Source organism: Mytilus californianus, unplaced genomic scaffold, assembly GCF_021869535.1.
Source record: "Mytilus californianus isolate M0D057914Y unplaced genomic scaffold, xbMytCali1.0.p SCAF_8, whole genome shotgun sequence".
NCBI classification, from domain to species: domain Eukaryota; kingdom Metazoa; phylum Mollusca; class Bivalvia; order Mytilida; family Mytilidae; genus Mytilus; species Mytilus californianus.
In genome coordinates, this window is record NW_026262734.1 from 10,568,283 (window position 1) to 10,712,461 (window position 144,179).

General features: G+C 32.8%; 2 long non-coding RNA genes across 2 annotated transcripts; one reads left to right on the forward strand and one right to left on the reverse strand.

Annotated features, from left to right (window-relative positions):
• Positions 1 to 33,773: 33,773 nt before the first annotated feature.
• On the reverse strand, positions 33,774 to 90,772 carry LOC127711456 (uncharacterized). The gene is made up of 2 exons (XR_007986710.1): positions 90,624 to 90,772; positions 33,774 to 33,982 (listed from the first exon to the last, which is right to left on the reverse strand). It is a non-coding gene; the product is annotated as an uncharacterized LOC127711456 (long non-coding RNA).
• A 42,134-nt stretch (positions 90,773 to 132,906) lies between these two features.
• Positions 132,907 to 142,507, forward strand: LOC127711455 (uncharacterized). Its single transcript, XR_007986709.1, has 2 exons — positions 132,907 to 133,882; positions 140,709 to 142,507. It is a non-coding gene; the product is annotated as an uncharacterized LOC127711455 (long non-coding RNA).
• The last annotated feature ends 1,672 nt before the right edge of the window (positions 142,508 to 144,179 follow it).

The window sequence follows — 144,179 nt, forward strand, 5'->3', positions numbered from 1 at the left end:
TGTATTTAGATTTTTTATTTGTGGGCCCCGCTATCAAATTGGTTTATATTGAGGTCCATACTTGCCCCAACTGTTCAGGGTTCGACCTCTGCGGTCGTATCAAGCTGCGCCCAGTGGAGCATTTTATTGTGTTTTGGTCTGTTTTTTTCAACTATAACCAATAGATCAACTATATTTGTTGTATGGAAGGATTGTAAGGTGTATATGTCTGTCTGGCAAGTATCATCTGACCTTGACCTCATTTTCATGGTTCATTGGTTAATGTTTAGTTTGCATGGTTAAGTTTGTTTCTTAGATACTATAAGTAATAGGTCAACTATATTTAATGCATAAATTGATTGTAAGGTGTACATGTCTGTCTGGCAAGGTTCATCTGACCTTGACCTCATTTTCATGGTTCATTGGTCAATATTAAGTTTTCTTGGTTAAGACTGTTTCTTAGAAACTATAAGCAATAGGTCAACTATGTTTGGTTTATTGAATGATTGTAAGGTGTACATGTATTTCTCGTTTGGTTTATCTGACCTTGACCTCATTTTCTTGGATCATGTTAAGTTTATGTGTTACTTGTAGTAAAGCTTTATATTTAGGACTATCAACATAAAATCAATGGTTAGTAAAGAAGGTGAGACATTTCAGCGTGTGCACTCTTGTTGTACATAAGCACTACCTGCAATAATCATATCAAGGTACAGCAACACAGAAAATGATATTGTCTTACTCCTGATTTTTGAAAGTGAAGTTACATTTTTAAGCCTGTATATGTACATGAATACGGTATTTTAAAAATACAAACAATGAAACATATAATGTTGTTATGTTTACTAATAATATAAAATTGTATAGACAAACAAACTGTACAGTACATACTAAGACTTGTAGTTTCCAGATCAAACACAACTAGAGGGGATGATCTCATGTCACCTTCTATTCTGATATTCAATGGCTCTGGTATTTCTTCTTCTACATCATTATCAAGATTTATTGCTACAATGTATAGTAAAATTTTAATACATGTAAAAAAATTGAGTTTCTGATTCATCAGAAATACATATAGCGGTATATGAAAGAGGAAATAATTATATATGTGTTTTATATTTTATGGCTGTATTTTACAAAAAAAACATAATATTTTCTTTGATATCTTTTTTTTTAAACTTTGCCAAATAAGGAAAGATAACTCAAATAAAGTAACTTTTAAGTTAGATAAATTATCTTTTATGTTAGAATGTGTTATGAATTTCCCTATTCTATTATATAATGCAATTATATGTAGGAACAAAACAAGTCCGGTTACCCAATTTTTTTCTTTTTCTTATCATAAAGCATATCATTAAAATGAATAGTGATCTTATCTCATCTTAAAATTCTATGGTGCAGTTTTATTTTTATTACACAAAATTGGATTTTCCATGCATAATCTATACAAAATTGGACAAATTTGCACAACTTGTAATGGTAAAAAAAATGGTGACCCACTTTTTATATTTTAGGAAAAACATGATATAAACTACATTAAATTGAAAAAATATTAAAAAAATACTATGGACTTTGATTTAGACCCCCCATCTATCTTTATCAGCATTTATCGGTTAAAGATTTAGTTTGATTTTGTATCTGCTTCTAATATGTTTATTTCATACATACCATTACATTACATACATGCTTTACATTTGTGTGAGGAATATATTGTCAGTTAAAAAAATAAATTTTAAATTTGACAATTACAAACTGTTTCGTCCCTGCCAAGGGTACTCATCAGGTGGCTTTATATATACATGTACATATAGTTTGACATGTACATGTATATATGTTGGCTGTCACGACAGTTTTCAAAATACTACAGTAGTCCTATGTTGAAACTGAACTTTTTGCTGTCATCAATTAAATTCAATTGATAGACATTTCAGTGTATTCACTCTCGTCTTATTGCCAATCACATAATAAATTTTTTTTTCATATTAATGCAAACTATATAAAAAAATAGTATTATTACCTATTTCTGTTTCATATGTTTTTCCTTCTCCAAGTTCTTTTGAAACATTCTTGGCTAATCTCTTTTGTTTGAGTTTTATTCTGTTGGTCTTCCACTCCTTTGTTTTTGATTTTACTGATTTCCTGTCTCTCCTAATGTTTAATTTTCCTGCTCTCTTCACTGTTTCGTTACCTGGAGACATACCAGTAGCTTCATTTACCTATCAGAACAAAAAATTTCAAAATACATGTGTGTTTTAGTGTATTTTGGGGATTTCTGCAATTTCTCTGCAAAAAAAAGTAAATTGCCCGCTTTGTCTAATTGTTTCAATAGTAAAGTGCTCAGTGCTTTTTTATTGAATTATTTTCTATTGTCTATTCTTATTATAACCATGATAACAGTTGTATATACAGACACTAAAATTCAGCAATTTTTCAATTTAAAAAGGGGCAATACTCTATAACAGTTAAAGAGACACCACAAAAATTTAAACTTGATCTGTATTTGTTATACATTTGTAATAAGCATTGTAAAGTGTTGCAACCAAAATTCAAACTCGATCCGTCTTTTGTGGCAATTAGCATTGTGTATAAGTTTCATAAAATTAAGTTGAGGCAAACTAAAGATAGAGAACAGAAACCAACTATGGGATGTACGGACAGACGGAAGTATGGAGGTACAGACGGACAAGGGTAAAACTTTTATTGCGGGAGCATATAAATCAACTTGTTGTGGCCTAATAAAAGAATAGTCACAAAAATTTTGGTTAATATTTTTCTCAAAGATTATATTTCTAGATATAAGGGAGCTACCGTTTGATTTTTATGGGGGGGGGGGGGGGGGGGGGGGGGGGTGGGGGGCTAGGATGAAAAATGTCCTGCATTTTTTTTTAGTTGTAATCTCTGTCCTGCCTTTTTATTTTTCGATGTATTCAGTCCTGCCTTTTTTTATTAGTTTATCCTGACTTTTTTTTCATAAATTGTCATCCTGCCTTTTTTTTTTGCAAAGTTACTCATCCTGCCTTTTTTTTTACTCAAAACTCCTGTCCTGCCTTTTTTTTCAAATTTCATCCTAGCCACCCCCCCCCCTAAGAATTATATGGTAGCTGCCTAAGTCACCAATACTCATGCCATATTATTAGTTAACTTATTGGGTTATCATAACCCAATAAGTTAACTAATAGCATCATACCTTAGACATATATTCATAGCCTTCATTCTTTTGTAGCACAGCAGAGCAAACTCTATATCCTAAACTAGTGGAGCCAGAATAATGTAACCGTTTAGGTGCTTTGGATGCCACTGTGTTGTTGAAGCTCTCATTAGCCTGAGAGCTAGATAGTTTTGAAAGTTGACTTGCTTTTGTCAGGAGTTTGTTCTGGAAAATTTTTTCTAAATCAGCTTTTAATTCTTTTGACGTTAAATCCTTTCCATATGGAAGGTTTTTGTGTTTGTAGTCATCTCCTTTTGTTAAGCCACCACACCAACTCTCATTACAAAATGTATGGTTACCAAACATGTGTTCAGTTATTGCTCTAAGTCCATTTTTGATACCATCTTCTGAACCTTGATTCTGATCAATCATTTAAGAAAAATTCTTCTGGATTGAATCAACGATTTTCTGTGTAAACTCTTTGTGCTTTTTGGCATTTTTTAATTCATACAATTTACTATTCACATTTTTCTTAATATGATTTCTGTCACTAGTTTTTTCAATTTCCAAATGTGGCATTTGCTTTTTTATTTTTTCAAACCCTGTGGAGTCATCATCTCCAGCAATTTCCGACACATTTATTTTCTTCACCACAACCAAATCTTTCACCATTTGAGCTACCATATCCCCTTCCATAGCTTTGGCGGAGCCACTCCAATTTTGTTTGCATTCATGAACTCTTGCGAAATCCCCTTTCTTTTTAGCAGATTCACATATTCTACACCTGGAAACCCTCTGTGTGTGATGAAGAATTTTCTTTGTTTTTTTACCAATTAGGGTTGCAACACCTTAAGAAAAATGCAAACATACAATGATACAATTATGATCCTTGAAATATTGACGTTTTTGTCTAGCCTGCAACTTTTGTCGCAGAAAGCTCGACATATGGATAGTGATAGGGCGGAGGTGGCTTAGGCGGCAGTGTTAGCTAACTTCTTAAAAGCTTAGTATTTTAGAAGGAGGAAGATCTGGATGATTCATGCTTAGTATATAAATGCCTTATGTTACGAAGTTTCCGTCTGTCACATGTCCATTGTCCTTGACGTCATTTTCATGGTTCAGAGACTACTTGAAAAAAAAGTTAAGATTTTTTGTTATGTTAATTTCTCTCTTATTATGAATAAAAGGTTAACTATATTTAGTATGTGCGTACCTTGCAAGGTCCTAATACCTGTCACACAGTTTTCACTTGACCTTGACCTCGTTTCATGGACCAGTTTTGGTGGTCAAGTCCATATCTCAGATAATATAAGAAATAGGTCTAGTATATTTGGTGTATGAAAAGATTGTTAGGTGTACATGTCCAAATGGCAGGTTTCATCTGACCTTGACCTCATTTTCATGCTTCAGTGGTTATAGTTAAGTTTTTGTGTTTTGGTCTGTTTTTGTCTCGCCTTGATGGAGTCAAAAAGCGAGACATAGGTATGCTGTTTCTGGCGTCTGCGGAGTCAACAATGTATTAGTTTGTGATTAGGTCTAGTTCATGGTGAACCACTAGTGGCAGGTCAATGATATTTGGTATGCAGTTGTATTAGCATTGTCACATCTCATTGCCACTTGGCCCCACCCCCTTAGTCATGGTCTATAGACTTTGAAAATTTTGCTAAGTTAACATGTATAAGTTTGTGATTAGGTCAGTTCAAGGGGAACCATTAGTGGTAGGCCAATGTTAATTGGTGTTCAGTTGTATAAGCATTAGCACATCTCATTTCCATGGAGAATATTTGGGCCCGTCCCCTCAGTCATGGTCTATTGACTTTGAAACTTTTGCTTAGTTTACATGTATTAGTTTTTGATTAGATCAGTATAAGATGAACTGCTAATGTTAAGTCAATGATATTTGGTATGCAAATTCCATGGAGATTGTTTAGCCATGTACCTTCAGTCATGGTTCATCGACTTTGAATATTTGCATAACTTACATGTTAAAGTATAGCTATTTTAATTTCAACATTTGCATTATCAAAATTACAAAAAGGCGAGACATATCTCTGTGATAACAGTTTATTCTTATACTGTATGCAATACATGTAGGTCTTCTATATTTGATGTATGGAATGATTGTAAGGTGTTCATGTTCAACTGGTAGGTGTCATCTGACCTTGACCTCATTTTTATGGTTCAGTGGTCAAAGTTAAGATATTGAATTTTTGTCTTTTTTTCTAACTGTATGCAATAGGTCAACTGTATTTGGTGTATGGAAATATTTTATGATGCAGATATAGGTCTGGCAGGTTTTATTTGACCTTGACCTCATTTTCATGGTTCATTGCTTAGTGTTAAATTTATTTGTTTTGGTCTGTTTTTCTATACTTTAAGCAATAGGTCAACTATATTTGTTGTATGGAAGGATTGTAAGCTGTACATGTCTGCATGGCATGGTTCATCTGACCTTGACCTCATTTTCGTGGTTTATTGGCCAATGTTTAGTTTTCTTGGTTAAGTGTGTTTCTTAGAAACAATAGGCAATAAGTCAACTCTTTTTAGTATATTGAATAATTGTAAGGTGTACATGTATTTCTCGTTTGGTTTATATGAGCTTGACCTCATTTTCTTGGATCATGTTAAGTTTACGTAGTTGTAGAAAAGCTTTCTATTTAGGTCTTTTAGGACTATCAACATAATATCAATGGTTAGTAAAGAAGGCGACATTTCAGCGTGTGCACTCTTGTTATACTAACAGATGTAAACAATAACTTGTTTAATGTCATACTGATAGCTCTTGTTTTCAATTATGGCAGAATATGCATTATTTTATTAAAATACTTTTTAGGTTACCAGACAGACTATTGTATGATCTCCCAGATCCTTTCTTCTGCCAACATGTGTCAGTGGAAACACTAATCCCATTATCTAACATATTCTCTTCAAGATCAGCATCTCCTTCATAATAAAAAGTCGGAAATTTTTTTTACACAAAAGTGCATTTTATAAGTAGAAGCATAACTTTATTGGCATATATAAATGTACAATTCGTTTTAACTAAATATATACAAATGGATTTGTCGAGCCTGCGATTTCTACCAAACTTGAAATCCTACTTCTGCAAAAAATCTTCTGGCTGGAACAAAATTCAACCTTGATTTGTTACTGGTCAAGAGGTAAAACTACATGTATATATCAAATATCAAAAGGATTTAGGGGGTCACCATGGGCCCAGACATCCATTTTGAGGTCAAAATTTTGTTAATTATATAGAGAATCACTGAAGCATGACTAGAGCAGGCCCCCTCTTATGAACATTTCTGGATCCTCAACTAATACCTGCAGTATCTATTTTTTAATCATGACGAAAGTGCAGAAAACTATTATTTTTTGAATTTTTCTAATTCAAATAACACCTGCAAAAAAAATATCCAACCATATCAAAATTAAAACTTGACATATGTAACTTGTCATGGTACAAAAATGTATAACTATTTACCAAATATTGTATCAAAAAAAGTGTGAAAAGACTAATTTGCTGGACTGACAGATTGACAGACAGAAGGAGTGAGAACATAAATTTAAGTCCCCTTCAGTTTTTCTGGTTAATCATGTTAATAATTATCATATATTAAAACTTTCTGTATTTCAGTATGTACAATGTATTGGAGATTTTTGAAGTGATAGTTTTTGGCCTTTTATAGCATGCTGTTTGGTCACGGTGTGAGCCAAGTCTCTGTGTTGAAAACCATACTGTGACCTATAATGTTTAACTTTTACAAATTATGACTTCGATGGAGAGTTGTCTCATATAGGCACTCATACCACATCTTATATCTACTGATGTTATATAGTTACAAAACATAGTCATTTAGTGTAACAATTTGCTTTAAGTCTTTCAACATTAACTCAATCATTATTATCATGATTATTGAAGCAGACAAGAGTCTTGGAATTGCAATCTTTACCTATATACACATAAAATTCAGAATGGAAATAGGGAATGTGTCAAAGAGACAACAACCCGACCAATGAGCAAACAACAGCCGAAGGCCAATAAAGCGAGAAACTTTTGCACCCGGAGGCGTGCTTCAGCTGGCCCCTCAATAAAAATATATACTAGTTAATATGTATTAGTTAACCAAACCTGCAGCACTGGGTTCACCAATAACTAATGATTCAATTGCCTCTTCCAACAAAAAATTGTTTTCTGATGTTTTTGCATTTTGTTCTATTATGTGTCCAATTTCATTCTCCCTTCTTTTCAAACTTTTATGGTCAATGCAGTGAACGTTTATGGTAGACAGCAAGTTATTCAGTTGTGTTTCTCCGATTCCTGAATGAATCATGCCTACAGATCAAATATTTTTTTTTTACAAAAAGAGGAAGAACATGCAACAGTATGATAAAAAGCCATAATTTAGCTCCTGGAATTTAAGAAAAGTAAAATTACTTGTCATTCAAAACTACATGTATTCTAATTAAAATATAGATTAATTAACAGAATACTAGTAACATAAAGCTATGGTCATTAAGTTCTAATAAGTCATGGTGGTGTCACTGTCATGTCATAAACATGTTGAAATTGATAAATACATGTACATGCATCATTGTACATGTATATGTATTTGTCATTAAAAAATTACTGTTTTACACATAATTTCAGGCAAACTACATTTGAATAACAACCTAAATCTAATTGTGAAAAATGTTTTACACACATAGTAAAATCTGTGAAAATTCATCTTGTACAGAAATGTTCAGTTGCAAAATAACTTTAAAATGGTAAAACATTTGCTCCTTTTTTCTATTTTTATGACACTTAGATCTCAAAATGAAGTTTGAAGCCTAGGCCTGATGCATTAACAATGTACATGATGTAGGACACAATTGACAAATAGACACATATTAGTATTTGTCAGAATAATATATAAATTTTAACACATCAAGATTTTTTATTTTCAAAATCAGATAAATGTACGTACAATGTACAAATACAATATATTTTTTTTATCTGAACTGTCTATTAAGTCACAGGCACTAGACTTTCTGTCAGTAAAAACAAAATAAGGGCAATGGGAAGAAAATAGTGTCCATATATCTGTATGGACACTATTTTCTTCCCATTGCCCATATTTTATTACTGTTAGAAGAATGTCTTAGTGCCTGTGATTAAAAGTGTGTATGCATAAATTTTGTTCATGTACATGTATATTATTTTATATAAATATTTTATTCTTACCAGCTGCAAGTTTCGTGTTGACATTAAATATTCCAACACCAGTTTTTTTACTGTCAGGGGGTCGATGAGTCTTTCCAAGTTTCAACTTGTTGATGGTGCCACACTGCGTACATTGAATGTACATCATTCCAGAAACACCCATTGGTCTCACCCCTAATGCATTTGACAAGTGCATCTTTTCACAACAAGTTTCACAATGTTCTAATTGTTCAACTACATAATCAAGTTCAATTATGAATCTGCAATGACTTAGGCTGACCAAATCATAAGGAAGTGAATATAGGGAAAAATTGTTGGGGTCATTTGCCACCAAAGTCTCAACATGATCATGTGTAGGTGTGATAGGGTCTTATAAGGGCTTTTAATTATAGACTCCAACTGGTTCAAATACTTTATTATATACCAGGAAAATGTAACTCTGCAAAATAATAGCAAATATCATAAGCAATTTTACAAATGTTACATAGCATTATTAAACACAAGCAATATTAAACACTAGTATGGTTAAACACAATCATGATTAACTTGTGTCACAATTACAAATAGCTAATTTAAAAGTACATATCAAAGTTTCGGATTGCATTGCAATCTACACAACCGTGCTTCATTTTAGAAAGCGCCAATACGCTTTACAGTTTCAATGTAGAATTATTAAAATGTGCCGAAAGAGAAATAGAATAAAATACAATTTCGTTGCCAATTTGGCTGTGAAAGCAACTATTACAAAATGAACAATCTATAAAGAATAAGGAATTAATCCTTACCAATATGTGGGATTGAGTTATCAAAATCCACTGCCATAAACACTAATACAATTATTCCAGGACACTATATGGTATGTTCTGAAAATAATATACGATTATAAATACCCATGTTCAAAATGAACATTCAAAATACTGTGACAAAGTCTATTCAATTTCAGGCCAATTAAAAATATATAAATTAAGTGTTATGTCATCTTGACAAGACAATAAATTAAATTCAACGATTTCAAAAGATACACAAGAATAGCTATATTTACAATAGATGAAATCGTTATAATTCTAAGCTTGTAAATTATGAGATGTACTCTTAAACACTGAGTTACAAAAATGTGAGAATTATTCTAACCAAAATATAGTTCAAAATATATGATCGGAAAGAGCACTACTTTACAAAATGTATAAAACTTACTGTCAAAAATGTCCAAAAAGGTCCAGAATAATAGTCAGGTACAAATAACATCTAACTTCAAAGAAAGTTCCAAATAATATAAACCTCACAATGAAAACCGTGAGTGAAATAGCAAGACAGAGCCAATACACCTTATCGCTAATCCCGCTTGACCCGAGAATCAGTCCCGCTCGAACTTTTGACGTCATACAACAATCACTTTTCCATTGTGGCGTCAGATATTTTCTATTATGACGTCAAAATTTTACGGGAACTTGTGTGATGTCCAGTAATGGCGGACAAATAGCGATAAGGTGTATAGAAAATAATGTACAAATTACCCAATGAATACCATCGAAAAGTCCAATGCGGCAGAACTTAAATGTACTCACTGTACTAACCAATAGAACATGAAAACGTCATACCTGCACTGCAGTACTAACTGTATGGGGTTCAATACAGGATAATCATATGCTTCAATGGTCAATTATTCATTACACCATAGCAGGGACTAAATTTGGAAAACGGAAAGCTATAGCGTAATGAGTATGTCTGTAAAATCAGGGTTGGCATATGCATGCTCTTGTATTAACTCTTTTACCTCAGGTTCATAACTTCTAATTTTAATTTGACGTCTTGCATTTTTTAACTTGGCAAATCTGTCAACCTGATGTATTTTTGAAAATTTTCCTTTGTAGTTTCTTAAATCATATATATACGGACCCATTCTCAAAGCGAAATAAAAAGAAGTAATTAAGACATTTCCCTCAGCAGACGATTAAAAATTGTTGATGATTGTCGGGTTTTACGAAGACATTTTTCTTGGCCAATTTTGCATTCACTTACCTTAAATATGTTGATTTGTTGGACGGGGGCTGTTTGCGGATAAGAAAGTAGCTTAAAAGTATACCCAACAGAGGATCACATTTTAATTTAGTAGATTCCCTAGCGGGTATTTGTAAAAAGCAGCTTTCTTTTCGATAAAATTTTCACCACCATTGTTTTCATTGCAACCGGAAGCATCGCCACTCACTTTCAAGACTGATAACTCTGTTCTGAGACTACTATAACAAAATAATAATATCCGATACTGTTATTGGCTGTGTTTGGATATACGCCTAAGGCAGCCTATGGTTACCCATAGGTATCTTTGGGTACCAATGGTTTGATATTTTGATATATAGAATATCAAACCAAAGGTACCCATGGATAACCATAGGCCACCTCTGGCGTATATCCAAACACAGCCATAGTATTCTCAGTGATAGGTGATATTTGTCGTCTGCTACGGTCGAATACGAAACTACGTTAAAATAACGTAGCTAACTACCGGAGACTCAGATAATCCGATAAATCTATAGTGACCAATCTCTGTGTTATAGTAGTCTCAGCTCTGTTAAAATCGAAAATATAAATAACGATAATACTTTTTTAGTGACAAGAATACAATAATTTAACATTTTTAATCAATCAAAAAAATAAAAAAAAATAATATGCCAGCTTTAGCTGGCACTTATGGTAGAAGCATCGAATTGGAATAAAGAACGATAACTCTCTCTACATGATCAATCTAAAAAGTTTCGTCACTCTCGTTAAATCTCGTACGATTTTTTTTTTTTAAATTCGAAGTTGATCAAGTCAAGTTATCTAACTCTTAAAAATATTTTTTTCTTTTTTTTTCCTTATATTTATTAAAAAAATATTGTATTCTTGCTTGGCTCCAAATATAAAGCCAATTCTTCAAATAATGAAAACGAAATTAGCATTGGAATATCCGTCAGTACATTGTCATGACATTAGTTTAACCCTTATATTTTTAATGGCTGCCAAATTCTCGTCTAATCGCGATCTTGAAAAAACGGGACAAAACGGAATAAATTCGATGTTAAATACGACATGAATTTTTATTTGTTTACAAAAACAAGAATTTAGAAATTTAAGTAACTTGTGTAGTTTATTTCAATTCTATTGTACCACGTAAATAACCGAAGTTTGGACATCAACATCTTACGTCATGTTTCATCGTCTACTTCATCTTTCCATTATCAGTGACAAATTTCCTAAATAACCTCAGGTACTTCATTTAAAAGTTATAATATCATAATTTATGATAACATTTGTAGTTTAAAAGTTCCGGCCAGCCATGGGAACACAGAAAAACCCTCTGCAAGCAATAAATTTCGGGATAAACGTAGCCGGAGGTAGTAAAATCCGGCGCTCTGCCTCTGGTTGACCATGACCACTTTTTTTCATCTGCTACAGAATTTCCCATGTCAAGTTATAGTGATAATGAAGTTGGTTATACTGTTGAATGCATAGGCGGATCCAGAGGGGTCCAAGGCCCCCCTTTTCTAGCTTTTGTGGTAAACATTTGGTTGATTATATAGGGAATCTCTGAAGCATGACTGGAGCGGGCCCCCCTTACAAAAAGTTCTGGATCCGTCACTGGAATGTGATCACGGTTATTCCTGTAGCTCACAGACAAATGCAGGTGAAATTCAAAACTTTACAAAAGTTTTAAACAAAAAAATATATTTAAATTCACTATCTTCAATCTTCAATCTGTAGACTGTATCTAAACTTTCAACAATTGAACAAATCTTGTCATTAATTATCTACCTCAAACAGTCCCAGGAGATGGTGACTGTTTGTTTTTTTTCACTCTCTAAGTCTAATCATAAAAGAGCTGTAAAAGGAGACTTGAGTCTGAGTGATACATTTATAGGTACATATATATTGTATGCACCCATATTGTCCAAAATAGGATTGTATGGGAAGATGGAGTTATGATAACCCATTATAATACCATGACTTTTGATAGGTATAGAGCATGTTACTTGGAAGTATGTGGGCTACATCCTTTGAAATTCAAGCTGCCGACACATTATTTGGATGCAATATAAATAATTGCTTCCCGCAGTCGCCTGTATATTTCATGCGTCAGTTAAAACCTGATCAAAACATTTTCCCTCTACTGAATACTTTTATCAGGTGCATATTTCAACCTATTAAAGCAATAAACACTTATGGCTATAATGTCACAGTTCCCAAATTGCACCGAGTACCCAATTTGCACCTATTCAACAAAAATAACTATGGAAACCTTTTTCTTTGAGACTAAACAATTTATATTGTTATGATTTGACATTATACATGTCTTTAATATCGGTTAATATATTCAAATACACACATATCGTTCACAATGAGAATATATCAACAGATGAAGTATTCCTCGGAAAAAGTAAATCTATGCAAACGTCAGTGTTGTCACCATGCAAAGTTATCTAATTATCATCTTTAAAAATGTAAGCAACTTCACAACTACAAGTTAATTTTCATGACCAAAATAAAATAAAGTACAAACAAAAAAGCAATAAAATGCTTCGCTAAGCACAGCCTGATACAACTGCAGATGTAGATTTAGCATATAAAAAACACCAAAAATTTTTTGTCAGTTGAAATCAAACATATTTTAATTTTTTACCCTTCAAATTTTAATATGGACTAATTTGAAAACGGGTATCAGGTGAGGCAGAACATTTCTATTCAGCATCAGTCTCCAACTACTTATCTCCTTAATTTTATATGATAGTCCCACAAAAATGCTGAAAAATTATGTGTACATTTAATTTTTTTTCTAGATTCTCTCATGTCATACATGTGAAAGCGGTACCTTTTTGGTCACTATTTATGTGTTGCGTCTAAATATGAATTGTAACACTTTATAGTGACTGACCAGGTCAAACAAATACTTCTCAAGCATGTCAAGAAACATGCAGAGAAAGAAGACAACTTGGAACAGCACCAGCCATGCCAGACTATGTATGAATAAAAACTCAGATCGGAATAGCATGGACGAGATGTTAGTTATACATGTATGTCCTTGTGAATAGTAATTAAGGAAAGCTATCAATAATTCTGCAGATAACACAATTTTATCAGGTTTATAGTACATTTTCTGTTCAAATTTTCACGCAAACAGTGAATCGTTCAAACAGGCTAAACTAACGACAAACAATGACAAGTGTTTAATTCCTGAAATAACTCGTGCGTTTCTGCGAAAAAAATCATGTGCAATTTTGTGAATTAAAGGGAAAGAGGATCCTTTTGCGGTGCACTCGCGCATGTCAATTGCGAACTGACCCAATATATTTTCTTTATCATGACCAGTTCACTACTGACGACAACATTATCAAGAAGTACACATCAAAGGAAAAATGCACAAATAACCGATAAAATAATTTACACACCCTGTTTCGTGTGTATCTCCTGCCATATCAGTATATATTTGTTGCATTTATATATAAATGAGAAATAATCAATGTAAAAATGGTAAATTTTTGGAGAAAAAACCCAAAAATGTTGTTTTTGACCACTGACTCCTAAACTGTTGGTACCATATGATAACCCCCAAAATCAATTCTAACCTTCCTTTTGTGTATTGAAGTTGAACCTTCTGGTACAATTTCATACATTGTCATAGAGATCCATTTACTTAAACTAAAGTTATTGTCCGGAAACCAAATGTGTCTTCGACATGATTGCATTACTCGAAGGCAAATTTTTGACATATTCCCCATTTCCATTCTGAATTTTATTTTGCCGTCGTATAAAAACTTGAAAAGTAAGCTAATAAAACAAAATGCAAAAATGACATAAAACTGACTCTGAATTAGTACATGAAATTGATGTAGAAACCCACAAACAGAAGATGATCAGGAATGCATTTATACTGCTGAGCAGTGTTCTCCCTTCAAATTTTAAATAGCATCCTAGAAAATAGCAAAATCTTTAGATTATAAACTTAACAATCCTATATATGGTTCCTTTTAATGCTTAGATCAAAATGAAAAACCTGATCAAAACATTTTTCTAAACAGGCTCACTGTAAATTCAAACTCTTCTTTTAACAATCAGAATGATCCTCTTGCTGATCACATATATGTGAGATGGAGGAAACTGGGAATACAATATGAACATCCAGCTAATTTAGAAAGTAAAAATAATTCAACAAACAGAAAGCGTTGTTTGCAATACTAAACATGCTAAATAAAAAAAAAAGATATTGATGAAAAAGATCTTCCAAATCCTCCACCTTTTCATGAAAATCAACAAAAAATTAATTTAATAAAGTTATGGATTGTATTACAGTATTCATAGTTTTGAAATTAAACATATGTCTTATTGTTTTAAATTTTGTAAAATTTGCAAAGAAAGAAAAATGGATTTGAAAATGGCACAAGATAATGAAATTAAACATTGTCATTTAGATAAATCACCAATAAATTTATTTTCAACAGAAAACAATATGGACAATAAGGGTGCAACCATTTAGCTTCAAAAGGGCAGGGGGGTATGGTTTTTTGTTTCAGTTAGATTTTTTTTCACGCAAAAGGCTTCAACGCTATCAATCAAAATTATTTAGTCAAAAATTATCACTAGAAGGTATGGGGATAATCTGGATTCAGAATATTTTTTTGTCCTCTGCTTGATTAGAATTTTTTTTTTTATCAATCATTGTCAATTTGGGAATCAGAATATTTTTGAAGAAAAAAAAACATACTCCATCCTGCCTTTTGAAGTTCAATGATCGTTCCCTTAACATTTTCCATCTGAACTTATTATTTTATTTTAGACAAAAACTATATGTAGGACATTCGTCCTAAACATGAATGAAATATTTGCCACTGGACGTTAAGCAAACCAACAATCAATCAATATGTAGGACATAGTCTTGGTAAGCTGGCATTCAAGGTAGCGCCTTCCTCATATTAGTGAATTTACGACACAAACTTGTAATTTTTTGTGTGCATGGTAATTCATGCGTGAAATTATGCGCAGTCGAAAAGTCCCGATCCCCTTTAAACGCTGATATGCCAGCTTTAGCTGGCACTTATGGTAGAAGCATCGAATTGGAATAAAGAACGATAACTCTCTCTACATGATCAATCTAAAAAGTTTCGTCACTCTCGTTAAATCTCGTACGATTTTTAAAAAAAAAAATTCGAAGTTGATCAAGTCAAGTTATCTATCTCTTAAAAATATTTTTTTTCTTTGTTTTCCTTATATTTATTAAATAAATATTGTATTCTTGCTTGGCTCCAAATTTAAAGTCAATTCTTCAAATAATGAAAACGAAATTAGCATTGGAATATCCGTCAGGACATTGTCAGGACATTAGTTTAACCCTTATATTTTTAATGGCTGCCAGATTCTCGTTTAATCGCGATCTTGAAAAAACGGGACAAAACGGAATAAATTCGATGTTAAATACGACATGAATTTTTATTTGTTTACAAAAGCAAGAATTTAGAAATTTTAGTAACTTGTGTAGTTTATTTAAATTTTATTGTACCACGGAAATAACCGAAGTTTGGTGACAACAACATCTTACGCTATGTTTCATCGTCTGCTTCATCTTTCCATTATCAGTGACAAATTTCCTAAATAACCACAGGTACTTCATTTAAAAGTTACAATATCATAATTTATGATAACATTTGTAGTGTAAAAGTTCCGTCCAGCCATGGGAACACAGAAAAACCCTCTGCAAGCAATAAATTTCGGGAGAAACGTAGCCGGAGGTAGTAAAAATTCCGGTGCTCTGCCTCTGCTCTGGACAAGTCTGGTTGACCATGAATACTATTATTCATCTGCTACAGAATTTCCCATATCAAGTTACAGTGATAATGAAGTTGGTTATACTGTTGAATGTGATCACGGTTATTCCTGTAGCTCACAGATAAATGCAGGTGAAATTCAAAACTTAACAAAAGTTTTAAACAAAAAAAATATAATTTATTCAAATTCACTATCTGTAGACTGTACTTCCTTTGACAAATTCTCAACACATCTTTTCATTAATTATGACACATCTACATTAAACAGTCCCAGGAGATGGAGACTGGTTTTTTTTTCACTCTCATAAAACAGCTGTAAAACTACTAAAAGGAGACTTGAATCTGAGTGATACATTTATAGGTATATATATATTGTATGCACCCATATTGTCCAAAGTAGGATTTTATGGGAAGATGGAGTTACGATAACCCATGATAATACCATGACTTTTGATAGGTATAGAGCATGTTACTTGGAAGTATGTGGGCTACATCCTTTGAAATTCAAGCTGCCGACACATTATTTGGATGCAATATAAATAATTGCCTCCCGCAGTCGCCTGTATATTTCATGCGTCATTTTTAACCTGATCAAAACATTTTCCCTCTACTGAATACTTTTATCAGGTGCACATTTCAACCTATTAAAGCAATAAACACTTATGGCTATAACGTCACAGTTCCCAATTTGCACCTATTCAACAAAAATAACTGCGGAAATCTTACAAGTTTTCTTTGAGACTAAACAATTTGTATTGTTATGATTTGACATTATACATGTCTTTCAACATCGGTTAATATATTTAAATATACACAAATCGTTCACAATGAGAATATATCAACAGATGAAGCATTCCCGGGAAAAAGTAAATCTACGAAAACGTCAGTGTTGTCACCATGCGTTATCTAATTATCATCTTTTAAAAATGTAAGCAACTTCAAAACTACAAGTTAATTTTCATGACCAAAATAAATAAATTACAAACAAAAAAGGCAATAAAATGCTTCGCCAAGCACAGCCTAATACAACCGCAGATGTAGATTTAGCATATAAAAAACACCAAACATTTGATGTCAGTTGAAATCAAACATATTTTAATTTAGGACCCTTCAAACTTTAATATATGGACTAATTTGAAAACAGGTATCAGGTGAGCCAGAACATTCCTATTCAGCAGCAGTCTCCACTACATATCTCCTTAATTTTATATGATAGTCGGAGTCCCACAAAAATGTGGAAAAATTATGTGTACCTTTAATTTTTTTCTAGATTCTCTCATGTCATACATGTGAAAGCGGTACCTTTTTGGTCACTATTTATGTGTTGCGTCTAAATATGAATTGTAACACTTTATAATGACTGACCAGGTCAAACAAATACTTCTCAAGAAACATGCAGAGAAAGAAGATAACTTGGAACAGCATCAGCCAGCCAGACTATGTATGAAAAAAAACTCAGATCGGAATAGCATGGACGATATAGAAGTTATAATGTTCTTGTGAATAGTAAGGAAAGCTATCAATAATTCTGCAGATAACGCAATTTTATCAGGTTTATCGTACATTTTCTGTTCAAATTTTCACACAATCAGTGAATCGTTCAAAAAGGCTAAACTAACTTTTTATTACTGAAAGTTTCAAACAATGACAAGTGTTTCATTCATGAAATAACTCGTGCGTTTCTGCAAAAAAAATCATGTGCAATTTTGTGAATTAAAGGGAAAGAAGATCCTTTTGCGGTGCACTCGCGCATGTCAATTGCGAACTGACCCAATATATTTTCTTTATCATGACCAGTTCACTGATACTGACGTCGACATTATCAAGAAGTACACAAAGGAAAAATGCACAAAGTACCGATAAAATAATTTACACACCCTGTTTCGTGTGTATCTCCTGCCATATCAGTATTTGTTGCATTTATATATAAATGTGAAATAATCAATGTGAAAATGGTAAATGTTTGGAGAAAAACCCCAAAAATGTTGTTTTTGACCACTGACTCCTAAACTGTTGGTACCATATGATAACCCCCAAAATCAATTCTAACCTTCCTTTTGTGTATTGAAGTTGACCCTTCTGGTACAATTTCATACATTGTCATAGAGATCCATTTACTTAAACTAAAGTTATTGTCCGGAAACTAAATGTGTCTTCGGACAACAACAGCGACTTGATTGCATTACTCGAAAGCAAATTTTTGACATATTCCCCATTTCCATTCTGAATTTTATTTTGCCGCCGTATAAAAACTTGAAAAGTATGCTAATAAAACAAAATGCAAAAATGACATAAAACTGACTCTAAATTAGTACATGAAATTGATGTAGAAACCCGCAAACAGAAGATGATCAGGAATACATTTATACTGCTGAGCAGTGTTCTCCTCTCAAATTTTAAATATCATCCTAGAAAATAGCAAAAATCTTTAGATTATCATCTTAACAATCCTATTTATGGTTCCTTAGGCTTAGATGAAAATGAAAAACCTGATCAAAACATTATTCTAAACAGGCTCACTGTAAATTCAACAATTTGAACAATCAGAATGACCCTCTTGCTGATCACATAATGAGATGCAGGAAACTGGGAATGTAATATGAACATCCAGCTAATTTAGAAAGTAAAAAAAATTCAACAAACAGAAAGCTTTGTTTGCAATACAAAATAAAAAAAAAACAGCTACAACTTTTAAATATTGATGAAAAAGATATTTCAAATCCTTCACCTTTTCATGAAAATCAACAAAAAATTAATTTAATAAAGTTATGGATTGTATTATGTATAACAGTATTCATAGTTTTGAAATTAAACAAATGTCTTATTGTTTTAAATTTTGTAAAAGAAAGAAAAATGGATATGAAAATGACACAAGATAATGAATGTAAGCATTGTCATTTAAAATCACCAATAAATTCATTTTTAGCAGAAAACAATAAGGGAGCAACCGTTTAGCTTCAAAGGTAGGGTATGGTTTTTTGTTTGAGTCAGATTTTTTTCATGGAAGGACTTCAACGCTATCAATCAAAATTATTTGGTCAAAATTTCACACTAGAAGGTATGGGGAAAATCTGGATTCAAAATATTTTTTTTGTCCTCTGCTTGAACAGAATATATATATTTTTTTCTCATCAATTTGGGAATCATTTTTTTGAAGAAAAATACCATACCCCTCCTGTCTTCTGAAGTTCAATGATCGTTCCCTTAACATTTTCCATCTGAACTTATTATCTGATTTTAGACAAAACTATATATATGTATAGTAGGACATTCGTCCAGAACATGCATGACATATTTGCCACTGGACGTTAAGCAACCAACAATCAATCAATATATAGGACATAGTCTTGGTATAAAGCTGGCATCTAAGGTAGCGCCTTCCTCATATTAGGATTGACGTTGATACAACGTTGATTTTACGTTGATCAACGCTACAACCAAATTTCAACATATTTTTGACGTTGGTTCAACGTTGTGTGCCTGCTGGGATTTTTATTACTTGACACAAATAAATTGATCATCATATATATGAATATAATTTTATGTTTACTGTTAGCGTTGATTTGGCTTTGTCGAGTCACTGATTCGGCTCTGAAGGAACTTTTCCAAATATGGGGTAGAGGTCTATAATATCCGTATAAAGAATCGTAAGTTCGTAATGAAATAATGACTAAAAATATGTGGTATGATTGCCAATGAGACAACTATACATCAGATTTCAAATGACGAAGATAAAAGGATATGTCTTTGTTTACATACAATATATTGATATATACAATGTTGTCAGTCGTATAAAAATAGATTACAGGTAAGAAAAAATTCCTAAACAAAACTTATATATGGGACATAACTCCTGTTTGAAAATAGGTATTACCTAAAAAAAATAAGTAAATATCCTTTTATGTCCAACAAGAAGAACCATTTGCCCATATATGGAAAGAAGCAAAACGGTGGTCAGAACTCAGAGAAAGCAATGTTTGTTATAAATTGGATAGTTATTCAATAGATTGACATAAACTTTAAGGAGAATTACAAGCATTCGTGTTGCTTTACATTAAGGTAAAAAATCTGATAATTAATTACTATTATTTTTTCATGCTTCATAAACAAATTGAAATATACATTTATTTCTCCCATACAAGGGTGGACACAGTTCAGTGTGGATAGTACCCCCATAGTAATTAATTCTTTTATTATTGTTAGTATGTTTAAAGTGTTTTCTTCAGCGAGTTTACGAATGGTGGTGCCATCAGCAGATGTGTTCTGACGAAAGATTTTCTGTGTCCTTCTCAAAAGGTTCTAAAGTATGCTAAACTGTGTTCAACGATAATAGCCGTCTTGGAATTCAGTCCAGTAGCAAAAAACTCATCTGAAATAAGCACATTGTCATTTATTGTATCAGTGGCGGATCCGGGGGCGGGGTGGGGGGGGGGGGGGGGGGGTGTTGGGGGGGGGGGGGGTCCGGGGGTTGGGAACCCCCCTTTTTTACCATCAATGCTTTTGATTGGAGAAATGGTTGGAACCCCTTTATCCAGGGTTGGAACCCCCCCCCCCCCCCCCCCCCCCCCCCCTTTAAAAATGGCTGGATCCGCCCCTGTGCATAGTTGGTTATAATGAGTCTATAATATTCGAGACTGTTTACTTTTGTAGGATAAACTATTTGCATGGGTTTCCCACATAATTATATCATAAATTATGTTCCACAGTAGTGACAATCCTTGTTTCGATTACAAAAACTCAAAATTCTAACATGATGTCCTGCTTCAGCGTTGTAAGCAACAACGTGATATTTAGCAGAATCACAGATGCGCATATTTATGGCTTACAGTTTACCTCCCACGTAAATCCACATGTTATGAGGGGGTGGACAGATATTGAGGGAGGTGGGAGGTGGGAGGAAGTGGGCCGAGAGGTGGGAGAGAAAAAAAGATTCTAAAAGTGGGAGGTGGGAGATAGGGGCGGGAGGTGGGAGAAGGGTACCCCCCCCCCCCCCCTTGTCCGCCCCTCTGTTATTGTATGATGACTATCGTAACATATGTGCAAACACTATCTCGATTTCACTGTGTTTAAAAAAATGAAATTGAAAACAAAACGACAGAACTGTTATTTCTATTCTAATTCATAACAATATTTTATCTTATCTTATCTTATCATAACAAAAAGAATTAATGCACCAGAGCTCGAAAAAATGTATAAATTTAACCTTCTTGCTGTCGGAGGGACACGTACATTTGTCCACACCGACTGTGCCGGAGCCCGGGACACATATGCCCATATTTTCTAATTGATGCAAGCACCTGTTCATTACTGTTTCTCTTTCAAACAAAACATCGAAGATTATACCGTGTGATAGTTTTCTTCAATTAAAGCAGATTCTAGATTTCTTTTCTTTCGATTTGACACCATAATAATACCAATGCAAATATAAGGTAAAAGTCCGAGTCAGCCGTTTCCCGCCACTTTTTAAAAATTATCTCGAAAAAGGAGCTCCATTACATAACCTATCAATATTTTAGCTTATTTTGTTCCTTAACTAATGCTCTTCTGACTTATAGTATCAATTTTAAATTCTAGATTTTTTTAATTTCACTTAAGTACATCCTTAACGTCATGTCAAAACATGACGTCATACGAATCGAAACTCTCAATTAAGCTAAAGGTTATTCCAAATTCGGATAATATCTGTTTGACCCTTTGAGAAGGAATATATCTATATATATATATATATATATCCCGTGTTGATAGATCGCGCTACGGACATATGGCTATTTTCAAATTACGTATATCTGCTCATAAGCTTCAAATTGAATTTGGCCGTTTTTCAAATATTCCACGAAATGAAAGAATTTGCAAAAAAATGCTCCCCTGGCTGTGTTGAAGATGAAATCCATTTTTTAACTTCATGTGAAAAATTTAACTCTGATAGAGATGCTCTCTTTGACTGTTTGCCAAAAAATTCCAAACTTTTCTATACTGGACAATCAGCAAAAGTTCATTTATTTATTAAGCTGTGGAGACAATCATGTCCTTAATGCTGTTGGAAAATTTATTGAAGTCGATATAAGTTAGATCTATTTATTTTTCATGTAACGGTATTATATACTTTAAACCAAGGGCTTTATTACAGTCTAATTGTATTGTGATTGTGTATTTAAATTCTATATACCTATGTTAATCAATGTTCTTTTCCCTTATACATGTATTCTCTATATGCCCCTTGTGGGCTCTTAATTGGTAATAAAATATGTTCTTGTTCTTGTTATTCTATGGATATGGGTCCGTCAGAAAAGGCATGTAGATGAGTTACGTTTTGTGAAATTCTTCGCACAACGTAAAAGATAATCTATACCCCTCACGTACGTATAACGCTCGGGGAACTTGAAAATCGAATATTTAATGGCCCATGGCATATGAAAATTTCAACAAATCGATGGCTTGCATGAATTATTTCTTAATTAATAGAGAAACTACCTGTGTATGATTTTGTTTTAATATGTGAGATGATATTTAAGAGAGGCTGGTTCTATCAACGGTTCCATCCTGGTGATCTTTTATTTTATTTTGGGTCTGGCAACACGTACAAACTGCAGTTTAGGATCCTCCCTGTATCATATTTAAGTGCAAGATTTCGTTTTAAATATGGGGGATGGTTTTCTGAGGGAACTCTACGTCATAGTGAATGTCAGTATTGATCATTATCACTTAAGCCGTTTCTATGTCAAACTTTGTTCAACGGTGATGGCCATCTTAAATTTAGATTGGCAACAAAAGCTCAAAGTGGTGTTTGGTTTGGATCATTTCCACAAAATTTTTAATCAATATGCCAAAACTTCAAAGAAGATTCTTCCAATTTCAGATGATCCGAACACCTTTTTTGCCCTTGCATCCATTTCCAACTTATGATCCGCAAATTAAACTTTGTAATTAAAGTTTGAGGATTTCTGCAAACAAAAGGAAAAGTTTCAGACGTCAAGTTGTACGAAGCAAAATGAGGCCCTCGTGGCCGTGTCCAAGTAATCACACAATCACAAATATTTTGCCAATATAATCACATAATCATTAATTATTTTTTTAAACAAGATAAAAGGCAAATTATAAAAAATACAGTCCTAGATTATCAAATAATCATGAAATATTTGGTCTGGTAATCAAATAATCACTATAAAAACGGCTAGGTAATCACATAATCAAAAACCCCATGAGGAGGCTCCATAATGACAATAACTCGCATACCATTTTTTAAAAGTTCTGCTAAGTAACTGACTGAAAATATAATAGGTACACTGAGAAAATAGGTGCGGATTCCGGATTTTTGAAAGGATGTGTAATTCCCGAAATTTGTCCAACGGAGTGAGCCCCCACCACCACCACCACACGCACAGCTAGGTATTCGCCATTGGAAAGTCTGCTACTCTTATGTAATGTTTAATTCTTAATTTGAAATGATTTCTGCCTAGACTCCCAAGGCATAGATAAATACTGGTACGACGTAAATAAAAGATAGGACACAAAATACCTACGTTTAAAAAAACAAGGACGTATATATAATTAACTAACAAAACAAACACAAAAAAAAAAAAAACAATGTAGAAAAACAGGTAAAAAAGTCCACAAGTTTTCAACTTCTAATTTTTACTTCTTAATTTCAATATTAAATAAAATTTAATAGCATATATGATCTTCTAGTTTTATTAGCCACAAAAGGACATTTTCTGTCTTTGATCTAACATGTGACTCACATGTCCATATATAGCAATGCACACTTTTCGAAAACCCACCCTAATGATGTCACAGGATCGGAATCGATCGATGAAAATTTTATGCAAAAATGCTGATCAATATTTGTTCATAGTCATCAGAAATATATTTTTTAAATTCATTTCAGGTTCAGTGATCGTTAGTATAAAATAAAAGTTTAGGTAAAAGCAGCATAATATGCCATACATTTCGTCTCGATTTCGATCCTACATGGTTTCACCTGTCCTATCTGTTCTGTTCTGGTATATTCCTCCGTTTTATCGGAGCACTCCACTTATCGAATGAGTATTAGAATTTTAAATACTTAACCGAAAAAGCGGATATTTTTATATTTACAATATGAAAAATATAATTTTAAAATAAAATTAGTTAGTTAAAGTGAATAAAATAAAAAGTTTATAATGTCTTTGATGATATATTAAAAGATATTAATACAAAAAAAAAAAAATATTATTCACACATCACAAAAATTACGGCACTTTGATTCACCAATTTGAATAAATAAAATTTTTTACAACCTAACGATTTCTAGTCAATAGGTGCCCTGCCAAGGCAAATGTTAAAATTATATAGCGTTATCTTTTATGCTGATATTTATAGACTGAACCAGTTAGCTTGGCATCCCATGCAGACTGTTCAGACTATATTTAATATTACTGTTATATTTTCATGTCACTTGATATCACATAAAAGTTGTGTACGCTTCATGTGTAAATGGTAGCATAAATCTTGTGTCTTCCTTTCTATATCTAGCAACTTGTCTATTGGTTGATTACTCATTATGTCTAGTGCTGAGCAGTCTAATATAATTTTGAGTAATAGTTCATTATTAATAACATTTGTTGTACCACCCCTTTCTATTTCTCGTAGCATTTTGAATAATTTATCCATATATCGCTGCCTAACATCAGATAGACTTAAGCAATGTTGTAGGAAATGTTCCAATGTTTCTTCAGATTCATTGCATAGCTTGCAATTTGGTTGAATAGCATTTTTACTATATTTTGCCCTAGCACTTTGGAGCATGTAGGTACCAGTTACTAGCTTACATTTGAATTCTGCCTTTTTTATGTCATATTGGTTATTTCTAACACATTTCCAAATGTTATGTGGATTATTGACCGGATTTTTTTGAAGAGATAAATCAAACCGGAACTAGTTTTATTCTCTTTTTCTTTCAAGATGGCTATGTCAGGAGTTGGACTCGGTGATAGCGTTGTAACCACATATGACACCAAACTGAAAACGAAGCACTTATTAGACGCTTTGGTTCTGAAAATAGATAAGGAAGAAAAGAGGCAAATTGTTACAGAACAGGAATTTGAATGCGGAACCTTACCCTTTGAAGAACTGAAGAAGTTTCTTCCGCCGAAAGAACCAAGATACGTTTTATACGATTACAACTACACCACAGAAAATGGACAAAAACATTGTTTCGTGGTGAGTAAAGTGGGCTACTCTTATCTTGAAAGCAAGTTTCTGCACAAATACATAGCGGGGGGGGGGGGGGTAGGATGAAAAATTTTGTCCTGTTTTTTTTTAGTTGTAATCTCTGTCCTGCCTTTATATTTTTTACTCTATTCGGTCCTGCCTTTTTTTTTACTAGTTTATCCTGAATTTTTTACACAAATTGTCATCCTGCCTTTTTTTTTTACCATGTTGCTCAAAACTCCTGTCCTGCCTTTTTTTCAAATTTCATCCTAGCCCCCCATAAAAATAGAATGGTAGCTCCCTTAACTTCCGGTTTGCAGGTTTGAAGTCCAGCGTGTGTCGTGAAGTGCGAGTCGATATAAATTATGTGGAAAGCATAATTAAAAGGAATCAACATATTCTCATTAAGACTCTTCTGATACACTACTCAAAACGTAGGTTAGAGGCCCATCTTTGATCAATAGACCACGGCCCTACCCTCCCCATATCCCACAGGCACTTGGGACGGTCGACTATCCATTTATAATAGGTGGCTTAAGAATATCACGATCGTCTCCTGATTCACACCCTTTTTCGTACCTTTACTCAATGCAAAAAAATATATCATAACTTATATGAATTGTACATTACTTCTAATATGGGTAGTCTAACTTAAAGTGTTTGTGCCATATCCACATTAATCTTTTGCCCATGGTGTTAGCTTTTTGGCCATTAATATCTAAAATGTAAAAGGTGCTATTATTGCTCAGACTGGTTGCAACATGTCTTGATCTGTCCAAAGTCATTCCAGCCCAGGTCCATCTTGCCAGAAGCAAGACAACGCTGTCAAATCGCCCCAGACCAACTCGCCCCACTTGTAAACAGACAAAAACACTTATAAAATTAATAATAAAAAAAGAAAAATCAAGTTTGATATATATGTACTGATTGAAATTAGATGATGCTTCATTTCTTAAAATAAAATTGTAGATAGGATATTATTATGTAGTTGTTGTATTTATTTGAAAATAACACTAAAATAGGAGATATTGTAATTTTCCTTCAAATTCAGTGGGAATTAACTCTTTAATGAGTGATTTTGATTAGTGGGGTGAGTTGGCAGAGCTTTGGCAGCACTCCAGTTAGATGTATAGTTTCAAATTTTGGCCCCTGTGGATTTTTCAAATATGAACGCTAGTGTAAAATAAAATTCTAGTTAGAACCACATTTTGAAGGGATATATATGTGACATTTTCATGCCCCTTTTTGCAATCTTTTATGCATTAGAAAGCCAGGAATATCAGATGATTAAACATTTTTAGTTCAATTTTAATTTTATTTTCTAACTAGAGTGCTACCTTTATATATCCGGATAAAAAAATACTTTTCATAAGTGGGGCAAGTTGGTAAAAAATGTTTATATTTGGGAGAGTTGGCAGACCTTTATTCATCAGGATTAACCTACTTTTCAATGGTGGGGTGAGTTGGTAGGCCTAAAATAATCAAGATTAGATTGCATTTCATAAATGGAGTTATATGGTAAGCCCAAATATAGCAGGATTTTACTAATTTTCAGAAGTGGTGCAACTTTGCAGGCTTACATGCTGTTTGATGTAAACCCTTTGCATAAGTGGGGCGAGTTGACATGAATCCTCTGCCCCACATTTAAAAATTAATCCGGCCCCAATTTAAAAAAAAATGCCATCAAGGGATAAAACAGATATAAAGCATAATGTTAATTATGAATTTATTAGAGTTCATTTAGGGGTCAGCTAAAGCCCGTTCCCGGGTGTGGGATTTTCTCGATGAATTGAAGACCCATTGGTCATGTTGGTGGCCTTGGGCTGTTTTCTGCTCTTTGGTCGGGTTGTCTCTTTGACACATTCCCCATTTCCGTTCTCAATTATATTTGTGTAAACATAATTATACTAAAAACATTTATACATGTTTTCCTGAAGCTATTTAGGTTCATCAAAAGGAATTGACAACCCCAAAATCTACTCTGTACAAACAAAACGAAGCATCTCAGAAAGTTTTAAAACACTGCTGGACCTAGAGGCTAGATATATAAAAAGTTGTATGTTTTTAGAAAATTAAAAACTTACCTGGATATTGATGTGCACTATTTTCAGTCTGAAAAAGATAGCAACCGGAGTTTCATTTGATATAGTCCACTCAGTTACATAATTTAAATCAATACAATTCACGTCATTTATTATATGAGGGGAGCTTCTTAAACCTCTTTCCCAACTTAGTTTATTTTGGCACTTTCTGCAGTAATGAAAAAAGATGAATAGCAAAATCCTGTTGAGTTTTAAATATTCTGAAACTTAAAAAAATTCATTTTAAAGTTTATTTATGTCCAGCCATGCTCTCAAACTCAAACAGGTGCACAGGTTTGTTTGTATTCAGAGAAGTTTGTAGTGTAAATATGGCAATTTTTGCTAAAAGGTTATAATGAACTTTAACATTCATTAACATTAATCAGTAAATTTTGAATAACTTTGATCTTAACAAGTCTTAACTGTTGTAATAACAAATAGTTTCATACACAACTGTACATGCAGAGTCCCAAGCTGATGCATACAAGCTTTGTTTATGTTTAAAGTTATAAAAACTGTTCTAATTGAGAAATGTTGTTTGATTTGCACATCTATACTGTGTAAGCTCCACTTACCATAAATGAACTCTGTCAAAACCTTCAAATTTGTATGCCCCCGCCATTGCTGAGGGGGCATTAAGGTTTATCCTTGTCTGTCTGTTCGTACGTCTTGTAATTGGTTTCCATTCTTCAACTTTAGTTCCCTTGACCTAATGTTATGAAACTTGTACACAAAGCTTATTACCACAAAACACAGATCAAGTTAGACTTTGAGTGCGGTCACTTTTACCATTCTTAAGTTATGCCCCTTTATAAATGGAAAAATTACTGAATTTATTGTTTCCGTTCTCTAACTTTAGTTTGCCTCAATAAAATGTTATGAAACTTACATGTATACACAATGCTTATTATCATAAAACACAGATCAAGTTTGAATTTGGGTGGCATCACTTTTACAGTTTACAGTTCTCTAGTTATGTCCCTTTATAATGTTGCATGCAAGTGGGGGCATCATCTGTATCCCATGGACACATTCTCCATTTATCTTAATTATTATTCATTATTTTACTATTGGGTTGGAACTACTTGGGACAGATCAACTTGGTGTTTTGAATCTTGTCTCATCCAATTTCCACCTATTGTTTATCTGCAGAATGAAAGAAGAATGAATGGGTTCAATCACTTGACATACATGTACATGCAAGATGTTGCAACACAGCCTATTCACATCTGATATCAATGAGAACTATTCAACATAGAAAGGCCTGTCAACTTTCCCAATTTATGGAGGAAGATCTTGCAACAGTTTTGACCAATTTTATTTAGCCTCACAGTACCCAAGTTGCACCCATTTTGCATTAAAAAAAAACAGTGGAAATCTTATAATTTTTGTCTCGCCCAGTGAGACCTAGAGATTGCTTTTCCGGCGACGATGAATACGGCGTCAACAATTGTTAAGTTTCTGCTTAAGTTAGTTTGATAGGAACTACTTGTGAAAGATCATTGATATATAAAACGAAGTTGCACTACTATCAGTACATATCAGTTTGACTATTTTGAGGCCCTGCCCCCCCCCCCCCCCCCCCTAGGATATGGTCAAATGACTTTGAATTAATTAGCAATTTTCAATGTTAAGTTTTCATCTTAAGTTAATTTAATACAGGGTTGGCAAAGTATTACCAGGGCAGGAAAACCCAGGGTTTTCCATAGCTGGGCAATATTCCCAGAACTTCCAGACAATAACTTGTGTTTAAGTGTATGGATCTCTTTATACCACAAGTTTCCATACCACAAAGGGATGGCTAGGATTGGCTTTTGGGGGTTATGGCTCCAACTGTTTAGGAATTAGAGGCAAAAAAGGGAAAAAAAACAAGGGTTTCCTGGTTAATGAGGGTGGTAAAGGGTTATTTTCGTGCAACGTGTTTTGCCATTTTTATTTCACGTGCAGCCGTGAAAAAGGTATGTATTCACCTTGTTTCGTGAAATCGGTAAAAAGATCAACTTTCAAGAATTTTTTTTATTGTTCGTTCATCGTGAAATGGCAATTATATAAATAAGAATTAGAACGCAATGATACCAATATTTGTTTTTAATTCAACGCTATTTTTAGTGAGTGATCAGATTAACTGTTAGCTTGAAAGTAAATTATAAATGGTGTTCACCGATTTTTTTTTTTACCATGGAACAATGCAATTAAAGTCTATTGTAATATATGTAGAGATATGAAAATACGAAAGAATTATTCTTCTTAACTTTTAAAATAAAAATAAAACTAAACTTTTTATTGCACGAAACTTTAATAAAATACGAAAATCTACACAAAGAAAATAATAACGATATTTTTAATATCTATTAAGTTAATGAAATGAAATGAATTGAATGAAAATTTCCCAACTATATATGTAAATTTCTCATATTTCTCGACTGGCTTCAATTATTACAAACAAAAAGAAAAATGTTTATTTAAAGGTTTTTTTTTCTAAAACAATATATCTTTATTGTTCTTTATTTTTCAAAAAAATCTTGATTTTATTTGTTTGCCAAGCTTACTTGTATGAGGTTAGCACCATCACTAATCACTCCTAATTATTAAAGATCAAACGACCTAATCAACATGATAATTGGCATTCAATATAATCCTCGGTCATGCCTGACATATTTCACAAAAACGGCGCGTGCCGATGAAAACTTCAATAACTCCTTAAATGTTAGAATGATTTTATCAAAACAAAAATTATTAGATGAAGAATTAAATTATCTATCGAATGCATATCTTCACCACTCACTAAAACATATATTTCATGTCCTGAGTGCACTTTGTATGTCCTGAGTGCACTCAGGAGGTCCTGAGCGGTGTTTAGACGTACCGATTTTATTTCGCGTTCTTCCGGCTATGCCTTAGGGCAATAGTTTCACCTCTGGTACAATAAACATGATAAACTTACTATTCCTCTCATACCCAGTCAATAAGTATAAAATATACATTTTATACAGATAACCATTGAGAGTCATTTCTAGAAGATTGAAAATTAGGTTTTTCCTTTTCTACACTCATTTTATGTAGGCAGAATACATGTTTTGCACATTTTAGGATACCTCGTTAATTTCCAAGCTTTGTTTGAATAATCCAAAAGAACTTATAAATTAAAATACTATGTCTTTATTTTATAATCATTTTTAATGTATTGCATTTGTGATTAATCACTAATTATAAATCCTCTTTAAAATTCAGGCCAGTATTTCATATTACCAGTATTTCCCACTGGGCTGGGCAATTCTCATAAAACCCAGGTTTTTGCCAACCCTGATTTGAAAGGATCTACTTGAGAAAGATCAATAATATTTTGTATGAAGTTGCATTACTATTAGTTCATATCAGATTGATGATTATTTGAGGCCCTGCCCCTAGATCAGGGTCAATATTAAGTTTTCTGCTCAAGTTAGATTGATAAGAACTACTTACAATACTAGACTACTAGTCAAAGATATGTTCTATTAAGTTACATTACTGTCTGTACATCTCAGTTCATCAACCATTTCGAGGCCCTGGCCACTAAATCATGGTCCAGCGAATTAATAAATTAAGCAATGTTGCTGTCCATCAGATTGCCTTTTTCTGAATTTTATGCCGACAACCGAGACATATTCTGTGTCAACAGTTTATTTTTTATAGAGACTGAATAATTTGTATTTTTATAACTTGCTACTATACAAGTCTTTCCACATAGCTAAATATATTTGAATATGCACAAAACGGTCACATTATATATCAACTGATGAAGTATCCAGAAAAAAAAGTAAAATTTATGGAAAACGACTCATGACAGTTGATATTAAAAATCTTGCAAAATACAACATAAAATACACAGAAAGAACGTTGGTTTATTTCCAGAATACACCTTTCACAAACAGGTCATCAAGGTTGGTATTGACCATGCCGGCGGTAAATACTGGCAAATACTGGTTGATTGAAATTTTGAGTGGACATTACTATAAAAACCACTCTCTACCGGGTCAATTACATTTAGTAATGAAATAATGAAATGTTAAACTGCAGTCTTCGCACTCAACAACAGGCCCACCAGCCCAGGCCTGTAAAAGTGCTGTCAGACCTGTAAAAATCATCTATACAAGCCAATAGAAACTAACTAAAATGTTCACAAAATTCATCCTCTGGCCTGTAGACTTTAAAGTTTATCATGAAGACTGTTAAAGTCATTTTAAATGTTCTTATTTCTATTTTTATTATAAATTCTTAACAAACAGTGATTTACAATGATTTATTAGTACATAAGATAAAAAATGTTTCGTCCCTGGCAAGGAAACTCATCAGGTGGTTTTTGCACTGAGTATCATGAGTATAGCATTGCAATCATTACATTTTGCACGGGTTTTGTTGTTGTCTTATATTGTACAGAAGTTCCAAATAGGGTCTTCAGGTTTCAGTTTGGTGCTTAAGGTCAAGGTGGTTGTACTGTGTGTATGTAAATCATGTAAATATTGATTATGTAAAGGTAAAATTTATACTACATTATATATTTTTTGGTTTAAAACATAAATTACAGTTCAGCCATAAGAGTAAAGGTCCTTCATACCTTCCATTTCCAGCATAAAGATGACTTTTGTCTGACATTTAATAGACAGGAAATATTTTATTGCTTAAGTGAGTCTTCAAATATCACTTTTATTACTTTCAACCATGTTTTGTCATCATTTATTAGGGGCTGTTGTTTTTATAGTAATTAAATGTTCAGACCTAGCAATGCCAGGCGATAGGTAATAAGACACCTGTAACTTCATTTACCTGTAGTTTTATGTACCTATAAAAATTATGCTTTTTCAATAAAAAATATCTTGATTGAAAAATGTTGTAATAATTAATTTGTCAATTCTTTATATATATCTAAAATATGCAATATCATAACTTATAAGGACTAAACTAGTAGGTATAAGTGTTACAAATGAAAAAAAAACACATCACATTTATTCATTTATATCAGCTGAAACATGCCAAAAGATAAAAGTTTAAATATATCTTACTTTTTATCATTTTTTTACTTCAATAAATAGTAAAAACCACCATGAAAATTTCAATCGACCAGTATTTGCCAGTATTGACCACTTGAGGAGTATAGCCTTGAAAACCAGGGGCGGTATTTACCGCCCAACCTTGCAGGTTATGTATAAATTAAGGACTTTCACTCTGTCAATACGTTATATATGGAACTGTTAGATTATATTGACACTTGGAACTCCTTCCTCTGTCAATATAATCTGAACAGGTCGATATATAAAGTCTTGACTTTGTCAAAAGTCCATAATTGATAAGTATCAACCTTACCAAATTGTATAATATTAACTTGCATGTTCAGTGTAATAGATTATCTTATTCTAAGGATTCAAGCTGAACCTTTTTTATGATTTTGTTCAGTGATTATTATTTTACAGAATCTATACATGTATACAATGTAAATGATGTTTTTAATTTAAACTTATTACTTTGTTTTCAGGAGTCCAGATGAAGCTCCAATGAAAGAAAAGATGATATATGCATCCAGTAAAGACGCTGTAAAAAAGAAATTACAGGCTATAAAAATAGAAGTGCAAGCAAATGACCTGGGTGATTTAGACGAGGCAGATATTGAAGCTAAACTGAAAACAATTTAGGAACTGTATTGACTGCATTGTGTATAAAACTTTCAAACATAGCTCTTTATGAATCATAACTTTACTGCTTAATGAACAAACTTTGTGTCACTAACAAGTGGCAGTGCAGTTATTCAAATTGGTGCACTCATTGACTGTTGCCATGGAAATGCCACTTCCTTTAAAGTACATCAAGAAATATCAGCTTTCGTTTATCCTGCTTCAGTTAGCCGAGTTTGTGTTGTGAAACATTTGTGTCAGTTTGTTGGCAAGGAGTTTGACCCAGAGAACTTTAAATCGTGATGAATAAAATTTATTTCGTTTAAATTGTTTGTGAAACTGTGTTAAAAGGAAAATTAAGACTTGAACATTGAATTAATTAATGTTTGTTATTTAAATATTGTTTTTCCTGTACAGTCATTTTTATATGTATGTTGAAGATAGGATTATCAGTTTAAGACATATCTGGTATGAACAGGAATACGTCCGCACAAGGGAATATTTGTCAAATGATGAGATTGCCATGAACAATAATAGATAAAAACAGACAAAAACAGTGAAGGAAATACACAAGATTTTCTACAAATTTTTGTATAAATGCCAATTTACAAATATCAAAAGTATAATTAAACTATAAAATGCAGAACAAAGAAAAAAATGTCCCTCCCTCTCTTTTGTAAAATGTTTTCTATACATGCTAATCTTTGCTGATACATTTAATGAATTTGAATGTTTGTTTTTTGTTTTTATTTTGCACAAAAGAATCATTTGATATAATGTAACTTGTTTTTCATTATAATTGTTGATGACATTTGTTAGTACTTTGGCAACAGTCAATTTCTGTTTCTGTCAGAAATAAATTGTAGAACAGGTCTTTTTAACTGAAGACAAGTTCCAGTATTCCAATGTGAATTATAAAGAAGAAATAATAAGCCTCCCACCTCATTTATGTAAAAAGACAAAGCAAAATTGAAACGTTGAATATTTCTAAAAAATCTCTATTTGAAATTATCACTACAGGTGTTTTATGTAAAACAAAAGTTGTTCAAACAACAATAAATCAGTTAATATTAAAGCTAGTCATTATGATATGTGTATTTCATGTGAACAATCAAAATATATAATGTCTGTGTTTGTTTGTTAGGACCCACTAAGCCAAAGGTAGTATAGAAATCTCTCTCTCTCTCACATAGAAATGACACAACCCTGTGATGGAGCCTCTATTTTGTAATTTATTTTTGATAGAACGGAAGGAAGCAGGATACTTTAATCTGTTTAACAAATAATGGGACAATTAATAATCAATAAAACTTTTGATACTTCTTATGTAGTATGTTTATCTTGCCTCCTTAAAACAACCTGATCCAGGATTTAGATTTTACTTTACACCATTGTTGTTAAAATGTTGTTTAATGGTATTTATTTCCTCATTGAAGTTTAGGATGAAGAATGGGGATGACCGTATGGACAAACATGTTGACAGCTAGATCTCCTCAACAAGAAGTCAGACTTAACTGGACTCTATTTAATGGCCCATAGGACCATGTGAGCTTTTCTCATCACTTGTCATCCCTCGTCATCATCTGTTAACTTTTACAAAAATCTTTTCCTCTGAAACTACTGGGCCAAATTTAACCAAACTTGGTCACAATCATCATTGGGGTATTTAGTTTAAAAGATGTGTCCGATGACCCCGCCTGGCAACAAAGATGGCCGACATAGCTAAAAATAGAACACAGGGTATATTATGCAAGTCTATTATTTGGAAAACCGTTATAGAGAAAATCTGACAAGGGCAGAATTATTCATCAAAACTATCAGGTGACTTCTTACAGGAGTTGTTGCCCTTAAATGACAAATTTTACCTTTTTTTTTTTTTTTGCCTGTTATCTTGAAAATTTTAAAAGATGGAGAGAAACTTTAAATAGCAAAAATGATCAGCAAAACCAGTTCTACAAATAAGTCTAAACAGTGGAAATGGTCAGTTGACCCCTTATTAGAGTTGTTGCTCTTTGATGATGATTTTTACCAATTTTTAGCTCACCTGGCCCAAAGGGCCAAGTGAGCTTTTCTCATCACTTGGCGTCCGTCGTCCGTAAACTTTTACAAAATTCTTCTCCTCTGAAACTACTGGGCTAAATTTGACCAAACTTGGCCACAATCATCATTAGGGTATCTAGTTTAAAAAATGTGTCCGGTGACCCGGCTAACCAACCAAGATGGCCGCCATGGCTAAAAATAGAACATAGGGGTAAAATGTAGATTTTGGCTTATATCTCTGAAACCAAAGCATTTAGAGCAAATCTGACAGGGGGTAAAATTGTTTAGATGAATCTGACAACCCGTTGTTGAGTTGCTGCCCCTGAATTAGTAATTTTAAGGAAATTTTGCCGTTTTTTGTTATCTTGAATATTAATATAGATAGAGATAAACTGTAAATAGCAATAATGTTCAGCAAAGTAAGATCTACAAATAAGTCAACTTTACCATTATGGTCAGTTGACCCCTTAAGGAGTTATTGCCCTTTATAGTCTTTTACAAAAATCTTCTCCTCTGAAACTACTAAGACAAATTTAACCAAACTTGTCCACAATCATCATTAGGGTATCTAGTTTAAAAATGTGTCTGATGACCCCGCCCGCGAACCAAGATGGCCGACATGGCTAAAAAATAGTACATAGGGAAAAATGCAGTTTTTGGCTCCTATGTCTGAAACCAAATCAATTACAGCAAATCTGACAGGATAAAATTGTCCATAAGGTCAAGATCTATCTGCCCTGAAATTTTCAGACCAATCAGGCAACACGTTGTTGGGTTGCTGCCCCTGAATTGGTAATTTTAAGAAAATTTTGCAGCTTTTGGTTATCTTGAATATTATTATAGATAGAGATAAACTGTAAACAGCAATAATGTTCAGCAAAGTAAGATCTACAAATAAGTCAACATGACCAAAATTGTCAATTGACCCCTTAAGGAGTTATTGCCCTTTATAGTCAATTTTTTACAATTTTCATAAATTTTTGTAAATTTTTACAAAATATTTTCCACTGTAACTACTGGGCCAAGTTCATTATAGATAGAGATAATTGTAAGCAGCAAGAATGTTCAGTAAAGTAAGATCTACAAACACATCACCATCACCAAAACACAATTTTGTCATGAATCCATCTGTGTCCTTTGTTTAATATGCACATAGACCAAGGTGAGCGACACAGGCTCCTTAGAGCCTCTAGTTTGCATTTTTGCCTTGTATCTTAAAAATTATAATAGATAGATACAAACTTAAATAAGCAAAAATATTCAGCAAGACAAGATCTACAATCAAGACAATATGGAGGAAACCGTCAAACAACTCCTTATTGGAGTTGTTGCCATTTAATGACGATTTTTACCCTTTTTTAATTTTGCCTTATATGATAAAAATTATAATATATCAGTACCGATAGACACTTTAAATCACAAAAATGATCAGCAAGGCAAGATCTACTATCAAGTCAATTTTGCCAATATAGTTAGTAGACTTTCACTCTTTAAAGGAGTGATTGTCCTTAAATGAGGTTTTTTTTTACCTTCTTGTGTTTTGAGCAAAAAAGATAGAAACTAAACAGACTATTTTAAAATGATCAGCAATACAAGATCAACAAAATAGAGATTTTTGTCATGAATTCTGTTCTCGTCTACAATGTTGGAGAGTGTCCTTTGTTGAATATGCACATAGACCAAGGTGAGGGATACAGGCTCTTTAGAGCCTCTTAGTTTTTAGCTCACCCTTCCGAAGGAACTGTGAGCTTTTGCCATCACTTGGCGTCCGTCTGGTGTAAACTATTTCAAACATCTCCTCTGAAACTACTGAACCAATTCCAACCAAACTTGAGCTGAATGATGCTTAGGGTATCTAGAATAAAGTTTGTTTTCTATTTACTGTTTCGTCAAATAACATGGCCGCCATGGCTACAAATAGAACATAGTGGTAAAATGAAGTTTTTATACGACCGCAAAAAATATTTTGCGTCGTATAATGCTATCATGTCGTGGTCTGTGTCGTCCAAAGATGCATTTTTATTTTCCGGACAATAACTTAAGTTTAAGTGAATGGATCTCTATGAAATTTTACCATAAGGTTCAATACCACAAAAGGAAGGTTGGGATGGATTTTGGATGTTGTGGCACCAACAGTTGAGGAATTAGGGGCCAAAAATAAGCAATTTTGGAACTTCCAGACAATAACTTGTGTGTTAGTGTATGAATCTCTCTGACATTGTACCACAAGGTTCCATATCACAAATGGAATGCTGGGATTGATTTTGGTGGTAATTTCCTCAAAATTTTAGGAATTAGGGGCAAAAAAAGGGGCAAAAAAAAAAGCATTTTTCTAGTTTCATGACAATAACTTGTGTGTAAGTGTATGGATCTTTCTGAAATTGTACTACAAGGTTCGATATCACAAAGGGAAAGCTGGAATTGAGTTTGGGGGTAATTGCCCAAAACGTTTAGAATAAGGGGCCAAAAATAAGCATTTTTCTAGTTTCCAGACAATAACTTGTGTTCAAGTGTATGGATCTCTCTGAAATTGTACTGCAAGGTACCATACCACAAAGGGAATGCTGGGATTGAGTTAGGGGGTATTTGCCTCAAAATTTTAGGAATTAGGGGCAAAAAAAAGGGGCAAAAAAAAGCATTTTTCTAGTTTCATGACAATAACTGGTGTGTAAGTGTATGGATCGTTCTGAAATTGTACTACATGGTTCGATATCACAAAGGGAAAGCTGGAATTGAGTTTGGGGGTAATTGCCCTAAACGTTTAGAATAAGGGGCCAAAAAACAAGCATTTTTACAGTTTCCAGACAATAACTTGTGTTCAAGTGTATGGATCTCTCTGAAATTGTACTGCAAGGTATCATTCCACAAAGGGAAGGCCGGGATTGAGTTTGGGGGTAATGAATCATTAGGGGGTTCAAAAAATTGGGGGGGGGGGGGAGATTTTTGTTTCCTTTTTTTTTTTTTTATGCCCCCGCCGTAGCGGTGGGGACATTAAGTTTTACCCCTTGTCCGTCTGTACGTCCCAAAATTGGTTTCCGTTCTCTAACTTGAGTTTGCCTCAACCAAATGTTATGCACAATGCTTATTACCACAAAACACAGATCTAGTTTGAATTTTGGTGGGTCACTTTAACTATTCTAGAGTTATGCCCCTTTATAAATGGAAAAATTGCCAAATTTTAGTTTCCTTTCTCTAACTTAAGTTTGCCTCAACCAAATGTTATGAACCTTATACACAATGCTTATTAACACAAAACACAGATCAAGTTTGAATTTTGGTGGAGTCACTTTAACCGTTCTAGAGTTATGTCCCTTTATAAATGGAAAAATTGCTAATTTTTTTGTTTCCATTCTGTAACTTTAGTTTGCCCCAACCAAACAATTATGAAACTATTCATTACCACAAACTAAGATCAAGTACCAATTTTTTGTTTCCGTTTTATACCTTTAGTTTGCCTGAACCAAATGTTATGAAACTTATACACAATGCTTATTACTACATACTACAGATTAAGTACGAAATTTGGTGGTGACACTTTTACCATTCTTGAGTTATGTCCCTTTATAAAAAAAAAATGCTGAATTTTTCGTTTCCGTTCTCTAACTTTACAATGTAGTTTGTCTCAACCAATTGTTATAAAACCTATACACAACCGTTCTAGAGTTATGCGTGTTTACAAATAGAAAAATTTCTGAATTTTTAGTTTCTGTTCTCTACTTAAGTTAGCCTCAACCAAATGTTATGAGACTTACACACAATGCTTATTACCAAAAAACTCAGATCAAGTTCAAATTTGGGTAGCGTCACTTTTACCGTTCTTCAGTTATTTCCCTTTATAACTATATGATATGCAAGCGGGGACATCATCTGTGTCCACATGTGGACACTATCCACATTTATTTCCTTTTTTTCTTTTTTTTTTCTTTAAAATTTTCCATTTTAAGTTGGTTATTTTTTATTTATATGTAAAAGCAAATAATAATGATATGGTTTGATTTCATCAAAAATGAATCTAACCGTGTATTTAGATTCTTAATTTTTGGTCCCGTTTTCAAATTGGTCTACATTAAGGTCCAAAGGGTCCAAAATTAAACCTAGTTTGATTTTAACAAAAATTGAATTCTTGGGGTTCTTTCAAGTTTGATATGCTGAATCTAATTGTGTATGTATTTAGATTTTGGATATTGGACCATAATAGGTAAATTCGAATTTTTTAACTTCTTAGACCACATTCATTCTGTGTCATAAACCTATGCTGTGTCAAATATTTAATCACAATCCAAATTCAGAGCTGTATCAAGCTTGAATGTTGTGTCCATACTTGCCCCAACTGTTCAGGGTTCGACCTCTGCGGTCGTATCAAGCTGCGCCCAGCGGAGCATTTTTTTGGCTTATATCTCAAAAACCAAAGCATTTAGAGCAAATCTGACATAGGGTGAAAATGTTCATTAGGTGAAGTTCTATCAGCTCTGAAATTTTCAGTTGAATCTGATAACCCATTGTTGGGTTGCTGCCACTAAATTGGTAATTTTAAGGAAATTTTGCAGTTTTTGGTTATTATCTTGAATATTATTTATGATAATGATAAACTGTGAACAGCAAAAATATTCTGCAAGGTAAGATCTACAAATAAGTTTATACTGGAACACACCCGCGAAATCGCGGGTATTTAGAGCTTGGTTGAAAGTATGTAAACTGTTGTAGGATGAAATTTTGTAAAAGATTTTATGTCTGGAGAATTTCAGAAAAGGTATCAAGCTGAGTCATAGGCACTTGCAGACAGGACAATTATTTTAAGCCCTCTTCCTTTTTTCCAAAGTCCGTTATTTTTTTGCTCTCTGTTAAATTCCATGATTTTCGCGTTTCTGTATACTATGAACATACATATAATATAAATAAAGTGTGTTTGCTATTAACTATCATTTCCAAGTTTCTTCTCCACGGCGATCACTGCTATATTGTATAGAGATTCTCTATATATTTTAGGATTATAAACATAGTATACATGCAGAATAACGCGAAAATAATTGTCCTGTCCCCTCGTAATTATGAAAATTGTGTTTAAAGAGGGGAGTAAAGGGGGGTATCTGCACGGAAGAACGCGAAATAAAATTGCCATTTCACGATGAGCGAACAATTAAAAATTTCTTGCACATTGATCTTTTTATCGATTTCAAGAACCACAATGAATAATGAACCTTTTTCTCGGCGGCACGTGAAATAAAAACTTTCAAAACACGTTGCACGATAATAACCCTTTACCCCCTCTTTTAAAGTTTAAAATCGGAAGTCTTGGGTATGACTTAAAAGTCGGTCTGATGACGGAAACAATATCCGGACACCTTTTTCTTCGTTTTTCTCCCAAAATAACCCAAACTGAATAATAATAAGAATGGATGACAAATGCGACTATGCATGGTACCTATAGGACACAGAGGCACGATGATTAATTTATTGGGGAAGGAAGAGAAGCGACACACAAAACGAGGTCTTCTCGTTTAATAGTATAGATGATAAAAATTGTCAATCGACCCCTTAAGGAGTTATTGCCCTTTAAGGACAATATTACACAATTTGTTTATCATGTTTTCTAACTTTAAGAAATCTTTTCTGAAACTACTGAACCAATTCCAACCAGACTTAAGCTGAATGATTCTAAGGGTATCTAGAATAAAGTTTGTGTTTTATTTTCTGTTTCGTAAAAAAACATGGCCGCCATGGCTAAAAATAGAACGTACGGGTTAAATGCAATTTTTGGCTTATATCTCAAAAACCAAAGCATTTAGAGCTAATCTAATGAGAGGTAACAATGTTTATTAGGCCAAGCTCTGTCAGCCCTGATATTTACAGATGAATCTAACAACCCATTATTGTATTGCTGCCACTTAATTGGTAATTTTCAGGAAATTTTGTAGATTTTGGTTATTATCTTGAATATTATTAATGATAAAGATAAACTGTAAACAGCAAAAATGTTCAGCAAAGTAAGATCTACAAATAAGTTTTGTATGTCCAAAATTGTCAATTGTCCCCTTAAGGAGTTATTGCCCTTTAAAATAAATTTTTCACAATTTGTTCATTTAGTTTGCTTATTTTAAAAAATCTTCTCCTTTGAAACTGCTGAATCAACTTCAGCCAAACTTGGGCTGAATGAGTTTTAGAGTATCTAGTATAAATTTTGTATTTTATTTTTCTTGTATGTCAAGAAACATAGCCACTATGACTAAAATGAAACTTAGGGGTAACATGCATTTCTTTGATTTTGAAGAAAATATGACAGATACAAAGAACATTTCAATGGAAGTTTTAAGCCATTCATTAATATATATTGAAAAGCAAAAATAATCATTGATGAAAGATTTAAGCAAAAAATTACAGGTGAGCGATTCAGGCTCTTGAGAGCCTCTCGTTTATTTTTGCCTGTTATCTTGAAAACTATGATAGAGAGTAACTTTAAAATTGCAATAATGATCAAGACAAGTTCTACAAACAAGTCTTCATGATCGAAATCGTCCGTCGACTCCTTACTAGAGTTATTGCCCTTTGATGATGATTTTTACCAATTTTTGTGTATTTTACCTATTATCTTGACAACTGTTATAGATGAACAGAAACTTTAACCTATAAATATGTGAACATGATTGAAATTGTCAGTTAGATCTTAATAGAGACATTCCCCTATAAGGATGATTTTTGTCGAGCCTGCGACTTTTGTCCCAGAAAGCTCAACCTAGGGATAGTGATCTGGCGGCGGCGTTGGCTAACTTATTTAAAGCTTTGTATATTAGAAGGTGGAAGACCTGGATGCTTCATACTTTGTATATAGATGCCTTATGTTACGACGTTTCCGTCTGTCACATATCCAATGTCCATGACCTCATTTTCATGGTTCAGTGACTACTTGAAAAAAAAGTTAAGATTTTTTGAAATGTTAATTTCTCTCTTATAATGAGTAATAGGATAACTATATTTGGTATGAGCGTACCTTGCAGGGTCTTCATGCCCGTCAGATAGTTTTCACTTGACCTCAACCTCATTTCATGGATCAGTGAACAAGGTGAAGATTTGGTTGTCAAGTTCAGTTCTCAGATACTAGAAGCAATAGGTCTAGCATATTCGGTGTATGGAAGGTCTGTAAGGTGTACATGTCCAACTGGCAGGTGTCATCTGACCTTGACCTCATTTTCATGGTTCAGTGGTCAATGTTAAAAATTTTAGTTTTGGTCTTTTTTTCTAACAATAGGTCAACTATATTTACGGAAATATTTTATGATGTACATGTCAGTCTGGCCGGTTTTATTTGACCTTGACCTCATTTTCACGGTTCATAGCTCAGTGTTAAGTTTTTGTGTTTTGGTCTGTTTTTCTATTACTATAAGCAATAGGTCAACTATATTTGTTGTATGGAAGGATTGCAAGCTATACATGTCTGCCTATCATGGTTCGTCTGACCTTGACCTCATTTTCATGGTTCATTAGTCAATGTTTAGTTTTCTTGGTTAAGTCTGAATCTTAGAAACTATAAGCAATAGGTCAACTACATTTAGTGTATTGAATGATTATAAGGTGTACATGTATTTCTTGTTTGGTTTATATGACCTTGACCTCATTTTCTTGGATCATGTTGAGTTTATGTGAAAGTTGTAGTAATATACATTAAACATACAGATTAACATTTTCATGGTTGTTAAATTTTGTACAATTTTGCATTATCAGAGGTCTTATAAAGATTTTCAACATTAAAAAACTGACAAAAGAGGTATAGTTTTTAAGATTTTGCCAAAAATTGAGGTAGAAACAAGATTTTACACTTTGACTTGGCACCTTTCATTAAATCAGTTTTTGTCGCGTTTCAGTGTCAACTGCTAACCTTCATAAAATTTTCATTACTCAACCAATTTTCAAAAATAAAAGGCCATTTTACTCGTTTTAGCTAGCAGAACACAGAAAATTAGTTAAAAGGAAGAATTTGAAAAAAATATTTACTATTAAGGTAGCAATACACAGTTAGGAGTTTGGTTTCGCCTTTTGGCCCCGGTGGATTTTTCAAATATGAAAGTTATTGTGTAATAAAATTCATGTTTAGACAGCTGAGTACTAATTTAGCCTTCAAAGGTGGTTTATAAGAACATCAAGATTATTTTTTACATGTTTTATGGGCTATTTTCTGTTTGACTCTCCGTATTTTCATAGCTAGACCGGTCATCGGTCCAGAAATTAATGTAATGTTTACAAACACTTTTTTTCTACACGAAGAATTTTACGCAATTTTACAAAAAAATGAGACGAAAGACATATGATTTTCATTGGATTTATTGAAAGATATATGTAAACAGTTTCAGAAAAGGTATTACTTGAAGTGATTGAAATTCTACTTTTGGTCAAATTTTGGGGAAATATGTGACATCTTTTCCCCCCTTTTTGCAATATTTTATAACAAAAAAATGCAGATTGTTGCTATGAAGACACCAAAAAGAAATTATATTTTACCATTTTATATACTGGATATGAAATCTATGGAAGATTCTGATTACATACATATGCACATATATGACACAAACAGTAAGCTTAATATTGCAAGAAGGCAATGAAAAGGGGATGGTAAAATTTATGAGGGAAAATTTTAATATTTTTTTCCTTACTGTTTATTGCTACCTTATGGCATACTTACCAAGCTCAGAATTGTATAATTTAAGACTTTTCATACCACAAATCTATTGATTTTGTAACGTGTAACCGGGCGGGGACGTTTCAATATTTTTTTTATCCTCGGGTTCGTACCAGTTTCCTGGGATTTGAAGAGCAATGCAAAATTTCTAAAGTCAAACAGTTTACGCTATTCTACCAAATATAAAACAATTACTACATAAGATAAATTTCGACACCTAACTTAACCCGAACATGGTAAATTAAAACTGTCTAAAACCCTTTCAGTCTGATACTTGTTTAAAACCAAATGTCTGGAACTATAGGCTGAAACCTAAATGTATGGAACCTATTAAAACGAATGTATGGAAACTATTTGAACTGGTGTAACCTTTCGTATGAAACTTTATTAAACAAATATGTCTTTAACTGTCGGAACAACAGGGTAGCCACTAAGGCATGGTATGTCAGCAAACACTCACTGCAATAGTGAGAGATGTGAGACGCAAAACCTTAGCGCCAGCCCTGTTTGGACAATCTGTACCGAACCAACAGTCTCAGTCTTTCTATATTCTGTCCGCAGGTTCCAAGCACTTCACTTCACTTAAAACTAAACATTCTGCCTGCTGTAAACTATTTCCTTTCCAATGTTCACTGTCTGCTGCCTTCGGTACAAATGACAACTTGAACTGATGATGGGAGTTTTTAACGACCTTGACTGGCTATACAGCCCTCGCACGGTCGGTACTTGAACTGAATAGCTACCCACTATTTATACTTCGAACGCGGACCTCAAAGAGAGCACCCTAGCAACACCTGTATAGGTAAAGCGTCTTATAGCAACCAAGGATAAAGGGATGATTTCGATGCTGTTTTCAATGATAAAAAGATCAAATGGGAAATTCATAGAGGTATCGGGAAATATAACATTCTTAAACTGTAAATTCGCAACAATAGTTAGATTCTAAATCAAATTCTGAAGGGATTAAGTGTTTAAGAATGACAATACATGTCAATTTTATTGTTTACAGTCCTTAGCAACCAAAATTAGACATTTTGACACAAGGCTTATAATTGTACTCTATTTGCTTAACCCTTGCTTCTGAAGGATTGCGCAGTATGTAGTAGCCTAAGTATTGAATGTTTTGTATTTTTTCGTGCGAATATATCTAATTATTTTTTTTTTCATGATTTCATGTTACATTTTGACATATATTAAATGTATAGTTGATTCAGCTGTAAGAAATTGATTCCCCATTACCAAGTTTTTTAATCAAGTCTTTGGTATACATTAAACATAAAGATTAACATTTTCATGCTTGAAATTGTTAAATTTTGTACAATTTTGCATCATCAGAGGTCTTATAAAGATTTTCAACATTAAAAAACTGACAAAAGAGGTATAGTTTTTAAGATTTTGCCAAAAATTGAGGTAGAAACAAGATTTTACACTTTGACTTGGCACCTTTCATTAAATCAGTTTTTGTCGCGTTTCAGTGTCAACTGCTAACCTTCATAAAATTTTCATTACTCAACCAATTTTCAAAAATAAAAAGCCATTTTACTCGTTTTAGCTAGCAGAACACAGAAAATTAGTTAAAAGGAAGAATTTGAAAAAAATATTTACTATTAAGGTAGCAATACACAGTTAGGAGTTTGGTTTCGCCTTTTGGCCCCGGTGGATTTTTCAAATATGAAAGTCATTGTGTAATAAAATTCATGTTTAGACAGCTGAGTACTAATTTAGCCTTCAAAGGTGGTTTATAAGAACATCAAGATTATTTTTTACATGTTTTATGGGCTATTTTCTGTTTGACTCTCCGTATTTTCATAGCTAGACCGGTCATCGGTCCAGAAATTAATGTAATGTTTACAAACACTTTTTTTCTACACGAAGTTTTTTACGCAATTTTACAAAAAAATGAGACGAAAGACATATGATTTTCATTGGATTTATTGAAAGATATATGTAAACAGTTTCAGAAAAGGTATTACTTGAAGTGATTGAAATTCTACTTTTGGTCAAATTTTGGGGAAATATGTGACATCTTTTTCCCCCTTTTTGCTATATTTTATAACAAAAAAATGCAGATTGTTACTATGAAGACACCAAAAAGAAATTATATTTTACCATTTTATATACTGGATATGAAATCTATGGAAGATTCTGATTACATACATATGCACATATATGACACTAACAGTAAACTTAATATTGCAAGAAGGCAATGAAAAGGGGATGGTAAAATTTATGAGGGAAAATTTTAATATTTTTTCCTTACTGTTTATTGCTACCTGAGCAACACAACGGAGCAGGATCTGCTTACCCTTCCGGAGCACACGAGGTCATCCCCGATGTTTGTTGGGGTTCATATTGCTCAGTCTTTTAGTTTTCTATGTTGTGTTTTGTACACTGTTGTTTGTCTTTTTCTTTTTTGTCATGGCGTTGTCAGTTTATTTTCTAATATGAGTTTGAATGTCCCTTTGGTATCTTTCGTCTCTCTTTTAGCTGACCTATTTTTAGATCCTGTCTTGCTGATCAATTTTGCTTTTAAAATTTCTATTTATCTATTATGGTTTTCAAGATATTAGGCAAAAACGAAAAAAAAAGCTGTTACAAATCGTCATTGAAGGGTGAAATATCCTACAAGGAGTCAACTGTCGATTTCTACAATTTAACTGATTTGCAGAATATTGCTGATCATTTTTGCCTCATAAAGTTCTAATTTATCTATTATAACTTTCAAGATAATAGGCAAATATGAAAAGCTAGAGGCTCTAAAGAGTCTGTGTCGTCGCTCCCCTGCATCTTTTAATTCTTGAAAAAATGGTGTCTTATTAGTAACAAGAGTGCACACGCTGAAATGTCTCGCCTTCTTTACTTATCATTGATATTATGTTGATAGTTCTAAATATAAAGTTTTACTACAACTTTCACATAAACTTAACATGATCCAAGAAAATGAGGTCAAGGTCATATAAACCAAACAAGAAATACATGTACACCTTATAATCATTCAATACACTAAATGTAGTTGACCTATTGCTTATAGTTTCTAAGATTCAGACTTAACCAAGAAAACTAAACATTGACTAATGAACCATGAAAATGAGGTCAAGGTCAGACGAACCATGATAGGCAGACATGTATAGCTTGCAATCCTTCCATACAACAAATATAGTTGACCTATTGCTTATAGTAATAGAAAAACAGACCAAAACACAAAAACTTAACACTGAGCTATGAACCGTGAAAATGAGGTCAAGGTCAAATAAAACCGGCCAGACTGACATGTACATCATAAAATATTTCCGTAAATATAGTTGACCTATTGTTAGAAAAAAAAAAATTGACCACTGAACCATGAAAATGAGGTCAAGGTCAGATGACACCTGCCAGTTGGACATGTACACCTTACAGACCTTCCATACACCGAATATGCTAGACCTATTGCTTCTAGTATCTGAGATATGAACTTGACAACCAAAACTTAACCTTGTTCACTGATCCATGAAATGAGGTTGAGGTCAAGTGAAAACTATCTGACGGGCATGAAGACCCTGCAAGGTACGCTCATACCAAATATAGTTATCCTATTACTCATCATAAGAGAGAAATTAACATTTAAAAAAATCTTAACTTTTTTTCAAGTAGTCACTGAACCATGAAAATGAGGTCATGGACATTGGATATGTGACAGACGGAAACGTCGTAACATAAGGCATCTATATACAAAGTATGAAGCATCCAGGTCTTCCACCTTCTAATATACAAAGCTTTAAATAAGTTAGCCAACGCCGCCGCCAGATCACTATCCCTAGGTTGAGCTTTAATTTTCTGGGACAAAAGTCGCAGGCTCGACAAAAATCATCCTTATAGGGGAATATCTCTATTAAGATCTAACTGACAATTTCAGTCATGTTCACATATTTATAGGTTAAAGTTTCTGTTCATCTATAACAGTTGTCAAGATAATAGGTAAAATACACAAAAATTGGTAAAAACCATCATCAAAGCGCAATAAATTTAGTAAGGAGTCGACGGACGATTTCGATCATGAAGACTTGTTTGTAGAACTTGTCTTGATCATTATTGCAATTTTAAAGTTACTCTCTATCATAGTTTTCAAGATAACAGGCAAAAATAAACGAGAGGCTCTCAAGAGCCTGAAAAGCTCACCTGTAATTTTTTGCTTAAATCTTTCATCAATGATTATTTTTGCTTTTCAATATATATCAATGAATGGCTTAAAACTTCCATTGAAATGTTCTTTGTATCTGTCATATTTTCTTCAAAATCAAAGAAATGCATTTTACCCCTAAGTTTCATTTTAGTCATAATGGCTATGTTTCTTGACATACAAGAAAATAAAATACAAAATTTATACTAGATACTCTGAAACTCATTCAGCCCAAGTTTGGCTGAAGTTGATTCAGCAGTTTCAAAGGAGAAGATTTTTTAAAATAAGCAAACTAAATGAACAAATTGTGAAAAATTTATTTTAAAGGGCAATAACTCCTTAAGGGGACAATTGACAATTTTGGACATACAAAAACTTATTTGTAGATCTTACTTTGCTGAACATTTTTGCTGTTTACAGTTTATCTTTATCATTAATAATATTCAAGATAATAACCAAAATCTGCAAAATTTCCTGAAAATTACCAATTAAGTGGCAGCAATACAATAATGGGTTGTTAGATTCATCTGAAAATATGACAGAGCTTGGCCTAATAAACATTGTTACCTCTCATCAGATTAGCTCTAAATGCTTTGGTTTTTGAGATATAAGCCAAAAATTGCATTTAACCCGTACGTTCTATTTTTAGCCATGGCGGCCATGTTTTTTTACGAAACAGAAAATAAAACACACATTTTATTCTAGATACCCTTAGAATCATTCAGGTTAAGTTTGATTGGAATTGGTTCAGTAGTTTCAGAGAAGATTTTTTAAACTTAGAAAACATGAAAAACAAATTGTGTAATATTGTCCTTAAAGGGCAATAACTCCTTAAGGGGTCAATTGACAATTTTGATCATCTATACTATTAAACGAGATACCTCATTTTGTGTGTCGCTTCTCTTCCTTCCCCAATAAATTAATCATCATGCCTCTGTGTCCTATAGGTACCATGCATAGTCGCATTTGTCATCCATTCTTATGATTATTCAGTTTGGGTTATTTTGGGAGAAAAACGAAGAAAAAGGTGTCCAGATATTGTTTCCGTCATCAGACCGACTTTTAAGTCATACCCAAGACTTCCGATTTTAAACTTTAAAAGAGGGGGTAAAGGGTTATTATCGTGCAACGTGTTTTGCAAGTTTTTATTTCACGTGCCGCCGAGAAAAAGGTTCATTATTCATCGTGGTTCTTGAAATCGATAAAAAGATCAATGTGCTAGAAATTTTTAATTGTTCGCTCATCGTGAAATGGCAATTTTATTTCGCGTTCTTCCGTGCAGATACCCCCCTTTACTCCCCTCTTTAAACACAATTTTCATAATTACGAGGGGACAGGACAATTATTTTCGCGTTATTCTGCATGTATACTATGTTTATAATCCTAAAATATATAGAGAATCTCTATACAATATAGCAGTGATCGCCGTGGAGAAGAAACTTGGAAATGATAGTTAATAGCAAACACACTTTATTTATATTATATGTATGTTCATAGTATACAGAAACGCGAAAATCATGGAATTTAACAGAGAGCAAAAAAATAACGGACTTTGGAAAAAAGGAAGAGGGCTTAAAATAATTGTCCTGTCTCCAAGTGCCTATGACTCAGTTTGATACCTTTTCTGAAATTCTCCAGACATAAAATCTTTTACAAAAATTCATCCTACAACAGTTTACATACTTTCAACCAAGCTCTAAATACCCGCGATTTCGCGGGTGTGTTCTAGTATAAACTTATTTGTAGATCTTACCTTGCAGAATATTTTTGCTGTTCACAGTTTATCATTATCATAAATAATATTCAAGATAATAACCAAAAACTGCAAAATTTCCTTAAAATTACCAATTTAGTGGCAGCAACCCAACAATGGGTTATCAGATTCAACTGAAAATTTCAGAGCTGATAGAACTTCACCTAATGAACATTTTCACCCCATGTCAGATTTGCTCTAAATGCTTTGGTTTTTGAGATATAAGCCAATAAAATGCTCCGCTGGGCGCAGCTTGATACGACCGCAGAGGTCGAACCCTGAACAGTTGGGGCAAGTATGGACACAAGATTCAAGCTTGATACAGCTCTGAATTTGGATTGTGATTAAATATTTCACAGAGCATAGGTTTATGACACAGAATGAATGTGGTCTAAGAAGTTAAAAAAATTTAATTTACCTATCATGGTCCAATATCCAAAATCTAAATACATACACAATTAGATTCAGCATATCAAACTTGAAAGAACCCCAAGAATTAAATTTTTGTTAAAATCAAACTAAGTTTAATTTTGGACCCTTTGGACCTTAATGAAGACCAATTTGAAAACGGGACCAAAAATTAAGAATCTAAATACACGGTTAGATTCATTTTTGATGAAATCAAACCATATCATTTTTATTTGCTTTTACATATAAATAAAAAATAACCAACTTAAAATGGAAAATTTTAAAGAAAAAAAAAGGAAAAAAAGGAAATAAATGTGGATAGTGTCCACATGTGGACACAGATGATGTCCCCGCTTGCATATCATATAGTTATAAAGGGAAATAACTGAAGAACGGTAAAAGTGACGCTACCCAAATTTGAACTTGATCTGAGTTTTTTGGTAATAAGCATTGTGTGTAAGTCTCATAACATTTGGTTGAGGCTAACTTAAGTAGAGAACAGAAACTAAAAATTCAGCAATTTTTCTATTTGTAAACACGCATAACTCTAGAACGGTTGTGTATAAGTTTTATAACAATTGGTTGAGACAAACTACATTGTAAAGTTAGAGAACAGAAACGAAAAATTCAGCAATTTTTTGTATAAAGGGACATAACTCAAGAATAGTAAAAGTGTCACCACCAAATTTCGTACTTAATCTGTAGTATGTAGTAATAAGCATTGTGTATAAGTTTCATAACATTTGGTTGAGGCAAACTAAAGTTATAAAACGGAAACAAAAAATTGGTACTTGATCTTAGTTTGTGGTAATGAATAGTGTGTATAGGTTTCATAATTGTTTGGTTGGGGCAAACTAAAGTTACAGAATGGAAACAAAAAATTTTGCAATTTTTCCATTTATAAAGGGACATAACTCTAGAACGGTTAAAGTGACGCCACCAAAATTCAAACTTGATCTGTGTTTTGTGGTAATAAGCATTGTGTATAAGGTTCATAACATTTGGTTGAGGCAACCTTAAGTTAGAGAAAGGAAACTAAAATTTTGCAATTTTTCCATTCATAAAGGGGCATAACTCTAGAACAGTTAAAGTGACCCATCCAAATTTAAACTAGATCTGTGTTTTGTGGTAATAAGCATTGTGTATAAGTTTCATAACATTTGGTTGAGGCAAACTCAAGTTAGAGAACGGAAACCAATTTTGGGACGTACAGACGGACAAGGGGTAAAACTTAATGTCCCCACCGCTACGGCGGGGGTATAAAAAACAAAAAAAAGGAAAAAAAAAATCCCCCCTCCCAATTTTTTGAACCCCCTAATGATTCATTATCCCCAAACTCAATCCCGGCCTTCCCTTTGTGGAATGGTACCTTGCAGTACAATTTCAGAGAGATCCATACACTTGAACACAAGTTATTGTCTGGAAACTGTAAAAATGCTTGTTTTTTGGCCCCTTATTCCTAAACATTTAGGGCAATTACCCCCAAACTCAAACCCAGCTTACCCTTTGTGATATGGAACCTTGTAGTATAATTTCATAAAGATCCATACACTTACACACAAGTTATTGTCCTGAAACTAGAAAAATTCTTGTTTTTTGCCCCTTTTTGGCCCCTAATTCCTACAATTTTGAGGCAAATACCCTCTAACTCAATCCCAGCATTCCATTTGTGGTATGGTACCTTGCATTACAATTTCAGAGAGATCCATACACTCGAACACAAGTTATTGTCTGGAAACTAGAAAAATGCTTATTTTTGGCCCCTTATTCCTAAACGTTTTGGGTAATTACCCCCAAACTCAATTCCAGCTTTCCCTTTGTGATATCAAACCTTGTAGTACAATTTCAGAAAGATCCATACACTTACACACAAGTTATTGTCATGAAACTAGAAAAATGCTTTTTTTTTGCCCCTTTTTTTGCCCCTAATTCCTAAAATTTTTAGGAAATTACCACAAAAATCAATCCCAGCATTCCATTTGTGATATGGAACCTTGTGGTACAATGTCAGAGAGATTCATACACTAACACACAAGTTATTGTCTGGAAGTTCCAAAATTGCTTATTTTTGGCTCCTAATTCCTCAACTATTGGTGCCACAACCCCCACAATCAATCCTTTTGTGGTATTGAACCTTATGGTAAAATTTCATAGCGATCCATTCACTTAAACTAAAGTTATTGTCCGGAAACTAAATGCATCTTTGGACGACGCAGACGACGACATGATAGCATTATACGACGCAAAATATTTTTTGCGGTCGTATAAAAACTTCATTTTACCCCTATGTTCTATTTGTAGCCATGGCGGCCATGTTATTTGACGAAACAGTAAATACAACACAAACTTTATTCTAGATACCCTAAGCATCATTCAGCTCAAGTTTGGTTGGAATTGGTTCAGTAGTTTCAGAGGAGAAGATGTTTGAAATAGTTTAAACCAGACGGACGCCAGGTGATGGCAAAAGCTCACAGTTCCTTCGGAAGGGTGAGCTAAAAACTAAGAGGCTCTAAAGAGCCTGTGTCCCTCACCTTGGTCTATGTGCATATTCAACAAAGGACACTCTCCAACATTGTAGACGAGAACAGAATTCATGACAAAAATCTCTATTTTGTTGATCTTGTATTGCTAATCATTTTAAAATAGTCTGTTTAGTTTCTATCTTTTTTGCTCAAAACACAAGCAGGTAAAAAAAACCCTCATTTAAGGACAATCACTCCTATAAAGAGTGAAAGTCTACTAACTATATTGGCAAAATTGACTTGATAGTAGATCTTGCCTTGCTGATCATTTTTGTGATTTAAAGTGTCTACCGGTACTTATATATTATAATTTTTATCATATAAGGCAAAACAAAAAAGGGTAAAAATCGTCATTAAATGGCAACAACTCCAATAAGGAGTTGTTTGACGGTTTCCTCCATATTGTCTTGATTGTAGATCTTGTCTTGCTGAATATTTTTGCTTATTTAAGTTTGTATCTATCTATTATAATTTTTAAGATACAAGGCAAAAATGCAAACTAGAGGCTCTAAGGAGCCTGTGTCGCTCACCTTGGTCTATGTGCATATTAAACAAAGGACACAGATGGATTCATGACAAAATTGTGTTTTGGTGATGGTGATGTGTTTGTAGATCTTACTTTACTGAACATTCTTGCTGCTTACAATTATCTCTATCTATAATGAACTTGGCCCAGTAGTTACAGTGGAAAATATTTTGTAAAAATTTACAAAAATTTATGAAAATTGTAAAAAATTGACTATAAAGGGCAATAACTCCTTAAGGGGTCAATTGACAATTTTGGTCATGTTGACTTATTTGTAGATCTTACTTTGCTGAACATTATTGCTGTTTACAGTTTATCTCTATCTATAATAATATTCAAGATAACCAAAAGCTGCAAAATTTTCTTAAAATTACCAATTCAGGGGCAGCAACCCAACAACGTGTTGCCTGATTGGTCTGAAAATTTCAGGGCAGATAGATCTTGACCTAATGGACAATTTTATCCTTGTCAGATTTGCTGTAATTGATTTGGTTATAGAGATAGGAGCCAAAAACTGCATAATTTCCTATGTACTATTTTTTAGCCATGTCGGCCATCTTGGTTCGCTGGCGGGGTCATCAGACACATTTTTAAACTAGATACCCTAATGATGATTGTGGACAAGTTTGGTTAAATTTGTCTTAGTAGTTTCAGAGGAGAAGATTTTTGTAAAAGACTATAAAGGGCAATAACTCCTTAAGGGGTCAACTGACCATAATGGTAAAGTTGACTTATTTGTAGATCTTACTTTGCTGAACATTATTGCTATTTACAGTTTATCTCTATCTGTATTAATATTCAAGATAACAAAAAACGGCAAAATTTCCTTAAAATTACCAATTCAGGGGCAGCAACTCAACAACGGGTTGTCAGATTCATCTGAACAATTTTTACCCCCTGTCAGATTTGCTCTAAATGCTTTGGTTTCAGAGATATAAGCCAAAATCTACATTTTACCCCTATGTTCTATTTTTAGCCATGGCGGCCATCTTGGTTGGTTGGCCGGGTCACCGGACACATTTATTAAACTAGATACCCCAATGATGATTGTGGCCAAGTTTGGTCAAATTTAGCCCAGTAGTTTCAGAGGAGAAGAATTTTGTAAAAGTTTACGGACGACGGACGCCAAGTGATGAGAAAAGCTCACTTGGCCCTTTGGGCCAGGTGAGCTAAAAATTGGTAAAAATCATCATCAAAGAGCAACAACTCTAATAAGGGGTCAACTGACCATTTCCACTGTTTAGACTTATTTGTAGAACTGGTTTTGCTGATCATTTTTGCTATTTAAAGTTTCTGTCCATCTTTTAAAATTTTCAAGATAACAGGCAAAAAAAAAAAAAAAAAGGTAAAATTTGTCATTTAAGGGCAACAACTCCTGTAAGAAGTCACCTGATAGTTTTGATGAATATTTCTGCCCTTGTCAGATTTTCTCCATAACGGTTTTCCAAATAATAGACTTGCATAATATACCCTGTGTTCTATTTTTAGCCATGCCGGCCATCTTTGTTGGCAGGCGGGGTCATCGGACACATCTTTTAAACTAAATACCCAAATGATGATTGTGACCAAGTTTGGTTAAATTTGGCCCAGTAGTTTCAGAGGAAAAGATTTTTGTAAAAGTTAACAGATGATGACGAGGGATGACAAGTGATGAGAAAAGCTCACATGGTCCTATGGGCCATTAAATAAAGTCCAGTTAAGTCTGACTTCTTGTTGAGGAGATCTAGCTGTCAACATGTTTGTCCATACGGTCATCCCCATTCTTCATCCTAAACTTAAATGAGGAAATAAACACCATTAAACAACATTTTAACAACAATGGTGTAAAGTAAAATCTAAATCCTGGATTAAGTTGTTTTAAGGAGGCAAGATAAACATACTACATAAGAAGTATCAAAAGTTTTATTGATTATTAATTGTCCCATTATTTGTTAAACAGATTATAGTATCCTGCTTCCTTCCGTTCTATCAAAAATAAATTACAAAATAGAGGCTCCATCACAGGGTTGTGTCATTTCTATGTGAGAGAGAGAGAGAGATTTCTATACTACCTTTGGCTTAGTGGGTCCTAACAAACAAACACAGACATTATATATTTTGATTGTTCACATAAAATACACATATCATAATGACTAGCTTTAATATTAACTAATTTCTTGTTGTTTGAACAACTTTTGTTTTACATAAAACACATGTAGAGATAATTTCAAATAGAGATTTTTTAGAAATATTCAACGTTTCAATTTTGCTTTGTCTTTTTACATAAATATTTTTAATAAAATAAAAATTCAATACCATTGTTTTATTAAATTTTCCTGTTATGATTTGTTCAAGCAAACCCTTTAAATTACAGATTAATTGATCGATCGATGTTTACTTAATGTCCAGTGGCAAATGATTAATGCTATAAATAACAGAAGTCTACCCCTCTTTTCTAAGATAATGGCTATTGAGATGATATAACCCTGTTTATGAAAGTCTATCCACATATGTCGTGGACATTATGATATGATATTTAAGCACTATAATTCTGTGAAAATAAACAGTAATTCACATTAGGCCATACAAAATAACCATCACTGGACAGCTTAACAAATTCAAAACAAAGTTAATGAGGTGGGAGGCTTATTATTCCTTCTTTATAATTCACATTGGAATACTGGAACTTGTCTTCAGTTAAAAGACCTGTTCTACAATTTATTTCTGACAGAAACAGAAAATGACTGTTGCCAAAGTACTAACAAATGTCATCAACAATTATAATGAAAAACAAGTTACATTATATCAAATGATTCTTTTGTGCAAAATAAAAACAAAAAACAAACATTCAAATTCATTAAATGTATCAGCAAAGATTAGCATGTATAGAAAACAATTTACAAAAGAGAGGGAGGGTAATTTTTTTCTTTGTTCTGCATTTTATAGTTAAATTATACTTTTGATATTTGTAAATTGGCATTTATACAAAAAATTGTAGAAAATCTTGTGTATTTCCTTCACTGTTTTTGTCTGTTTTTATCTATTATTGTTCATGGCAATCTCATAATTTGACAAATTTTCCCTTGTGCGGACGTATTCCTGTTCATACCAGATATGTCTTAAACTGATAATCCTATCTTCAACATACATATAAAAATGACTGTACAGGAAAAACAATATTTAAATAACAAACATTAATTATTTCAATGTTCCAGTCTTGATTTTCCTTTTAACACAGTTTCACAAACAATTTAAACGAAACAAATTTTATTCATCACGATTTAAATTCTTTGGGTCAAACTCCTTGCCAACAAACTGACACAAATGTTTCACCACACAAACTCGGCTAACTGAAGCAGGATAAACGAAAGCTGATATTTCTTGATGTACTTTAAAGGAAGTGGCATTTCCATGGCAACAGTCAATGAGTGCACCAATTTGAATAACTGCACTGCCACTTGTTAGTGACACAAAGTTTGTTCATTAAGCAGTAAAGTTATGATTCATAAAGAGCTATGTATGAAAGTTTTATACACAATGCAGTCAATACAGTTCCTAAATTGTTTTCAGTTTAGCTTCAATATCTGCCTCGTCTAAATCACCCAGGTCATTTGCTTGCACTTCTATTTTTATAGCCTGTAATTTCTTTTTTACAGCGTCTTTACTGGATGCATATATCATCTTTTCTTTCATCGGAGCTTCATCTGGACTCCTGAAAACAAAGTAATAAGTTTAAATTAAAAACATCATTTACATTGTATACATGTATAGATTCTGTAAAATAATAATCACTGAACAAAATCATAAAAAAGGTTCAGCTTGAATCCTTAGAATATGATAATCTATTACATTGTACATGCAAGTTAATATTATACAATTTGGTAAGGTTGATACTTATCAATTATGGACTTTTGACAAAGTCAAGACTTTATATATCGACCTGTTCAGATTATATTGACAGAGGAAGGAGTTCCAAGTGTCAATATAATCTAACAAGTCCATATATAACGTATTGACAGAGTGAAAGTCCTTAATTTATACATAACCTGTAAGATTGGGCGGAAAATACCGCCCCTGGTTTTCCGGACAATACTCCTCAAGTGGTCAATACTGGCAAATACTGGTCGATTGAAATTTTCATGGTGGTTTTTACTATTTATTGAAGTAAAAAAATGATAAAAAGTAAGATATATTTAAACTTTTATCTTTTGGCATGTTTCAGCTGATATAAATGAATAAATGTGATGTGTTTTATTCATTTTTAACACTTATACCTACTAGTTTAGTCCTTATAAGTTATGATATTGCATATTTTAGATATATATATAAAGAATTGACAAATGAATTATTACAACATTTTTCAATCAAGATATTTTTTATTGAAAATGCATAATTTTTATAGGTACATAAAACTACAGGTAAATGAAGTTACAGGTGTCTTATTACCTATCGCCTGGCATTGCTAGGTCTGAACATTTAATTACTATAAAAACAACATCCCCTAATAAATGATGACAAAACATGGTTGAAAGTAATAAAAGTGATATTTGAAGACTCACTTAAACAATAAAATATTTCCTGTCTATTAAATGTGAGACACAAATCATCTTTATGCTGGAAATGGAAGGTATGAAGGACCTTTACTCTTATGGCTGAACTGTAATTTATGTTTTAAACCAAAAAATATATAATGTAGTATAAATTTTACCTTAACATAATCAATATTTACATGATTTACATACACACAGTACAACCACCTTGACATTAAGCACCAAACTGAAACCTGAAGACCCTATTTGGAACTTCTGTACAATATAAGACAACAACAAAACCCGTGCAAAATGTAATGCTTGCAATGCTATACTCATGATAGTGCAAAAACCATCTGATGAGTTTCCTTGCCAGGGACGAAACACTTTTTATCTTATGTACTAATAAATCATTGTAAATCACTGTTTATTAAGAATTTATAATAAAAATAGAAATAAGAACATTTAAAATGACTTTAACAGTCTTCATGATAAACTTTAAAGATTACAGGCCAGAGGATGAATTTTGTGAAAATTTTAGTTAGTTTCTATTGGCTTGTATAGATGATTTTTTCAGGTCTGACAGCACTTTTACAGGCCTGGGCTGGTGGGCCTGTTGTTGAGTGCGAAGACTGCAGTTGAACATTTCATTATTTCATTACTAAATGTAATTGACCCGGTAGAGAGTGGTTTTTATAGTAATGTCCACTCAAAATTTCAATCAACCAGTATTTGCCAGTATTTACCGCCGGCATGGTCAATACTAGTACTGACCGCTTTTTTGCCAACCTTGATAACCTGTTTGTAAAAGGTGTATTCTGGAAATAAACCAACGTTCTTTCTGTGTATTTTATGTTGTATTTTGCAAGATTTTTAATATCAACTGTCATGAGTCGTTTTCCATAAATTTTACTTTTTTTTCTGGATACTTCATCAGTTGATATAATGTGACCGTTTTGTGCATATTCAAATATATTTAGCTATGTGGAAAGACTTGTATAATAGCAAGTTATGAAAAAAAATATTATTCAGTCTCTATAAAAAATAAACTGCTGACACAGAATATGTCTCGGTTGTCGGCATAAAATTCAGAAAAAGGCAATCTGATGGACAGCAACATTGCTTAAGTTATTAATTCGCTGGACCATGATTTAGTGGCCAGGGCCTCGAAATGGTTGATGAACTGAGATGTACAGCCAGTAATGTAACTTAATAGAACATATCTTTGACTAGTAGTCTAGTATTGTAAGTAGTTCTTATCAATCTAACTTGAGCAGAAAACCTAATATTGACCCTGATCTAGGGGGCAGGTCTTCAAATAATCATCAATCTGTTATGAACTAATAGTAATGCAACTTCATACAAAATATTATTGATCTTTCTCAAGTAGATCCTATCAAATCAGGGTTGGCAAAAACCTGGGTTTTATGAGAATTGCCAAGCCCAGTGGGAAATACTGGTAATATGAAATACTGGCCTGAATTTTAAAGAGGATTTATAATTAGTGATTAATCACAAATGCAATACATTAAAAATGATTATAAAATAAAGACATAGTATTTTAATTTATACGTTCTTTTGGATTATTCAAACAAAGCTTGGAAATTAACGAGGTATCCTAAAATGTGCAAAACATGTATTCTGCCTACATAAAATGAGTGTAGAAAAGGAAAAAACTTAATTTTCAATCTTCTAGAAATGACTCTCAATGGTTATCTGTATACAATGTATATTTTATACTTATTGACTGGGTATGAGAGGAATAGTAAGTTTATCATGTTTATTGTCCCAGAGGTGAAACTATTGCCCTGAGGCATAGCCGGAAGAACGCGAAATAAAATTGCCATTTCACGATGAACGAACAATAAAAAAAATTCTTGAAAGTTGATCTTTTTACCGATTTCACGAAACAAGGTGAATACATACCTTTTTCACGGCTGCACGTGAAATAAAAATGGCAAAACACGTTGCACGAAATTAACCCTTTACCACCCTCTTTAACCAGGAAACCCTTGTTTGTTCCCCTTTTTTGCCTCTAATTCCTAAACAGTTGGAGCCATAACCCCCAAAAGCCAATCCTAGCCATCCCTTTGTGGTATGGAAACTTGTGGTATAATTTCAGAGAGATCCATACACTTAAACACAAGGTATTGTCTGGAAGTTCTGGGAATATTGCCCAGCTATGGAAAACCCTGGGTTTTCCTGCCCTTGTAATACTTTGCCAACCCTGTATTAAATTAACTTAAGATGAAAACTTAACATTGAAAATTGCTAATTAATTCAAAGTCATTTGACCATATCCTAGGGGGGGGGGGGGGGGGGGGACAGGGCCTCAAAATAGTCGTCAAACTAATATGTACTGATAGTAGTGCAACTTTGTTTTAAATATCAATGATCTTTCACAAGTAGTTCCTAACAAACTAACTTAAGCAGAAAACTTAACAATTGTTGACGCCGTATTCATCGTCACCGGAAAAGCAATCTCTAGGTCTCACTGGGCGAGACAAAAATTATTAGATTTCCACTGTGTTTTTTAATGCAAAATGGGTGCAACTTGGGTACTGTGAGGCTAAATAAAATTGGTCAACACTGTTGCAAGATCTTCCTCCATAAATTGGGAAAGTTGACAGGCCTTTCTATGTTGAATAGTTCTCATTGATATCAGATGTGAATAGGCTGTGTTGCAACATCTTGCATGTACATGTATGTCAAGTGATTGAACCCATCCATACTTCTTTCATTCTGCAGATAAACAATAGGTGGAAATTAGATGAGACAAGATTCAAAACACCAAGTTGATCTGTCCCAAGTAGTTCCAGCCCAATAGTAAAATAATGAATAATAATTAAAATTAATGGAGAATGTGTCCATGGGATACAGATGATGCCCCCACTTGCATGCAACATTATAAAGGGACATAACTAGAGAACTGTAAACTGTAAAAGTGATGCCACCCAAATTCAAACTTGATCTGTGTTTTATGATAATAAGCATTGTGTATACATGTAAGTTTCATAACATTTTGTTGAGGCAAACTAAAGTTAGAGAACGGAAACTATAAATTCAGTAATTTTTCCATTTATAAAGGGGCATAACTTAAGAATGGTAAAAGTGACCGCACTCAAAGTCTAACTTGATCTGTGTTTTGAGGTAATAAGCTTTGTGTACAAGTTTCATAACATTAGGTCAAGGGAACTAAAGTTGAAGAATGGAAAACAATTACAAGACGTACGAACAGACAGACAACGATAAAGCTTAATGCTCCCTCAGCAATGGCGGGGGCATAAAAATTTGAAGGTTTTGACAGAGTTCATTTATGGTAAGTGGAACTTACACAGTATAGATGTGCAAATCAAACAACATTTCTCAATTAGAACAGTTTTTATAACTTTAAACATAAACAAAGCTTGTATGCATCAGCTTGGGACTCTGCATGTACAGTTGTGTATGAAACTATTTGTTATTACAACAGTTAAGACTTGTTAAGATCAAAGTTATTCAAAATTTACTGATTAATGTTAATTAATGTTAACGTTTCATTATAACCTTTTAGCAGAAATTGCCATATTTACACTACAAACTTCTCTGAATACAAACAAACCTGTGCACCTGTTTGAGTTTGAGAGCATGGCTGGACATAAATAAACTTTAAAATGATTTTTTTTAAGTTTCAGAATATTTAAAACTTAACAGGATTTTGCTATTCATCTTTTTTCATTACTGCAGAAAGTGCCAAAATAAACTAAGTTGGAAAAGAGGTTTAAGAAGCTCCCCTCATATAATAAATGATGTGAATTGTATTGATTTAAATTATGTAACTGAGTGGACTATATCAAATGAAACTCCGGTTGCTATCTTTTGCAGACTGAAAATAGTGCACATCAATATCCAGGTAAGTTTTTAGTTTTCTAAAAACATATAACTTTTTATATATCTAGCCTCTAGGTCCAGCAGTGTTTTAAAACTTTCTGAGATGCTTCGTTTTGTTTGTACAGAGTAGATTTGGGGGTTGTCAATTCCTTTTGATGAACCTAAATAGCTTCAGGAAAACATGTATAAATGTTTTTAGTATAATTATGGTTACACAAATATAATTGAGAACGGAAATGGGGAATGTGTCAAAGAGACAACCCGACCAAAGAGCAGAAAACAGCCCAAGGCCACCAACATGACCAATGGGTCTTCAATTCATCGAGAAAATCCCACACCCGGGAACGGGCTTTACCTGACCCCTAAATGAACTCTAATAAATTCATAATTAACATTATGCTTTATATCTGTTTTATCCCTTGATGGCATTTTTTTTTAAATTGGGGCCGGATTAATTTTTAAATGTGGGGCAGAGGATTCATGTCAACTCGCCCCACTTATGCAAAGGGTTTACATCAAACAGCATGTAAGCCTGCAAAGTTGCACCTATTCTGAAAATTAGTAAAATCCTGCTATATTTGGGCTTACCATATAACCCCATTTATGAAATGCAATCTAATCTTGATTATTTTAGGCCTACCAACTCACCCCACCATTGAAAAGTAGGTTAATCCTGATGAATAAAGGTCTGCCAACTCTCCCAAATATAAACATTTTTTACCAACTTGCCCCACTTATGAAAAGTATTTTTTTATCCGGATATATAAAGGTAGCACTCTAGTTAGAAAATAAAATTAAAATTGAACTAAAAATGTTTAATCATCTGCTATTCCTGGCTTTCTAATGCATAAAGCCAACTGTTAGTGTCATACATGTGCATACGTGTATGTCATGTAACCAGTATCTTCCATAGATTCGGTTTTCAAGAGTTAAAATGGTGAAATATAATTCCTTTTTTGTGTATCCAGGCAACATTTTTTTCAAAATTATTTACCATAAAATATTGCAAAAAGGGGCATGAAAATGTCACATATATCCCTTCAAAATGTGGTTCTAACTAGAATTTTATTTTACACTAGCGTTCATATTTGAAAAATCCACAGGGGCCAAAATTTGAAACTATACACCTAACTGGAGTGCTACCAAAGCTCTGCCAACTCACCCCACTAATCAAAATCACTCATTAAGGAGTTAATTCCCACTGAATTTGAAAGAAAATTACAATATCTCCTATTATAGTGTTATTTTCAAATAAATACAACAACTAAATAATAATATCCTATCTACAATTTTATTTTATGAAATGAAGCATCATATAATTTCAATCAGTACATATATATCAAACTTGATTTTTCTTTTTTTATTATTAATTTTATAAGTGTTTTTGTCTGTTTACAAGTGGGGCGAGTTGGTCTGGGGCGATTTGACAGCGTTGTCTTGCTTCTGGCAAGATGGACCTGGGCTGGAATGACTTTTGACAGATCAAGACATGTTGCAACCAGTCTGAGCAATAATAGCACCTTTTACATTTTAGATATTAATGGGCAAAAAGCTAACACCATGGGCAAAAGATTAATGTGGATATGGCACAAACACTTTAAGTTAGACTACCCATATTAGAAGTAATGTACAATTCATATAAGTTATGATATATTTTTTTGCATTGAGAAAAGGTACGAAAAAGGGTGTGAATCAGGAGACGGTCGTGATATTCTTAAGCCACCTATTTTATTATAAATGGATAGTCGACCGTCCCAAGGGGGCTATAGGATGAAATTTGAAAAAATAGGCAGGACAGGAGTTTTGAGTAAAAAAAAAGGCAGGATGAGCAACTTGGTAAAAAAAAAGCAGGATGACAATTTGTGTACAAAAATTCAGGATAAACTATTAAAAAAAAAGGCAGGACCGAATAGAGTAAAAAATAAAAAGGCAGGACAGAGATTACAACTAAAAAAAAGCAGGACAAAATTTTTCATCCTAACCCCCCCATAAATATCAAATGATAGCTTCCTAATGCCGGTTTTGACAGAAAATGTGAGCTATGTATTTGTGCAGAAACTTGCTTTCAAGATAAGAGTAGCCAATTTACTCACCACGAAACAAGAATAATTTTACTATGTTTTTGTCCATTTTCTGTGGTGTAGTTGTAATCGTATAAAACGTATCTTGGTTCTTTCGGCGGAAGAAACTTCTTCAGTTCTTCAAAGGGTAAGGTTCCACATTCAAATTCCTGTTCTGTAACAATTTGCCTCTTTTCTTCCTTATTTATTTTCAGAACCAAAGCGTCTAATAAGTGCTTCGTTTTCAGTTTGGTGTCATATGTGGTTACAACGCTATCACCGAGTTCAACTCCTGACATAGCCATCTTGAAAGAAAAAGAGAATGAAACTAGTTCCGGTTTGATTTATCTCTTAAAAAACAATCCGGTCAATAATCCACATAACATTTGGAAATGTGTTAGAAATAACCAATATGACATAAAAAAGGCAGAATTCAAATGTAAGCTAGTAACTGGTACCTACATGCTCCAAAGTGCTAGGGCGAAATTTAGTAAAAATGCTATTCAACCAAATTGCAAGCTATGCAATGAATCTGAAGAAACCTTGTAACATTTCCTACTACATTGCTTAAGTCTATCTGATGTTAGGCAGCGATATATGGATAAATTATTCAAAATGCTACGAGAAATAGAAAGGGATGGTAGAACAAATGTTATTAATAATGAACTATTACTCAAAATTATATTAGACTGCTCAGCACTAGACATAATGAGTAATCAACCAATAGACAAGTTGCTAGATATAGAAAGGAAGACACAAGATTTATGCTACCATTTACACATGAAGCGTACACAACTTTTATGTGATATCAAGTGACATGAAAATATAACAGTAATATTAAATATAGTCTGAACAGTCTGCATGGGATGCCAAGCTAACTGGTTCAGTCTATAAATATCAGCATAAAAGATAATGCTGTATAATTTTAACATTTGCCTTGGCAGGGAACCTATTGACTAGAAATCGTTAGGTCGTAAATTTTTTTATTTATTCATATTGGTGAATCAAAGTGCCGTAATTTGTGATGTGTGAATAATATTTTTTTTTGTTTTTTTTTTTTTTTTTGTATTAATATCTTTTAATATATCATCAAAGACATTATAAACTTTTATTTTATTCACTTTAACTAACTAATTTTATTTTAAAATTATATTTTTCATATTGTAAATATAAAAATATCCGCTTTTTCGGTTAAGTATTTAAAATTCTAATACTCATTCGATAAGTGGAGTGCTCCGATAAAACGGAGGAATATACCAGAACAGAACAGAACAGATAGGACAGGTGAAACCATGTAGGATCGAAATCGAGACGAAATGTATGGCATATTATGCTGCTTTTACCTAAACTTTTATTTTATACTGACGATCACTGAACCTGAAATGAATTTAAAAAATATATTTCTGATGATGAACAAATATTGATCAGCATTTTTGCATAAAATTTTCATCGATCGATTCCGATCCTGAAAGTTATGTGACATCATTAGGGGTGGGTTTTCGAAAAGTGTGCATTGCTATATATGGACATGTGAGTCACATGTTAGATCAAAGACAGAAAATGTCCTTTTGTGGCTAATAAAACTAGAAGATCATATATGCTATTAATCTTATTTAATATTGAAATTAAGAAGTAAAAATTAGAAGTTGAAAACTTGTGGACTTTTTTACCTGTTTTTCTACATTGTTTTTTTGTGTTTGTTTTGTTAGTTAATTATATATACGTCCTTGTTTTTTTGAACGTAGGTATTTTGTGTCCTATTTTTATTTACGTCGTACCAGTATTTATCTATGCCTTGGGAGTCTAGGCAGAAATCATTTCAAATTAAGAATTAAAAATTACATTAGAGTAGCAGACTTTCCAATGGCGAATACCTAGCTGTGCGTGTGGTGGTGGTGGGGGCTCACTCCGTTGGACAAATTTCGGGAATTACAAATCCTTTCAAAAATCCGGAATCCGCATCTATTTTCTCAGTGTACCTATTATATTTTCAGTCAGTTACTTAGCAGAACTTTTAAAAAATGGTATGCGAGTAATTGTCATTATGGAGCCTCCTCATGGGGTTTTTGATTATGTGATTACCTAGCCGTTTTTATAGTGATTATTTGATTACCAGACCAAATATTTCATGATTATATGATAATCTAGGACTGTATTTTTTATTATTTGCAATTTATCTTGTTTAAAAAAATAATTAATGATTATGTGATTATATTGGAAAAAAATTTGTGATTGTGTGATTACTTGGACACCCCCATGAGGGCCTCATTTTGCTTCGTACAACTTGACGTCTGAAACTTTTCCTTTTGTTTGCAGAAATCCTCAAACTTTAATTACAAAGTTTAATTTGCGGATCATAAGTTGGAAATGGATGCAAGGGCAAAAAAGATGTTCGGATCACCTGAAATTGGAAGAATCTTCTTTGAAGCTTTGGCATATTGATTAAAAATTTTGTGGAAATGATCCAAACCAAACACCACGTTGAGCTTTTGTTGCCAATCTAAATTTAAGATGGCCATCACCGTTGAACAAAGTTTGACATAAAAACGGCTTATGTGATAATGATCAATACTGACATTCACTATGACGTAGAGTTCCCTCAGAAAACCGTCCCCCATATTTAAAACGAAATCTTGCACTTAAATATGATACAGGGAGGATCCTAAACTGCAGTTTGTACGTGTTGCCAGACCCAAAATAAAACAAAAGATCACCAGCATGGAACCGTTGATAGAACCAGCCTCTCTTAAATATCATCTCACACATTAAAACAAAATCATACACAGGTAGTTTCTCTATTAATTAAGAAATAATTCATGCAAGCCATCGATTTGTTGAAATTCAATTTGAAGCTTATGAGCAGATATACGTAATTTGAAAAAAGCCATATGTCCGTAGCGCGATCTATCAACACGGGATATATATATATATATATTTCTTCTCAAAGGGTCAAACAGATATTATCCGAATTTGGAATAACCTTTAGCTTAATTGAGAGTTTCGATTCGTATGACGTCATGTTTTGACATGGATGTACTTAAGTGAAATTAAAAAAATCTAGAATTTAAAATTGATACTATAAGTCAGAAGAGCATTAGTTAAGGAACAAAATAAGCTAAAATATTGATAGGTTATGTAATGGAGCTCCTTTTCGAGATAATTTTTAAAAAGTGGCGGGAAAAAGCTGACTCGGACTTTTACCTTATATTTGCATTGGTATTATTTGGGTGTCAAATCGAAAGAAAAGAAATCTAGAATCTGCTTTAATTGAAGAAAACTATCACACGGTATAATCTTCGATGTTTTGTTTGGAAGAGAAACAGTAATGAACAGGTGCTTGCATCAATTAGAAAATATGGGCATATGTGTCCCGGGCTCCGGCACAGTCGGTGTGGACAAATGTACGTGTCCCCCCGACAGCAAGAAGGTTAAATTTATACATTTTTTCGAGCTCTGGTGCATTAATTCTTTTTGTTATGATAAGATAAGATAAGATAAAATATTGTTATGAATTAGATTAGAAATAACAGTTCTGTCGTTTTGTTTTCAATTTCATTTTTTTAAACACAGTGAAATCGAGATAGTGTTTGCACATATGTTACGATAGTCATCATACAATAACAGAGGGGCGGACAGGGGTGGGGGTACCCTTCTCCCACCTCCCGCCCCTATATCCCACCTCCCACTTTTATGATCTTTTTTTCTCTCCCACCTCACGGCCCCCTTCCTCCCACCTCCCACCTCCCTCAATAGCTGTACACTCCCTCATAACATGTGGATTTACGTGGGAGGTAAACTGTAAGCCATAAATATGCGCATCTGTGATTCTGCGCTAAATATCACGTTGTTGCTTACAACGCTGAAGCAGGACATCATATTAGAATTTTGAGTTTTTGTAATCGAAACAAGGATGGTCACTACTGTGGAACATAATTTATGATATAATTATGTGGGAAACCCATGCAAATAGTTTATCCTACAAAAGTAAACAGTCTCGAATATTATAGACTCATTATAACCAACTATACACAGGGGCGGATCCAGCCATTTTTAAAGGGGGGGGGGGGGGGGGTTCCAACCCTGGATTAAGGGGTTCCAACCATTTCTCCATTCAAAAGCATTGATGTTAAAAAAAGGGGGGTCCCCCCCCCATCGGACCCCCCCCTCCCCCCAACCGCCCCTGGATCCGCCACTGATACAATAAATGACAATGTGCTTATTTCAGATGAGTTTTTTGCTACTGGTCTGAATTCCAAGACGGCTGTTATCGTTGAACACAGTTTAGCATAGAACCTTCTGAGAAGGACACAGAAAATCTTTCGTCAGAACACATCTGCTGGTGGCACCACCATTCGTAAACTCGCTGAAGAAAACACTTTTAAACATACTAACAATAATAAAAGAATTAATTACTATGGGGGTACTATCCACACTGAACTGTGTCCACCCTTGTATGGGAGAAATAAATGTATATTTCAATTTGTTTATGAAGCATGAAAAAATAATAGTAATTAATTACCAGATTTTTTACCTTAATGTAAAGCAACACGAATGCTTGTAATTCTCCTTAAAGTTTATGTCAATTTATTGAATAACTATCCAATTTATAACAAACATTGCTTTCTCTGAGTTCTGACCACCGTTTTGCTTCTTTCCATATATGGGCAAATGGTTCTTCTTGTTGGACATAAAAGGATATTTACTTATTTTTTTATTAGGTAATACCTATTTTCAAACAGGAGTTATGTCCCATATATAAGTTTTGTTTAGGAATGTTTTCTTACCTGTAATCTATTTTTATACGACTGACAACATTGTATATATCAATGTATTGTATGTAAACAAAGACATATCCTTTTATGCTCGTCATTTGAAATCTGATGTATAGTTGTCTCATTGGCAATCATACCACATATTTTTAGTCATTATTTCATTACGAACTTACGATTCTTTATACGGATATTATAGACCTCTACCCCATATTTGGAAAAGTTCATTCAGAGCCGAATCAGTGACTCGACAAAGCCAAACCAACGCTAACAGTAAACATAAAATTATATTCATATATATGATGATCAATTTATTTGTGTCAAGTAATAAAAATATTGTCTCATTAGTATTTTATAGTACACCAAGTGACTTCATTGTTAATACAATACTTTTAAATACTTTTCGATATATCTTTTGAGATGCATTAGCTGAAGCTGTTTTAACTAACATATATTTTACTTGATTACATATTCATATTACAACAATATACTGAAAATTAAATTCAGACATTTCATATTGAATTTTAGCACTATATTATATATGTTGTGACGAAATTTCATTATTTACTAATGCAACCATTACTCAACTTGAAATAGAAAATCAAAAGTATTAGTGAATTTAATAACAAATATATAACATACTTTTTAAAAATTCTCCGTAGATAAGACAAGGAATAAGTTAGAAAGTTAGGTTTCTAGTCCCTCTGGCAATGTTGACCTAATATAAATTTTGCTAATTGTTTGGTGCATTTTGGTCAAAAGGTACTCTCCTATTCAGGTATTTATACATTATAGGGTTATATATTCACATATATGAGGTTGAGTGTTTTGATGATGGTTAATCAGAATAAGCACTTTGGACGCACAAAATTTATCAAGTTTTTTTCACATTGAAATTTATATTGAAAATAGAGCTTTTTAATTGTCATATTTGAACTAAAGATTTGTTGATAACAGTTACAATTCTACAGCTGTTATTTAATCACTGGTCTAACTGCATTCTGAATAATTGTTATGATATTGTGAAAGATCTATATTATTGTATTTGGAGCACGAAGTTGTTGTATGAGATAACGTATGAATTTCAAATATCGACTCATCTCAGATTTAGTTGCTCCGGTAAGGGTAAGCAGATCCTATTCCAAACTCCGTACAGTGATCGTTTCCATTCAGGAACTATTTTCCTTTACTCCATCATTAGTGTAGAGTAGTATGCGAATCGGAGTTGGAACTGCCGGGGATTTTGATCCTACTACACATGTGACACCCGCCGTGTTGGCCATGTAAGTACAAACTCGGTGATAAATCCAATTCGGTAGGTCACATGTATCTGTTCATTTGTTTTTGTTATTTCTCTTCTTGTGAACACAATTGACCTGATCTAAACTCGGTTTGTTATCAAAATGCAAAGGAAGCAGAAGAGGACCTTCTGAGTTTGAAAAAGGGCAATACTATGATTTGCTCACTAAACATGCATCGGATTGAATTTAGATGATCACGCCTGTATTTTATTTTTGTTTCATCCGTGAAATTATATAATGATATTATATGGTTAGTTCGTATCTTCAAAACTGGTCATCGCATTTGTACAAAACTGAATGATAAAATTGAGAATGGGAACGTAGAATGTGTCAAAGAGACAACAACCGACCAGGGAACAGAAAAAGGCCCAAGACCACCAATGTTTCATTCGGAAGGAAGTCTAAGATCTTAATTCAATCTATAATAAATTTTCATTTAAACTAAATAAGCTTATTTTATAATTAAACCGATAAAGTATATAAGAAATTGATAAATAAATGAACAATATCAAACCTTATTTATAGTGAATGCAAATTAAGATAATAAGTTATAAATTTGGCGCATCCAAACCGCCTTTCTGGACTTTCTATGATTTTTAATGACCCTTTTTGAAGCAATAAATTGCCTTTTATGTAAGTTAATGATGTTACTAACGATCTAACTGAACACCTCCTTTAATTAACAGTTAAAAGATAAGTGTATAATTAAGATCTGTCCACTGAAAAAAAAATGTATGTGTATTTTTATTTATATTCTCCTTGGTACATTGAATTTTCAAATTTGATTTATATGTGTTTTAATAGAAATGAAACACTTATGGATATCAATCTTTGATAAATTCGACACTTGTTTATAATCTACATTCACCACTTTGTTCCTGGTATATTATATTACCTTCACATCGATTGCCCTGGAGTCCAGATGGACAACTGCATGCATAACTACCACCTGATACAGAACATGTTCCACATCGACAAGGGTTTGATGTGCAGGGAGTCACTTCAAATTAAAAAAACTACATGCTAAATCCTTACAGAATGAAATGTGAACATATGTTTCCGTACATGTTTTTTTTGTGGTGATGTTGTTCAAATGCATAAATAATGGACATTTCAACATAACTCATAGGTATTCGTTATGCATTGAAAGTGTGTGTCCCGTAATTACTCATTTTCCTGTTTATCTTCCTAGGAAAAGAAGGCGTTTCTATTTAAATACTAAAAAAATGAATCAAAATGTGTACCCATAGATCGTCAAACAACGCAATGATCAAAACAAAAATGACACAACACCAGTAGCACTGATGACGGTGTTCAGTATACATAAACACCAGTTTTGATAAGTCTCATTCGATTATAAGGCATATTCGCATGGTTGCATTTTTCCATTTTTGTTTCCTCAGTTTTGTGAGGCAAACGATCAATTGCCCAAGCTTATGAATAAACAGTATCAGTTAGTGCAATATACAGCTTTCTACCTCCATTGACAAAAATTACTAATTCTGGCAGTGAATGCTATTGAAATGAACACGGTATATGTTTTTGTGACTTTTCGTTTTGTTGTGCTACATAACTTGAAATAGATATCATAAATAAATAATAAATTTGATGAAATGTTTACCTTCACAATATCTTCCTGAAAACCCAGACTTGCACGTACATCTAAAGAAACTATTTACAATGAAACAAGTTCCCTGGTTCAAACAGATGTTTCCACTGCAAGGTGTAACTGCAATACAAAAGTTATCTCTGTAAAGTTCATAAGGAATTTAGGTTTTTTACTATTGTCTTATTCACTATATATTTGTATTAATTCTCCTCCGTTTCTTTTTTGCCTTCAAAATGTTTTCAGCCGAGCGTACAATCGAAGTTGGTAAGTTTTATGTAATTGGTTTTTGGCTTCCTTTTAATTATAATCAATGACTCGCTAATGACTTTTAGATGATTTGTTATATATTATTGAGTATTTTCAGTAGCTTGGATTCAAGCTCCAAAATGACTGGAAACATTTGTTTTATTAACATTTACATTACTTTTTAGCAGAAGTATTAATCTTAAAGCTTATTCTGCTTCAAAACACGTTTTCTATACATGTTATTGATGCGATCCAAAAACACATTACGTGTTGACACTCTGTTCGAATTAGTGTTGTAAAATGGAACTTTTTTACCTAACGTGTTACTCGGATAACCATTCCAAAGATAAACCGGTTAACAGGTATGCAAGTTAATGTTTAAAGAAAATGTACCCTTAGGGTAACTGGGGTAATGAAATATGGTCATACTTGGTCTTCTTCTGACCTGCAGTAAAACACTTGCAAAAGCGGGGCGTCCATTTAAGTGTACGGGAAGTCACGTCCGGTCAGAATGGGAATATTCAATCCGATGCCTTGTGTAGAGAAAGTGTAGCGCTCTTTGCACGTTAATAACCTGTACAGCAACCCTTTGAAGGGTCCTTAAGGACCTGTTGCAAAGCTTAATTTCTGTCCCTATCAAATTACCCTCATTTTTATGTGTAAGGGAAGTCACGTTTAGTCAGAATGGGAATATTCAATCCGATGCCTTGTGTAGAGAAAGTGTCGCGCTCTTAGCACCTTAATAGCCTGTACTGCAACTCTTTGAAGGGTCCTTGATGATGTTATCTCTGTCCTGTCTTTTTATTTTTCACTCTATTCGGTCCTGCCTTTTTTTTTTAAAGTTTATCCTGACTTTTTTTACCTAAATTGTCATCCGGACTTTTTTTTTTGCAAGTGTCTCATCCTGCCTTTTTTTTTACTCAAAACTTCTGTCCTGCCTATTTTTTTCAAATTTCATCATAGCCCCTGCCCCCCCCCCCCCCCCATGAAAATCAAAAGGTAACTCCCTAATGCTCAAAACAGTGAAAACGGGTTGTCTGCAGCCAAACCCGTATTTATATTAGAGACTGATCTCTTCGGAACTATAAAACCAAAACCTGTAGACTTTTTAAGGTTCATGTGGACCCTTCGTCTAAAATGACTGCATTTTCACCTCAAAATTTACTCTGAGTACAGACAAACCTGTGCATCTGGAAAAGTTTTAAGGCATAGCATGCCCTAGATAAATAAAATTCAAATATATTTTATGTTTTAGAAAATTATAAACTTAACCGGATTTTGCAGTGCACTTTTTTTCATTCCTCCAGAAGGTGTCAAAATAAACTAAGTTGGAAAAGAGGTTTGAGAACTTCCCCACAGGTAATAATTGAAGTGAACTGTTTTGATTGACATGGACAATAGATGGACAATAGAAACCTGACAATAATTGGTGATTTAAACTGTGTACCTGAGTGGACCATATCAAGTGAAACTCAACTGTTTGTTAATTTTATCATCTTCTGCAGGGACGAAAAAAAGTGCACTGCTAAATCCAGTTAAGTTTAAAATTTTCTAAAACATACAATGCATTAGAAGTTCATTTATCTAGGGCATGCTATGCCTTAAAACTTTTCCAGATGCGCAGGTTTGTCTGTACTCAGAGTAAATTTTTAGGTGAAATTGCAGTCATTTTAGCCAAAGGGTCCACATGAACCTAAAATCATGCTGATTTGTGCAGTGATATTGGCCATGTAGTGGAAGACAGCCATTTGAAAGGTCTTCAAAGGGTTAATGGAATGTGGCGGGTTTATTTTGATAGTGAGTCAGATAGGGAACATTTGATAGCTAATGGTCTCACTATCAGGAAAAAACACATACATGTATATGATAGAAATCCAAAATTTGTAGTTAAAGAACACATCAACTACTTACGCATCCGGATAAAAAACGAACCCTTATCAGCAGACGACAACCAAATTGGTAGATATCTTGAGACCGAACATAATCTCAAAATTCACAACTTCAATCGGGAAAGGCTACGTATCAATGGATTTCTTACCAACTGCCAAACCGGAGACCGGTTATTCATGGTAAGTCCAGTACCTGGTATACAGCTACCTAGATTCATCAGTATAGGAAAATACAAAGCGCTACTCATCCGCAAAGACCAAATTGTAGTAAATCCTTATGCTAAATGCAACAAGTGTTTACAGACGGGACACAAACAGGAGACCTGTGACAATGACTGGGTGTGCAACTCCTGTTGCAAATCAGGTCATAAAGCCAAAGAATGTCAACAACCGATGGACGATCCAGCAGCAGATCAAGATCAGAATGGTGATTCGAATGTTCCTGATAGTGTACCTGAAGCTGCTAACGTTGATAACGTTCAAGATGAAACTAACGATACATCATGTTACTGCAGCCATTTCTTTGATGGAACGTCCAATGGAAAATATTTCATGCATGTACAGGATTAGACCAAATTAACAATTAATTCAAAGGTAGGTCCTGCAATAGGGGTCGTCCAGTATTGCGGGTCAGACATTTGAAAGGCTACATGAAAATGAGGGTATATTTGATAGGGACAGAAATGAAGCCTTGCAACAGGCCCTTAAGGACCCTTCAAAGAGTTGCAGTACAGGCTATTAAGGTGCTAAGAGCGCGACACTTTCTCTACACAAGGCATCGGATTGAATATTCCCATTCTGACTAAACGTGACTTCCCTTACACATAAAAATGAGGGTAATTTGATAGGGACAGAAATTAAGCTTTGCAACAGGTCCTTAAGGACCCTTCAAAGGGTTGCTGTACAGGTTATTAACGTGCAAAGAGCGCTACACTTTCTCTACACAAGGCATCGGATTGAATATTCCCATTCTGACCGGACGTGACTTCCCGTACACTTAAATGGACGCCCCGCTTTTGCAAGTGTTTTACTGCAGGTCAGAAGAAGACCAAGTATGACCATATTTCATTACCCCAGTTACCCTAAGGGTACATTTTCTTTAAACATTAACTTGCATACCTGTTAACCGGTTTATCTTTGGAATGGTTATCCGAGTAACACGTTAGGTAAAAAAGTTCCATTTTACAACACTAATTCGAACAGAGTGTCAACACGTAATGTGTTTTTTGGATCGCATCAATAACATGTATAGAAAACGTGTTTTGAAGCAGAATAAGCTTTAAGATTAATACTTCTGCTAAAAAGTAATGTAAATGTTAATAAAACAAATGTTTCCAGTCATTTTGGAGCTTGAATCCAAGCTACTGAAAATACTCAATAATATATAACAAATCATCTAAAAGTCATTAGCGAGTCATTGATTATAATTAAAAGGAAGCCAAAAACCAATTACATAAAACTTACCAACTTCGATTGTACGCTCGGCTGAAAACATTTTGAAGGCAAAAAAGAAACGGAGGAGAATTAATACAAATATATAGTGAATAAGACAATAGTAAAAAACCTAAATTCCTTATGAACTTTACAGAGATAACTTTTGTATTGCAGTTACACCTTGCAGTGGAAACATCTGTTTGAACCAGGGAACTTGTTCCATTGTAAATAGTTTCTTTAGATGTACGTGCAAGTCTGGGTTTTCAGGAAGATATTGTGAAGGTAAACATTTCATCAAATTTATTATTTATTTATGATATCTATTTCAAGTTATGTAGCACAACAAAACGAAAAGTCACAAAAACATATACCGTGTTCATTTCAATAGCATTCACTGCCAGAATTAGTATTTTTTGTCAATGGAGGTAGAAAGCTGTATATTGCACTAACTGATACTGTTTATTCATAAGCTTGGGCAATTGATCGTTTGCCTCACAAAACTGAGGAAACAAAAATGGAAAAATGCAACCATGCGAATATGCCTTATAATCGAATGAGACTTATCAAAACTGGTGTTTATGTATACTGAACACCGTCATCAGTGCTACTGGTGTTGTGTCATTTTTGTTTTGATCATTGCGTTGTTTGACGATCTATGGGTACACATTTTGATTCATTTTTTTAGTATTTAAATAGAAACGCCTTCTTTTCCTAGGAAGATAAACAGGAAAATGAATAATTACCGTACACACACTTTCAATGCATAACGAATACCTATGAGTTATGTTGAAATGTCCATTATTTATGCATTTGAACAACATCACCACAAAAAAAACATGTACGGAAACATATGTTCACATTTCATTCTGTAAGGATTTAGCATGTAGTTTTTTTAATTTGAAGTGACTCCCTGCACATCAAACCCTTGTCGATGTGGAACATGTTCTGTATCAGGTGGTAGTTATGCATGCAGTTGTCCATCTGGACTCCAGGGCAATCGATGTGAAGGTAATATAATATACCAGGAACAAAGTGGTGAATGTAGATTATAAACAAGTGTCGAATTTATCAAAGATTGATATCCATAAGTGTTTCATTTCTATTAAAACACATATAAATCAAATTTGAAAATTCAATGTACCAAGGAGAATATAAATAAAAATACACATACATTTTTTTTTTCAGTGGACAGATCTTAATTATACACTTATCTTTTAACTGTTAATTAAAGGAGGTGTTCAGTTAGATCGTTAGTAACATCATTAACTTACATAAAAGGCAATTTATTGCTTCAAAAAGGGTCATTAAAAATCATAGAAAGTCCAGAAAGGCGGTTTGGATGCGCCAAATTTATAACTTATTATCTTAATTTGCATTCACTATAAATAAGGTTTGATATTGTTCATTTATTTATCAATTTCTTATATACTTTATCGGTTTAATTATAAAGTAAGCTTATTTAGTTTAAATGAAAATTTATTATAGATTGAATTAAGATCTTAGACTTCCTTCCGAATGAAACATTGGTGGTCTTGGGCCTTTTTCTGTTCCCTGGTCGGTTGTTGTCTCTTTGACACATTCTACGTTCCCATTCTCAATTTTATCATTCAGTTTTGTACAAATGCGATGACCTGTTTTGAAGATACGAACTAACCATATAATATCATTATATGGTTTCACGGATGAAACAAAAATAAAATACAGGCGTGATCATCTAAATTCAATCCGATGCATGTTTAGTGAGCAAATCATAATATTGCCCTTTTTCAAACTCAGAAGGTCCTCTTCTGCTTCCTTTGCATTTTGATAACAAACCGAGTTTAGATCAGGTCAATTGTGTTCACAAGAAGAGAAATAACAAAAACAAATGAACAGATACATGTGACCTACCGAATTGGATTTATCACCGAGTTTGTACTTACATGGCCAACACGGCGGGTGTCACATGTGGTAGGATCAAAATCCCCGGCAGTTCCAACTCCGATTCGCATACTACTCTACCACTAATGATGGAGTAAAGGAAAATAGTTCCTGAATGGAAACGATCACTGTACGGAGTTTGGAATAGGATCTGCTTACCCCTTACCGGAGCAACTAAATATGAGATGAGTCGATATTTGAAATTCATAGGTTATCTCATACAACAACTTCGTGCTCCAAATACAATAATATAGATCTTTCACAATATCATAACAATTATTCAGAATGCAGTTAGACCAGTGATTAAATAACAGCTGTAGAATTGTAACTGTTATCAACAAATCTTTAGTTCAAATATGACAATTAAAAAGCTCTATTTTCAATATAAATTTCAATGTGAAAAAAACTTGATAAATTTTGTGCGTCCAAAGTGCTTATTCTGATTAACCATCATCAAAACACTCAACCTCATATATGTGAATATATAACCCTATAATGTATAAATACCTGAATAGGAGAGTACCTTTTGACCAAAATGCACCAAACAATTAGCAAAATGTATATTAGGTCAACTTTGCCGGAGGGACATGAAACCTTACTTTCTACTTATTCCTTGTCTTATCTACGGAGAATTTTAAAAAGTATGTTATATATTTGTTATTAAATTCACTAATACTTTTGATTTTCTATTTCAAGTTGAGTAATGGTTGCATTAGTAAATAATGAAATTTCGTCACAAACATATATAATATAGTGCTAAAATTCAATATGAAATGTCTGAATTTAATTTTCAGTATATTGTTGTAATATGAATATGTAATCAAGTAAAATATATGTTAGTTAAAGCAGCTTCAGCTAATGCATCTCAAAAGATATATCGAAAAGTATTTAAAAGTATTGTATTAACAATGAGTCACTTGGTGTACTATAAAATACTAATGAGACAATTTTTATTACTTGACACAAATAAATTGATCATCATATATATGAATATAATTTTATGTTTACTGTTAGCGTGGTTTGGCTTTGTCGAGTCACTGATTCGGCTCTGAAGGAACTTTTCCAATATGGGGTAGAGGTCTATAATATCCGTATAAAGAATCGTACGTTCGTAATGAAATAATGACTAAAAATATGTGGTATGATTGCCAATGAGACAACTATACATCAGATTTCAAATGACGAAGATAAAAGGATATATCTTTGTTTACATACAATATATTGATATATACAATGTTGTCAGTCGTATAAAAATAGATTACAGGTAAGAAAAAATTCCTAAACAAAACTTATATATGGGACATAACTCCTGTTTGAAAATAGGTATTACCTAAAAAAATAAGTAAATATCCTTTTATGTCCAACAAGAAGAACCATTTGCCCATATATGGAAAGAAGCAAAACGGTGGTCAGAACTCAGAGAAAGCAATGTTTGTTATAAATGGATAGTTATTCAATAGATTGACATAAACTTTAAGGAGAATTACAAGCATTCGTGTTGCTTACATTAAGGTAAAAAATCTGGTAATTAATTACTATTATTTTTTCATACTTCATAAACAAATTGAAATATACATTTATTTCTCCCATACAAGGATGGACACAGTTCAGTGTGGATAGTACCACCATAGTAATTAATTCTTTTATTATTGTTAGTATGTCTAAAAGTGTTTTCTTCAGCGAGTTTACAAATGGTGGTGCCACCAGCAGATGCTGTTCTGACGAAGATTTTCTGTGTCCTTCTCAGAAGGTTCTATGCTAAACTGTGTTCAACGATAACAGCCGTCTTGGAATTCAGACCAGTAGCAAAAACTCATCTGAAATAAGCACATTGTCATTTATTGTATCAGTGGCGAATCCAGGGGCGGAGGAGGGGGGGGGGGAATCCCCCCCTTTTTACCATCAATGCTTTTGAATGGAGAAATGGTTGGAACCCCTTTATCCAGGGTTGGAACCCCCCCCCCCTTTAAAAATGGCTGGATCCGCCCCTGTGTATAGTTGGTTATAATGAGTCTATAATATTCGAGACTGTTTACTTTGTAGGATAAACTATTTGCATGGGTTTCCCACATAATTATATCATAAATTATGTTCCAACAGTAGTGACCATCCTTGTTTCGATTACAAAAACTCAAAATTCTAATATGATGTCCTGCTTCGGCGTTGTAAGCAACAACGTGATATTTAGCGCAGAATCACAGATGCGCATATTTATGGCTTACAGTTTACCTCCCACGTAAATCCACATGTTATGAGGGGGTGGACAGCTATTGAGGGAGGTGGGAGGTGGGAGAGAAAAAAAGATTCTAAAAGTGGGAGGTGGGAGATAGGGGCGGGAGGTGGGAGAAGGGTACCCCCCCTATCCGCCCCTCTGTTATTGTATGATGACTATCGTAACATATGTGCAAACACTATCTCGATTTCACTGTGTTTAAAAAAATGAAATTGAAAACAAAACGACAGAACTGTTATTTCTATTCTAATTCATAACAATGTTTTATCTTATCTTATCTTATCATAACAAAAAGAATTAATGCACCAGAGCTCGAAAAAATGTATAAATTTAACCTTCTTGCTGTCGGAGGGACACGTACATTTGTCCACACCGACTGTGCCGGAGCCCGGGACACATATGCCCATATTTTCTAATTGATGCAAGCACCTGTTCATTACTGTTTCTCCTTCAAACAAAACATCAAAATTATACCGTGTGATAGTTTTCTTCAATTAAAGCAGATTCCTAGATTTCTTTTCTTTCGATTTGACACCCAAATAATACCAATGCAAATATAAGGTAAAAGTCCGAGTCAGCCTTTTCCCGCCACTTTTTAAAAATTATCTCGAAAAGGAGCTCCATTACATAACCTATCAATATTTTAGCTTATTTTGTTCCTTAACTAATGCTCTTCTGACTTATAGTATCAATTTTAAATTCTAGATTTTTTTAATTTCACTCAAGTACATCCTTAACGTCATGTCAAAACATGACGTCATACGAATCGAAACTCTCAATTAAGCTAAAGGTTATTCCAAATTCGGATAATATCTGTTTGACCCTTTGAGAAGGAATATATATATATATATATATATCCCGTGTTGATAGATCGCGCTACGGACATATGGCTATTTTCAAATTACGTATATCTGCTCATAAGCTTCAAATTGAATTTGGCCGTTTTTCAAATATTCCACGAAATGAAAGAATTTGCAAAAAAATGCTCCTCTGGCTGTGTTGAAGATGAAATCCATTTTTTAACTTCATGTGAAAAATTTAACTCTGATAGAGATGCTCTCTTTGACTGTTTGCCAAAAAATTCCAAACTTTTCTATACTGGACAATCAGCAAAAATTCATTTATTTATTAAGCTGTGGACACAATCATGTCCTTAATGCTGTTGGAAAATTTATTGAAGTCGATATAAGTTAGATCTATTTATTTTTCATGTAACTGTATTATATACTTTAAACCAAGGGCTTTATTACAGTCTAATTGTATTGTGATTATGTATTTAAATTCTATATACCTATGTTAATCAATGTTCTTTTTCCTTATACATGTATTCTCTATATGCCCCTTGTGGGCTCTTAATTGGTAATAAAATATGTTCTTGTTCTTGTTATTCTATGGATATGGGTCCGTCAGAAAAGGCATGTAGATGAGTTACGTTTTGTGAAATTCTTCGCACAACGTAAAAGATAATCTATACCCCTCACGTACGTATAACGCTCGGGGAACTTGAAAATCGAATATTTAATGGCCCATGGCATATGAAAATTTCAACAAATCGATGGCTTGCATGAATTATTTCTTAATTAATAGAGAAACTACCTGTGTATGATTTTGTTTTAATGTGTGAGATGATATTTAAGAGAGGCTGGTTCTATCAACGGTTCCATCCTGGTGATCTTTTATTTTATTTTGGGTCTGGCAACACGTACAAACTGCAGTTTAGGATCCTTCCTGTATCAGATTTAAGTGCAAGATTTCGTTTTAAATATGGGGGATGGTTTTCTGAGGGAACTCTACGTCATAGTGAATGTCAGTATTGATCATTATCACATAAGCCGTTTCTATGTCAAACTTTGTTCAACGGTGATGGCCATCTTAAATTTAGATTGGCAACAAAAGCTCAACGTGGTGTTTGGTTTGGATCATTTCCACAAAATTTTTAATCAATATGCCAAAACTTCAAAGAAGATTCTTCCAATTTCAGGTCATCCGAACACCTTTTTTGCCCTTGCATCCATTTCCAACTTATGATCCGCAAATTAAACTTTGTAATTAAAGTTTGAGGATTTCTGCAAACAAAAGGAAAAGTTTCAGACGTCAAGTTGTACGAAGCAAAATGAGGCCCTCATGGGGGTGTCCAAGTAATCACACAATCACAATTTTTTTGCCAATATAATCACATAATCATTAATTACTTTTTTAAACAAGATAAAAGGCAAATAATAAAAAATACAGTCCTAGATTATCAAATAATCATGAAATATTTGGTCTGGTAATCAAATAATCACTATAAAAACGGCTAGGTAATCACATAATCAAAAACCCCATGAGGAGGCTCCATAATGACAATAACTCGCATACCATTTTTTTAAAGTTCTGCTAAGTAACTGACTGAAAATATAATAGGTACACTGAGAAAATAGATGCGGATTGCGGATTTTTGAAAGGATGTGTAATTCCCGAATTTGTCCAACGGAGTGAGCCCCCACCACCACCACCAAACGCACAGCTAGGTATACGCCATTGGAAAGTCTGCTACTCTTATGTAATTTTTAATTCTTAATTTGAAATGGTTTCTGCCTAGACTCCCAAGGCATAGATAAATACTGGTACGACGTAAATAAAAATAGGACACAAAATACCTACGTTTAAAAAAACAAGGACGTATATATAATTAACTAACAAAACAAACACAAAAAAAAAAAACAATGTAGAAAAACAGGTAAAAAAGTCCACAAGTTTTTTACTTCTTAATTTCAATATTAAATAAAATTTAATAGCATATATGATCTTCTAGTTTTATTAGCCACAAAAGGACATTTTCTGTCTTTGATCTAACATGTGACTCACATGTCCATATATAGCAATGCACACGTTTCGAAAACCCACCCCTAATGATGTCACATAACTTTCAGGATCGGAATCGATTGATGAAAATTTTATGCAAAAATGCTGATCAATATTTGTTCATAGTCATCAGAAATATATTTTTTAAATTCATTTCAGGTTCAGTGATCGTCAGTATAAAATAAAAGTTTAGGTAAAAGCAGCATAATATGCCATACATTTCGTCTCGATTTCGATCCTACATGGTTTCACCTGTCCTATCTGTTCTTGTCTGTTCTGGTATATTCCTCCGTTTTATCGGAGCTTTCCACTTATCGAATGAGTATTAGAATTTTAAATACTTAACCGAAAAAGCGGATATTTTTATATTTACAATATGAAAAATATAATTTTAAAATAAAATTAGTAAGTTTGTGAATAAAATAAAAGTTTATAATGTCTTTGATGATATATTTAAAGATATTAATAAAAAAAAAAAAAAAAAAAAAAAATATTATTCACACATCACAAATTACGGTACTTTGATTCACCAATATGAATAAATAAAAATTTTTACAACCTAACGATTTCTAGTCAATAGGTACTTTGCCAAGGCCATTGTTAAAATTATATAGCATTATCTTTTATGCTGATATTTATAGACTGAACCAGTTAGCTTGGCATCCCATGCAGACTGTTCAGACTATATTTAATATTACTGTTATATTTTCATGTCACTTAATATCACATAAAAGTTGTGTACGCTTCATGTGTAAATGGTAGCATAAATCTTGTGTCTTCCTTTCTATATCTAGCAACTTGTCTATTGGTTGATTACTCATTATGTCTAGTGCTGAGCAGTCTAATATAATTTTGAGTAATAGTTCATTATTAATAACATTTGTTGTACCACCCCTTTCTATTTCTCGTAGCATTTTGAATAATTTATCCATATATCGCTGCCTAACATCAGATAGACTTAAGCAATGTTGTAGGAAATGTTCCAATGTTTCTTCAGATTCATTGCATAGCTTGCAATTTGGTTGAATAGCATTTTTACTAAATTTTGCCCTAGCACTTTGGAGCATGTAGGTACCAGTTACTAGCTTACATTTGAATTCTGCCTTTTTTTATGTCATATTGGGGGGGGCTAGGATGAAAAATTTTGTCCTGCTTTTTTTTAGTTGTAATCTCTGTCCTGCCTTTTTATTTTTTACTCTATTCGGTCCTGCCTTTTCTTTTACTAGTTTATCCTGAATTTTTTTACAAAATTGTCATCCAGCCTTTTTTTTTTACCAAGTTGCCCATCCTGCCTTTTTTTTTTTTTACTCAAAACTCCTTTCCTGCCTATTTTTTCAAATTTCATCCTAGCCCCCCCCCCCCCCCCCCCCCCCCCCCCCATAAAAATCGAATGGTAGCTCCCTTAACTTCCGGTTTGCAGGTTTGAAGTCCAGCGTGTGTCGTGAAGTGCGAGTCGATATAAATTATGTGGAAAGCATAATTAAAAGGAATCAACATATCTTCTGATACACTTAAACTCAAAACGTAGGTTAGAGGCCCATCTTTGATCAATAGACCACGGCCCTACCCTCCCCATATCCCACAGGCACTTGGGACGGTCGACTATCCATTTATAATAGGTGGCTTAAGAATATCACGACCGTCTCCTGATTCACACCCTTTTTCGTACCTTTACTCAATGCAAAAAAATATATCATAACTTATATGAATTGTACATTACTTCTAATATGGGTACGTAGTCTAACTTAAAGTGTTTGTGCCATATCCACATTTATCTTTTGCCCATGGTGTTACTTTTTTGGCCATTAATATCTAAAATGTAAAAGGTGCTATTATTGCTCAGACTGGTTGCAACATGTCTTGATCTGTCCAAAGTCATTCCAGCCCAGGTCCATCTTGCCAGAAGCAAGACAACGCTGTCAAATCGCCCCAGACCAACTCGCCCCACTTGTAAACAGACAAAAACACTTATAAAATTAATAATAAAAAAAGAAAAATCAAGTTTGATATATATGTACTGATTGAAATTAGATGATGCTTCATTTCTTAAAATAAAATTGTAGATAGGATATTATTATGTAGTTGTGGTATTTATTTGAAAATAACACTAAAATAGGAGATATTGTAATTTTTTTTCAAATTCAGTGGGAATTAACTCTTTAATGAGTGATTTTGATTAGTGGGGTGAGTTGGCAGAGCTTTGGTAGCACTCCAGTTAGGTGTATAGTTTCAAATTTTGGCCCCTGTGGATTTTTCAAATATGAACGCTAGTGTAAAATAAAATTCTAGTTAGAACCACATTTTGAAAGGATATATGTGATATTTTCATGCCCCTTTTTGCAATATTTTATGGTAAATAATTTTGAAAAAAATGTTGCCTGGATACACAAAAAAGGAATTATATTTCACCATTTTAACTCTTGAAAACCGAATCTATGGAAGATACTGATTACATACACGTATGCACATGTATGACACTAACAGTTGGCTTTATGCATTTGAAAGCCAGGAATAGCAGATGATTAAACATTTTTAGTTCAATTTTAATTTTATTTTCTAACTAGAGTGCTACCTTTATATATCCGGATAAAAAAATACTTTTCATAAGTGGGGCAAGTTGGTAAAAAATGTTTATATTTGGGAGAGTTGGCAGACCTTTATTCATCAGGATTAACCTACTTTTCAATGTGGGGTGAGTTGGTAGGCCTAAAATAATCAAGATTAGATTGCATTTCATAAATGGGGTTATATGGTAAGCCCAAATATAGCAGGATTTTACTAATTTTCAGAAGTGGTGCAACTTTGCAGGCTTACATGCTGTTTGATGTAAACCCTTTGCATAAGTGGGGCGAGTTGACATGAATCCTCTGCCCCACATTTAAAAATTAATCCGGCCCCAATTTAAAAAAAAATGCCATCAAGGGATAAAAGAGATATAAAGCATAATGTTAATTATGAATTTATTAGAGTTCATTTAGGGGTCAGCTAAAGCCCGTTCCCGGGTGTGGGATTTTCTCGATGAATTGAAGACCCATTGGTCATGTTGGTGGCCTTGGGCTGTTTTCTGCTCTTTGGTCGGTTTCTCTCTTTGACACATTCCCCATTTCCGTTCTCAATTATATTTGTGTAAACATAATTATACTAAAAACATTTATACATGTTTTCCTGAAGCTATTTAGGTTCATCAAAAAGGAATTGACAACCCCAAAATATACTCTGTACAAACAAAACGAAGCACCTCAGAAAGTTTTAAAACACTGCTGGACCTAGAGGCTAGATATATAAAAAGTTATATGTTTTTAGAAAATTAAAAACTTACCTGGATATTGATGTGCACTATTTTCAGTCTGCAAAAGATAGCAACCGGAGTTTCATTTGATATAGTCCACTCAGTTACATAATTTAAATCAATACAATTCACATCATTTATTATATGAGGGGAGCTTATTAAACCTCTTTTCCAACTTAGTTTATTTTGGCACTTTCTGCAGTAATGAAAAAAGATGAATGGCAAAATCCTGTTAAGTTTTAAATATTCTGAAACTTAAAAAAAATCATTTTAAAGTTTATTTATGTCCAGCCATGCTCTCAAACTCAAACAGGTGCACAGGTTTGTTTGTATTCAGAGAAGTTTGTAGTGTAAATATGGCAATTTTTGCTAAAAGGTTATAATGAACTTTAACATTAATCAACATTAATCAGTAAATTTTGAATAACTTTGATCTTAACAAGTCTTAACTGTTGTAATATCAAATAGTTTCATACACAACTGTACATGCAGAGTCCCAAGCTGATGCATACAAGCTTTTTTATGTTTAAAGTTATAAAAACTGTTCTAATTGAGAAATGTTGTTTGATTTGCACATCTATACTGTGTAAGTTCCACTTACCATAAATGAACTCTGTCAAAACCTTCAAATTTGTATGCCCCCGCCATTGCTGATGGGGCATTAAGGTTTATCCTTGTCTGTCTGTTCGTACGTCTTGTAATTGGTTTCCATTCTTCAACTTTAGTTCCCTTGACCTAATGTTATGAAACTTGTACACAAAGCTTATTACCACAAAACACAGATCAAGTTAGACTTTGAGTGCGGTCGCTTTTACCATTCTTAAGTTATGCCCCTTTATAAATGGAAAAATTACTGAATTTATTGTTTCCGTTCTCTAACTTTAGTTTGCCTCAACAAAATGTTATGAAACTTACATGTATACACAGTGCTTATTATCATAAAACACAGATCAAGTTTGAATTTGGGTGGCATCACTTTTACAGTTTACAGTTCTCTAGTTATGTCCCTTTATAATGTTGCATGCAAGTGGGGGCATCATCTGTATCCCTTGGACACATTCTCCATTTATTTTAATTATTATTCATTATTTTACTATTGGGCTGGAACTACTTGGGACAGATCAACTTGGTGTTTTGAATCTTGTCTCATCTAATTTCCACCTATTGTTTATCTGCAGAATGAAAGAAGTATGAATGGGTTCAATCACTTGACATACATGTACATGCAAGATGTTGCAACACAGCCTATTCACATCTGATATCAATGAGAACTATTCAACATAGAAAGGCCTGTCAACTTTCCCAATTTATGGAGGAAGATCTTGCAACAGTGTTGACCAATTTTATTTAGCCTCACAGTACCCAAGTTGCACCCATTTTGCATTAAAAAAAACAGTGGAAATCTTATAATTTTTGTCTCGCCCAGTGAGACCTAGAGATTGCTTTTCCGGCGACGATGAATACGGCGTCAACAATTGTTAAGTTTTCTGCTTAAGTTAGTTTGATAGGAACTACTTGTGAAAGATCATTGATATTTAAAACAAAGTTGCACTACTATCAGTACATATCAGTTTGCCGACTATTTTGAGGCTCGCCCCCAATTAGAGGCAAAAAAGGGGAAAAACAAGGGTTTCCTGGTTAATGAGGGGTTGTAAAGGGTTACTTTCGTGCAAAGTGTTTTGCCATTTTTATTTCACGTGCAGCCGTGAAAAAGGTATGTATTCACCTTGTTTCGTGAAATCGGTAAAAAGATCAACTTTCAAGAAATTTTTTTATTGTTCGTTCATCGTGAAATGGCAATTTTATTTCGCGTTCTTCCGGCTATGCCTCAGGGCAATAGTTTCACCTCTGGGACAATAAACATGATAAACTTACTATTCCTCTCATACCCAGTCAATAAGTATAAAATATACATTTTATACAGATAACCATTGAGAGTTATTTCTAGAAGATTGAAAAGTAAGTTTTTTCCTTTTCTACACTCATTTTATGTAGGCAGAATACATGTTTTGCACATTTGAGGATACCTCGTTAATTTCCAAGCTTTGTTTGAATAATCCAAAAGAACTTATAAATTAAAATACTATGTCTTTATTTTATAATCATTTTTAATGTATTGCATTTGTGATTAATCACTAATTATAAATCCTCTTTAAAATTCAGGCCAGTATTTCATATTACCAGTATTTCCCACTGGGCTGGGCAATTCTCATAAAACCCAGGTTTTTGCCAACCCTGATTTGATAGGATCTACTTGAGAAAGATCAATAATATTTTGTATGAAGTTGCATTACTATTAGTTCATATCAGATTGATGATTATTTGAGGCCCTGCCCCCTAGATCAGGGTCAATATTAAGTTTTCTGCTCAAGTTAGATTGATAAGAACTACTTACAATACTAGACTACTAGTCAAAGATATGTTCTATTAAGTTACATTACTGTCTGTACATCTCAGTTCATCAGCCATTTCGAGGCCCTGGCCACTAAATCATGGTCTAGCGAATTAATAACTAAAGCAATGTTGCTGTCCATCAGATTGCCTTTTTCTGAATTTTATGCCGACAACCGAGACATATTCTGTGTCAACAGTTTATTTTTTATAGAGACTGAATAATTTCTATTTTTATAACTTGCTATTATACAAGTCTTTCCACATAGCTAAATATATTTGAATATGCACAAAACGGTCACATTATATATCAACTGATGAAGTATCCAGAAAAAAAAGTAAAATTTATGGAAAACGACTCATGACAGTTGATATTAAAAATCTTGCAAAATACAACATAAAATACACAGAAAGAACGTTGGTTTATTTCCAGAATACACCTTTTACAAACAGGTTATCAAGGTTGGCAAAAAAGCGGTCAGTACTAGTATTGACCATGCCGGCGGTAAATACTGGCAAATACTGGTTGATTGAAATTTTGAGTGGACATTACTATAAAAACCACTCTCTACCGGGTCAATTACATTTAGTAATGAAAAATGAAATGTTAAACTGCAGTCTTCGCACTCAACAACAGGCCCACCAGCCCAGGCCTGTAAAAGTGCTGTCAGACCTGTAAAAATCATCTATACAAGCCAATAGAAACTAACAAAAATTTTCACAAAATTCATCCTCTGGCCTGTAGACTTTAAAATTTATCATGAAGACTGTTAAAGTCATTTTAAATGTTCTTATTTCTATTTTTATTATAAATTCTTAATAAACAGTGATTTACAATGATTTATTAGTACATAAGATAAAAAATGTTTCGTCCCTGGCAAGGAAACTCATCAGGTGGTTTTTGCACTGAGTATCATGAGTATAGCATTGCAATCATTACATTTTGCACGGGTTTTGTTGTTGTCTTATATTGTACAGAAGTTCCAAATAGGGTCTTCAGGTTTCAGTTTGGTGCTTAAGGTCAAGGTGGTTGTACTGTGTGTATGTACATCATGTAAATATTGATTATGTAAAGGTAAAATTTATACTACATTATATATTTTTTGGTTTAAAACATAAATTACAGTTCAGCCATAAGAGTAAAGGTCCTTCATACCTTCCATTTCCAGCATAAAGATGATTTTTGTCTCACATTTAATAGACAGGAAATATTTTATTGTTTAAGTGAGTCTTCAAAAATCACTTTTATTACTTTCAACCATGTTTTGTCATCATTTATTAGGGGCTGTTGTTTTTATAGTAATTAAATGTTCAGACCTAGCAATGCCAGGCGATAGGTAATAAGACACCTGTAACTTCATTTACCTGTAGTTTTATGTACCTATAAAAATTATGCATTTTCAATAAAAAATATCTTGATTGAAAAATGTTGTAATAATTAATTTGTCAATTCTTTATATATATATCTAAAATATGCAATATCATAACTTATAAGGACTAAACTAGTAGGTATAAGTGTTAAAAATGAATAAATCACATCACATTTATTCATTTATATCAGCTGAAACATGCCAAAAGATAAAAGTTTAAATATATCTTACTTTTTTTACTTCAATAAATAGTAAAAACCACCATGAAAATTTCAATCGACCAGTATTTGCCAGTATTGACCACTTGAGGAGTAATGTCCGGAAAACCAAGGGCGGTATTTACCGCCCAACCTTGCAAGTTATGTATAAATTAAGGACTTTCACTCTGTCAATACGTTATATATGGAACTGTTAGATTATATTGACACTTGGAACTCCTTCCTCTGTCAATATAATCTGAACAGGTCGATATATAAAGTCTTGACTTTGTCAAAAGTTCATAATTGATAAGTATCAACCTTACCAAATTGTATAATATTAACTTGCATGTACAATGTAATAGATTATCTTATTCTAAGGATTCAAGCTGAACCTTTTTTATGATTTTGTTCAGTGATTATTATTTTATAGAATCTATACATGTATACAATGTAAATGATGTTTTTAATTTAAACTTATTACTTTGTTTTCAGGAGTCCAGATGAAGCTCCAATGAAAGAAAAGATGATATATGCATCCAGTAAAGACGCTGTAAAGAAGAAATTACAGGCTATAAAGATAGAAGTGCAAGCAAATGACCTGGGTGATTTAGACGAGGCAGATATTGAAGCTAAATTGAAAACAATTTAGGAACTGTATTGACTGCATTGTGTATAAAACTTTCAAACATAGCTCTAACTTTATGAATCATAACTTTACTGCTTAATGAACAAGCTTTGTGTCACTAACAAGTGGCAGTGCAGTTATTCAAATTGGTGCACTGATTGACTGTTGCCATGGAAATGCCACTTCATTTAAAGTACATCAAGAAATATCAGCTTTCATTTATCCTGCTTCAGTTAGCCGAGTTTGTGTGGTGAAACATTTGTGTCAGTTTGTTGGCAAGGAGTTTGACCCAGAGAACTTTAAATCGTGATGAATAAAATTTGTTTCGTTTAAATTGTTTGTGAAACTGTGTTAAAAGGAAAATTAAGACTTGAACATTGAATTAATTAATGTTTGTTATTTAAATATTGTTTTTCCTGTACAGTCATTTTTATATGTATGTTGAAGATAGGATTGTCAGTTTAAGACATATCTGGTATGAACAGGAATACGTCCGCACAAGGGAAAATTTGTCAAATGATGAGATTGCCATGAACAATAATAGATAAAAACAGACAAAAACAGTGTAGGAAATACACAAGATTTTCTACAAATTTTTGTATAAATGCCGATTTACAAATATCAAAAGTATAATTAAACTATAAAATGCAGAACAAAGAAAAAACTTTCCCTCCCTCTCTTTTGTAAAATGTTTTCTATACATGCTAATCTTTGCTGATACATTTAATGAATTTGAATGTTTGTTTTTTGTTTTTATTTTGCACAAAAGAATCATTTGATATAATGTAACTTGTTTTTCATTATAATTGTTGATGACATTTGTTAGTACTTTGGCAACAGTCATTTTCTGTTTCTGTCAGAAATAAATTGTAGAACAGGTCTTTTTAACTGAAGACAAGTTCCAGTATTCCAATGTGAATTATAAAGAAGCAATAATAAGCCTCCCACCTCATTAACTTTGTTTTGAATTTGTTAAGCTGTCCAGTGATGGTTATTTTGTATGGCCTAATGTGAATTACTGTTTATTTTCACAGAATTATAGTGCTTAAATATCATATCATAATGTCCACGACATATGTGGATAGACTTTCATAAACAGGGTTGTATCATCTCAATAGCCATTATCTTAGAAAAGAGGGATAGACTTCTGTTATTTATAGCATTAATCATTTGCCACTGGACATTAAGTAAACATCGATCGATCAATTAATCTGTAATTTAAAGGGTTTGCTTGAACAAATCATAACAGGAAAATTTGATAAAACAATGGTATTGAATTTTTAGTTTATTAAAAATATTTATGTAAAAAGACAAAGCAAAATTGAAACGTTGAATATTTCTAAAAAATCTCTATTTGAAATTATCTCTACATGTGTTTTATGTAAAACAAAAGTTGTTCAAACAACAAGAAATCAGTTAATATTAAAGCTAGTCATTATGATATGTGTATTTTATGTGAACAATCAAAATATATAATGTCTGTGTTTGTTTGTTAGGACCCACTAAGACCAAAGGTAGTATAGAAATCTCTCTCTCTCTCACATAGAAATGACACAACCCTGTGATGGAGCCTCTATTTTGTAATTTATTTTTGATAGAAGGGAAGGAAGCAGGATACTATAATCTGTTTAACAAATAATGGGACAATTAATAATCAATAAAACTTTTGATACTTCTTATGTAGTATGTTTATCTTGCCTCCTTAAAACAACTTGATCCAGGATTTAGATTTTACTTTACACCATTGTTGTTAAAATGTTGTTTAATGGTATTTATTTCCTCATTGAAGTTTAGGATGAAGAATGGGGATGACCGTATGGAAAAAACATGTTGACAGCTAGATCTCTTCAACAAGAAGTCAGACTTAACTGGACTTTATTTAATGGCCCATAGGACCATATGAGCTTTTCTCATCACTTGTCATCCCTCGTCATCATCTGTTAACTTTTACAAAAATCTTTTCCTCTAAAACTACTGGGCCAAATTTAACCAGACTTCTTACAGGAGTTGTTGCCCTTAAATGACAAATTTTACCTTTTTTTTTTTGCCTGTTATCTTGAAAATTTTAAAAGATGGAGAGAAACTTTAAATAGCAAAAATGATCAGAAAAACCAGTTCTACAAATAAGTCCAAACAGTGGAAATGGTCAGTTGACCCCTTATTAGAGTTCTTGCTCTTTGATGTTGATTTTTACCAATTTTTAGCTCACCTTGCCTGAAGGGCCAAGTGAGCTTTTCTCATCACTTGGCGTCCGTCGTCCGTAAACTTTTACAAAAAATCTTCTCCTCTGAAACTACTAGGCTAAATTTGACCAAACTTGGCCACAACCATGATTGGGGTATCTAGTTTAAAAAATGTGTCCGGTGACCCGGCCAACCAACCAAGATGGCCGCCATGGCTAAAATTAGAACATAGGGGTAAAATGTAGATTTTGGCTTATATCTCTGAAACCAAAGCATTTAGAGCAAATCTGACAGGGGGTAAAATTGTTCAGATGAATCTGACAACCCGTTGTTGAGTTGCTGCCCCTGTTGGTAATTTTAAGGAAATTTTGCCGTTTTTGGTTATCTTGAATATTATTATAGATAGAGATAAACTGTAAATAGCAATAATGTTCAGCAAAGTAAGATCTACACATAAGTCAACTTGACCAAAATGGTCAGTCGACCCCTTAAGGAGTTATTGCCCTTTATAGTCTTTTACAAAAACTTCTCCTCTGAAACTACTAAGACAAATTTAACCAAACTTGTGCACAATCATAATTAGGGTATCTAGTTTAAAAAATGTGTCTGATGACCCCGACCGCGAACCAAGATGGCCGACATGGCTAAAAAATAGTACATAGGGTAAAATGCAGTTTTTGGCTCGTATCTCTAAAACCAAAGCAATTAGAGCAAATCTGATAGAATAAAATTGTTCATAAGGTCAAGATCTATCTGCCCTGAAATTTTCAGACCAATCAGGCAACACGTTGTTGGGTTGCTGCCCCTGAATTGGTAATTTTAAGAAAATTTTGCAGCTTTTGGTTATCTTGAATATTATTATAGATAGATATAAACTGTAAACAGCAATAATGTTCAGCAAAGTAAGATCTACAAATAAGTCAACATGACCAAAATTGTCAATTGACCCCATAAGGAGTTATTGCCCTTTATAGTCAATTTTTTACAATTTTCATAAATTTTTGTAAATTGTTACAAAATATTTTCCACTGTAACTACTGGGCCAAGTTCATCATAGATAGAGATAATTGTAAGCAGCAAGAATGTTCAGTAAAGTAAGATCTACAAACACATCACCATCACCAAAACACAATTTTGTCATGAATCCATCTGTGTCCTTTGTTTAATATGCACATAGACCAAGGTGAGCGACACGGGCTCCTTAGAGCCTCTAGTTTGCATTTTTGCCTTGTATCTTAAAAATTATAATAGATAGATAGAAACTTAAATAAGCGAAAATATTCAGCAAGACAAGATCTACAATCAAGACAATATGGAGGAAACCGTCAAACAACTCCTTATTGGAGTTGTTGCCATTTAATGACGATTTTTACCCTTTTTTTATTTTGCCTTATATGATAAAAATTATAATATATAAGTACCGGTAGACACTTTAAATCACAAAAATGATCAGCAAGACAAGATCTACTATCAAGTCAATTTTGCCAATACAGTTAGTAGACTTTCACTCTTTATAGGAGTGATTGTCCTTAAATGAGGGTTTTTTTTAACCTTCTTGTGTTTTGAGCAAAAAAGATAGAAACTAAACAGACTATTTTAAAATGATCAGCAATACAAGATCAACAAAATAGAGATTTTTGTCATGAATTCTGTTCTCGTCTACAATGTTGGAGAGTGTCCTTTGTTGAATATGCACATAGACCAAGGTGAGGGACACAGGCTCTTTAGAGCCTCTTAGTTTTTAGCTCACCCTTCCGAAGGAACTGTGAGCTTTTGCCATCACTTGGCGTCCGTCTGGTGTAAACTATTTCAAACATCTTCTCCTCTGAAACTACTGAACCAATTCCAACCAAACTTTATCTGAATGATGCTTAGGGTATCAAGAATAAAGTTTGTGTTCTATTTACTGTTTCGTCAAATAACATGGCCGCCATGGCTACAAATAGAACATAGGGGTAAAATGAAGTTTTTATACGACCGCAAAAAATATTTTACGTCGTATAAAGCTATCATGTCGTCGTCTGCGTCGTCCAAAGATGCATTTAGTTTCCGGACAATAACTTTAGTTTAAGTGAATGGATCGCTATGAAATTTTACCATCAGGTTCAATACCACAAAGGGAAGGTTGGGATTGATTTTGGGGGTTGTGGCACCAACAGTTGAGGAATTAGGGGCCAAAAATAAGCATTTTTGTAACTTCCAGACAATAACTTGTGTGTTAGTGTATGAATCTCTCTGACATTGTACCACAAGGTTCCATATCACAAAGGGAATGCTGGGATTGATTTTGGTGGTAATTTCCTCAAAATTTTAGGAATTAGGGGCCAAAAAAGGGCAAAAAAAAAAAGCATTTTTCTAGTTTCATGACAATAACTTGTGTGTAAGTGTATGGATCTTTCTGAAATTGTACTACAAGGTTCGATATCACAAAGGGAAAGCTGGAATTGAGTTTGGGGGTAATTGCCCAAAACGTTTAGGAATAAGGCGCCAAAAATAAGAATTTTTCTAGTTTCCAGACAATAACTTGTGTTCAAGTGTATGGATCTCTCTGAAATTGTACTGCAAGGTACCATACCACAAAGGGAATGCTGGGATTGAGTTAGGGGGTATTTGCCTCAAACTTTTAGGAATTAGGGGGCACAAAAACCATCTTTCTAGTTTCATGACAATAACTTGTGTGTAAGTGTATGGATCTTTCTGAAATTGTACTACAAGGTTCGATATCACAAAGGAAAAGCTGGAATTGATTTTGGGGGTAATTGCCCAAAACGTTTAGGAATAAGGGGCCAAAAAGGGGCAAAAAACAAGAATTTTTCTAGTTTCAGGACAATAACTTGTGTGTAAGTGTATGGATCTTTATGAAATTATACTACAAGGTTCCATATCACAAAGGGAAAGCTGGGTTTGAGTTTGGGGTAATTGCCCCAAACGTTTAGGAATAAGGGGCCAAAAAACAAGCATTTTTACAGTTTCCAGACAATAACTTGTGTTCAAGTGTATGGATCTCTCTGAAATTGTACTGCAAGGTACCATTCCACAAAGGGAAGGCCGGGATTGAGTTTGAGGGTAATGAATCATTAGGGGGTTCAAAAAATTGGGGGGGGGGGGGGTTCCTTTTTTTTTATGCCCCCGCCGTAGCGGTGGGGACATTAAGTTTTACCCCTTGTCCGTCTGTACGTCCAAAAATTGGTTTCCGTTCTCTAACTTGAGTTTGCCTCAACTAAATGTTATGAAACTTATACACGATGCTTATTACCACAAAACACAGATCTAGTTTGAATTTTGGTGGGTCACTTTAACTGTTCTAGAGTTATGCCCCTTTATAAATGGAAAAATTGCCAAATTTAAGTTTCCTTTCTCTAACTTAAGTTTGCCTTAACCAAATGTTATGAACCTTATACACAATGCTTATTATCACAAAACACAGATCAAGTTTGAATTTTGGTGGCGTCACTTTAACCGTTCTAGAGTTATGTCCCTTTATAAATGGAAAAATTGCAAAATTTTTTGTTTCCATTCTGTAACTTTAGTTTGCCCCAATCAAACAATTATGAAACCTATACACACTATTCATTACCATAAACTAAGATCAAGTACCAATTTTTTGTTTCCGTTATATAACTTCAGTTTGCCTCAACCAAATGTTATGAAACTTATACACAATGCTTATTACTACATACTACAGATTAAGTACGAAATTTGGTGGTGACACTTTTACCATTCTTGAGTTATGTCCCTTTTTAAAAAAAAATTGCAGAATTTTTCGTTTCCGTTCTCTAACTTTACAATGTAGTTTGTCTCAACCAATTGTTATAAAACTTATACACAACCGTTCTAGAGTTATGCGTGTTTACAAATAGAAAAATTGCTGAATTTTTAGTTTCTGTTCTCTACTTAAGTTAGCCTCAACCAAATGTTATGAGACTTACACACAATGCTTATTACCAAAAAACTCAGATCAAGTTCAAATTTGGGTAGCGTCACTTTTACCGTTCTTCAGTTATTTCCCTTTATAACTATATGATATGCAAGCGGGGACATCATCTGTGTCCACCTGTGGACACTATCCACATTTGTTTCCTTTATTTCCTTTTTTTTCTTTAAAATTTTCCATTTTAAGTTGATTATTTTTGATTTATATGTAAAAGCAAATAATAATGATATGGTTTGATTTCATCAAAAATGAATCTAACCGTGTATTTAGATTCTTAATTTTTTGTCCCGTTTTCAAATTGGTCTACATTAAGGTCCAAAGGGTCCAAAATTAAACTTAGTTTGATTTTAACAAAAATTGAATTCTTGGGGTTCTTTCAAGTTTGATTTGCTGAATCTAATTGTGTATGTATTTAGATTTTGGATATTGGACCATAATAGGTAAATTAAATTTTTTTAACTTCTTAGACCACATTCATTCTGTGTCATAAACCTATGCTGTGTCAAATATTTAATCACAATCCAAATTCAGAGCTGTATCAAGCTTGAATGTTGTGTCCATACTTGCCCCAACTGTTCAGGGTTCGACCTCTGCGGTCGTATCAAGCTGCGCCCAGCGGAGCATTTTTATTGGCTTATATCTCAAAAACCAAAGCATTTAGAGCAAATCTGACATGGGGTGAAAATGTTCATTAGGTGAAGTTCTATCAGCTCTGAAATTTTCAGTTGAATCTGATAACCCATTGTTGGGTTGCTGCCACTAAATTGGTAATTTTAGGGAAATTTTGCAGTTTTTGGTTATTATCTTGAATATTATTTATGATAATGATAAACTGTGATCAGCAAAAATATTCAGCAAGGTAAGATCTACAAATAAGTTTATACTAGAACACACCCGCGAAATCGTGGGTATTTAGAGCTTGGTTGAAAGTATGTAAACTGTTGTAGGATGAATTTTTGTAAAAGATTTTATGTCGGGAGAATTTCAGAAAAGGTATCAAACTGAGTCATAGGCACTTGGAGACAGGACAATTATTTTAAGCTCTCTTCCTTTTTTCCAAAGTCCGTTATTTTTGATGTCAAGTTGGTTCAATATTCAACATTCAACATTCAACATTCAAATTTTTTTTTTTGAGGGGGGTGGGGGGGGGGGGGGTGGTGGGGGTGTTCCATTCATTTTCAACATTCAACATTCGATTTCAACATTCAACATTCGTTTTCAACATTCAACATTCGTTTTCAACATTCAACATTCGTTTTCAACATTCGATTTTCAATATTCAACATTCGTTTTCAACATTCAACATTCGTTTTCAACATTCAACATTCGTTTTCAACATTCAACATTCGTTTTCAACATTCGATTTTCAACTTTAAACATTCGTTTTAAACATTCAACATTCGTTTTCAACATTCGATTTTCAATATTCAACATTCGTTTTCAACATTCAACATTCGTTTTCAACATTCGATTTTCAACTTTCAACATTCGTTTTCAACATTCAACATTCGTTTTCAACATTCGATTTTCAATAATCAACATTCGTTTTCAACATTCGATTTTCAACTTTCAACATTCGTTTTCAACATTCAACATTCGTTTTCAACATTCAACATTCGTTTTCAACATTCGATTTTCAATATTCAACTATCGTTTTCAACATTTATAATTCGTTTTCAACATTCAACATTCGTTTTCAACATTCGATTTTCAATATTCAACATTCGATTTTCAATATTCAACATTCGTTTTCAACATTCAACATTCGTTTTCAACATTCAACATTCGTTTTCAACATTCAACATTCGTTTTCAATATTCAACATTCGTTTTCAACATTCAACATTCGTTTTCAACATTCAACATTCGTTTTCAACATTCAACATTCGTTTTCAATATTCAACATTCGTTTTCAACATTCAACATTCGTTTTCAATATTCGATTTTCAACTTTCAACATTCGTTTTCAACATTCAACATTCGTTTTCAACATTCAACATTCGTTTTCAACATTCAACATTCGTTTTCAACATTCGATTTTCAATTTTCAACATTCGTTTTCAACATTCAACATTCGTTTTCAACATTCAACATTCGTTTTCAACATTCAACATTCGTTTTCAACATTCAACATTCATTTTCAACATTCGATTTTCAACTTTTAACATTCGTTTTCAACATTCAACATTCGTTTTCAACATTCGATTTTCAATATTCAACATTCGTTTTCAACATTCAACATTCGTTTTCAACATTCAACATTCGTTTTCAACACATTCAACATTCGTTTTCAACATTCAACATTCGTTTTCGACATTCGATTTTCAACTTTCAACATTCGTTTTCAACTTTCAACATTCGTTTTTAACTTTCAACATTCGTTTTCAACATTCAACATTCGTTTTCAACATTCGATTTTCAATATTCAACATTCGATTTTCAATATTCAACATTCGTTTTCAACATTTAACATTCGTTTTCAACATTCAACATTCGTTTTCAACATTCAACATTCGTTTTCAATATTCGATTTTTAATATTCAACATTCGTTTTCAACATTCAACATTCGTTTTCAACATTCAACATTCGTTTTCAATATTCGATTTTCAACTTTCAACATTCGTTTTCAACATTCAACATTCGTTTTCAACATTCAACATTCGTTTTCAACATTCAACATTCGTTTTCAACATTCGATTTTCAATATTCAACATTCGTTTTCAACATTCAACATTCGTTTTCAACATTCAACATTCGTTTTCAACATTCAACATTCATTTTCAACATTCGATTTTCAACTTTCAACATTCGTTTTCAACATTCAACATTCGTTTTCAACATTCAACATTCGTTTTCAACATTCGATTTTCAATATTCAACATTCGTTTTCAACATTCAACATTCGTTTTCAACATTCAACATTCGTTTTCAACACATTCAACATTCGTTTTCAACATTCAACATTCGTTTTCAACATTCGATTTTCAAATTTCAACGTTCGTTTTCAACTTTCAACATTCGTTTTCAACATTCAACATTCGTTTTCAACATTCGATTTTCAATATTCAACATTCGTTTTCAACTTTCAACATTCGTTTTCAACATTCAACATTCGTTTTCAACATTCGATTTTCAATATTCAACATTCGTTATCAACATTCAACATTCGTTTTCAACATTCAACATTCGCTTTCAACATTCAACAATCGTTTTCAACATTCGATTTTCAACTTTCAACATTCGTTTTCAACATTCAACATTCGTTTTCAACATTCAACATTCGTTTTCAACATTCAACATTCGTTTTCAATATTCGATTTTCAATATTCAACATTCGTTTTCAACATTCAACATTCGTTTTCAACATTCAATATTCGTTTTCAACATTCAACATTCATTTTTAACATTCGATTTTCAACTTTCAACATTCGTTTTCAACATTCAACATTCGTTTTCAACATTCAACATTCGTTTTCAACATTCGATTTTCAATATTCAACATTCGTTTTCAACATTCAACATTCGTTTTCAACATTCAACATTCGTTTTCAACATTCAACATTCGTTTTCAACATTCGATTTTCAATATTCAACATTCGTTTTCAACATTCAACATTCGTTTTCAACATTCAACATTCGTTTTCAACATTCGATTTTCAACTTTAAACATTCGTTTTCACCATTCAACATTCGTTTTCAACATTCAACATTCGTTTTCAACATTCGATTTTCAATATTCAACATTCGTTTTCAACATTCAATATTCGTTTTCAACATTCAACATTCGTTTTCAACATTCGATTTTCAACTTTCAACATTCGTTTTCAACATTCAACATTCGTTTTCAACATTCAACGTTCGTTTTCAACATTCAACATTCGTTTTCAACATTCGATTTTCAATATTCAGCATTCGTTTTCAACATTCAACATTCGTTTTCAACATTCAACATTCGTTTTCAACATTTAATGTTCGTTTTAAACATTCAACATTTGTTTTCAACATTCAACATTCGTATGTTTTACATTGTGTATAATTATACTCTGTATACTCTGTATGTACTTTATATATATTTATCATATACTTATAGCTAATAACATATAATTTTTACAGTATGATAACAGCATTGAATTTACCTGAACTCCATATTTTTTTCGAAATGGTGTTTAGTGGGCTGATATGAAAAATTTATCACATGGTTCGATTATTATCACATGCCTTTCCGTAACGTTATCGCATGGCATTCCGGCGATACTCGGCAAATTCCGGAAAAATACACCTCAATAGTACGTTTTAAGGCGAAGTATACGTAATTGCACGCCTCTAGCGGAATTCGGGACACAAAACGTGCGTCGTTAGTTACGCAAGTTATCTCCCCTACTCCAAGAACGGGAAATGGCACATGAAAGAGAAATCAGCATTTTTTAATGACTTTGTGCGGTCTATCATGAACCAAAACAAGTATTCCTGTGCTATGACAAAATTTCAAAGAAATTAGCTGACTCCAATCAGAAATCTTAGTATCCTTAGACCTATTGTGTGTTAGTCTGCAACTGTTTTTGTTTGAGCCTCACGCAGGAACTGACCGTAGTACATAACGTCATAAGTCATAATACCGCTCGTATTTATTTCAACAAAAATTAAAAAAAAAAACAAGTGACAATTCTACTTCTAGTCGTATCATACTCGTTAAAATCAATCCAGAATTGACCCCACAATATTATTTGACTGAAATTCACAGTGTCAGTGTAGCGTAATCTTAAAGGTAACGAATTATTACCGGTAAATCGCATGAAAATATGTATGTTGAACTAGAAAGGCGTTGGCACGTCCCGTGTTTTAAGCAATTGAAAATTTTAGGATAAATATATTTGTGTGAAAAGTATAAACGATACTAAAGGGTAATCGACCACAAGAGAAACATTTTTAACATGTATAATTACATAAATGGAAGGACAAAGCTTACACTTACAGAAAAAAAAAAACGAACAAAAAATCAGATTCCGTCTACAAGACATTACACAGAAACTAAGAATTTAGCACTGTTACATTTATCTCAGAATAAGTAAATCATCTATCTCATCCAATTCTCAGTTCTCAAGGAGCAGAAAATAAACAGGTGTCTTCTATTCCGTCCGCAATTTTTTTGGGAAAGTAAAAATCTAAATTTAGCACCATGGTTGGCACTGAAACTACACATGTATGATAAAAATAGAACATGCAGTTTTTTCTTGATCAAATTCCAATTTCGAAAGGATAACGAAATTTGCATTTTTTGTGTTGTTCTTTTGTGTATCATTCAGAAGTAGAGAATAAAATTTTGAAGTATTTTTTTCTTCTCAAGTCTCAATATTGAAGATTACTAGTATTATAGAATTATAGAGTATAAGGTATAGGGAAAAAGGGAGAGAGTGAAGAAAATAATGTTACTATGTCGGGGCCTTTTATAACCGACTAAACGTTAGGGATTTTTCTCATGGTTGATGGCCTTATGGTTGCCTTTTATAACTGCTTATTTCCACTTCATTGAATAAGGCAGCTGGGGTGTCAAATTTTTCGGCGATAAATGTTTCGTAAGCTTCTGTAAAAGTCTTTTCGATCAAGGTAATTTCAAATTTCAATATAAAAACTGGGGATCGCGGACCTTGTTTTTTCTTAACAATACATAGAAATTAACCACATTTAGGGTATTTTATTGTGTTTATATAGGGGAAACTTAAGTTTTCCTTATTGAAGAAACATTAAACGAAAGAATTGTCTAAAATTCGAAGAGATAATTTCGTTAATTAATACTTCTGAAAGAAACATTTTTTAGCATCATACTGGATGATTACATCGCCCTTGGTACTTTCGTATAGCATTATATTCGTACATTCGCATAACATTACATACGTACATTCGTATAGCATAACATACGTACATTCGTATATCATTACATAGGTCATTCGTATAGTATTACATACGTACATTTTGTATAGCATTACATACGTACATTTATTTCATGACACCAGACTGAGTACATTTATATCATGACACCAGTACATTTATATCATTACACCAGCACATTTAAAGCATATAACTGTAATACACAAAACTTTAGACTTAGACTTAACATTACGGCTTTAGGCAGTGATCTATGCAACGGGAAGTTATATAAGAAACTCCGATCTGTTTTATTTTGCTGAAATTCATATACGGGTTCTTCTTTTGACCTTATTACAGCCATTCTCAAGATAATATGCATCTGCAGATTTCTTATTTTTTATGAGTCGTACATGTGGAAATTTAAGAAATAATGGTACAAGAAATTATTTCCTTTGTTAATGAATCTCCAGAAAACATTATACCATGTATAATGCCTTGTCGTGTGGTTAAAGAAAACGGAAAGCTATCGAGACAGGAAATGTTCAAGTAAAATTGTAGAATCACGTGCACGTGTGTGAACCTGACAAATAGAATGGGTTGTGTACGCAATACCTCGCAAAGTCCCGGAAATGGTGAGGATGAAAAGAAGCGAATTTTTTAAATATGTATAGAATCATTCTGTACTAATCTGGACAACTCGATATTTTATTTAAAATTATTAGAACAATACAAATATTTCAAAAAAAAAGATGTGGAACCATGTCTAATCAAGAAAAGATGAAGTTAAAGTCTATACAGTAACTTTCTTTCACTTGCAGTATATTTATTAGCCAATTTGCATTATTTTGGCAGCAGAAATATCCTTAAACATTTTTCAGTTTGTATCATTATCAACCATGGCAACCGATTACGTTTTTATTTTTTTTAGCATTTCCAATACTTAGGAAAATGTGTTACACACACTCACGATTTGTATGACAATCCTGATCAGTACAATGGGTATACTAGCGTTATAGAGTAGAATTTGTGGTGACGTTACAGCAGACATCAATAACGTCGCCGAATATTTTATAATTTTCCGCTAAAAATCAAACTTCAAGAGAATATAGCTTGAAAACTAGCACGGTTGCTAAGGACTTTCTTTGCACCAATAGATTCGTCGTTTATTTTTGAATCGCATTTCGAATTTAAAAAAAATTCTGTTGACCAACGAATTAGAAAATCATGATAAAGTAAAAATATCTGCCGTTTTTTTTACGATTTTCCCTATATATCCTTTGTATTTCTGGCGTATCATGCTGATAGTTTTAACAGATTGTATCTGAAAAACGAAAACGGTTACCCCCTTTTTTTATTTTATATTCTGATGTAATTTTACAAGCAGAATCCACATGTAAAATATAAAGAAATTCTGTGGAGTAGTTAAATTACGTACACTTCGCCTTAAGTGAAAAACATTACAATTAAAGTAGGGTACAAAACAATTATTACGATACAGGATAATGTATTGTGTAAAATAAAAAAAATATATATATATCATGCTGTTGTTTTTTTCCTCTGTTGAGGCATATGTTAGAAATATTTCATATCGGATGTACTACATTTGGCGTCCGACGTCCGTAAACTTTTCACTTTTTGAACTTCTACGTGAGAACCACTAAAAGGGATCAATATATTAAACTGTTATTTTTTTCTATTGTTGAAGCATATGATAAAAAGATCATTACATGTCATTTTTCATATCAGATGTATTATCAGCCCTCGGTCAATATCAGCCCTCGAGCCTTCTGCTCTTGGGCTGATATTGAACCTTGGGCTGATAATACATCTGATATGAAAAATGCCATGTAATAATCTGATAGTATTATTGCACGAAGTGAGACTGGTATGAAAAAATATTAAATCTGAATCTGAATTTTCTTAATCATCTCTAAAATACTAGAATATATTTATTTATTTTTATCTCATTAGCTTAATAAACCTTATCATAATTGATAAATACCGTACAGAATATCTCAGATAGTTATATAAACAAAACAACGGTATTCAATACAAATAAAACTAAAAGCAATGCATGTATACAAATAAAAATACATAAAACTCCGGGCAGCCGATTCTATGAACTACTTCGTGTTGTATTATATGTGCCATATCAAATGGTTCATTCCAAGCCTTGTTTCGGTAGGAAAGGAACGAATTTTTTAACGTAATAATCCATATTCATTTTGTCTTTTTCTTAATCATGTTAATTATTATTTTGTTGACCACTCATTTTACAAAATGTAAGAGAAATGTTTGAAATATGAATTTCAAAAAACAGAAAAACGACGGAAGGAATTCTAAAATTAATTTCCATTGTCTCCACGTGAACCTGAATCAATCATTATTCATTTTTCTATGATGAAATGCACATTGTAATTGGCATACATGAAAATCTATCAAAATTTGTTGATTGATTAATTGTGGTTTGCTCAACGTTCAGTGGCAGGTATTTCATGCAATATTAAAGACGACTGAGATATAATAATCAATCAATCTGTTGTTAAGTAGGTCATACGAGTTAAAAGATCTTAGATGAATGTCTGAAAATTGAAGTTGCTACTGGGAAAGGATGATATGTTGGATAAGAAGAGAATTCATTGGGTCATCTACCAATTTAACATCCCATTTCGAATGAAAATGAATACTTTTAGATTATTAATGCTTTCATGATGAAATATGTATTGACATATCATACCTTATTACAAGTATATCGAGTAACATTTGTGTACCTTTACAAAAAATATTTAAAAAAAAGGCTGTTATTCGGTATATCGAGAAAAGTGATCGTGAATGAATACCTAACGGTGGTCAAGCATTGCGATCGGATCGTGAATGTAATTAACTGTAATTCTGTTTCACAATCTGGGCAAAATCTGCTGTATTTTCAAAACGCGGAAAAATCAGAATAATAAATTATGTCTGTCAAAATGATTCAACTTTCTCAATAATACTGTGCAGTAAGATTTAGAAAATATGCAGTACTTTAGTAGAAAACACAAAAGGCGCAATACAAGTGTATGTCATTCAATAAAAAATAAACACGTTTTGTATCTGTAATGGTCACATTCAAATATATAATGATATATTTGAAACTGAATCTTTGGTGTGTTATATAGTTCAGTAAAATAAAAGTTGTTTTCCTTTGAAACCGTTTATTTTGATACATCTGAACAAAACTGACAAGACATTTGTGCTGTTTACCTTTAATAGTTGTATACCTGTAATCTTAAGAAAATTTACCAAAATCATTGTAAGTTGTTCACATTTTCTTTGAAAGTTCTTCCGAACAAACGACAAAATCAGGAAAAAATTATTCGGGTAAACCAGAAATATTATAAGAAATATAGTATACGTTTCTGAGGAAAACGATAGAGAAAATGAAACTTTTGTGGATGGAAAATGTTTAATTTTGACCTAAATTATTCAATTAGCTTTCTTATCAGTGGGTTAAAATTGGAAACTATATTCCTCTTGTGGTTATTCTGTTGAACGAAAAGTCCAAGGAACTGTACCATTATAGTGTATCTAACATAGTTTCAATTTGTGAAGACCGAAATTTCTTTTTTAAACCACCTGCTGTACCTGTTGACTTTTAGAAATAGTCGTGGTTGTTATAAGGAACTTTCTCTACTCCATACTCTTGGAGTGTTATTGTCCGTCTGATACAAGCATGATGGGGAAATCTTGATGATTTTAGCTGTATATAGATGTATTTTTCTTTTATATTAAATGATTTTTATATGTTATGTTGATAAAGCCCTTTTTTAAGCGCAAATGTCTAAAATTTTAAGTGCACTTAACCACTAAAAAAGTGCAAATCTAAAAGTGTAAATGTCCCAAGACGGACCAAACTTTATAGTCAGAAAACAATATTTCTTTTACCAATTTATATAGTTGCAACTAGTTGAAGTATGTTATCAGTTTAATACGAACGGACATTAATGCAGTCATTTTTAATTTTTTTTTTAATTTATTAAAATAACTAAAAACGTGTCTAAATAAGTAGATTTCCAAGATAAAACGACCTTCAGGAGCGTAACTTTTTGAAAGTAAAAGTATATATGTATCTGTAATGCTTAATGCATCCGCCCTGGATATATATGCATGTGTACGCATTTTTTTTTAACTTAGAGTCAGAAACCTGTAATTCAGTGGTTGTCGTGTGTTGCTGTGTTACATATTTGTTTTTTTTTCATTATTTTCTACACAAATTTATATGCTGTTGGTTTTCTCGTTTGAATTGTTTTACATTTGTCATTTCGGGGTCTTTTATAGCTGACTATGCCGTATGGACTTTCCTCATTATTGAAGGCCGTACCGTGACGTATAGTTGTTAATTTCAGTGTCATTTGGTCACTTGTGAAGGATTGCCTCAATGACAATCATACCACATCTTTTTATAATTAAAGGGTTGCTACCTTCAATTTAAAGAAGCGTCGTTCGTGTGTACATCGTATGACAATGTTGGATTAATTCGTGACTGCGCTGACATACACTAAAAATGTACCAAGATGACGTTATTTTTACTCGATTGTTCGATCACTTCAGTCTGTTAAAACTTAGCTATTATATCTCATTGTACCAACTTAAGTGGTGAAATTACCAATCCAATACCGTTCCTCGCGATCGAATGAGCATGATGTCCAGTTTGAACTGTAATTTAGCCGATTAGGTTCTATTCTCAATCTTAAATTTGTATAAGAAATCAAAACTTACGAAGGACGGACAAATAGACTGATATTGCTCTAAAGCACCTAGTCGGTGTGGTACTATAAGATAATCAGATCCAATGGATTAAATAAACGATTATAGCCCTATGCACCAAAAAAAAAAAAAAAAAGAACCTGAATGGGTCATTAAAATAAGACTTTAAATTATAGTATGATTAGATAATGAGTTAAACGTTTTCCTAGCATCAGATCTTTCACGATCCTTTTCACGATCTTCAAAAAGCGGTTCGCGATCTTTAACGATCTACAAAATAATGTTTACGTAAATATTTCATTTTTTGCAAAATCACTCAATATGCTTACATAAAATAACTTTAAGAATCATTTAAATTAACAAGTTTAACACGGAATGACATTTTTCAAAGAAAAGTTGTTTAGTCATTCGAATTATGAAAAATCTTGTATGTTTACATATTTAATGTCATAGAAATGTCGAGCAGCAATCTGCCTTTTGTAGTTTTGTAAAAACGGTTTAATTTTAAACCTTGATTTTTCTAAGATACTGATCATAATGTTAAATCATTTGGCAGACAGTTTTATTTTTGTTGTAAATTTGTCCGTATTGGTCATTAAATTATATTAGTAATTGACCTAGCAAATGTCTTCCCGATAAGATTGCCTTCACGATCCTATACCAGAGCTTTCACGATACTTGACCACCGTTAGTATATATAAAAAAGAAGATGTGGTATAACTGTCAATGAGACAACTCTCCACAAGAGACCAAATGACACAGAAATGAACAACTATAGGTCACGGTACGGCCTTCAACAATGAACAAAGCCCATACTGCATAGTCAGCTATAAAAGACCCCGAAATGACAAATGTTAAACAATTCAAACGAGAAAACTAACTAAATCGAATGTTGAAAACGAATGTTGAATGTTGAAAACGAATGTTGAATGTTGAAAACGAATGTTGAATATTGAAAATCGAATGTTGAAAACGAATGTTGAATGTTGAAAACGAATGTGTTGAATGTTGAAAACGAATGTTGAAAGTTGAAAATCGAATGTTGAAAACGAATGTTGAATGTTGAAAACGAATGTTGAATGTTAAATGTTAAAAACGAATGTTGAATGTTGAAAAACGAAAGTTGAAAAAAAAAAAAATTAATAAAAAGTTTAACAAAAAAAAAAAATTGAACGTTGAATGTTGAAAATCGAATGTTGAATGTTGAAAACGAATGTTGAATGTTGAAAACGAATGTCGAATATTGAAAATCGAATGTTGAAAACAAATGTTGAATATTGAAAACGAATGTTGAATGTTGAAAACGAATGTTGAAAGTTGAAAATCGAATGTTGAAAATGAATGTTGAATGTTGAAAACGAATGTTGAAAGTTGAAAATCGAATGTTGAAAACGAATGTTGAATGTTGAAAACGAATGTTGAATGTTGAAAACGAATGTTGAAAGTTGAAAATCGAATGTTGAAAACGAATGTTGAATGTTGAAAACGAATGTTGAATGTTGAAAAAAAATGTTGAAAGTTGAAAAACGAATGTTGAAAACGAATGTTGAATGTTGAAAACGAATGCTGAATATTGAAAATCGAATGTTGAAAAAGAATGTTGAATGTTGAAAACGAATGTTGAAAGTTGAAAATCGAATGTTAAAAAAGGATGATTGAATGTTGAAAACGAATGTTGAATGTTGAAAACGAACGTTGAATGTTGAAAACGAATGTTGAATTTTGAAAATCGAATGTTGAAAACGAATGTTGATAACGAATGTTGAAAGTTGAAAATCGAATGTTGAAAACGAATGTTGAATGTTGAAAACGAATGTTGAATATTAAAAATCGAATGTTGAAAACGAATATTGAATGTTGAAAACGAATGTTGAATGTTGAAAACGAATGTTAAAAGTTGAAAATCGAATGTTGAAAACGAATGTTGAATGTTGAAAACGAATGTTGAATGTTGAAAACGAATGTTAAAAGTTGAAAATCGAATGTTGAAAACGAATGTTGAATGTTGAAAACGAATGTTGAATGTTGAATATGAATGTTGAATATTGAAAATCGAATGTTGAAAACGAATGTTGAATATTGAAAACGAATGTTGAATATTGAACATCGAATGTTGAAAACGAATGTTGAATGTTGAAAACGAATGTTGAAAGTTGAAAATCGAATGTTGAAAACGAATGTTGAATGTTGAAAACGAATGTTGAATATTGAAAATCGAATGTTGAAAACGAATGTTGAATGTTGAAAACGTGTTGAAAACGAATGTTGAATATTGAAAATCAAATGTTGAAAACGAATGTTGAATGTTGAAAACGAATGTTGAAATGTTGAAAACGAATGTTGAAAGTAAAAAATCGAATGTTGAAAACGAATGTTGAATGTTGAAAACGAATGTTGAATGTTGAGAACGAATGTTGAATGTTGAAAACGAATGTTGAATATTGAAAATCGAATGTTGAAAACGAATGTTGAATGTTGAAAACGAATGTTGAATGTTGAAAACGAATGTTGAAAGTTGAAAATCGAATGTTGAAAACGAATGTTGAATGTTGAAAACGAATGTTGAATGTTGAAAACGAACGTTGAATGTTGAAAACGAATGTTGAATATTGAAAATCGAATGTTGAAAACGAATGTTGAATGTTGAAAACGAATGTTGAATGTTGAAAACGAATGTTGAATGTTGAAAACGAATGTTGAAAGTTGAAAATCGAATGTTGAAAACGAATGTTAAATGTTGAAAACGAATGTTAATTAGAAAATCGAATGTTGGAAACGAATGTAGAAAGTTGAAAATCGAACGTTGAAAACGAATGTTGAATGTTGAAAACGAATGTTGAATGTTGAAAACGAATGTTGAACGTTGAAAACGAATGTTGAAAGTTGAAAATCGAATGTTGAAAACGAATGTCGAATGTTGAAAACGAATGTTGAATGTTGAAAACGAACGTTGAATATTGAAAATCGAATGTTGAAAACGAATGTTGAAAAGTAATGTTGAAAGTTGAATATCGAATGTTGAAAACGAATGTTGAATGTTGAAAACGAATGTTGAATACTGATAATCAAATGTTGAAAACGAATGTTGAATGTTGAAAACGAATGTTAAAAGTTGAAAATCGAATGTTGAAAACGAATGTTGAATGTTGAAAACGAATGTTGAATGTTGAAAACGAATGTTGAATATTGAAAATCGAATGTTCAAAACGAATGTTAAATATTGAAAACGAATGTTGAATGTTAAAAACGAACGTTGAATGTTGAAAACGAATGTTGAATATTGAAAATCGAATGTTGAAAACGAATGTTCAATGTTGAAAACGAATGTTGAATATTGAAAATCGAATGTTGAAAACGAATGTTGAATGTTGAAAACGAATGTTGAATGTTGAAAACGAACGTTGAATGTTGAAAACGAATGTTGAATATTGAAAATCGAATGTTGAAAACGAATGTTGAATGTTGAAAACGAATGTTGAATGTTGAAAACGAATGTTGAAAGTTGAAAATCGAACGTTGAAAACGAATGTTGAATGTTGAAAACGAATGTTGAATGTTGAAAACGAACGTTGAATGTTGAAAACGAATGTTGAATATTGAAAATCGAATGTTGAAAACGAATGTTGAATGTTGAAAACAAATGTTGAATGTTGAAAACGAATGTTGATTGTTGAAAACGAATGTTGAATGTTGAAAACGAATGTTGAAAGTTGAAAATCGAATGTTGAAAACGAATGTTGAATGTTGAAAACGAATGTTGAAAGTTGAAAATCGAATGTTGAAAACGAATGTTGAATGTTGAAAACGAATGTTGAAAGTTGAAAATCGAATGTTGAAAACGAATGTTGAATATTGAAAATCGAATGTTGAAAACGAATGTTGAATGTTGAAAACGAATGTTGAATATTGAAAATCGAATGTTGAAAACGAATGTTGAATGTTGAAAACGAATGATGAATGTTGAAAACGAACGTTGAATGTTGAAAACGAATGTTGAATATTGAAAATCGAATGTTGAAAACGAATGTTGAATGTTGAAAACGAATGTTGAATGTTGAAAACGAATGTTGAAAGTTGAAAATCGAATGTTGAAAACGAATGTTGAATGTTGAAAACAAATGTTGAATGTTGAAAACGAATGTTGAATGTTGAAAACGAACGTTGAAAAATGAAAAAAAATTGAAACAAAAGTTTAACAAAAAAAAAAATTTTGAATGTTGAATGTTGAAATCGAATGTTGAATGTTGAAAATGATTGTTGAATGTTGAAAACGAATGTTGAATGTTGAAAACGAATGTTGAATGTTGAAAACGAATGTTGAATATTAAAAATTGAATGTTGAAAACGAATGTTGAATGTTGAAAACGAATGTTGAATGTTGAAAACGAATGTTGAATGTTGAAAACGAATGTTGAAAGTTGAAAACGAAAGCTGAATATTGAAAATCGAATGTTCAAAACGAATGTTGAATGTTGAAAACGAATGTTGAATGTTGAAAACGAATGTTGAATGTTGAAAAAGAATGTTGAAAGTTGAAAATCGAATGTTGAAAACGAATGTTGAATGTTGAAAACGAATGTTGAATGTTGAAAACGAATGTTGAATATTGAAAATCGAATGTTCAAAACGAATGTTAAATATTGAAAACGAATGTTGAATGTTGAAAACGAACGTTGAATGTTGAAAACGAATGTTGAATATTGAAAATCGAATGTTGAAAACGAATGTTCAATGTTGAAAACGAATGTTGAATATTGAAAATCGAATGTTGAAAACGAATGTTGAATGTTGAAAACGAATGTTGAATGTTGAAAACGAACGTTGAATGTTGAAAACGAATGTTGAATATTGAAAATCGAATGTTGAAAACGAATGTTGAATGTTGAAAACGAATGTTGAATGTTGAAAACGAATGTTGAAAGTTGAAAATCGAACGTTGAAAACGAATATTGAATGTTGAAAACGAATGTTGAATGTTGAAAACGAACGTTGAATGTTGAAAACGAATGTTGAATATTGAAAATCGAATGTTGAAAACGAATGTTGAATGTTGAAAACAAATGTTGAATGTTGAAAACGAATGTTGATTGTTGAAAACGAATGTTGAATGTTGAAAACGAATGTTGAAAGTTGAAAATCGAATGTTGAAAACGAATGTTGAATGTTGAAAACGAATGTTGAAAGTTGAAAATCGAATGTTGAAAACGAATGTTGAATGTTGAAAACGAATGTTGAAAGTTGAAAATCGAATGTTGAAAACGAATGTTGAATATTGAAAATCGAATGTTGAAAACGAATGTTGAATGTTGAAAACGAATGTTGAATATTGAAAATCGAATGTTGAAAACGAATGTTGAATGTTGAAAACGAATGATGAATGTTGAAAACGAACGTTGAATGTTGAAAACGAATGCTGAATATTGAAAATCGAATGTTGAAAACGAATGTTGAATGTTGAAAACGAATGTTGAATGTTGAAAACGAATGTTGAAAGTTGAAAATCGAATGTTGAAAACGAATGTTGAATGTTGAAAACAAATGTTGAATGTTGAAAACGAATGTTGAATGTTGAAAACGAACGTTGAAAAATGAAATAAAATTGAAACAAAAGTTTAACAAAAAAAAAAATTTTGAATGTTGAATGTTGAAATCGAATGTTGAATGTTGAAAATGATTGTTGAATGTTGAAAACGAATGTTGAATGTTGAAAACGAATGTTGAATGTTGAAAACGAATGTTGAATGTTGAAAACGAATGTTGAATATTAAAAATTGAATGTTGAAAACGAATGTTGAATGTTGAAAACGAATGTTGAATGTTGAAAACGAATGTTGAAAGTTGAAAACGAATGCTGAATATTGAAAATCGAATGTTCAAAACGAATGTTGAATGTTGAAAACGAATGTTGAATGTTGAAAACGAATGTTGAATGTTGAAAAAGAATGTTGAAAGTTGAAAATCGAATGTTGAAAACGAATGTTGAATGTTGAAAACGAATGTTTAATGTTGAAAAAAGAAAGTTGAAAAAAAAAAAAAAATGAAAAAAAATTGAAAAAAAAGTTTAACAAAAAAAAAAATTTTGAATGTTGAATGTTGAAATCGAATGTTGAATGTTGAAAATGCATGTTGAATGTTGAAAACGAATGTTGAATGTTGAAAACGAATGTTGAATGTTGAAAACGAATGTTGAATGTTGAATATTGAAAATTGAATGTTGAAAACGAATGTTGAATGTTGAAAACGAATGTTGAATGTTGAAAACGAATGTTGAATGTTGAAAACGAATGTTGAATATTGAAAATCGAATGTTCAAAACGAATGTTGAATGTTGAAAACGAATGTTGAATGTTGAAAACGAATGTTGAATGTTGAAAAAGAATGTTGAAAGTTGAAAATCGAATGTTGAAAACGAATGTTGAATGTTGAAAACGAATGTTGAATGTTGAAAAAAGAAAGTTGAAAAAAAAAAAAAAAAAAATGAAAAAAAATTGAAAAAAAAGTTTAACAACAAAAAAATTGTTGAATGTTTAAATCGAATGTTGAATGTTGAAAATGTACAAAACATCCCCCCCCCCCAAAAAAAAAAAAAATTAAAAAAAAAAAATTTGAATGTTGAATGTTGAATGTTGAATATTGAACTAACTTGACATTATTTTTTTGCTCTCTGTTAAATTCCATGATTTTCGCGTTTCTGTATACTATGAACATACATATAATATAAATAAAGTGTGTTTGCTATTAACTATCATTTCCAAGTTTCTTCTCCACGGCGATCACTGCTATCTTATATAGAGATTTTCTATATATTTTAGGATTATAAACATAGTATACATGCAGAATAACGCGAAAATAATTGTCCTGTCCCCTCGTAATTATGAAAATTGTTTTTAAAGAGGGGAGTAAAGGGGGGTATCGGCACGGAAGAACGCGAAATAAAATTGCCATTTCACGATGAGCGAACAATTAAAAATTTCTTGCACATTGATCTTTTTATCGATTTCAAGAAACACGATGAATAATGAACCTTTTTCTCGGCGGCACGTGAAATAAAAACTTGCAAAACACGTTGCACGATAATAACCCTTTACCCCCTCTTTTAAAGTTTAAAATCGGAAGTCTTGAATATGACTTAAAAGTCGGTCTGATGACGGAAACAATATCCGGACACCTTTTTCTTCGTTTTTCTCCCAAAATAACCCAAACTGAATAATCATAAGAATGGATGACAAATGCGACTATGCATGGTACCTATAGGACACAGAGGCATGATGATTAATTTATTGGGGAAAGAAGAGAAGCGACACACAAAATGATGTCTTCTCGTTTAATAGTATAGATGATCAAAATTGTCAATTGAGCCCACAAGGAGTTATTGCCCTTTAAGGACAATATTACACAATTTGTTTATCATGTTTTCTAACTTAAAAAAATCTTCTCTGAAAGTACTGAACCAATTCCAACCAAACTTAAGCTGAATGATTCTAATGGTATCTAGAATAAAGTTTGTGTTTTATTTTCTGTTTCGTCAAAAAACATGGCCGCCATTGCTAAAAATAGAACGTACGGGTTAAATGCAATTTTTGACTTATATCTCAAAAACCAAAGCATTTAGAGCTAATCTGATGAGAGGTAACAATGTTTATTAGGCCAAGCTCTGTCAGCCCTGAAATTTTCAGATGAATCTAACAACCCATTATTGGATTGCTGCTACTTAATTGGTAATTTTCAGGAAATTTTGCGGATTTTGGTTATTATCTTGAATATTATTAATAATAAAGATAAACTGTAAACAGCAAAAATGTTCAGCAAAGTAAGATCTACAAATAAGTTTTGTATGTCCAAAATTGTCAATTGTCCCCGGAGTTATTGCCCTTTAAAATCAATTTTTCACAATTTGTTCATTTAGTTTGCTTATTTTAAAAAATCTTCTCCTTTGAAACTGCTGAATCAACTTCAGCCAAACTTAGGCTGAATGAGTTTCAGAGTCTCTAGTATAAATTTTGCATTTTATTTTCTTGTATGTCAAGAAATAGCCACTATGACTAAAATGAAACATAGGGGTAAAATGCATTTCTTTGATTTTGAAGAAAATATGACAGATACAAAGAACATTTCAATGGAAGTTTTTAGCCATTCATTGATATATATTGAAAAGCAAAAATAATCATTGATGAAAGATTTAAGCAAAAATTACAGGTGAGCGATTCAGGCTCTTGAGAGCCTCTCGTTTATTTTTGCCTGTTATCTTGCTTTTAACGCATGTTTCTAACGACGAGCGCCTTGACAACGATCGCTTTGAGGGGTCTTCTCAAAAGTAGTGTTGACATTGGAACGCGGACGTGTCTGAGAGCACCCTTTCCCGATGTCAACAAACGATGCAAAACTTTCTTCAAAAAAGGAAATACGGTCAGAAATACAGAGTGGTTTGTTCATTTTTCACATAAAAAGGACATAAATATACATGATATGAGCATAACATTAAAAAAAAAAAAGAAATTATAAATATTGACATGTACGACGGTATCTGGTGCGTTCGCTCCGAAAACACATTCTCACCCTACACGTTCGATCCTTGGGTCCGTTCGCACCCTACTTTCATTTAAATACCGGTTGAATTAAAAGATGTCTTTTAGATGTATATATGAAAATATTTTGTCAATGACGCAATGTTTAACCGTAAACAAAGGATAGCGATGTAAACAACTGCATGTCACCGTACGGCTTTAAAAAAACAAGTAAAACCCATATAGATAGTATAAAGGCATCGGGGGTTCATCTGCACGCTATCCGTTTAGCGTATTATAAAATTTTGTTACTGCCATAAATCTCTTGTTTTACTTGAAATATCTTCATTTCCAAGTATTGGGTAGGATTTTATTCCGGAGTATGTGAAATATTTTCTCACTGCAAAATTTTGATAATTGTTTTGAACTATGACAAGTTTCAAGCAAAGACTAAATACATGACAGTCACACCTAACATTTTTATTTAAAGATTTATGTACTTTATCAACTCATGGGCACAAAAATGTCTAACAAATTTTCTCGTATCATAATTCTATGAATTCCGGAACTCTAGTCCTTTAACATAAGACCTCGGGGTCAATGTTTTCTATTTATGATATTTTCCTTTTACTTATTTTGCTATTTTGTTAATTTTCTATTTTCTGTTTTATCTTTCAATATGCCAACCGAGATCGCATTAAAAAAAAAGAGGAAACATCAGCGTAAAAATTTAAATAATTGAATAAGAATGTGTTATTATAATAGACTACCGGAACTCGAGCAAAACATTTCCCTAAATTGATTATTTGTTTTACGCCGAAAAAAAACCGACACTTCAATTATTTGCTGTTTTCCACCTTTGATCATGTAGATGAAAATTGGTCAATAGTAACCTGGACCTAGAATTCCGACCTACATTGTATATCGGTCTATGCTATTTTCCCTCCATACCGCATGCTTTGCGGAAAAGCGCAATATATTTGGTCTGACCAAGTCGTGATTTATCGTATTACCCCCGAAGTCTACCGGGCAGTTCCAAACAATTCCAGCTAAAGACTTTATATATAAAAAAAATCTATACTACTTACTAGGTTCAGGAAAAGTTGGGATTGTAATTTTAAAACTCGGCCCAGTACACAGGGACGCTATATTAGTCGGTGATATTGGCAAACTTTAACTTCTGTCTTAATTTTTGGCATGCGTTTTTTTAAAGGGAAGCTAATAACATGAATAAGGAATGTTCTTGATTTAAAAAAATGAAAGTGGAGTGTGTCATTGCGGCAAAAAATATGAATGAAAATTTTCTTAATGATGTGTGGACATGTGTTTGACCCACCTGCTGCAAAGAAAAGTAATTATCGGTCTATGATGATAATAAGAAAGGCAGTGGCTATTTTGCCAGCTCTGATTAGAATAATCCTTATTCAAACCGGCAAAATAGCCTATTTCTATAGAAATGGCTATTTTACCGGCACCAGCAAAAAAGTGAATTTTTTATTTTGTAGGTTCTTTGTAAAGAGTGAAATTTAATATTTTATTTACTTTTGAAAGTACTATGAAAAATTATGTGCACTGTCAACATAAAATAAAATAATTACTGATTTATCAGTAGTTATCAAAATAAGAAAACTGCTAACAATATTTGAGACACGTGTAATCGTTTGAGAACGTAACATTTATCAGTCAAAGTATAAATAACTATTAAGAATTTATAACAAGAAAAAAAAAAACAAAATAAAAATATTGAGCATCCATTTGTTGCAATGAAATCAGATCTAAACATGTAGTTGAAATTATTTCTAAAATCAGTCAGTAACAGTCTAATGCTACATATATGCATAAGAATAAAATCTCAGATTTTTTAACTGTGTGTTATAAAAAAATAAAAAGTTAAAAATCTCATTGCATCATAAACATTATTCAATATAACAAAGTCAATCACATAGCTTAAAAAATCAAAAATGTTTCAATTAAACTTGCTTTTGGAATAATAGTTATTTATTTGAGTTGCATATATGTGTAAACACAATAGTTTTTAACTTGACTTCCGCTTACCTAATGCCAGCAAAATAACATATTTTCTATTTTTCCAGCATGGGTTACAAATTCACTGTATTGCTGTTGCCGGTAAAATAGCCATTTCTATAGAAATTGAAGGCTTGAATTAAGATATTTTAATCAGAGCCGGCAAAATAGCCACTGCCAATAAGAAAAAAATGATATTTTTTTTAACTGGACTTTTAAATTTGAACTTTGGTTGATAGTTGTTTCATTGGCAATCATACCACATCTCCTTATTTTTATATCGTATGGTTAACATGGGTATAGAAATATGACTTTCCTAATCCGACAGATAACCTTTGCTTAGACAGGGAGTTCATACAGCTGGATGTATAAGTACGCAGCCTCGTAGGGTAAAAAGGGGGAATTTAGCCCATACCCAACATAGATTGTCCATTCATTTGGCAGTCCATATATCTAGCCCCTCCTACTTTGCAGAACCTTCATATGGCACTTATCATCCATATGTTCTCACTCGTATGCTTGAAATATTTGCCAGTGAACGTTCAGCAAGCACAAATTAAAGTTTTATTTTGTGTGCAACTATAAACAAAAGAACGTCATTTCTGGTCCTTTTATCATACTAGGAGTTGACTACGCGGTATGGGTTTTGGTCATTGCTGAAGGCCGTACGTACGGTGACCTATAGTTGTTATCTTTTATGTAATTTGGTCTCTGGTGGAGAGTTGCAGATTTTTTAAACAGTCCAGTCAGACTTAAGTTTAATTGGGGTAGTAAAGGGTAATTTTCGTGCATCGTGTTTATTATTTTAATTGACGATCAATTACTTTACTTTTTTTTTTTTACGTTCGGTTGTGCAAGACGGGTGCCTCGTTCAAAGTGTTCCCACAACTTAATTATACGTGCTTCGAGATTAAAAGAGCTTATTTGCCATGCTTCGAGATTTACAGCGCTTGTTTTCCGTGCTTGCTAAATTTAAAAGTCTTTCGTTTGGGAAGTCCATAAAAAAGAAATCGGAAATAATTTGATGATTTTCATTATAGATTTTGGGACTTCAAACATTATATACTATTATATACTTGCCAGTTAAAGGTTTTCAACCTATGATATGCGTTCATTATAGTACTTTTTTTTTTATTTATCATGCAACGTTCATCATCGGGACGAAATTATTACACGTTCACCGTGAAATTTGTATTCCTTCATTGTTTTTAACGTTTTTTCCGTGCAAGTACCACCTTTTACCACCCCTTTTAACCTTAACTAACTAGCAACGAATATTATTTTTAATTTAATTTAATCAAACTCAACCCACTACACATTAAAAATCCAAATCCCTAAGCCAACAGTACTTATTTGTTTTTCTCAATTTTTTCTTCAAAAGTTGACTTGTTACTCATGAAAATAAGATTTCCGTGAGGTCATTTTAAGTCCCTGGAAATTGCGAGAATTCAGGATTTTGCACCTCAAGCGGTCTCCTGTCACGGAATAGAAGTTCCTTCTTAATACAAGTTCCAAGAGGAAAAAATATTCTGGAATATTATTTCCACAGGACTAAATATTACAGTATATGTTCCTAACGGAATAAATGGTATAGAATATTTGTTCCAACAGGAATAGATATTATGACATTGTTTATAACAAAGTTTGCAGTGGAACTTCTGTTAGGCGGAACAAATATACTTTGACACCAAACCCCCTGCCGTTTGACTTACTCCTCCGGCATTGAGTACACATCATATTGGCCTAGCTACGCCCCTGCAGGTTGTTAGTTTTCTCATTAGAATTGTTTTACATTTGTCATTTCGAGGCCTTTTATATTGGACTATGCAGTATAGGTTTTACTCATTGTTGAAGGCCATAATGGCCCATATGGTGACCTTGAGTTGTTTATTTTTGTGTCATTTGGTCTCTTGTGGAGAGTTCTCTCATTTACAATCATACCACATCTTCTTATTTAATATTTCAATACATTCATTTAATAATCATTCCATACACCAAATATAGTTGACTTATTGATTACACAATGTAGCATATTAAAAGAGGACTTACCATTGACCAATGAACCATGAAAATGTGGTCAATGACAACTGCCAGACAGACATGTACTCCTTACATTTGTGAATCATTGCATACAACAAATATAGTTTATCTACTTCTTTTAGTATTAGAAAAACAGACAAAATAAACTGATTCGCTGAGCACAGCTGGATACGCCCGCAGAGGTCCAACCCTGAACAGTTGTAGCAAAAATGGACACAATATTCAAGCTTGATACAGGTCTGAATTTGGATTGTAATTAAATATTTGATATATTATAGGTTTCTGAATAAATGTAGTCAAAGAACTTGAAATTGGTTATATGAAAGATTTCTTGCTGTTGTGCAATACACTGTGCTGTTGCGTAAATCTGTTGTCAGACTATAAACAAATAAAATCTTATAACTCGGAAACATAAAATCGAAAATTTATAAAAATCAAAAGGGAGCTTACAAAAATAGATATAAACATTTTACCAAAGTTTCATAAAAAATGCTGAAAGCTTCAGCATTTTTGAGTTCAGCATTTTTGAGTTATTGTCCAAAAACTGGAAAATCCCCCTTTTTGTAATGAATTAAACCCCATAAATCGGAAACGTATGGTTTGAAATTTATAAAAATGAAAAGGGAGCTCATGTTGATAGAAATAAACAATTCACCAAAGTTTCTTGCAAATTGGTGAAATTGTTTTTGAGTTATTGTCTGAAAACTGGAAAATCCCCCCTTTTTTAATGAATAAAACCCCAAAACTTGGAAATGGTAAATCCGAAATTTATAAAAAACAAAAGGGAGCTCATGTCAATAGATATGAACAATTCACAAAAGTTTCATGCAAATTGGTGAAATTGTTTTTGAGTTAATGTCCGAAAACTGGAAAAATCCCCCCTTTTTTTATGAATAAAACCCCAAAACTCGGAAATGATAAATCTGAAATTTATAAAAAACGAAAGGGAGTTCACGTCAATAGATATAAACAATTCACCAAAGTTTCATGCATATTGGTTAAAGCGTTTTTGAATTAATGTCCGACATGTTGACGACGGTCAACGGTATACCATAATACGTCCCGTAAACGGGCGTATAAACACAAAAACTTGACATTGACAAATGACCTATTGCTAACAGTATCTGATAAACAACCTATTATGGTTTTCTTTTATAAATTTTGACTTGGATGGAGAGTTGTCTCATTGGCACTCATACCACATCTTCTTATATCTAATCAGGTAACTTTAATCTTGATCACTGATCCATGAAATGAGGTTGAAATCTTTGTTGCAATCTCTATCAATCTGAGTGCATATCTAATTTTACAAAACCATATTTACCTGATTTCAGTAATCTTGATCATTGTGATAGGTAATGAGGTTGTCAGTTAGTGAGACACAAGTTTTTCCAGACAATATATAATTAGTTTGATTGTTTTGTTTGGTTGCTGTCTCATTGAACAAAACTATATATTCTTTTTCTCCTTTTATCCCGAAAATATAACTTTTGAAATAGAAAATGAAAAGCATATGGATGGACAAAAAATGCCAAATGATGTAAAATAATTCAAATGACCATTTGGGTCAGTGAGGTAAAAGATGAGAGAAAGGCATGTGCATTTACCACAACTGTCACTTGGTATTATGATTTCCAAAATCTACAAATCTCATTAGCTACATTCTGTATTAAAGACAACTGCATATATTGCAGTTTGCATATCATGAATCATGTTTGCAGCAAAATTAACTCAAGCAGCAAAAATAAATTAAAACAGCTCTATTAAAATTCATTCTTTGAAACATTTTTGATTTTTATTCCTCAAATGTCTATGAGATCAAATTTATAAAACATTTATTAACATTGTTATTTTCAATATACTAGTAATTGTTGACATGTATACATCATGTACATGTACAATCATTAATTGATCAGCTCCATATTTTCATAATTTTTATATCAATATTCTTCTCTTCAGTGTTTTTTTTATATGACTCAATAATCTATTCATCATTGGGACATGTAGGTACATGTACAGTAGGTCCTTTTGATCTTGGATTTTTTTTATTTATTTTGACAGCACTTAGCATATAGTTCCAAATTATAGTTTATCTTGGCTTCTTAAGTGGATTCTGAACACATTGCATATAGACACCAAGTGTAGATGATCTTGGGTTCTCATATGGATTCTGACAGTACTTTGATTATACATGTAGTTCCGAGTATTGTTGATCTTGGCTTATAATGTTGTTCTTAAGTTTAAGCACTTTACATATATAGTTCCCAATTGCAAGACAAGATGATCCTGACTTCTCATGTAAATTATGTCGGTACTTTGCCAATAGTTTCCAAGTAAAGTTGAACATTCCAGGATCTTTTACAACAAATCACTACTTCGTCTTACATGTACTTGAAGCCTGAAATTAAATGTGAGAGTAATTCTGTCAGAAAATCAACCATGATTGACATTTAAATGCATAACGTAATGCAGTGTAGTTCATATTTTAAAACTAGAGGCTCCAAGGAGCCTGTATCGCTCACCTGATATTTTTGTTCACAATTGATGCATGAAATAATGCAACCATTATTACTTTTGCTTTAGTTTCAGAGATATAAGCCAAAAACTGCATTTTACCCCTATGTTCTATTTTTAGCCATGTAAGCCATGTTGGTTGGCAGGCAGGGTCATCAAACATATTTTTTTAAACTAGATACCCTTATGATGATTATGGCCAAGTTAAGTTAAATTTGTCTCAGTAGTTTCAGAGAAGATTTTTGTAAAAGATAACAAAAATTTTTAAAAATTGTTTAATATTGACTTTGAAGGGCAATAACTCCTTAAGGTAGATCATAGGTATATATTTCCTCTGATAGAATTTTTTTATACGTTGACAAAATAAAGATTTTTTTATGCTTTTTCCAAAAATATAATAAAAAATATGGGTCACCGTGCTATTTTTCAAGCTACGGGTCGTACGAAATTGCCCAAATTTGCTTAGATTGATCATGCAAAAACACATTTTTGTGCATAAAAAGAAATCTATGAGATAGAATTTTGAAATAAAATATGAGAAGATAGGTTTTATAATATGCTTTAGGAAAATAAAAAGAAAAAATGGTGTCACCGAACTTGTTTTCTTGCTACAAGTAAAAAATTCAAATTTCCCTATCAGTCCAGTATAAATTTTTTACTAAAGGAGTTATCTCCCCTTAAATGGCCAAGTTGAAAAAATGATTCTGAAAACACAAATATTTGGTATTTATTTAAACATTTTGAATAATGCAATAAATCACCAAGTTTTCTTTCATCAAATAAACAGTCTAACCTATAAATTGCCTATCTGTCTCCAAATTTGCAGATTTGGGCAAAGATCTAGACCGATTGTGTACTGCAATTGTACAATCCAAGATGGCGGTATACCATGAATCTACCTTAAGGGGTTAATTGACAATTTTGGTCATGTTGACTTATTTGTAGATCTTACTTTGCTGAACATTATTGCTGTTTACAGTTTATCGCTATCTATAATAATATTCAAGATAATAACCAAAAACTGCACAATTTCCTTAAATTACCAACTAAGGGGTAGCAACCCAACAGCACGTTGTCGGACTCATCTAAAAATTTTGGGGCAGATAGATCTTAATCTAATGAACATTTTTATCCCATGTTAGATTTGCTCTAAATGTTTAGTTTCATTGATATAAGCCAGAAAATGTATTTTACCCCTACATGTATGTTCTATTTCTAAGCCATGTCTGTCATGTTGAATGGCAGGCAGGGTCATCAGACACATTTTTTAAACTAGATACCTTTATGATGATTGTGGCCAAGTTTGGTTAGAATTCATTGGGCCAGGTGAGCTAAAAAATGATTTGTGACAATCAATAATGAGCAAACAAAATAAAATTACATGCACAGCAAGTATAAATAATGATTTTGTTTTTACATATTGAATACAGACTTCTCGGGTCAACCAAATTATGTTGAGGTTACTTGTACCCTGTTTGGAATAAGGGATACACAAATTTTGTATTTAAAAATGCTAAGCACAAAACAATAATGAACTTTTCAACTAAATTGTATGTGTTATTTGGTAAATTAAATAAGCCCTACAATGTATGTTTAAACCTGATACTTGACCTTAAGAATTTTTTATTATACCAAAGAGAGAGAAGGGGGGGGGGGGGGGGGTAATTGTAAACAAATTATGATCAAGACGAATCCATCAATAAAATGTATTGCCTCGTACTGTAGGGGTAAAAATTTACAAATTAGATCATTTATATTCCCAAGAAAACAAATAAAACAATCAAACTCTTGACAGGGGTAAGGGAACAAACATTGGAATGAGGGATCAGGAAGAGGGAGTCAGTGGGCGGGAAAAGGGGGTATTGGGTCTGTTAGCTTGGTCTCAAGTGAAAATAAAAGTAACTAGTTTGGTAGAAGCTGAGGGTAGAAGTAAATCTTATAAAGATTATAAATAGAAAAGACCAGATAATTGTTTTTAACAGCCTGTGCCCTTTGATCTTGTGTGTGTCACTTTATTTTTAAACAATAAAATAAACTCAATATATCTTTATTTTATCATAATTTAGAACTATACTAACTAAAGCACGATTAAAAAAAGGAAGGGTGCAAACAGACCCAGGGTGCGAACGTGTGGGGTGCGAATGTAAAAGGGTGCGAATGTAAAAGGGGGTGAACGTGAATGCGAGCTAACATGATTTTGGGTGAAAGGACCAGAATTGGAATAGAGGGGGATGAATATTCTGGGAAATATATTTGGCCAATTTTTTGTCTGGGAGCAAGGAGGATGGAAGTGGAAGTAGGGGGGAAATATTTTAGATTAAAAGAGAAGGGAAATGGGAGTTGGGGATATGGAGTGGAATCATGGACCCCTGTCCGAGGGCAGTTATAAAGGTACCCCCACATTAGACGTTAACGATAAATATTTTACTCGATTTGACCCTAACGTAGCTACGAAATTAGATTTTACAAATGACGATTAAAGATCAAGATTCATTTCAGCCTTACGGTAGCGCAAAAAGGACATTTGACGATGATTTGTGATGCTTGGCAGTAAAGGTCATTCATACCCTGTCCATCCCCTCGATATTTTTCCCAACAGGCTATACATGTTCACAACTTGCCTGTTAAGGATCAAATAAACACATAAATAAGATACCAGCCATAACGATTATACATAGAACAGAAATTTAGCCATGCAAGGTTTCAGGCGCAGAGATTTTCTACAGTAGCAAGTATTTTGAGACAACCCCCCCTTTGTATTTTGTGATACTGATAACATTTGGCTGCCTAAAATATTAGAATCTGTTTTCTTATGTAATGACTCTACCTGCATCGTTGTCCATTCGTCACTTTGCCTGTTATTCATGTACATGGTCGTATTCATCAGTGGTGTAGGCTGATCCACAATGACGACCCTGAAATTTCCGTTGTGCGATTATGGCGCCAATGTAGAGGGAAACAACTCGCGCCAGACAAAATTACCGTATTTCTCCAAAATAATCAAAATTTCGCTTTTTTTTATAACAAACAGTTATATGTTGATCACATTTATATTCAGCTATCGTCCATTGATATAATTGCAATCATTATTTTAATAAAGCCATCAATAAAGAATTCACAACAAAGTAATTATTGGAGTGCATTGAAATCAGACCTCATGGGGTAGAGGGGTTAAACAAAAGTCCGTAACTTTTTTAAAAGCCTGGTGACCCCCATTTTATTTTACCTTAAAATGCTCGAAAAGTTCATAGCTTTGACATATCCGTTTTTTAAAAAAATCTACCGGGGAAATTTTACGAAAAATTGATTTAACCTGAGACTACTATAACACATGTGTTATAGTAGTCTCAGATTTAACCAATATTTTTAGCCTTAAACTGAAATTAGAAAATGCAAAATTTAGACATAAATCTGTAAATAAATGGACTTTTAGGTCTAAAACAACCAAGGGGAAACGTTTACATTTCAAATTTTAATGTTTTTTCACATAATAATCATATTGACATGGTTCTAAAAGTCTTTGAATTTGGTGTAGCCGTTATTGTTGAAAGGGTGGAAATGTTTGGAAATAGGGTCAAAATCGCACATTTCGCTTCAATTTGAGGGGAAAACGAGCCTAGTGACCCCCTTTTTTCCTTTCATTTTTGGATTCAGCATAAAAAGATCTACAAAATAAGGATAGGATTGACGTTGATACAACGTTGATTTTACGTTGATCAACGCTACAACCAAATTTCAACATATTTTTGACGTTGGTTCAACGTTGTGTGCACGCTGGGATTTTTATTACTTGACACAAATAAATTGATCATCATATATATGAATATAATTTAAATTTATGTTTACTGTTAGCGTTGGTTTGGCTTTGTCGAGTCACTGATTCGGCTCTGAAGGAACTTTTCCAAATATGGGGTAGAGGTCTATAATATCCGTATAAAGAATCGTAAGTTCGTAATGAAATAATGACTAAAATATGTGGTATGATTGCCAATGAGACAACTATACATCAGATTTCAAATGACGAAGTTAAAAGGATATGTCTTTGTTTACATACAATATATTGATATATACAATGTTGTCAGTCGTATAAAAATAGATTACAGGTAAGAAAAAATTCCTAAACAATACTTATAAATGGGACATAACTCCTGTTTGAAAAAAGGTATTACCTAAAAAAAATAAGTAAATATCCTTTTATGTCAAACAAGAAGAACCATTTGCCCATATATGGAAAGAAGCAAAACGGTGGTCAGAACTCAGAAAAAGCAATGTTTGTTATAAATTGGATAGTTATTCAATAGATTGACATAAACTTTAAGGAGAATTACAAGCATTCGTGTTGCTTTACATTAAGGTAAAAAATCTGGTAATTAATTACTATTATTTTTTATGCTTCATAAACAAATTGAAATATACATTTATTTCTCCCATACAAGGGTGGACAAAGTTCAGTGTGGATAGTACCCCCATAGCAATTAATTCTTTTATTATTGTTAGTATGTTTAAAAGTGTTTTCTTCAGCGAGTTTACGAATGGTGGTGCCACCAGCAGATGTGTTCTGACGAAAGATTTTCTGTGTCCTTCTCAGAAGGTTCTATGCTAAACTGTGTTCAACGATAACAGCCGTTGCATATCATGAATCATGTTTGCAGCAAAATTAACTCAAGCAGCAAAAATAAATTAAAACAGCTCTATTAAAATTCATTCTTTGAAACATTTTTGATTTTTATTCCTCAAATGTCTATGAGATCAAATTTATAAAACATTTATTAACATTGTTATTTTCAATATACTAGTAATTGTTGACATGTATACATCATGTACATGTACAATCATTAATTGATCAGCTCCATATTTTCATAATTTTTATATCAATATTCTTCTCTTCAGTGTTTTTTTTATATGACTCAATAATCTATTCATCATTGGGACATGTAGGTACATGTACAGTAGGTCCTTTTGATCTTGGATTTTTTTTATTTATTTTGACAGCACTTAGCATATAGTTCCAAATTATAGTTTATCTTGGCTTCTTAAGTGGATTCTGAACACATTGCATATAGACACCAAGTGTAGATGATCTTGGGTTCTCATATGGATTCTGACAGTACTTTGATTATACATGTAGTTCCGAGTATTGTTGATCTTGGCTTATAATGTTGTTCTTAAGTTTAAGCACTTTACATATATAGTTCCCAATTGCAAGACAAGATGATCCTGACTTCTCATGTAAATTATGTCGGTACTTTGCCAATAGTTTCCAAGTAAAGTTGAACATTCCAGGATCTTTTACAACAAATCACTACTTCGTCTTACATGTACTTGAAGCCTGAAATTAAATGTGAGAGTAATTCTGTCAGAAAATCAACCATGATTGACATTTAAATGCATAACGTAATGCAGTGTAGTTCATATTTTAAAACTAGAGGCTCCAAGGAGCCTGTATCGCTCACCTGATATTTTTGTTCACAATTGATGCATGAAATAATGCAACCATTATTACTTTTGCTTTAGTTTCAGAGATATAAGCCAAAAACTGCATTTTACCCCTATGTTCTATTTTTAGCCATGTAAGCCATGTTGGTTGGCAGGCAGGGTCATCAAACATATTTTTTTAAACTAGATACCCTTATGATGATTATGGCCAAGTTAAGTTAAATTTGTCTCAGTAGTTTCAGAGAAGATTTTTGTAAAAGATAACAAAAATTTTTAAAAATTGTTTAATATTGACTTTGAAGGGCAATAACTCCTTAAGGTAGATCATAGGTATATATTTCCTCTGATAGAATTTTTTTATACGTTGACAAAATAAAGATTTTTTTATGCTTTTTCCAAAAATATAATAAAAAATATGGGTCACCGTGCTATTTTTCAAGCTACGGGTCGTACGAAATTGCCCAAATTTGCTTAGATTGATCATGCAAAAACACATTTTTGTGCATAAAAAGAAATCTATGAGATAGAATTTTGAAATAAAATATGAGAAGATAGGTTTTATAATATGCTTTAGGAAAATAAAAAGAAAAAATGGTGTCACCGAACTTGTTTTCTTGCTACAAGTAAAAAATTCAAATTTCCCTATCAGTCCAGTATAAATTTTTTACTAAAGGAGTTATCTCCCCTTAAATGGCCAAGTTGAAAAAATGATTCTGAAAACACAAATATTTGGTATTTATTTAAACATTTTGAATAATGCAATAAATCACCAAGTTTTCTTTCATCAAATAAACAGTCTAACCTATAAATTGCCTATCTGTCTCCAAATTTGCAGATTTGGGCAAAGATCTAGACCGATTGTGTACTGCAATTGTACAATCCAAGATGGCGGTATACCATGAATCTACCTTAAGGGGTTAATTGACAATTTTGGTCATGTTGACTTATTTGTAGATCTTACTTTGCTGAACATTATTGCTGTTTACAGTTTATCGCTATCTATAATAATATTCAAGATAATAACCAAAAACTGCACAATTTCCTTAAATTACCAACTAAGGGGTAGCAACCCAACAGCACGTTGTCGGACTCATCTAAAAATTTTGGGGCAGATAGATCTTAATCTAATGAACATTTTTATCCCATGTTAGATTTGCTCTAAATGTTTAGTTTCATTGATATAAGCCAGAAAATGTATTTTACCCCTACATGTATGTTCTATTTCTAAGCCATGTCTGTCATGTTGAATGGCAGGCAGGGTCATCAGACACATTTTTTAAACTAGATACCTTTATGATGATTGTGGCCAAGTTTGGTTAGAATTCATTGGGCCAGGTGAGCTAAAAAATGATTTGTGACAATCAATAATGAGCAAACAAAATAAAATTACATGCACAGCAAGTATAAATAATGATTTTGTTTTTACATATTGAATACAGACTTCTCGGGTCAACCAAATTATGTTGAGGTTACTTGTACCCTGTTTGGAATAAGGGATACACAAATTTTGTATTTAAAAATGCTAAGCACAAAACAATAATGAACTTTTCAACTAAATTGTATGTGTTATTTGGTAAATTAAATAAGCCCTACAATGTATGTTTAAACCTGATACTTGACCTTAAGAATTTTTTATTATACCAAAGAGAGAGAAGGGGGGGGGGGGGGGGGTAATTGTAAACAAATTATGATCAAGACGAATCCATCAATAAAATGTATTGCCTCGTACTGTAGGGGTAAAAATTTACAAATTAGATCATTTATATTCCCAAGAAAACAAATAAAACAATCAAACTCTTGACAGGGGTAAGGGAACAAACATTGGAATGAGGGATCAGGAAGAGGGAGTCAGTGGGCGGGAAAAGGGGGTATTGGGTCTGTTAGCTTGGTCTCAAGTGAAAATAAAAGTAACTAGTTTGGTAGAAGCTGAGGGTAGAAGTAAATCTTATAAAGATTATAAATAGAAAAGACCAGATAATTGTTTTTAACAGCCTGTGCCCTTTGATCTTGTGTGTGTCACTTTATTTTTAAACAATAAAATAAACTCAATATATCTTTATTTTATCATAATTTAGAACTATACTAACTAAAGCACGATTAAAAAAAGGAAGGGTGCAAACAGACCCAGGGTGCGAACGTGTGGGGTGCGAATGTAAAAGGGTGCGAATGTAAAAGGGGGTGAACGTGAATGCGAGCTAACATGATTTTGGGTGAAAGGACCAGAATTGGAATAGAGGGGGATGAATATTCTGGGAAATATATTTGGCCAATTTTTTGTCTGGGAGCAAGGAGGATGGAAGTGGAAGTAGGGGGGAAATATTTTAGATTAAAAGAGAAGGGAAATGGGAGTTGGGGATATGGAGTGGAATCATGGACCCCTGTCCGAGGGCAGTTATAAAGGTACCCCCACATTAGACGTTAACGATAAATATTTTACTCGATTTGACCCTAACGTAGCTACGAAATTAGATTTTACAAATGACGATTAAAGATCAAGATTCATTTCAGCCTTACGGTAGCGCAAAAAGGACATTTGACGATGATTTGTGATGCTTGGCAGTAAAGGTCATTCATACCCTGTCCATCCCCTCGATATTTTTCCCAACAGGCTATACATGTTCACAACTTGCCTGTTAAGGATCAAATAAACACATAAATAAGATACCAGCCATAACGATTATACATAGAACAGAAATTTAGCCATGCAAGGTTTCAGGCGCAGAGATTTTCTACAGTAGCAAGTATTTTGAGACAACCCCCCCTTTGTATTTTGTGATACTGATAACATTTGGCTGCCTAAAATATTAGAATCTGTTTTCTTATGTAATGACTCTACCTGCATCGTTGTCCATTCGTCACTTTGCCTGTTATTCATGTACATGGTCGTATTCATCAGTGGTGTAGGCTGATCCACAATGACGACCCTGAAATTTCCGTTGTGCGATTATGGCGCCAATGTAGAGGGAAACAACTCGCGCCAGACAAAATTACCGTATTTCTCCAAAATAATCAAAATTTCGCTTTTTTTTATAACAAACAGTTATATGTTGATCACATTTATATTCAGCTATCGTCCATTGATATAATTGCAATCATTATTTTAATAAAGCCATCAATAAAGAATTCACAACAAAGTAATTATTGGAGTGCATTGAAATCAGACCTCATGGGGTAGAGGGGTTAAACAAAAGTCCGTAACTTTTTTAAAAGCCTGGTGACCCCCATTTTATTTTACCTTAAAATGCTCGAAAAGTTCATAGCTTTGACATATCCGTTTTTTAAAAAAATCTACCGGGGAAATTTTACGAAAAATTGATTTAACCTGAGACTACTATAACACATGTGTTATAGTAGTCTCAGATTTAACCAATATTTTTAGCCTTAAACTGAAATTAGAAAATGCAAAATTTAGACATAAATCTGTAAATAAATGGACTTTTAGGTCTAAAACAACCAAGGGGAAACGTTTACATTTCAAATTTTAATGTTTTTTCACATAATAATCATATTGACATGGTTCTAAAAGTCTTTGAATTTGGTGTAGCCGTTATTGTTGAAAGGGTGGAAATGTTTGGAAATAGGGTCAAAATCGCACATTTCGCTTCAATTTGAGGGGAAAACGAGCCTAGTGACCCCCTTTTTTCCTTTCATTTTTGGATTCAGCATAAAAAGATCTACAAAATAAGGATAGGATTGACGTTGATACAACGTTGATTTTACGTTGATCAACGCTACAACCAAATTTCAACATATTTTTGACGTTGGTTCAACGTTGTGTGCACGCTGGGATTTTTATTACTTGACACAAATAAATTGATCATCATATATATGAATATAATTTAAATTTATGTTTACTGTTAGCGTTGGTTTGGCTTTGTCGAGTCACTGATTCGGCTCTGAAGGAACTTTTCCAAATATGGGGTAGAGGTCTATAATATCCGTATAAAGAATCGTAAGTTCGTAATGAAATAATGACTAAAATATGTGGTATGATTGCCAATGAGACAACTATACATCAGATTTCAAATGACGAAGTTAAAAGGATATGTCTTTGTTTACATACAATATATTGATATATACAATGTTGTCAGTCGTATAAAAATAGATTACAGGTAAGAAAAAATTCCTAAACAAAACTTATAAATGGGACATAACTCCTGTTTGAAAAAAGGTATTACCTAAAAAAAATAAGTAAATATCCTTTTATGTCAAACAAGAAGAACCATTTGCCCATATATGGAAAGAAGCAAAACGGTGGTCAGAACTCAGAAAAAGCAATGTTTGTTATAAATTGGATAGTTATTCAATAGATTGACATAAACTTTAAGGAGAATTACAAGCATTCGTGTTGCTTTACATTAAGGTAAAAAATCTGGTAATTAATTACTATTATTTTTTATGCTTCATAAACAAATTGAAATATACATTTATTTCTCCCATACAAGGGTGGACAAAGTTCAGTGTGGATAGTACCCCCATAGCAATTAATTCTTTTATTATTGTTAGTATGTTTAAAAGTGTTTTCTTCAGCGAGTTTACGAATGGTGGTGCCACCAGCAGATGTGTTCTGACGAAAGATTTTCTGTGTCCTTCTCAGAAGGTTCTATGCTAAACTGTGTTCAACGATAACAGCCGTCTTGGAATTCAGACCAGTAGCAAAAAACTCATCTGAAATATACATATTGTCATTTATTGTATCAGTGGCGGATCCAGGGGAAAGGGGGGGGGGGGGGGGGTCCGGGGGTTGGGACTCCCCCCCTTTATTACCATCAATGCTTTTGAATGGAGAAATGGTTGGAACCCCTTTATCCAGGGTTGGAACCCCCCCTTTAAAAATGGCTGGATCCGCCCCTGTGTATAGTTGGTTATAATGAGTCTATAATATTCGAGACTTTACTTTTGTAGGATAAACTATTTGCATGGGTTTCCCACATAATTATATCATAAATTATGTTCCACAGTAGTGACCATCCTTGTTCATGTTGTTTCGATTACAAAAACTCAAAATTCTAATATGATGTCCTGCTTCAGCGTTGTAAGCAACAACGTGATATTCAGCGCAGAATCACAGATGCGCATATTTATGGCTTACAGTTTACCTCCCACGTAAATCCACATGTTATGAGGGGGTGGACAGCTATTGAGGGAGATGGGAGGTTGGGGTGGGAGGAAGGGGGCCGAGAGGTGTAGATAAATACTGGTACGACGTAAATATAAATAGGACACAAAATACCTACGTTTAAAAAAACAAGGACGTATATATAATTAACTAACAAACACAAACACAAAAAAAAAAAAAAAAAAAAATGTAGAAAAACAGGTAAAAAAGTTTTCAACTTCTAATTTTTACTTCTTAATTTCAATATTAAATAAAATTTAATAGCATATATGATCTTCTAGTTTTATTAGCCACAAAAGGACATTTTCTGTCTTTGATCTAACATGTGACTCACATGTCCATATATAGCAATGCACAATTTTCGAAAACCCACCCCTAATGATGTCACATAACTTTCAGGATCGGAATCGATCGATGAAATTTTTATGCAAAAATGCTGATCAATATTTGTTCATAGTCATCAGAAATATATTTTTTAAATTCATTTCAGGTTCAGTGATCGTCTGTATAAAATAAAAGTTTAGGTAAATTTAAAGCAGCATAATATGCCATAAATTTCGTCTCGATTTCGATCCTACATGGTTTCACCTGTCCTATCTGTTCTGTTCTGTTCTGGTATATTCCTCCGTTTTATCGGAGCACTCCACTTATCGAATGAGTATTAGAATTTTAAATACTTAACCGAAAAAGCGGATATTTTTATATTTACAATATGAAAAATATGATTTTAAAATAAAATTAGTTAGTTAAAGTGAATAAAATAAAAGTTTATAATGTCTTTGTCTTTTATATTAAAAGATATTAATACAATAAAAAAAAAAAAGAAAAAAAAAATATTATTCACACATCACAAATTACGGCACTTTGATTCACCAATATGAATAAATAAAATTTTTTACAACCTAACGATTTCTAGTCAATAGGTGCCCTGCCAAGGTTAATGTTAAAATTATATAGCATTATCTTTTATGCTGATATTTATAGACTGAACCAGTTAGCTTGGCATCCCATGCAGACTGTTCAGACTATATTTAATATTACTGTTATATTTTCATGTCACTTGATATCACATAAAAGTTGTGTACGCTTCATGTGTAAATGGTAGCATAAATCTTGTGTCTTCCTTTCTATATCTAGCAACTTGTCTATTGGTTGATTACTCATTATGTCTTGTGCTGAGCAGTCTAATATAATTTTGAGTAATAGTTCATTATTAATAACATTTGCTGTACCACCCCTTTCTATTTCTCGTAGCATTTTGAATAATTAATCCATATATCGCTGCCTAACATCAGATAGACTTAAGCAATGTAGTAGGAAATGTTCCAAGGTTTCTTCAGATTCATTGCATAGCTTGCAATTTGGTTGAAAAGCATTTTTACTAAATTTTGCCCTAGCACTTTGGAGCATGTAGGTACCAGTTACTAGCTTACATTTGAATTCTGCCTTTTTTTTTTATGTCATATTGGTTATTTCTAACACATTTCCAAATGTTATGTGGATTATTGACCGGATTTTTTTGAAGAGATAATCAAACCGGAACTAGTTTTATTCTCTTTTTCTTTCAAGATGGCCATGTCAGGAGTTGGACTCGGTGATAGCGTTGTAACCACATATGACACCAAACTGAAAACGAAGCACTTATTAGACGCTTTGGTTCTGAAAATAAATAAGGAAGAAAAGAGGCAAATTGTTACAGAACAGGAATTTGAATGCGGAACCTTACCCTTTGAAGAACTGAAGAAGTTTCTTCCGCCGAAAGAACCAAGATACGTTTTATACGATTACAACTACACCACAGAAAATGGACAAAAACATAGTAAAATTATTCTTGTTTCGTGGTGAGTAAAGTGGGCTACTCTTCTCTTGAAAGCTAGTTTCTGCACAAATACATAGCTCACATTTTCTGACAAAACCGGCATTAGGGAGCTACCATTTGATATTTATGGGGGGCTAGGATGAAAAACTTTGTCCTGCTTTTTTTTTAGTTGTAATTTCTGTCCTGCCTTTTTATTTTTTACTCTATTCGGTCCTGCCTTTTTTTTTACTAGTTTATCCTGATTTTTTTTACACAAATTGTCATCCTGCCTTTTTTTTTTACCAAGTTGCTCATCCTGCCTTTTTTTTTACTCAAAACTCCTGTCCTGCCTATTTTTTCAAATTTCATCCTAGCCCCCCATAAAAATCGAATGGTAGCTCCCTTAACTTCCGGTTTGCAGGTTTGAAGTCCAGCGTGTGTCGTGAAGTGCGAGTCGATATAAATTATGTGGAAAGCATAATTAAAAGGAATCAACATATTCTCATTAAGACTCTTCTGATACACTTAAACTCAAAACGTAGGTTAGAGGCCCATCTTTGATCAATAGACCACGGCCCTACCCTCCCCATATCCCACAGGCACTTGGGACGGTCGACTATCCATTTATAATAGGTGGCTTAAGAATATCACGACCGTCTCCTGATTCACACCCTTTTTCGTACCTTTACTCAATGCAAAAAAATATATCATAACTTATATGAATTGTACATTACTTCTAATATGGGTAGTCTAACTTAAAGTGTTTGTGCCATATCCACATTAATCTTTTGCCCATGGTGTTAGCTTTTTGGCCATTAATATCTAAAATGTAAAAGGTGCTATTATTGCTCACACTGGTTGCAACATGTCTTGATCTGTCCAAAGTCATTCCAGCCCAGGTCCATCTTGCCAGAAGCTGTCAAATCGCCCCAGACCAACTCGCCCCACTTGTTAACAGACAAAAACACTTATAAAATTAATAATAAAAAAAAAAAGAAAAATCAAGTTTGATATATATGTACTGATTGAAATTAGATGATGCTTCATTTCTTAAAATAAAATTGTAGATAGGATATTATTATGTAGTTGTATTTATTTGAAAATAACACTAAAATAGGAGATATTGTAATTTTCTTTCAAATTCAGTGGGAATTAACTCTTTAATGAGTGATTTTGATTAGTGGGGTGAGTTGGCAGAGCTTTGGTAGCACTCCAGTTAGGTGTATAGTTTCAAATTTTGGCCCCTGTGGATTTTTCAAATATGAACGCTAGTGTAAAATAAAATTCTAGTTAGAACCACATTTTGAAGGGATATATGTGACATTTTCATGCCCCTTTTTGCAATATTTTATGGTAAATAATTTTGAAAAAAATGTTGCCTGGATACACAAAAAAGGAATTATATTTCACCATTTTAACTCTTGAAAACCGAATCTATGGAAGATACTGATTACATACACGTATGCACATGTATGACACGAACAGTTGGCTTTATGCATTAGAAAGCTAGGAATAGCAGATGATTAAACATTTTTAGTTCAATTTTAATTTTATTTTCTAACTAGAGTGCTACCTTTATGTATCCGGATAAAAAAATACTTTTCATAAGTGGGGCAAGTTGGTAAAAAATGTTTATATTTGGGAGAGTTGGCAGACCTTTATTCATCAGGATTAACCTACTTTTTAATGGTGGGGTGAGTTGGTAGGCCTAAAATAATCAAGATTAGATTGCATTTCATAAATGGGGTTCATCAATTCATAATCAGCACAAACGTTATGATATTTCTTTCGCAAGTGTAATGCAAATCTGTGCATATGTAATGCACTATATACACCATATGTCTTTGTCTGTTCTATGGTCGGGTTGTTGTCTCTTTGACACATTCCCCATTTCCATTCTCAATTTTATTATATGGTAAGCCCAAATATAGCAGGATTTTACTAATTTTCAGAAGTGGTGCAACTTTGCAGGCTTACATGCTGTTTGATGTAAACCCTTTGCATAAGTGGGTTGAGTTGACATGAATCCTCTGCCCCACATTTAAAAATTAATCCGGCTCCAATTTAAAAAAAATTGCCATCAAGGGATAAAACAGATATAAAGCATAATGTTAATTATGAATTTATATGAGTTCATTTAGGGGGTCAGCTAAGCCCGTTCCCGGGTGTGGGATTTTCTAGATGAATTGAAGACCCATTGGTCATTTTGGTGGCCTTGGGATGTTTTCTGCTCTTTGGTCGGGTTGTCTCTTTGACACAATCCCCATTTCCGTTCTCAATTATATTTGTGTAAACAAAATTATACTAAAAACGTTTATACATGTTTTCCTGAAGCTATTTAGGTTCATCAAAAGGAATTGACAACCCAAAATCTACTCTGTTCAAACAAAACGAAGCATCTCAGAAAGTTTTAAAACACTGCTGGACCTAGAGGCTAGATATATAAAAAGTTATATGTTTTTAGAAAATTAAATACTTACCTGGATATTGATGTGCACTATTTTCAGTCTGCAAAAGATACCAACCGGAGTTTCATTTGATATAGTCCACTTAGTTACATAATTTAAATCAATACAATTCACATCATTTATTATATGAGGGGAGCTTCTTAAACCTCTTTTCAAACTTAGTTTATTTTGGCACTTTCTGCAGTAATGAAAAAAGATGAATAGCGAAATCCTGTTAAGTTTTAAATATTCTGAAACTTAAAAAAATTCAATTTAAAGTTTATTTATGTCCAGCCATGCTCTCAAACTCAAACAGGTGCACAGGTTTGTTTGTATTCAGAGAAGTTTGTAGTGTAAATATGGCAATTTTTGCTAAAAGGTTATAATGAACTTTAACATCAATTAACATTAATCAGTAAATTTTGAATAACTTTGATCTTAACAAGTCTTAACTGTTGTAATAACAAATAGTTTCATACACAACTGTACATGCAGAGTCCCAAGCTGATGCATACAAGCTTTGTTTATGTTTAAAGTTATAAAACCTGTTCTAATTGAGAAATGTTGTTTGATTTGCACATCTATACTGTGTAAGTTCCACTTACCATAAATGAACTCTGTCAATACCTTCAAATTTTTATGCTACCGCCATTGCTGAGGGAGCATTAAGGTTTATCCTTGTCTGTCTGTTCGTACATCTTGTAATTGGTTTCCATTCTTCAACTTTAGTTCCCTTGACCTAATGTTATGAAACTTGTACACAAAGCTTATTACCACAAAACACAGATCAAGTTAGACTTTGAGTGCGGTCACTTTTACCATTCTTAAGTTATGCCCCTTTATAAATGGAAAAATTACTGAATTTATTGTTTCCGTTCTCTAACTTTAGTTTGCCTCAACAAAATGTTATTAAACTTACATGTATACACAGTGCTTATTATCATAAAACACAGATCAAGTTTGAATTTGGGTGGCATCACTTTTAAAGTTTACAGTTCTCTAGTTATGTCCCTTTATAATGTTGCATGCAAGTGGGGGCATCATCTTTATCCCATGGACACTTTCTCCATTTATTTTAATTATTATTCATTATTTTACTATTGGGCTGGAACTACTTGGGACAGATCAACTTGGTGTTTTGAATCTTGTATCATCTAATTTCCACCTATTGTTTATCTGCAGAATGAAAGAAGTATGAATGGGTTCAATCACTTGACATACATGTACATGCAAGATGTTGCAACACAGCCTATTCACATCTGATATCAATGAGAACTATTCAACATAGAAAGGCCTGTCAACTTTCCCAATTTATGGAGGAAGATCTTGCAACAGTGTTGACCAATTTTATTTAGCCTCACAGTACCCAAGTTGCACCCATTTTGCATTTAAAAAAACAGTGGAAATCTTATAATTTTTGTCTCGCCCAGTGAGACGATGAATACGGCGTCAACAATTGTTAAGTTTTCTGCTTAAGTTAGTTTGATAGGAACTACTTGTGAAAGATCATTGATATTTAAAACAAAGTTGCACTACTATCAGTACATATCAGTTTGACGACTATTTTGAGGCCCTGCCCCCCTAGGATATGGTCAAATGACTTTGAATTAATAGGCAATTTTCAATGTTAAGTTTTCATCTTAAGTTAATTTAATACAGGGTTGGCAAAGTATTACCAGGGCAGGAAAACCCAGGGTTTTCCATAGCTGGGCAATATTCCCAGAACTTCCAGACAATAAGTGTATGGATCTCTCTGAATTTATATCACAAGTTTCCATACCACAAAGGGATGGCTAGGATTGGCTTTTGGGGGTTATGGCTCCAACTGTTTAGGAATTAGATGCAACAAGGGGAAAAACAAGGGTTTCCTGGTTAATGAGGGTGGTAAAGGGTTATTTTCGTGCAACGTGTTGTGCCATTTTTATTTCACGTGCAGCCGTGAAAAATGTATGTATTCACCTTGTTTCGTGAAATCGGGAAAAGAGATCAACTTTCAAGATTTTTTTGTATTGTTCGTTCATCGTGAAATGGCAATTTTATTTCGCGTTCTTCCGGCTATGCCTCAGGGCAATAGTTTCACCTCTGGGACAATAAACATGATAAACTTACTATTCCTCTTTTACCCAGTCAATAAGTATAAAATTTACATTTGATACAGATAACCATTGAGAGTCATTTCTAGAAGATTGAAAATTAAGTTTTTTCCTTTTCTACACTCATTTTATTGAGGCAGAATACATGTTTTGCACATTTTAGGATACCTCGTTAATTTCCAAGCTTTGTTTGAATAATCCAAAAGAACTTATAAATTAAAATACTATGTCTTTATTTAATGTATTGCATTTGTGATTAATCACTAATTATAAATCCTCTTTAAAATTCAGGTTAGTATTTCATATTACCAGTATTTCCCACTGGGCTTGGCAATTCTCATAAAACCCAGGTTTTTGCCAACCCTGATTTGATAGGATCTACTTGAGAAAGATCAATAATATTTTGTATGAAGTTGCATTACTATTAGTTCATATCAGATTGATGATTATTTGAGGCCCTGCCCCCTAGATCAGGGTCAATATTAAGTTTTCTGCTCAAGTTAGATTGATAAGAACTACTTACAATACTAGACTACTAGTCAAAGATATGTTCTATTAAGTTACATTATTGTCTGTACATCTCAGTTCATCAGCCATTTCGAGGCCCTGGCCACTAAATCATGGTCCAGCGAATTAATAACATAAGCAATGTTGCTGTCCATCAGATTGCCTTTTTCTGAATTTTATGCCGACAACCGAGACATATTCTGTGTCAACAGTTTATTTTTTATAGAGACTGAATAATTTGTATTTTTATAACTTGCTATTATACATGTCTTTCCACATAGCTAAATATATTTGAATATGCACAAAACGGTCACATAATATATCAACTGATGAAGTATCCAGAAAAAAAAGTAAAATTAATGGAAAACGAGTCATGACAGTTGATATTAAAAATCCAGCCAAGCCTGTAAAAGTGCTGTCAGACCTGTAAAAATCATCTATACAAGCCAATAGAAACTAACTAAAATTTTCACAAAATTCATCCTCTGGCCTGTAGACTTTAAAGTTTATCATGAAGACTGTTAAAGTCATTTTGAATGTTCTTATTTCTATTTTTATTATAAATTAAAATTAATAAACAGTGATTTACAATGATTTATTAGTACATAAGATAAAAAATGTTTCGTCCCTGGCAAGGAAACTCATCAGGTGGTTTTTGCACCGAGTATCATGAGTATAGCATTGCAATCATTACATTTTGCACGGGTTTTGTTGTTGTCTTATATTGTACAGAAGTTCCAAATAGGGTCTTCAGGTTTCAGTTTGGTGCTTAAGGTCAAGGTGGTTGTACTGTGTGTATGTAAATCATGTAAATATTGAGTATGTAAAGGTAAAATTTATACTACATTATATATTTTTTGGTTTAAAACATAAATTACAGTTCAGCCATAAGAGTAAAGGTCCTTCATACCTTCCATTTCCAGCATAAAGATGATTTTTGTCTCACATTTAATAGACAGGAAATATTTTATTGTTTAAGTGAGTCTTCAAATATCACTTTTATTACTTTCAACCATGTTTTGTCATCATTTATTAGGGGCTGTTGTTTTTATAGTAATTAAATGTTCAGACCTAGCAATGCCAGGCGGTAGGTAATAAGACACCTGTAACTTCATTTACCTGTAGTTTTATGTACCTATAAAAATTATGCATTTTCAATAAAAAATATCTTGATTGAAAAATGTTGTAATAATTAATTTGTCAATTCTTTATATATATCTAAAATATGCAATGTCACAACTTATAAGGACTAAACTAGTAGGTATAAGTGTTAAAAATAAATAAAACACATCACATTTATTCATTTATATCAGCTGAAACATGCCAAAAGATAAAAGTTTAAGATATCTTACTTTTTATCATTTTTTTACTTCAATAAATAGTAAAAACCACCATGAAAATTTCAATCGACCAGTATTTTCCAGTATTGACCACTTGAGGAGTATTGTCCGGAAAACCAGGGGCGGTATTTACCGCCCAACCTTGCAGGTTATGTATAAATTAAGGACTTTCACTCTGTCAATACGTTATATATGGAACTGTTAGATTATATTGACACTTGGAACTCCTTCCTCTGTCAATATAATCTGAACAGGTCGATATATAAAGTCTTGACTTTGTCAAAAGTCCATAATTGATAAGTATCAACCTTACCAAATTGTATAATATTAACTTGCATGTACAATGTAATAGATTATCTTATTCTAAGGATTCAAGCTGAACCTTTTTTATGATTTTGTTCAGTGATTATTATTTTACAGAATCTATACATGTATACAATGTAAATGATGTTTTTAATTTAAACTTATTACTTTGTTTTCAGGAGTCCAGATGAAGCTCCAATGAAAGAAAAGATGATATATGCATCCAGTAAAGACGCTGTAAAAAAGAAATTACAGGCTATAAAAATAGAAGTGCAAGCAAATGACCTGGGTGATTTAGACGAGGCAGATATTGAAGCTAAATTGAAAACAATTTAGGAACTGTATTGACTGCATTGTGTATAAAACTTTCAAACATAGCTCTTTCTTTATGAATCATAACTTTACTGCTTAATGAACAAACTTTGTGTCACTAACAAGTGGCAGTGCAGTTATTCAAATTGGTGCACTCATTGACTGTTGCCATGGAAATGCCACTTCCTTTAAAGTACATCAAGAAATATCAGCTTTCGTTTATCCTGCTTCAGTTAGCCGAGTTTGTGTGGTGAAACATTTGTGTCAGTTTGTTTGCAAGGAGTTTGACCCAGAGAACTTTAAATCGTGATGAATAAAATTTGTTTCGTTTAAATTGTTTGTGAAACTGTGTTAAAAGGAAAATTAAGACTTGAACATTGAATTAATTAATGTTTGTTATTTAAATATTGTTTTTACTGTACAGTCATTTTTATATGTATGTTGAAGATAGGATTGTCAGTTTAAGACATATCTGGTATGAACAGGAATACGTCCGCACAAGGGAAAATTTGTCAAATGATGAGATTGCCATGAACAATAATAGATAAAAACAGACAAAAACAGTGTAGGAAATACACAAGATTTTCTACAAATTTTTGTATAAATGCCAATTTACAAATATCAAAAGTATAATTAAACTATAAAATGCTGAACAAAGAAAAAAATTTCCCTCCCTCTCTTTTGTAAAATGTTTTCTATACATGCTAATCTTTGCTGATACATTTAATGAATTTGAATGTTTGTTTTTTGTTTTTATTTTGCACAAAATCATTTGATATAATGTAACTTGTTTTTCTTTATAATTGTTGATGACATTTGTTAGTACTTTGGCAACAGTCATTTTCTGTTTCTGTCAGAAATAAATTGTAGAACAGGTCTTTTTAACTGAAGACAAGTTCCAGTATTCCAATGTGAATTATAAAGAAGAAATAAGCCTCCCACCTCATTAACTTTGTTTTGAATTTGTTAAGCTGTCCAGTGATGGTTATTTTGTATGGCCTAATGTGAATTACTGTTTATTTTCACAGAATTATAGTGCTTAAATATCATATCATAATGTCCACGACATATGTGGATAGACTTTCAGGGTTGTATCATCTCAATAGCCATTATCTTAGAAAAGAGGGATAGACTTCTGTTATTTATAGCATTAATCATTTGCCACTGGACATTAAGTAAACATCGATCGATCAATTAATCTGTAATTTAAAGGGTTTGCTTGAACAAATCATAACAGGAAAATTTAATAAAACAATGGTATTGAATTTTTATTTTATTAAAAATATTTATGTAAAAAGACAAAGCAAAATTGAAACGTTGAATATTTCTAAAAAATCTCTATTTGAAATTATCTCTACATGTGTTTTGTGTAAAACAAAAGTTGTTCAAACAACAAGAAATCAGTTAATATTAAAGCTAGTCATTATGATATGTGTATTTTATGTGAACAATCAAAATATATAATGTCTGTGTTTGTTTGTTAGGACCTACTAAGCCAAAGGTAGTATAGAAATCTCTCTCTCTCTCACATAGAAATGACACAACCCTGTGATGGAGCCTCTATTTTGTAATTTATTTTTGATAGAATGGAAGGAAGCAGGATACTATAATCTGTTTAACAAATAATGGGACAATTAATAATCAATAAAACTTTTGATACTTCTTATGTAGTATGTTTATCTTGCCTCCTTAAAACAAATTGATCCAGGATTTAGATTTTACTTTACACCATTGTTGTTAAAATGTTGTTTAATGGTATTTATTTCCTCATTGAAGTTTAGGATGAAGAATGGGGATGACCGTATGGACAAACATGTTGACAGCTAGATCTCCTCAACAAGAAGTCAGACTTAACTGGACTTTATTTAATGGCCCATAGGACCATGTGAGCTTTTCTCATCACTTGTCATCCCTCGTCATCATCTGTTAACTTTTACAAAAATCTTTTCCTCTGAAACTACTGGCCAGGGCCAAATTTAACCAAACTTGGTCACAATCATCATTGTGGTATTTAGTTTAAAAGATGTGTCCGATGACCCCGCCTGCCAACGAAGATGGCCGACATGGCTAAAAATAGAACACAGGGTATATTATGCAAGTCTATTATTTGGAAAACCGTTATAGAGAAAATCTGACAAGGGCAGAAATATTCATCAAAACTATCAGGTGACTTCTTACAGGAGTTGTTGCCCTTAAATGACAAATTTTTTTTTTTTTTTTTTGCCTGTTATCTTGAAAATTTTAAAAGATGGAGAGAAACTTTAAATAGCAAAAATGATCAGCAAAACCAGTTCTACAAATAAGTCCAAACAGTGGAAATGGTCAGTTGACCCCTTATTAGAGTTGTTGCTCTTTGATGATGATTTTTACAAATTTTTAGCTCACCTGGCCTAAAAGGCCAAGTGAGCTTTTCTCATCACTTGGCGTCCGTCGTCCGTAAACTTTTACAAAAAATCTTCTCCTCTGAAACTACTGGGCTAAATTTGACCAAACTTGGCCACAATCATCATTGGGGTATCTAGTTTAAAAAATGTGTCCGGTGACCCGGCCAACCAACCAAGATGGCCGTCATGGCTAAAAATAGAACATAGGGGTAAAATGTAGATTTTGGCTTATATCTCTGAAACCAAAGCATTTAGAGCAAATCTGACAGGGGGTAAAATTGTTCAGATGAATCTGACAACCCGTTGTTGAGTTGCTGCCCCTGAATTGGTAATTTTAAGGAAATTTTGCCGTTTTTGGTTATCTTGAATATTATTATAGATAGAGATAAACTGTAAATAGCAATAATGTTCAGCAAAGTAAGATCTACAAATAAGTCAACTTGACCAAAATGGTTAGTTGACCCCTTAAGGAGTTATTGCCCTTTATAGTCTTTTACAAAAATCTTCTCCTCTGAAACTACTAAGACAAATTTAACCAAACTTGTCCACAATCACCATTAGGGTATCTAGTTTAAAAAATGTGTCTGATGACCCCGCCCGCGAACCAAGATGGCCGACATGGCTAAAAAATAGTACATAGGGTAAAATACAGTTTTTGGCTCATATCTCTGAAACCAAAGCAATTAGAGCAAATCTGACGGAAATAAAATTGTTCATAAGGTCAAGATCTATCTGCCCTGAAATTTTCAGACCAATCAGGCAACACGTTGCTGGGTTGCTGCCCCTGAATTGGTAATTTTAAGAAATTTTCCAGCTTTTGGTTATCTTGAATATTATTATAGATAGAGATAAACTGTAAACAGCAATAATGTTCAGCAAAGTAAGATCTACAAATAAGTCAACATGACCAAAATTGTCAATTGACCCCTTAAGGGAAATATTTTCCACTGTAAC